We start from the raw sequence: 144179 nt of genomic DNA on the forward strand, positions 1-144179 counted from the left end.
CTTCTTGAATGTTGTGAGGGTTCCTGCCTCTACCACCCTTTCAGGCAGCGAGTTCCAGATTCCAACCACCCTCTGGGAAAAAGTTTTTCCTCAAATCCCCTCTAAACCTCCTGCCCATTACCTTGAAACTATGCCCCCTGGTTATTGACCCCTTTACTAAGGGGAAAAGTTCCTTTCTATCTACCCTATCTATGCCCCTCATAATTTTGTACACCTCAATCAGATCCCCCCTCAGCCTTCTCTGCTCTAAGGAAAACAACCTTATCTGTGATTCTTTTCAGTCCTTCTGCTGCTTTGGCAATTTGGGGTTCACTGGCTCCAATCATCTTCTCACCATGGGCGTCCAGTCTCTCTGTCCCCTCAATCCCTCACTTGGATGACCTTGGGGCCCTCTGCTGTTGGAGCAGTGCCCCAGCATATCCTCATCTATTGCCACCCTCCCGCCCATATCTGAACTTGGTTTTATCCGCGGCAATTCCTCTTTTAACTCTTGTTTACATTTTTCCAGATAAAAAGTGTCAATATGGGAATCCATTTGGATTACAGGTCTGCCTGTCTATTTTATGTTGAACATGTGGAACACTGGCCCCGAGATCCGCACCTACCCACAGTCTCTGCGTCCACAGAGAGTTGCGTTTTCATCTTGAGGAATCCTGGGCAGCGTATGATGTCATGCCGCCCAGGAGCGCAGCGCGTGCGGAGCCCAGGGCTTCATTCATAGGGGAGACCCGCCCATGAGAACTGTCAACATTTATATTAGCATGGGTAATTTTTTTTTACCTCTCCAGAGCCTTCACCATTGAAAGGAGTGGTTAATCTTAATGATAAGTTCTTTCTTTATAGTTTTTAAAAACATTTTGTAAACTTTTAGAACATTTTAAAGACATTTACATGGATTTGAAGAATTTTAAATAGTTTTAAAGACTTTCAAAGAGATTTGAAATAATTTTCAATAATTTTAATTAAACAGCAAAGTGAAATGGAAGGAGCAAGCACAGTTGTGATGATGAAGGGAGCTCAGAATTTCACTGACGATGACAGCAGCAGACTCCTCAATGAGTGCCGTGCACGAACAAATGACAGTGACATGAATCAGTCATTCATGAAAGAAAGACTTATGAAATAACATTGAGCGGCCTATGGGTGGCGCTGTCCAGGGAGAGTATAAACACTCGGGCACGGGCCCAGCTTGCGCAGGACATTCTTAACAGGAACTAGTGAAGGACACAACTAGACCTCTATGTTGTAAACCAGTTGATTAAAGCTTTGTTTAACGCTCAGACCAAGTGCCTCGTAGTTTTCTTATGTCAGACAGCTTGGACAGAAGTTGCGCAGGCTGTTAGTGCTAACTCCACCATTCCACGGACAGCGGAACAATGCCGCGAAAAATTGCATGATTTGATGTGATCTGCCAAGGTTTGTACAGTTATTAGAAATGTCAAATATAAAATTTGGTAAAATTTAACTTTACTATTTTAAAGCATGTTTTGTTGCATAGCTGTTGTGAAGTGACTTCATTATCCAGGCGTCTGAGCTAGTCGTAAAATTTAATGGCTTTGGAGCCGGTCAGGGTCACCTATTGTGCTTCTAATCATTTTGAGGGCGAAATTCAGCTCCTTTGTGCCTGCTGTTAGCGTTTCTGGGGGGCGCAAAGGGGTTATCGCCCGGGGGTGGGGGTGATAAAAGTGCCGGTAGCGCTCCGGGTCACCACGCCTCCGGGGATGATGTCATCACCGTGCGCGGCGACCCCTTAGCGCCCCGCGGCAGAAATTCGGCTGTGCCCTGTGAGGTGATGTCAGCGCCAGCCTCGTGCATCGCGAACCAAGCTGACCTCTGCTCGCGGGGCGGTAGTTAAAGGGGAGGTGCGGCCGCGACCACGCTGCCATTTTCTTTTCTTAGCTGACCCCCCAAGTCGGTCCTCCATGGTGTGCCGTGGCATGGTCCTGGCCGCCATCACGCGGCCCGGTACCGTGTCTCAGCGCCGGGCTGCTTTCATGGCACCACGCCGCCCTGGTGGTCTAGTTGGGGCCATCGGAGGCCCTGCAGAGTGTGCTTTAACTGAAAGGGAGGGGCGTTGAAATGCGGCAGCGCTCCGTGGAGCCTCCGCCAAATGCTGCCGATCGCGCCCCGACAACGCCTTGGAACCCCACTAGGAACTGGACTGCTCGACATTGCGCTCCACTTCCTGGGCGGGGCGGTAAGGCGAAGATTGCGGCCAGGACGGGACTTCCTCGCCGGGCGCAGGATGTCGCACCTCGCCAGCGTTACCGCCCCGAAACGGGGTGCTACCGAATTTCACGCCCCTTATCTGTACTCCACAGATTTGAGGTGTGAAATTTCAATTAGTGAACAATACCCAGTCTCCAAAGCAGCATCTGGTCCTGTTACTAAGCAGGTGGGCGGGTGGTCTCTGCAGGAAAAACTGAAGTTTCATTTTAATTTCTGTTTTCAATTTAGAGTAAAGCGGCACATAACGCTAGAGAGCGTGCCACGACAGGCGGTGGTGCTGCCACTCTTGAGGGCGTTATCAGAGCAAGAGGAAAGGGTCATGCACTTCCTTGGAACCATTGGTGGCAGTTCAGTGTCTGGTGCCTAATTAAACATTGGGGTAAGGTGAGGTGAGTTGGCCTGTCCCGCTGTATGTTTAAAACTGTAAGGTGTGCGTTGAATATCATCTTCTGTGATGTGGTAGATCGTGCTTCACCCTTGTAAATGTTTACTGTTTCCTTCCCACAGGTGGACAGCTTCCTTCTCACACACGGGATGAACAGTGCGTTGAGTCTGTGGCTGCAGAGGGCATGGGGGAAGGGGTTACAGATGCAGTAGGAGCAGTAAGTGAGGAGCAGGAGGAGGAATTTGTGGAGTGTCAGCTAGTGGAAGGGGAGGGTATGGACCCTGGGTGGCTGCACATCACCTCTCCATCTCCTGGCCACTCTGGCTCTGCACCAGGCACAGATGACTGTCGTTCCACAGCCAGTCACCAACCTGATACTGCAGAGCAGGTGGGAGAAGTAGCAAGACACTTAGCGCAACAAAATGGTGTAGAAACTCAGGTGCAACAGGTTGAAGGGTTGTGGCAAGATATGGTTACTCTTTATGTGAAGAAACTTGACTTGCTTGCCTCTATCAGGCAGGGGATTGCTGTTATTGGGAGCAATATATGCAAGAAGTTGGACATTGTTGGTAAAGAATTCACCAATGTTCATCTAGCGCTTAATCAGATTAACGAGTCTCTTGTTTAACTATTCAAGTTGAAGACAGCAGGTTCAGCTGCCATTAATTTGACTCCCACAGAACCCCCCTTGCCTGCTACCAGCGCAGACACAGTGCAGGCCCACGAGACAGCAGCTCCGCCAATTACGTTGGAAGCAAATGTTGCCTTTCAGCAGCAGCAGCAACAATCCTGTCACAAGCCAACTGCTGAAGGGCAAGAGATGGTACACAGGGGTCTTTCACTTGGCAGCAGAGGGCTGCGGTCACGGGGAAGGGGAAAGCGCAGGAGACAGTAGGGTGTCACCTTTTGCACAATCCACCCCCTTCGACCCTCCGGAACAGATGCGAGGGGGCATATCTGTCAATTCTTTAAATGTTGCTGTTGTGTTATTTCTTGAAATTTATATTTGTGCCTGATAGTGTATTTAACCATTTCGTTTAATTTGCCTTTAGTCACTTTAAACTTTTTTTCAACTTTTTTTATTGACAACCAATTTAACATTACAACTGTTTAAAAAGTAAAAAGTAGCTAGTTTACATCTTGAATGTCTTTATTGCTGAATTTCGCGGGAGGTGTTAGCGGTGCCGCACCCGGGCGCTAACAGGAGGCGCAAAGCAACCAAATTTTTCCCTCTAAGAACATCAGAAAAGTATATCAAAAGTCTTTGAAGCTGCAATAAATGTTCACTGGTTCACTTTAAATTTTGTGTGTTCTTTTCTGTGCCTTGCTGGGGGAGGGGAGGTACGAGGCGACACTATCATCACCTTGTAAATGTGTTGGCTACTAGCTGTTCCCAAGCAGCCTTACTTTCGGGAGCACTTGGCTCCTCCCCACCAGGCCTGGCCACAGGCACACTGGCATCGTCCATGTCCTCCATTTCAGCAGGGAGCTCGTCTGCAGGGTTAAGGGTCAGTCCTTCCCGCAGGGCAGAGTGGTGCAAAGGGCAAAAGGCCACCACAATCCCTGACACTTTCAGAGGAGAGTACTGCAAGGTTCCCCCCTGACCTGTCCAGGCACCGGAAGCGTGATTTCAGAACCCCGATTGTCCTCTCCACCACTTGCCGTGTGGACACGTGTGCACGGTTGTATCTCTCCCTCGCCTCATTATTTGTCCTGCGGTATGGTGTCATCAGCCATGGTTTTAGCGGGTAGCCCTTGTTGCCCAATATCCATGTGGAACCTGCGGAGGGTGCCAGTTAATCCGAGTGATGGAGGAGGAAGGAGTCCTGAGCACTTCCCCGATGATCTGCATTCACATTTAGGATCCTGAGTTGTGCATCACAGATTATCATTACATTTAATGAATGAAACCCCTTCCTGTTGATGTATGTCACAGGTGCATCAATTGGTGCCTTCAATGCAACATGGCTGCCGAGAGGACAAGTCGAAGTCTATGAACGCTGAAGCCCTACAGAAAATGGCATCTGTGATTGGTGAATGCAGGCCCTCGCAGCACTCTGGGTGATGTTTGAAATGTCACCAGTGCCTGACTGAAATGATCTGCATGCAAAGATGTTCAGCGCTGTGGTTACCTTCATGGACACTGACAAGTCAGTGCGGGTCTTTGAGCGTGTTTGAAGGTCCTCCTTTAACATGTCACATAGCCAGCCGATTGCCTCTTTGCTAAAGCGCAGCCTCCTCACACACAACTCCGACAGCATCTCAAAAGACAGCCTCTCCCTGTACACGCTCTGGGGTGGGTAGTAGTTCCTCCTGAATAGGCAGCGGTGATGGTTCCTCAGTCTTCTTTGTTGTTCCCTGGCGTTTTTGATTCTATGTATGTGCCAGAGTCTCTCAGAAGATCTGGGCGACATCATTAAGAGGCATGTTTCTCCCTCACAGGCTTCCTCTTTAAACAGATGCAGTACATGTAGGGAAAAAATGGAAAGCGTTGTAAAAGTCATGTTAATAACGTGAGTGGGTAGAAATTCACGTTGGGCGGTGGTGTGAAACGGGCGACATCAGATCGGGCACCCGTCATACCCGCCTGATGAATATCACCGGCCGAGACCAATTTCTAAGACTTCTAAAATTTTTACAAAGTCATGCATAACATTTTTAAACAGCGTTAATAAAGTTAACATTTAAAACATTCATATACTCTGGCATAATTATTTTAAACATTAGTTAAAGTGAAAAAAAAATCATTTTTAAAGTCATTTTCAAGTTTAAAAAAAATGAAATCTAATTGAATAGAATGCTTACCTTGTCCCGAGTGAGAGTTCCTCTTTAAATTACCTACTCTCCTCAAAACAAGATCCAAAGACAGTGAAATATTTAACAAATTAAAGTTGTTAAAAACTTAAATCAGGCTTTTTGCAGCTAAATTAGTCCCATTTCCCAGCCCCCTGACTTCCCTGTCTTCTTCCTGCTGCTTCTTTAGATAGAATGCAGGCTGTCTGCCTGCTTTTATCTATTGCGGCAGTTTCTCTGCGCCAGCAGTGCTACTTCTGCTGGGGATGATTCTTGACAGATCGCAAGTCCCGTTTTTTTGCGTATGTGCTTCGCACGCCTAAACCTGGAACTTGCGCGGCTCCCACAGGTGTGTACGCACCCGTAGGGGTCGTAAAATACGGCCCACTCTTTGCTCCAGTCCACCTGGAGCCCCACGTGTAGGCGTGCTGATGACCAACAACAACTTGCTTTTATCTAGCACCTTTAACAGATTAACGTCGCAAGGCGCGTCACAGGAGCATTATCAGACAAAATTTGACACCGAGCTGCATAAGGAGATATTAGTACAGGTGACCAAAAGCTTTGACCTCCCAATGGTTACCCCCAGGATGTTGATGATGGGGGGGCTCGATGATAGTAATGCCATGGAGAGGTAGTTATGCTCTTGTTGGAGATGGTCATTCCCTGGCACTTGTGTGGCATGAATGTTACTTGCCATTTATCACTCCAAGCCTGCATGTTGTCAAGGTCTTGCCGTGGCTAGTTTTGAAGCACAGGTCTTCAGTGCTACATCCTGGATATTGTTGGGGTCTGTAGCCTTTGCTGTGTCCCGTGCAGTCAGCCATTTCTTGATGTCCCGTGGAGTGGTGCTGCTTCATATATTCATAGGCTAGTCAGCTGTTCACTGTTTATTTTACTCTTTGCCTTAGTATTAGGAATACCTAACTCAGCATATCTGACTCTGCAGTTTCACATGTTTGCCCCTTCCGTCTTCAAATCCTAGAAGATGGAAGGGGAAAACACTTGAAACTCCAGTTAGCTAATCTCCCAGTTTCCAGTTCTGATGAAGGTCCACACCAGAAGCATGAACTTATCGTTTCTCTGTTCAGATCCAACATACTGGATATGTATTTTCAGTTTTGTTCGTTTGTAGTATAACATTTGACTGATTGGATCCAGAGGTTTAAACGTGTGTAGGTTAACATGCAATTTTGTGTGAGTGCCTGGAGTGACTCCACTTCAAAAGTACTTCATTGGCTGTAAAGCGCTTTGAGACGTCCGGTGGACGTGAAAGGCGCTATATAAATGCAAGTCTTTCTTTTTTCTTTCTTTAATTGGACCTCTGCAAAATAGATGAGAGGGGCATGTTAGATATAGCATTAAGTATTCGCACTTTGAATAGATATATGTGTAAATATATGTGCTGTGTGTATATTCATATAGTATGTTAAAAGTCATTCTTTAATGACTGGAAGCGTGTATACATCAATACATTTTATCTCCTCATAGGAAATTTAAAGGAATTATTTTAATTTGCATTGTCAATGTAACACATCACTAGAAAGGAAGTATTTTGGACCATTAATTTTTTCCTATTATTAAAAAAAGCATTTGTCGGGCTGATAATGGTGTTAAATTGTAGATCATATCTGAAAACCTCCCGAAGATGAAAAATATATTTTTAAATAAAAATGTATAATATATACATATGCATATATAACTTGCAAAACAACATTTGAGGTTTTAACCACTGCAATCTAATGTGGAAGCTGGCGGAATATTTTACGTAAGTTGGCATACGACATTATTATGAAAATATTTTGCTTTCCGTTCTTTCTAGATGAACTGGTTGTGCAGCACGTAAGAGTTCTGCTAACCTTGAGACTGAATACCCTGTGCAAGTAGAAGACAGGAGTGAGAAAATGCAAAATTTATGTAGATTGCATCCTCAGGAATAGGCCAGACTGGCAGGGCTTATACGTCAGAGGAAAAAAAAAGATCTGTTTCCCTTTCATGCAAATATTAATGGTTCCCCTGCGGTGGTGCCTTGTGAGTCAGAAGTCACACTGTTCTACTATGACTGGAATTTTCCACCATGCCATTCACAATGCATTATATAATGTAGCTGATCACCCATGGGCATTGCATGTGGCCAAAACAAATTGTGCATCTCTTTCTTGAGCACAAAATCGATGCTGACATCCTAGTGTATGCCCAAGGTATTTTTTGGACGAGCGGTTAAGCCTGCTTGTTCCAGTAGTTCAGGTGGATTTAAAAGATCACTGGGTGCTCCCTGTGTCCTGGCCAACATTTCTCTTTCAGCCAATACTATTATCCTCCCCCACCACCCCCCCGCCAACATCTGCGTATAAACCACTGCCCTGACACACTCTTACGAATAGACATAAAACCTAGATGTACACACCAAACACTACAGTTCTGCCTTTTGAGAGGTATTAATCCTGCATACTAATAGCTTCCTTTAAATATTAAATCTTTTACAGCATTGACTGAGAGAGTGTTGCAGCAGAGAATGAGTTGATTTTTGATACGCATTAAAATGACAGCCTGCTAATTGTCACAGACTGCAAACTGAGGCTGAACATGATCAGAACCCGGGAAATATCGACAGTCAGGTCCAGCTAAAAATGGCAGCTCTTGAAACCAAGTGGAACAGCAGCCCCAGGCCCCAGAGGGATGGGTAAGTCTGTTTGGAGCAAAGTTGTTACAGGAATTTCTAGGATAAGTTTACTTTTTAGTTGCTATCGTCAGTGGGACATCAGAAGTAATTTGGTAAATATTTTGAGCAATTTGATTGTTGGTTTTGAGATGGTTCTTGGTTGTTCAGTGACATTTTTCTACCTGTGAGTCAATCAGCATCATTCTGTAAACACTAATTGGTTTCATTTTTATGACTATGATAGCTTAGCCAATCAGGGTTTTCTGGACCTGGCACACTTGACTTGTGTGATGGCTGTCTTCACATGCCTTCCCTTCCCATGCTAGCCGTTTAATTATATATACAGATCTCACAATAATACAGAGCACTAAGTCATTGATACACACAAATTTATTTTCCGCCCGTGCTATATATGAAATGGCAGTCAGACAATTAAGACCCTTTTAAAATCCAAATAGTTCCAAAGAAATATGATTATCATTTTCAAATTGTTCTGATTTGATTTTTGAATATATTGCTTAAACAGGGAACCCTGTTGAGATCATTAAGTGGCTTGGGGATGTAGAAGCCTGACGACATGTGAAAACTGAGGCCGCGATTTTATCAATGGCGGGCGGGTTGGGTGCGGGTCAGGTGGTTTCCGGCTTCCAGTCCCGCCCCCAGCTGCATCCGGCCCACAGACGTGATTTTACGTTGATTGACCTTGTTAAGCCCGCCCTGCGTGCTTGCCATCCAATTAAGAGGAAACCGGTCAGATGACGTCTTTTGATGACGCATCATCTGCTGGTTTTCTTAAAGGGACCACGCACAATTTTTTTTTGACAGTTGATTTCTCACTGTTTTTGACAGCATTGAGGTGCTGCAAACACTGACAATCACTGCACAAAGGTGAGCTCTTGCACCCAGGCCCTCCAATGACTCCCTCCACAGGCTGGAATAGATGGCAGCTGCAGGTGAGGTGACAAGCGATCTGTCACTGGTGAGAGAGGTTCTCCCAATGAGGTGGCACTGGACATGGATTTCAAAACTTGTAACCTAAAGAAATGTGTAAATGTATTAAAAATGCATTCCCCAACATGTTCTTACCTCTGAGACTCACCAGTGTAACATCAGATCCTTCACACCACTTCTGCAGCTGTCATCATTCCAGAAACATTACAGCAGACTCACAAAATGTCACACTTGCCTGGCGTGGTGTCCGGATGTCAGGAAATCCAAGGCAGAAGCGGCAAAATTCAAAAATAGCCTGTCAACTACTAGCAACTACTTGTTAATAGGCAGGTAATTGCCTTTAATCCTTTTCCCACTGCTAGGTGTCGGGTCCATGCGCAAATCGGGGACCTGATACTTGGGAAGATTGTTTGGAGGCAGGTTGACGGCGGGATCGCAACCTGCCGTCAATCAAAACGATTTTACCCTTTGACCCGCCTCCAAACCCGCCCTCTGAGCGCCGGCAAAATCCAGCCCTGAGAGTTGAACGAATAAATTCAGACACAATTGAGATTAATGATTGACAATATCCATCGATGTGGATTCAATTCCTTCCCTCTCTTAGGCTAAGTAGCTCTTCCCACCTAGTTCCCCTGTTGATGTCATCAGCATTCATGATTTAAATTACAATACTTATTTGTAGAACCTCAGCAGAAAGGTAGACCTTCTCCTGCAAAAGAATTGATATTTTTTGTCAAAAATGTAATTGATTTTCAAAAGATATGACTATACCTTTTAAACTGTCCTCTCGTGTCATGATCTTTCTTCCTTCAGCTGTGGTGCTGTGAACTGTAACATTGCCCAAAACCTTTGCAATACTGCTTCCTGGATGGCCAATAAGAGGTACACTTCTGGCCAGAAATAGTGCCTGAAAATTTGCTTTCTCCACACAGTGTTACACCTGTGGCTCAGTCAAAAGTTGGGGGACAGGGGTGGGTGTGCGAGGGTGGGGGGGAGGTGCGGAAACCCAGCTAAGTGGGAACATCTCTTGATGCAGAAATCTGAACTCATGACCTGGTTGGAAGTCCAGTATCTATAAGCACCTCATGGTTAAACATTTTTGCAGTTGATCCGTTCTTTTAAAAAAAAGTAAAGGCACTTTAAAATCCATTTACTAAACACTAAATTGTTTTTAAAACCAGCGCCGTTCCCATTGCTACTCCTTAAGATGAGTGTGAAGTCACAGGATATTATAAACACACAAGGCGTTATTAACTGAGATCATTCGACTTCAGTTAAAAAGGATATTTTAGCTGAACACATTTAAGCATTTAAATAATCGATTGATTTGGTGAGTGCAGATAGAAAGGTTTTCAAGCTTATTGGAGAACAGGAACAGTAACTTTGCAAGTAATAGATTAGGCTAGAAACAAACAAGTGGACTGTTGTGTGGAGGCCCATGCTTAACAGGAAGTTTTGTCTCCATGTGTCACATTATTCATCCCTAGGTACATTACTTGGGGGCAAAAAGGCACGCTCAGAATAAACCGATCGGAAAGTTTTAGAAATATCTATCTGGAACATAGTGCAGAGAAATTGCTACCAAGTAGATTAAGATGCCAGTTCTATTTGTGAGCCCAGCTACATTTTGTTTAACGATGTTGAGTTAAGCAGCATAGAGAATGCACAGCCACTAAAATCTATCCCTGTGGTACTAAATAAGATAGTGGACATAAAAAGGGGGGACTATCATTCCTTTAGTTTCATCTTGAGTAAAAGTAACAAAACCAGGCAGTTTGGAAATTAAAGGGGATTTAAGGGGAGCTTTTCCTGGGTCTGTGCCCAGGTGCACTAGATCACCTGGATGTAGCAAATATTGGAAAATTGGGCAGGTCAGAGTGCACGCCTGTCAAGGAAACCACCTGATTTTCCGTCCATTTTAATTAATAGGAGGAAGATTGGGGGAGTTCCTTTCCAGATGCCTGCTCTGACCCGCCCGAATTCCAGGTACTTACTGTGCTCAGACCCAGGAAAATCTCCCCTTGTACAGCTTACTTGGGAAAACTCACTACTTCAGAGTAGTCTGAAGTGCACATTTTTTAATGTTAGAAAACTAACATTGCTATATTTATTATGTGTTTATTTTGCTGATGTGCTTATGTTTATTGCCTTTCAGAGTCAAACATTTCCCAGTTATTTTAATGGAAAACTTAACTTCTAGGCACATAACAATATGATACTGTTTTTTGAAATGTTTACTTTTGTAGGAGTCCTTATACAGAGTGATTATTCCCACTCTTCCTTGTTTTTGATGATTTAGATGACAGTATAAATATACCTCAGTTATAAGTATGCAAACGTAGCTTTTAATTTCATTTTGGAGTTTTCTATGTTAACAGCTCTCTCAGGTCAGTAAAACTGTGGAAATTATACGATTGGCTGAATTCTCAACAATGATCCCATGGCCCTTCATTTCCGTGGTGTTCTCCTGACATCCTGTCATAACTTTGGCAAAAAATTGGCGGCGACCGCGGAGAAACGGCCTAAGCGACCATTTTTAGCCGTTTCCCCAGGGCTCCCATGGTTCTCACACCCCTGCGGAAATTCCAGGCACATGTCTGTAGTGATTAAAGTGCAGTTACAAAGTATTTAATATAGACTTCTCTTCAAAGGCACCCAAGCTGCAGTGGTGAAGTCATTCATTTCATTAATGTACTCACTTTTTTCCCCCGCCCCCATTAGGAATTGATGCGAATGTATGTCAGCTGTTTCCTATTCCTCCGGTCAGAGCATTCTGTGATCACCTCTTCAGGCCACCTGGGTTGATGACATTCTCAGTTAAGGAATAAAATTGATGTAATGGGGCAGGTTATTGGATCGAAACAGTGAGTCTTTGATTACATCACTTACCCATAATCCCTAGCAGGAAACCACATGTCCTTTCAATTTGCTGGCTGGGATAAGTGACCGCAGAATGCTCTGACCATAGGACCAGGCTGCAGGTGACAGCTATTCGCAGCAATTAAAAGGTGAGCAAGTGAGCGAGCGTTGAAAGGAGTGACCTCAGCACCAGAGTTTAGTGCCGCGTGAAGAGAAATCTGTCGGAAAAATGTGGCGTCGGCACCATACAGTCATTATTGAAGTTAGAGCTTTGCATACCCAGTGAAATATGACGAAAAAAAATACTACAGACAGGGGCAGTTATTTTTAAGCGGTAAGTGACCATGGAGGATTTTTGTCTTATCATTTGGAAAAATGCTTTGCTTGCAAATGACTGCTCAAGAGAACAAAAGCAGGTGCCCATGCCTTCGAGGGAATTCTTAAACTTTTTGAACACATTTGCAATAAGTGTTACCAGCTCTCGTGTTTTCATTAAATGCAATTTCAATATGCACACACATGTGTTCATAGATCTGGAACTTTAGAAAGGTTTCCCCCCTGCCCCACCAGGGTCTTGCACAGTAATGTTTATTTTGTCGAAGATAAGATTTAATATACAAAAAAGAATGTACTGTAGGAAGCCTGGTATGTCCGAGGCGGTAAGTGGTATAAAGTTCTGGAGGTAATGACAGGACATCATTAATTGCATTTTGCTGGTGTTCTCCTTTGTCTGGCAAGCACTTCATCCACAGTGAAGTGAGATTTCAACTCACTGCTGAAAAGGTTAAATAGTCTTTCCTCCCAGTGTGGGTCTGTGCCATGGTTTTACTCAGTTTAAAAAAAAAAGGATCAGTGTGTGCTGGTAAACCTGCTGATTTACTGTGCAGTGCCCCCGACATGCCCAGGAGTATTAATTCCCGAGAAGGAATTCTCACAGGAACAGTGCAGCGTGCATACAGTCCATAGCTGAAGGGGGAATCTGTCAGCTGCTGCCTCAGATTATCCATTAACAGAATCTAAAACCTGCAGGTACTTTGCTTCATTACAACTAACATGGGGGATGCCAGGAAACTCTGGCAATTATTGCATTAAATCAGTCGTTACGTCCTTTTGTAAGTTTTCCACTTCTGCCTCTGTTTACAGATTCAGGAGTGAGTCAGCTTTGCTGCATCAATTGGACTCCCAGCTTGAGCCCATATGTAAAGGTGGCTAATCATGGAAAGAAGCGTGTTCAGTCTCCTCACGTACTGTAACAGAGCATTGAGATAAACAGTGTAAATCACTTAAACTTACTGAAAATTGGTATCCATACCGTTTCCTGCATCAGCTTCTTTTAGTCGAAGAGCGTTAACTGCTACAGCCAAGTATTCAGTACAACAACATACACAGCTATATAACAACTCAGTATTCAAATACTTGGAAATATCCACAGGTGAGGCTGAAGTTGAATAATACTCCACCAGCTTCTTAGTTCCAATTTCGCTAGTGGCTTATCCTCACCGATGGACTAATTTTCAGAGGGAGAAATATGATAGTCAAAGGTGATGGTGTGGCAGAACCACTGAATGACTCTGGCTAACTGTATATAATTCTCTTTAACGATGTTCTAACACCAGCCTAAACCTGTACCATTGTATATAGAGTTTGCATGTACGGGGCGTGGCCCCTTTAAGAGCGCGGGAAAACGCGGGTAAACGCGATGACGTCACGTCGCAAACCACGGGGCTGCCCAGGCAGTCCTCGTGGCATCTCCTTTGAGTAAAGACCTGTTTGATTGTTCTCTTGTGTCGATTTCCGTTAGTCGTAGGAATTCGTTAATTCCTACATTGGTGACCCCGTTTTTGTGAACGTTTTCACAAAAGAAGAGCACAGCATGGAAGCAAACGCCGTTTCGCTAAAGCTACTGCAGTTCTGGGAGCAGCAAGCGCCCTCGTGGTTTATTCAGGTCGAGGCCCAGTTCGCCCCGAGGAACATCGATGTGGATCAGACCAAGTATCTTTACGTGGTCTCCGCACTCGACAGCTCTACCGCCTCTCAGATCATCCGCCTCCTCGAAAACCCCCCAACGGAGCACAAGTATGAAACCCTCAAAGCGCGGTTACTGCAGGTTTTCAAGCTCACAAAATCGGAGCGCGCCAGTCGGTTACTCGCTATGCCCGGGCTCGGGGACTCCAAGCCTTCAGAGTTGATAAGCCAAATGCTCACACTCCTGGGCTCAGAACGGGAATGTTTCCTATTCCGCGAGATTTTCCTCAGCCAACTGCCTGAACAGGTACAAGCTGCCCTGGCCAGATCGGAAACTGAAGACTGCGCAACACTCGCTGCGGAGGCTGACAAAATTTTCGCTGTAACTCGGCAGCACTGCGCCACCACGAGGCACCCATCCCCCGCATACACCGCCCCAGCTTGTCCGCCTGCTGGGCTGTGTTTCTACCACGCGCAGTTCGGCGCGAAAGCGAAGCGTTGCCGCCCTCCCTGCGGTTTTCCCCCAAAAAACCAATGACTGACACTGCGACCACCGAGGAACGGGTCTAACGGGCACCCCGCGGCCGCGATGGCGATCGGCAACGCAGGTAAATTGCTCTTCATCACTGATACTCTCTCCGGTCGTCGTTTTCTGTGCGATACCGGAGCGCAGTGCAGCATTTTACCCGCGTCCGCCCTCGATGTGCAGACGGGGAATCACGGCCCCGTCCTTGAAGCGGCCAATGGCGGAACAATTCGGACCTTCGGCAGACGGCGAGTGGAGTTGTGCCTCGGGGGGCAACGTTTTCACTGGGAGTTTGTTGCGGCCAAAGTTTCCCAGCCCCTCCTCGGCGCGGATTTCCTGTGCACCAACAGCCTCCTGGTCGACGTTAGGAACCGGCGGCTGATCAACGCAGCAACTTTTAATTCTCTTCCGTGTTACCTGTGCGTTCCCGACTCCTGATGAGTTCGCTCGCCTGCTCAGCGAATTCCCCGACCTGACAAGACCCACGTTCTCCATCACAGCCACGAAACATGGTGTGGAACACCACATCACCACCAACGGCCCCCCGGTCTACGCGCGGGCCCGGCGCCTAGAACCTGGCAAACTGGTGGTCGCAAAGGTGGAGTTCGCAACCATGGAACGGTTAGGGATTATTCGCCGGCCGAATAGTCCCTGGTCTTCACCCCTCCATATCGTCCCGAAGCCTGGCGGCGGATGGCGGCCATGCGGCGACTATCGACGACTAAACGACGCCACCACTCCTGATCGGTACCTGATCCCCCATATCCAGGATTTCTCTGCCCATTTGGCAGGGAACACCGTGTTCTCAAAAGTCGACCTCGTCCGGGGCTACCACCAGGTCCCAGTTCATCCACAAGACGTCCAGAAGACCGCAGTCATCACCCCATTCGGCCTCTTCGAGTTTTTATGGATGCCGTTTGGTTTAAAGAACGCCGCCCAGGCTTTCCAACGCCTGATGGACTCCGTGCTGCGGGACCTCAAGTTCCTCTTCGTCTACCTGGACGATATTTTAATTGCCAGTCCTACTAAGGAAGAACATACCTGTCACCTACGCACCCTTTTTCGATGCCTCAGCCAACACGGCCTGATTATCAACCCGGCCAAGTGTCAGTTTGGCCTGCACCAAATTGACTTCCTGGGGCATCGCATCACCTCAGAGGGAGCGGTTCCTTTACCTTCGAAGGTGGAGACGGTGACATACTTACCACACCCGCAGAACATAAAGGCCCTGCAGGAATTCCTAGGCATGGTAAACTTTTACCACCGTTTCGTGCCTAACGCGGCACTACTCATGCAGCCCCTGTACGAGGCCCTCAAGGGCAAGACTGGCAAAAACCCGGTAGACTGGATGGATGACATGGCCTGAGCGTTCGCCGACACCAAAAGCGCCTTAGCCAGCGCGACTATGCTGGCGCACCCGCTGCAAGGAGCCACCATCGCCCTCACCACCGACGCGTCGGACTACGCAGTCGGTGCCGTGCAACAGCAGTGGGTGAATGGGACGTGGCAGCCGTTGGCATTCTTCAGCCGTCAACTACGGCAGAATGAGAGAGCATACAACATCTTCAACCGGGAGTTGCTTGCCCTTTTTCTGGCCATCCGCCATTTTCGGTTCCTTCTGGAAGGATGTCCTTTCACCGCTTTTGTGGACCATAAGCCGCTGACCTTTGCAATGTCCAAGGCCGCCGAACCGTGGTCAGCCCGACAGCAGCATCAACTGACCAACATATCCGAATTCACCACGGATGTACGGCACGTGGCCGGTAAGGACAACCTGGTGGCAGACTGCCTCTCCCACGCGATCGTCAATACGGTTCATTTGGGCATCGACTACGCCCTCATGGCAGTGGACCAAGCTTCAGACCCGGAAGTCCAAGCTTACCGAACGGCCATCACTGGCCTCCAGTTGGCCGACGTCAAGCTCCATTTGGCAGGTACCACGCTGTTGTGTGACGTCTCCATACAGGATCCTCGCCCTGTCGTGCCGGTCGTCTGGCGCCGCAAAGTGTTCAACGCCATACATAAGTTGTCACACCCTGGAATGAAGGCCTCTCAGAAATTGATGTCAGCGAAATTTGTATGGCATGGCATGCATAAAGATGTCCACGACTGGGCCAACACCTGCGTGGTCTGCCAAAAGGCTAAGGTAGAGTGCCACATCAAAGCTCCGTTGGCCGCCTTCACAGTTCCGGAGCGACGTTTTGACCACGTCAACATGGACCTGGTAGGACCACTCCCACCCTCCCATGGTTTTTCACACATCCTGACCATGGTTGACCGCACCACCAGATGGCCAGAGGCGGTCCCCCTGTCATCCACTACTTCGGCGGACATGGCCAGGGCGTTCATTTCCTCCTGGATCGCCCGTTTCGGAGTACCCGCCGATACTTCATCAGACAGGGGACCGCAGTTTTCCTCCGAACTCTGGAATGCAGTGGCCCAAGGACTCGGTGTCAAATTGCACCGCACCACAGCCTACCACCCACAGGCGAATGGCCTCTGCGAACGCTTCCACCAGTCAATGAAGGCCGCCCTGAGAGCCAGCCTCCAGGACGCTGGATGGGCAGACAAGCTTCCGTGGGTCCGGTTGGGCATTCGCACGGCCCCCAAAAAAGACCTTCACTCTTCATCAGCGGAGCTTGTGTATGGTCAGCCGCTACGAGTCCCGGGGGACTTCCTACCAACATCAACGGAGCCATGGTCTGTGTCTGCCCAGCTTGCCAGTCACCAAGAGGCGGCCAGATGTTTCGCACCAGTGCCCACTTCGCACCACGGGCTGCAGAGGTCACACGTTCCCACGGAGCTTCACAAGGCTGAATAAGTTTTTATTCGCCATGACGCACATAGGGATCCGCTCAAGGCCCCATATACCGGTCCCTGCCGCGTGTTGGAAGCAGGGGACAAAACCTTCACGGTAGATGTCGGTGGTAAACTGGACCACATTTCGGTCGACCGCTTAAAGCCAGCACATTTGGACCTCAACCGCCCCGTCGAGACAGCACAACCACCGAGACGGGGTCGGCCACCCATCGTCGTTACGGCAGACCAAGTGCGACCGCCCACCGACCAGCAGCCCCCGCCTTGAGAGTACAGGAGTCGTTCTGACAGGCTCGTCAGACCCCCTCACCGTTTGACTTTGTCTGTTAAAGCGAATTCTGGGGGGGCGCATGTGGCAGAACCACTGAATGACTCTGGCTAACTGCATATAATTCTCTTTAACGATGTTCTAACACCAGCCTAAACCTGTACCATTGTGTTAGGCATTACTGTGTTTTGTATATAGAGTTTGCATGTACAGGGTGTGGCCCCTTTAAGAGCGCAGGAAAACGCGGGTAAACGCGATGACGTCACGTCGCAAACCACGGGGCTGCCCAGGCAGTCCTCGTGGCATCTCCTTTGAGTAAAGACCTGTTTGATTGTTCTCGTGTGTCGATCTCCGTTATTCGTAGGAATTCGTTAATTCCTACAATGGGCAGGAATTGCACAGTTAGATGATCTGAAAATGGTTTGACTATTTAGCCTTTGCAGTGGCAATTGTTTTCCAGAATCTGAATACATTATTACTGTTTCACTGACATGTTATTTTTCCAACTTTAATGTTACTCTGAAATAGTTATGGCCTAGAAATTGGGCCTTCATTGCGTCTGTTTTTTAGGTGCTAAGCGGCCTACTAAGTCCCCAAAATGGAAGGCAGGAAGTGCATGCAGACTTCAGGCCTGACGATATTGGGTAAGGACGAACAAGAGGTGTCTTTTACCCAGGCCTGAAGCAGGTGTAATGCCCTTTGTTTATTATGCAAATATAAGGAGCCCGTTTGAAGTCTACTCTCCAGGATTGGTTTGCTCTGAGGCAGCCAGCGCCGTCACTGGGGGAAACCACCGCTAGGGATCGCCCGCAACAAAACAGGCAAGTAACTTACCTGAATGTAAGCACTCCTGCTGCTCTCACCCTCCCCGATTCTCCAGCCCCCGATCCTCCCCCTCCCAATTGCCATTGCTCCCGACCTCCTTCTCTCAAATCCCAGACCTCCGATCCCTGGACACCTGTTTACCGTGTTGCCTCCCCCCGCACACCCGATCCCCGGACCCGCAGCCCCATATTGCCTCGTCCCCTGTGTATCAAATATCAAACTAATTACAATTAACACTTTTAACATGCAACATTTGCATGTGAGGCAGTTATTAGGGGCTGAGTGGAGATTCATCTCCTACATAATGTACATTAAAAGACTGTTGCTTGGAAGCTACTGAAAAGAACTACAAACATTTTGAACCATCTGTGTTCTTGTTTCTTAAATGGTTCAAATATTGCCGCATAATTATTGTGCTGTATCTATGCCTTTTTGCTCCTTATGTTATTTCACTTGTAAGTAAATTTGACAACGTGGCTTCAGCCTGTCTGCATTGATGGGATAGGAGAGGGTGGTGGGCATCCCATGGATTCTCAATTAGCAACATGATACAATTAGGGATGGATTTTTAAACCTGCCCACATTATCCCAAACATGGCAGTGAATTAGAAGCAAGCTTTGGTTCATAACAGACTCTGTTTATGGAAGCTGCTGTCTAGCTCTTAATATGTCAGACCTGTTGAAATTAGGAGATTAACCTACACTGATGCTTCACACCAGCGCCAGAGCTCACAGCAGGAAACACACATATCTCCTCACTTCCATTTTTTTTTGTTAAAGTTTCATCAACCCTGTTGTGTCCGTGTATAATAAGACACAGACTGCAGGAGAACGGTACAACAGGTGTTTACTCAACTTGGCTCACACTGGAACTGATCTGTACAGATTACTACTCAGTGCTATATACAGGTGTGGTCACTGCCGGCACTGCAGTATACATGAGCTGTAAAACATAGTTCCCCCCATAAAGGTATATACATTACAATTCCTCCCCTTTTAGATTAACAGTACCATAACACTCATTTAACAATTAAATATCAAACTAATTACAATTAACACTTTTAACATGCAACATTAGCTGAAAATAGTCTATTTATATATTCAGTCTTTGGGGAGGCTTCCTGATCCTTTCTGGATAGCGCCTTTCCCGAGTGTCTTGCTCTTGGTGCGGAGGCGATTCTGGCCCCCTGTCGTTGGTTGGTTCATCAGCTTCCGATGCTACTGTTTCTGGGGTAGATGCAACCTGTACGTCGGGTTCATCACCAGGTACGTATGGGCGAGGCATGGGGTTGACTTGTTCCTGTGACTCTAGGATCTGGTCAGCATGGCGTCTCACGATGCTCTCCCCAACGTCCACTGTGTACATTAGTGGACCCTGCCGTGTGCATATCGTTCCTGGCTGCCATTTTTCTGTTCGGTAGTCGCGGGCCAAGACTGGTTGCCCTACATTGAAGCTCCTTGTTGGCTTCTCATGGATGTGCTGAAATTGCTTACTCTCAACATCTCTTCGTACGTTTGGTCTGAGCAAATCCAGGTGAGATCTTAACCTTCAGTTAAAGAACATCATGGATGGGGCCTGGTTGGTGACTGCATGTGTCGCATTCCGGTAGGCGAACAGGAAATTGTCCACCTTGTGCTGCAGCGGAATGTTGTCATTGTACATAGCCTTTATTGCCTTAAAGGTTTGTACGAACCTCTCAGCCAATCCATTTGTGGCTGGATGATACGGGGCGGATGTGTAATGCCTTACCCCATTCTTTTTCAAGAACCTCTGGAACTCATCGGACACAAACTGTGGTCCGCTGTCGGAGCAAATCTGTTCTGGCAAGCCATTCCTGGCAAAAATGGCCCGTAGGACTGCAATAGTTTTCTCCGTGGTGGTGGAGGACATTTTGATGACCTCAGGCCATTTCGAGTGCGCATCCACGGCTATTAAAAACATTGAGTCCATGAATGGACCAGCAAAATCAATACGCACCCGTTGCCATGGAGATGAGGGCCACTCCCATGGGTGTAGAGGGGCCTGTGGTGGTGCATTTTGGACTTTCTGGCATCCTGAGCAGCTCTTGGTCAGGTCCTCGATTTGTTTATCGATTCCCGGCCACCACACATAAGCCCTGGCTAGGCTTTTCATTTTTACCCCTCCCAGATGACCCTCATGAAGCTCATTGAGCACTCTATCCCTTAACTTGGGTGGAATTACCACTCGGGATCCACACATCAAGGTCCCCCGGCACACTGACAGCTGTTCTCTCCTTGTCGAGAATGCTGGCAACAGTGAGTCACCATGTGCCGGCCATCCCTTCACCGTCAAATCATATACCCGAGACAGTGTCGGATCATTTCGGGTTTCCTTTTCGATACAAGCGTTAGTTACCGGTAGGTATTCAACTATAGTCGAATGGAATATTTCGATAGGATCCACTGCTGGTGCGTCCTCCACAGTAGGCAGTGGCAGGCGTGATAGCCCATCAGCATTTCCATGCTGTTTCGTGCCCTTATATTCAATCTCATAGTGGTGCGCCCCTAGAAAAAGTGACCATCTTTGTAGTCGTTGCGCAGTCATCACCGGAACGCCTTTCTTCGGATTAAAAATTGAGACAAGAGGCTGGCGATCAGTCAGCAAGGTGAATTTCTGCCCGTGCAGATAGTGATTGAACTTTTTCACTCCCCACACTAGGCTGAGGGCCTCCCTGTCAATCTGGGCGTAGTTACGCTCGGCTGAGGTTAGTGATCGTGACGCAAAGGCTATTGGCCTCTCTGAGCCGTCCGAGAATTTGTGCGACAGCACCGCTCCAATGCCGTAGGGTGACGCATCACATGCCAACCGAATTGGTAATGCTGGGTTGTAATGGGCCAATACCTCTTTCGATGTGATTAGTGTTTTGCTCTTCTGGAAAGCTCGTCTACATTCATCACTCCACTGCCATGGCACCCCAGTTTGCAGTAGGGTGTTCAGTGGGTGTAGTATTGTAGACAAATTTGGCAAGAACTTATGGTAGTAGTTTACCAGCCCGAGGAACGACCTCAGTTGTGACACATTTTCCGGTGCTGGAGCCTTGACTACTGCCTCAATCTTCTCTGGGGACTTATGTAACCCCTCTTTATCAATAACGTGGCCACAATACGAGATCTGTTTTCTAAAAAACTCACATTTGGGGCGGTTAGCTCGGAGCCCATATTCCTGCAATCTAGTGAGCACCTGCTCCAGGTTGGCAAGGTGATCACTGTCATTTTCGCCCGTGACCAGGATGTCGTCCAAATAACACTGGGTCCCTGGGATCCCTTGCAGGACTTGTTCCATTGCCCTCTGCCAAATAGCCAGAGCTGATGCTACCCGGAGAACCAGCCGGTTGTATTGGTAGAGACCTTTATGGGTGTTGATTGTGAGGTATTTTTTTGATGCTTCTTCTACCTCCATTTGCAGATACGCCTGGGCCAGATCAATCTTAGTGAAGCATTTCCCTCCAGATAGCGAGGCGAAAATATCTTCAATCCGCGGAAGTGGATATTGTACGGTGTGAAGGACCGGGTTCACTGTTACCTTAAAGTCCCCACAGATGCGAACCTTCCTTGGTTCCCCAGGCGTGCTGCTCAATGACTTTTTCATCACAGGGACGATGGGTGTAGCCCACTCGCTCCAGTCTACCTTGGACAGTACACCTGAATGCTCCAGACTCTCCAGCTCTGCTTCGATGGCTGGGCGGATCGCATAAGGTACCGGTCTGGCCTTAAAAAATTTTGGGCTTGCGTTTTCTTCAATTTTAATCGTCGCTGTCATGCCTTTTAGTGTTCCGAGTCCTTGCTGGAACACTTCTTTCGCGCCAGTTAGGATCTTTGACAGTCGCCCAGGTGTGACGTCGTCATCCTTTTTGTCAGCCACAGTCAGTGCCTGTATAGAATGCCAATCCAGTTGTATTTTCCGGATCCATTCACGTCCCAGTAATGGTGGTCCTCCATCTTGCAATACATACAGGTCTAGTTTTGGTGTTTCCTTACTGTTATATATAATGGTCACCCTTATTTTTCCTTTGGGGTAGACTTTTTGCCCCGTGTACATCTTCAAAATAATTTTTGTGTCTCTCAAGGGTATGTGTGAGAATAGCCGCTCATAGTCCCATCGGTTTATGACTGTTAGAGCTGATCCTGTGTCCAATTCCATCTTTACCTGGACTCCTGCTATCTTGAGAGTGACCCAAATGGTTCGGTGATCCTCCGTTGTGATCACATTATGTAGTTTCAGACAACTCAGTTCCCTGCTTTCGGAGTCATTATCACTCTTTTGTTCGTCTGAACTATTCTCCGTTATCTTATGTACCTTCTTGTACTTCCCTTTGGCCGGTTTCTTATTGCTGGTTTTCTTTCCCGACCTGCAGACTCGTGCTATGTGTCCTACTTTTCCACACTGTCTGCACACTTTGTCCTTGAACCAGCAATCATTATGGTCGTGTGTTGTTCTGCCGCAGCGATAGCACTTCACTGTTCCGTATGACATTTCATTTGTGCCATATTCTTGCGGTCTCCGTTGTATCTCTGCAGCGCCCCGTGCTGCTGCTTCGTGTGATACTGCAATGCTGAAAGCCTTGTCCAGCGTAAGATCCTTTTCTGATAGAAGCCATTTCTGGGTTCCTTCACTTTGAAGCCCACACACAAACTTGTCCCTTAAAGTATCTGCTAGTCCCGTTCCAAACTGGCAGTGTTTCGATAGCTTGCGCAGTTCTGTTAAATACTCAGCATTACTTTCACCTTTATGCTGGTTCCTTTTGTGAAACTTAAATCTTTCTGCTATCAGCAGCGGTGTGGGGTTTAAGTGGTCCTGTAGGATTGACACTATGTTTTCAAAATCATTTTCTACTGGCTTCTCTGGGGTTACTAGGTTTCGTAGTAAGCCATACGTTTTTGCACCCATTGAATTCAACAATACCAGCGCTTTCTTGTCATCTGGCACTTCATTCGCCTTGCAGTATACTTCTATGTGTTCGACATATGTCGTCCAATCTTCGACTTCATTGTCGAACGCTGTGATACTGCCACTCTTCGGCATTTTTGGGTGTGGTTAGACTGGCTTAAAATGGTGTCTCCCGCGCTTTCCTTTCTTCCCCGCTGCGGCTTAAAATGGCATCTCCCGCGCTGCTGCCAACGCCGCTCTCGGCGGTCCTCGTGGCAAATGGCGACGCCCTGTCGGTTTCGCGCGCTGCTCTTGCGCGGCTGCCAACGCCGCTCTCTGCGGTCCTCATGGCAATGGCAGCGCCTCGCGTTTTCCTGCGCGCCTCTCTCCCCCGTTGACACTGCTCGGCCCTTGAACACCGGCTGCGCGCTGCCCTCTCTCTCTCCCCCGTCGACGCTGCTCGGCCTTTTTCTGTGCCGCTCGGTCGGGCTCTAGCCCGTCGCTATCCGGGAAGGGTCTGCGCAGTACCTGTTGCCAGCCCGTTTCGCTGGACCACCGTGACTGGAAAGCCAAGCCTGGCTCTTGACAGCCTCCCCTGCGATGCTCAAATCTCCGCTGGATGACTGGGCGGTTGCCCGTGGTCGACGCCCGTGCTTCTGGACTCGACCTTCTTCCACTGTTTTCCAGGAGCGAATCCCTGGGAGGTGATGCAGAGTTGCAGGTAGGTTTGAACTTGCTCGTCGCCACTGTTACGTCCGTGTAATAATAAGAAAAGGACTGCAGAGAACGGTACAACAGGTGTTTACTCAACGTGGTTCAAACTGCAACTGAAACAACAGATTACTACTCAGCGTTATATACAGGTGTGGTCACTGCTGGTACTACAGTATACATGAGCTATGGAAAGTAGTTCCCCCCTTAAAGGTACATTACACCCTGGACCTCAGCCCTGCGCTGCCTCGCCTCTCCAACCCGACCTGATATTGTACCCACTTACTTGGTGAGTGCAGGACATTTTTACAGTATCAGTTGGAAGATTTTTTAAATCTCCCCATAATCTTATTCTCGATAGAAACTCCCAGAAATGCTATTACCACATGTCATGTAAATTTCATTGCACCATCTTGCTCTCAGCTCTGGGAGTGTAGTAAGTTGTTTCAAGCATCTTTTACGTTGCATTGTGTTGAGATGTGGCAAGGGATGGAAAGTCCAGTGAGAGGAGCTACTCTCATTTGAAGTGTTGTTTTTTATAAAGTTGATTACTTTTTATTCAGCTTTTTTTCTACACAGTACATCGAAAAAAATGCACAGAAACAGAATCAGCTTCCACGTGCACACTGATGACAGCCACCTCTACCCCTCCAACACTTCCCTCAACTCAGGACCAGCTCTGTGTTGTCAGACACAAAGTTGTGCCTAAATCAAATATTTCCTCCAAATGAACATCAGGAAGGTGAAGCCATAATTTTTGGCCCCTAACTTAAACTTTGCTCCCTTGCCACTGACTCCTTCGGCCCCAAATAGTCACTCTGGTTAAAATATATTGTATGAAACATTGGGGTCCTGTTCAACATTGAGCTGAGATTCAAATCCCACATCCTGATGATCACCAAGGCTACTTATTTCTAACTCTGTAACGCCGTCCGCCTCCACCTCGCCCTCCGCCTCCACCTCGCCCTCCGCCTCCACCTCACCCTCCGCCTCCACCTCGCCCTCCGCCTCCACCTCGCCCTCCGCCTCCACCTCGCCCTCCGCCTCCACCTCGCCCTCCGCCTCCACCTCGCCCTCCGCCTCGCCCTCCACCTCCGCCTCGCCCTCCACCTCCACCTCGCCCTCCACCTCCACCTCCACCTCGCCCTCCACCTCCACCTCGCCCTCCACCTCGCCCTCCACCTCCACCTCGCCCTCCACCTCCACCTCGCCCTCCACCTCCACCTCGCCCTCCACCTCCACCTCGCCCTCCACCTCCACCTCGCCCTCCACCTCGCCCTCCACCTCCACCTCGCCCTCCACCTCCACCTCGCCCTCCACCTCCACCTCGCCCTCCACCTCCACCTCCACCTCGCCCTCCACCTCCACCTCGCTCTCCATCTCCACCTCGCTCTCCATCTCCACCTCGCTCTCCACCTCCACCTCGCTCTCCACCTCCACCTCCACCTCCACCTCCGCTCTCCACTTCCACCTCGCTCTCCACCTCCACCTCGCTCTCCACCTCCACCTCCACCTCGCCCTCCACCTCCACCTCGCCCTCCACCTCCACCTCCACCTCGCCCTCCACCTCCACCTCGCCCTCCACCTCCACCTCGCTCTCCACCTCCACCTCGCTCTCCATCTCCACCTCGCTCTCCACCTCCACCTCGCTCTCCACCTCCGCTCTCCACCTCCACCTCGCTCTCCACCTCCACCTCGCTCTCCACCTCCACCTCGCTCTCCACCTCCACCTCGCTCTCCACCTCCACCTCGCTCTCCACCTCCACCTCGCTCTCCACCTCCACCTCGCTCTCCACCTCCACCTCGCTCTCCACCTCCACCTCACCCGCACTGCCACTAAAACCATTATCTTCACTTTTGCCGCCTCCAGTCTCACGGCGGATGCCGGGCAGTTGGCTATTTAAAATCACCCAGGTTACTTACCTGCCGGAAACCCACCATTCCAGATTTTAACCTGCTCCACTCAGCAGAAGGCAGGACGCCCCTTCAATGACGTCATCGTGATCCGACTCCAATTTGAATTGGTGGTCTGAGCAGGAATGCCGTGGTGGCTTTCCAAGCAGGTGAATACAGCAGAAAGAGGAATCGGGCCCAGATGAGGCCCAAACTGGAAAGTGTTTCTTACTTTTCTTGTGGGGCTAGAGGTTCTCCTCTGAGCCCCACAAGGAAAGCTTAGGCCTCCCTTTCCGCTGACCTCTGCCCCCTTTCTGAATGCGAGACCATTGCACGACCGCCCCCAGAAGCCAATCTCACCACCTAACTTTTGTCGGCTTGTAGCCTCCCAGCTGCACAATTTTCCGCCTTATCCCACCCAGAATTTAAATTAAGCCTGGGTGTTAAGATAGCCTCGGCCTCATTTCTGGAGCAGTGAGTGAATTTCCAACCCACCTTGCTACCCATCTGCACAAGACTTGCTCAGAGTTAAAATTGGGAACTCAATCTTTCCAATGTTCTCATTGGCAGACTTCCATCTTTCATCTTCCAAAAACTCCAACTTGTTGAATTCTCAGTCACCTGTACACTGTCCCACATCAAGTCCCACTGGTCCATCAACCCCATCCTTGCTGATCTGCACCGTTCCCCAGCGCATTGAATTTAACATCCTGAGCCTCACCTTCAAATCGTTCTATGGCGTCACCTCGTCCCATCCTATATCTGCACCCTTCTCTCACCTTATATCCCCATCTCCACTCTTCAGATATCTGACTGACCTTTTGCGCATGTTCCTCTCTTTGCCCCACCATCCATGGTCAAGCATTGAGCTACCTTGCTCTATTCATTTTAATTCTCTCTCCATCCCCCAGCCTTTCCAGTTCTCCCTGTATCTTTAAACAATCCATCTTTCCACACATACTTGTGTTCATCACCCACTCTGGAAAATGCCTTGAGATGCTTTCGATATTAAAGGTGCTATATAAGTGCCAGTTGTTGTTGTTCTTGCAGCGTTGCAGAAGAATTCTAACGGATAAGAAAACATTGATGTGGAAATAAAAGAGCTTAAAGTGGTTTCCTCTTCTCTGTTGCAAATATCAATGTAGTAAATCATATCTGGTGATTTGCATTTTATAATTTTGGTTATCATTGTGCTGTCAACATTTCTGGCCATGATTACAGACATTTGCTAAGTTAAAGTTTTTCCCAACAAAAATCAGGTTTTGTTCCTTATGTAAAAAAGTGTTTTTATAGAAAACCGGGGTAATTTCTGTGTGTACAGAGCATCATAGTCGGTCGCTCCATGGTGTATAATAAAAAGTACAACAGTCTCTGGTTGTGCATAAAGTCTACAGTTGCACAAGAATTACTTGTGTACATGCTCCTGCAAATGATGTTGACTTCTCAAAAGTCTGGAGCCTGTGGCAAGAAGGTATGCAAGACTTCCAAAGCTATTAAGTTTTAATGCACACAGGGTTTCCCGGGGAAAACAAAATGCAAACCTTGTTAGACCCAACTGCTTGACGCAAAATATTTTCCATGGTTAAGATTCTCAATGTTATCATAAAATGGGCCTCTTTTACATGTTCATTTCTTTTGCAGTTATTTGTATGGTATGTTTTGTCAATTGGTTTCCATATTTATGGGGGCTTCATTTGCCTCATTGCGAAGTAGTCTTTTTGTGGAGGGGTGCTTGTTGGGAGGGAGGGAGATTGCGATAAAAGATGCCCATTTAAATTACACTTAATTCAGTTGTGTGCCAGCATGCATTCCTTACACAAATTTATAAATCCAGTGCATAACACTGTAAAAGGAAAAACATTCTGTCGATTATGTTTCAAAATTGTATTTTTACTCTGAGCTAAATTTACATAATAGACATGATGTCATTAAGTTTACTTGAATTTTCCAGGCTGTCTTTCCTTTATGGATTCTCAGATGATCAGGCAAGTGAGCTGGAGATTTTTTTTTCCATGACTGAACTAATCAGCGCTGTTCTGTTTGGGGCAGTCACTCTGGTGTTCTGGCGGGTCAGAAGATTTCACGAAAGCCTTGCCTGACATTCGGAACTACTTGGCTTCAATGGATGCCTGTGAAATTGGTGGCAAAAGCTGGCAGGACCACTTCTTTGGAAAGAAGAACATATGTTTCCCCTCGTGGGGAAATCTAGAACTCGGGGGCATAGTTTCAGAATAAAGGGTCGCCCTTTTAGAACTGAGATGAGGAGGAATTTCTTCTCTCAGAGGGTCGTAAATCTGTGGCATTCTCTGCCCCAGAGAGCCGTGGAGGCTGGGTCATTAAATACATTTAAGGTGGAGACAGACAGATTTTTACAAGATAAGGGAGTGAAGGGTTATGGGGAGTGGGCAGGGAAGTGGCTTTGAGCCCAAGATCAGCCATGATCTTATTGAATGGCAGAGCAGGTTCGGGGGGCCAAGTGGCCTATTCCTGCTCCTATTTCTTATGTTCTTATGCTATTAGTCAGCTGATGGTTGCCATGCAGAAATCTGCAGGCTAGATTAGACTTACCTCTCTGCTGATGTGCTGTCAGGTAGCTTTATGTATGGAGAGGGAATGGAGAAGGGCTCGAGAAGCACGTGCCCAGAATTTCAGCGGGGGCTCCTCAGCGGGAAATCACTGGAACCCCCCACTGGAGAAATGCCGTCAATGGCTAAAAATGGGGAGAGTGCTGATCTCCTGCCGAAGTTCTGGCAGGAAGTTGTGGGACCCCTGCAGAAATTCAGAACAGCACAGTAGTGCAACATGTTAGAATTTCAATATGCATTGGCACAGAATATTGGACTGACTGTTCAAAACCAGTGTTTGGAACTTTGCTGTGTCGCCAACCTTGGTCCTGATGGAGGGGAACCAAAAAGAAGCCAACACCTTCCCTCCAAAAAAAAGGACAGCAGCTAACCCTCCCAACTGCCAGCTCAAGTGTGACGCTGGTGGAGTCTTTTTGAGGGGTGGAAGGTGCCACAGACTCTGGCAGAAATACAGCCCTTCCCTTCTCTAAAGTATCTTGTTTCACTCTCATAGATCACAGCAACGAATAACACAGCCAAAGCCTGACCCACATTTAGCATACGTTAGTCGCGGACTTACACGTCAATCTGCAATTCAACTCAGACCTGCAGCCACTGAGCTGTGAGCACTGCATTACTGGACTGATTGTTATGTGACTCCAAGCTTTTTAGTCGATGAGGCCTGAAAGGACTACCTACTATGAGTAATCTCGTTTGGCCCCAAGTGTTAACTGAAATTGCTAATTTTGTAATGTTTCACTAAAATTTGGTGAATTGTTAAGCGTGTATAAATGTTAATTGTGGACAACTTTTTAAATGTAATAATTTTTATTTATTTTCTCTGTGTTCTCCTTTCTGATCCCTCTTGAGGGAACTAAGGGATATGGGGATCGGGCAGGAAAGTGGAGTTGAGTTTGATGATCAGCCAGGATCTTATTGAATGGCGGAGCAGGCTCGAGGGGCCGAATGGCCTATTCCTGCTACTATTTCTTATGTTCTTCCCCCTGCATCATGTGGGGGCAATTTTAACTTTTGTTGGAAATGAAAATCGGGAGAAGGGTATAAGAGGTGGCCAATCTGCTATTGCCCCATTTACATTATCACCAAAGTTAAAATTACCCCCAGTGAGTGCAAACGGGTGACTTGCTCATGGGCATTCGCTAATGCTAGTCTTGAGGTAGCTGCCTGAAGGGGCATGAACTGGGGTCACTTTTCTTCCCCTTCCTGTGCAAAAGTGCTTGTCTTCAGTTTGGTGACTGCCTGTGTTGGCAGTGCCAAAATTAAGAACTCAGTTCATGAGGAATCCCGGGTATGAGCCCACGTCCTTTCACTCCATGACAGCACTTTGGACAATTGGCTCGCTGTTCAGCCAAGCTTCAACAATTTGAGGCACTTCTGATTTCATGAATGGCTTTATTACTTCTTCTTCTTCTTAGGCAGTCCCTTGGAACCGAGGATGACTTGCTTCCACATTAAAAATTAGTTCTCAGGTGACAGATGAGTCCAATGCGGGACCGACAGTCTCTGTCACAGGTGGGGCAGACGGTGGTTGAAGGGGTGGGTGGGTGGAGTGCTTTATTACACTTTAGAGCTCGTAACATCTTTTAATACTTTTATAATGCCATCAATAGCCATTCAAAGCGGAAACGGTTATGACAAAATTAGCTTAGGAGCATGAAATTACAAATTTGGATACAGGAAACTTTGTGCTATCCGGCACCGACGGGACCGAGCTGTTGCCGTTCCCTCAAAACTGCCGGACACACCAGCGTTAATGTTGAAGCATACGGAGCTTTTCATCTCCGTATCTGACAACAAACACTGTTGCTTAGCAACAGCTTCTAAACAGTCGGCCCGTACCTTGGAAGCGTCTCTCTGAAGCTGTTGCTAAGCTACAGAGACTTTGCAGAGCCTGACTGTTTGAAAAAAAAGCCACGAGAAGAAAAAAAACCTAACAAAGCAGCTCCTGATTTTTGCCAGTGGCTCAAGCTTGCCGGACATTTAGCCTCCGGATAACACAAAGTTTCCTGTACTTGTTTGACAATAACGACATAAAAACAGAAAATGCTGGAAATTAACAGCAGGCCCAACAGCATTTGAAAGAGAGAGACTGGTGGAGACACTTCATGAGAACGGCGAAGGGAGGAGGTGAGTCCCTTTTTAGGACTGACCAAAACAAAATGGCCTCTTCCTGCTATCCTTCTTTCAGTTCTAACAAAGGGCCTCCACCAAAACTTTAACCTGTCTTTTCTCTTTAGACGCAGCATTTTCAGTGTTTCTGCTGTTTGACAGGAATGATCGACTTACTGTGATGTGAGATCAGCAAGCAAAGGCCCTGATTTGAAATGGCATTTGACCAGCTTGTTTCATTGTGTACTTAATACAGAAGCAAGTGGATAGCAAGCGCATAGATAGTTTGCAAAAATACAAAGAGTAAACCTCCCTTTTGCTGAATATTTACAATGAGAGTGTCAAGAACTACAAGTGATTTTGTTGAACAAAAATATTTTCTCTTCGCCCTGTAAGAAGATGCTATTGCAGCCCACCAAAAGCTATTCATAATTTAAAATGTTCTTAATATTCTTTACAGTTTTTTGAGACTTTGTAACCCAGAAGATCTAGTAAGATTGCAACATGTTATTTGAACAAATGCTTAACTGCATGAATTGAAGGGGAACAGTGTCATATGACCAAATGCATAGCCAAAAAGCACATTGCCCCCACATTTGAAATTTTAAATTCAGGACTAACTTTTAGTGTCCACTGTTAACATGCTCAGAATCATAATTCGTTTACTGCAGAAATTATATTTTTAAATGAAAGATGTGCATTCAACAATGGAGAAAACACCACTTTGCTAAAATATCAGTCAGCCTGCTTTACAGTCCTGGATGTTACTACGATGAACATTTTGTTATCAGCAGCTTTTCTGAGTGGGAAGGAAAGACTTGGCTTGTAGAATCTTGGTGTTAGGGTAAAATAAAATGTAGAGCATTAGACTACCTTTAATTAGATTAAATTTAATTGTTCAATTTTGCCACCGTAGTGCATGTTCATTTAAAGGGTGTTAATTATTCAAAGGGGTGCAATATTTGTAGTGCATTAGCTAACACATTAACAAAAATGCACATAGCCATTAACCAGTTTATTTTGAAATAGCACCGACTTGGAATCGATGCAAATGATTTAACCGGTGCACTAACAATAGCGTGGAGAGGAAATTAAACCCCCAAATGCTCTTTGACTTTGCCGTAATTAAGCGTTGCTGTTTGTGCTCAGTTGCTTCCGAGATGAGATCAGTAACTTGTGAACATTGTGCTCCCTGGGTGCCTCACCTGTGTTTGCCTTTTAGGGATCACTTAATGAAGAGTGCCCAATGAGAAAAAGATGTGAGTGCTGACCTGATAATAATTTGGTCTTTTTCTTTCCTGGCGATTACAGGTGACTGCTCCTGGGGGCTCTGACAGGCGGTTCCTATTATCCTTGGGAACTAGCCTCCAGCGATGCAGTGTATATAATTAAGGTCATGGGTAGAAATGGTTGGTTAAATTGGACGTCATTTCCTGTGTTGGAAACCCACATCTGGTTGTCCTAATGGAGGCAACGATGAAGTTACTCCAAACAATTGATTAAAAGCAAGAGTTTGCTGAGGAACTTTGTAGTTTGGCTTTGGTAAATAAAAATGGGTACTTTTATCCAGGATGATTTGATAATTTAAACAAAACAAACGTCAATATTTTGAACATAGTCACAGATCTACAACAGGATGGGATAGCCTCAATCTTGGAAGAAGGAGGGTAAAAAGATGACTTAGATTTAACTGCTATACCTAGAGGGTGGTGAATGTATGGAAGTACCTGTGAAGGGAAGATGTGGGAATTGATTGAGTCAGCAAATTATCTGATAGAGGGGTATGACAGGAATGGTAGGATATCATACGTCCCAGAGACTGGGACTGGCCAAATGGACCATAATGGTTTTTCCAGGTCCTGTACATGCCTATGGTTTAAATGAATGCATTTACAAAAAAGGAAAACAATAGCCTTTTGCAAACACAGTTGTTTCAATAAATCATTTGTGTTGTTGGTGTCTTCTTCAATGATAGACTTGCTAGTAGACTCAGTGATGACGGGCACAAATCGACAGGCAAGTGGGGGAGTGGCTCCGATCCTGATCCCCTGGTTGATGACTGATAAAATGGAAGTCAGGGTGTACGAGGTAATTATTAGGGTGGAGATCCTGTTTTTCACTCCACAGAACTACCCCTTAGGTCAACATTGCAGCATGCCTGGAAAATGAAAGCCATAGCTGACCAGTACTGTCACTGGCTGTGCCAGCCTATGATGCATACTAGGTGCAGGTGTCCTTGCAGCCATTGGAACACCTCTGCAGCGGACTCTCTGCTGCCTGGACCTGAGAAAGACAGTTCCCCATGCTCCTTGTCAGGTAGATGTGCCAGGGCTTGCAGATATGGTTGGTGGCATCTTAGGTGTGGTCATGCAGGCTATGCTGGCTGACATGCCTTCTTTGATATTGTGCTGCTTAACATGTGGAGTAGTGCGATTGGAGTCCTTCCAAAGAACCATCCAGCCTTATGGGTAGCCAGATCTTCACAAATTATTTTCATGCATCAGGTCTGCTGTAATGGACTCCCTCTGCCAAAGTAATCTACGTATACCTCTGTCTATAGATGCTGGTTTGAGTATACTGGTGGATATACACTGGTATCCTTCTTGCACAAAGCTCAGATATCAGGGGAGTCCCATAGGGAAACATAATAGTGACCAGAGTAATAAAAGACAGCAGAGCAATAGCCACAAAGTTTCTTCAAAACCTAAGTGTCTGCAGATTCCCCCCCCCCCACCCCTCCAAGATAAAAAACAGTAGAAAACTGATGCAGAAATGGGTTTAAAACTGTTGAATGAATTTTCTTACTATTCCCTTTAAATCTGTTTACACACACAGCCAATTCCCTAGCAACCATTGACAGCCATGACTCATGAGAGAAAATATTATTTAGTGTCCTGTAGGAACATATGTTGGGAAATTGAACTCAATATCCAGTATAGCTGCAACATATACTATCTATATGACACATTGCAACTCACAAAGCTTACTTCAGCACCTCCCTCCCATGCGATCTATACCTCACAAAGGACAAGAGCAGCAAGATCTTGGGAACACCATCACCTCTAAGTTCCCCTTCAAATCATACACCATCCTGACTTGGACAGATATCACCATTCCTTCATCGCTGCTGTGTCAATGCCCTGGAAATCCCTACCTAGCACCATTGTGGGAGCACCATCCCCAAGAGAACTGCGCGGTTCAAGAAGATGCACCACCACTTTCTCAGGGCAACCAGAGATGGGCAGTAAATGCTGGCCTTGCGAGCGTCACCCACCTCTTGAGGGGAATTTTTAAAAGTTGACTAAGGATTTTCCCGTCCTCATTTTAATAAACGCTTAACGCACTCACTTGACATTCCGGTGACTGCTATTTTAATGGAATAGTTAGCCTATTTAAAATAAATGGCTTTAAAATAGCAAACAGAAGAATGCCATACAAGTACATTAAGTGTTACCAAAAGTAACCTTCTGGGCTAAAGTTAGGCGCATTTGCTACAGAGAAAAATAAATTTCACATTTAAATGTGTGGGGAGCCATAAAGCAATGCTTCTTTTATGGGAATCCTGTTAACCCTCCACATTAATTAAACGTCTGAAAGACAGAACAGATTAGACGTTGGTACTGTAAGTTTCTTTGGGAAGAAATTGGCTTTTGTCTGCAGAGATAATGAAACCTGTTTCATCACTTAGTGCTCTGGGCTTTTCTTTGTCAGAAAGTGTCTGAGCCGTTCTGAACTGGTGAAGAAGTGGCCTTGGGTTTCCTGGGGAGGATTTAAGCAGCTGGGTCTGCACATCAGCTCCTTGATAAACAAAAGTCAGTTGAACTACTGTTTCTGGATTTTGCTGCCATAGCAACGAGCCTAAAAAATAAATAACTTTGTCAACTATTAATCTTGCGTTGGCCAATATCATTTTTGAGCAAGGATGTATGAAAAAGCACTGTTGAAGTCAGAGATGACCTTTTGCTGCTCATAAGTTGGAGAGTGAAATGTTTTTCTGTATTATGTTTCAAGACTGGGAGCTTTTTCGTATCAGCGATGCAGTGAAATTTATTGTTTCATTTGATGCTCATCAAACATAATTTGCTTTAATATCACACGACCTTCACAATCTGCAAAATAGCAGTTTCCACTGAAATCACTTTTTAAAAGATTTTAAAAAAAATGTGTAGTGAATCTCTGTGCTGTGCAAGGTGAGAATGGAACACTTTTCAAGTTTGGGCACTCAGCTTCCACATGAAATAATCTCAAATCAGGTGTATTATGGGACAGATGGACAGTGAAGCTCCCTTCATTCTACTTGAATAATTTGCATTAATCCCAACCCCAACAGGGCAACCTTTACACCATCAAGGTCAATTTTGCCTCTTTCCAATTCAGTCATCCTTAGAGGTTGATTTAGGTTTCCCAGTGGGAAACTAGGTGGTGGTCGGGGGGGGGGGGGGGCGGTGGGGGAGCGGTTGAAGAGAGGAGTTGGTGAGGGACCAGTCCTAATTTCTGGTCTCTCCTTAATTTGCATGATTGAGGCGAGCTGACAGCATAAGACGTGCTTTCCATAGGCAGCTTGCTGAGTGGGAGACGGGAAATCGTGAGAAGCCCATTAACAATTCAGAAACTACAGTATCAACTACTGCCGCTTTCAGATACTTTAAGGCAAAGAAAAACAAGTTATTGCTAGAAAAATGTCTCCAAAAGCTGAAGATACCTATAAATAATATTAAAATGGCTGCCTCAGGGCTGATACCACCCATGGATGGTGGACAGGAACAGGAAGAAGCGTTAGTCAGTCAGTAAGGTTGGAAAATGGTGTTGGTGTTGCAATGACATTGATTGGCTCCAGTTTGAATATATTGATGAGGCGCCTGTCTGCTTCGGTCAGGAGCTCAGACCGCCAGGAATTATGTCCCAGGAAATTCAGGCAAGTTGTTAAAGCAGCGTAACTGGGCAGGACGAACAGGCACTTTACTTTCCACCTGCTACCGCCTCGTTTCTGAATGCATACAAAGTGGAAAGGAGAAGAAAATCGCGCCCCGAATTTCTTTCAGTGACCCTCTTGATTTATGCCAATTTATAGGCACTTTTGTGCTGTGGGCTCGCACCAACTGGGTTAGCACTCCACCAACTTATTTCACACATGTTCCTTATGAGTGGCAGAGAGGAGACTTTCGTCCCATCAGTTATAAATTGTGGATTTGTACACTTTCAATCTACTTGTTCCTGACTTCTGCTTTCTTCTATTGCGACACAATCTTGGACAAGTACTGTGGTAATGTTTTGTCACTGCACATGACTCACAGCATGAAATGGTTGACTAAAATACAGGGTCAAATGATCTGTTATTCACCTGAAGCTGTGATGCAGACATATCTCCTGCACAGTTTGTTATCTGATTCTGACTAGAGCTTTGTAATAGAGAAATGGACAGTTGATTAAATAAATATCATGGCATGTTTTCTCAGTGTCAATGTTCTTTTCAGCATTGCATGGGATGAGGTGACCTTGAAGGAGAGGATTGGTCCCCAGGGACCTACCTCCAAATGTTTGGTGATTAGATGCACCAGTGCTTGACAAACTATATTGTATAAATCAGGAAGTGGAAAACTGATGTCACGCCTGAGGCTCTGTCAGGAAAAATTGTAGTACAATTGCTCCATGCTGATTGGGACCACCCTTTGGCTTTTCAGATTGCATTACAGGTTCTCTAATCCAAACAACATTTCTCTTCAGCTTTACAAGTTGTGATGCAGCTCCTCCATGTTGAGCAGGGCCTAACTTTTGGTTTTCAAATGACAGTAAAAAGAAAGTATCCCTGTTAATCTAGAAGCACCCCTTTGCTTTTCAAGTCAGTACTGTCAGAGCATTGCTGTTCAATAGCTGAAAAAACAGTGAAACTTTCAACAGTACGAGGCTGAAAAGCAGAAAGGAGCTCCTCCGCACGGCTGAATTGTAATTCAGTGTTTCCTGATGGACCCCCATGTGTGACGTCAACTTCATAAAATGTTTCCTTGGCAGCTGTGAAGTAGCCACTTATTAAGGGAATACATCTATTGGTTTGAGGGACAATTTAAAACTGAATATAGGAGACTTATCGATATGCACTTTCCCCATTAGCCTTTCTCATTCAGATCAAGTCGTCGTCGTACGTGTCTTCACACTGTTCCCTTTGGGGAACTGTATGAAGTGGTGGAAGGATTTCTGGCCACGATTAATGCTCCTTCTGTGACCATAACCATCTTCGTACCAGCCATTAGGGTGGTTAGTCCTATGGCGGGAGGGTTTTACGGGCTCCCACAACCCATACGAGGGGGGGGGGGCCACCCACACCCACGGACGCAAGTATCCTGCTGGATGTCAACCCAGAATTTAGAGCCGGAGCTCCGACTCCACTTGCCGGGACTGTCTGGAGTGGGGTTCGAAACCCTACACCTTTTGGCCCAGCGGCGGGGATACTACCGCTACGCCAAAGGCCCACTCCTTCCAGATCAAGTAGTGGTATGCTCATCAGCACTGCATGGTCGAGATAAATACAACCTTTGAAGAGCATGCAAAAATGAAATGATGGTAGAACTGTCTGTTATTTTAAGGTCATCTTTATTAAACTTAATTAAAACAAAGTATCTAGTATTCCCCCAATCAGAGAGAAATTAGTCATTGATCTTTGCCTCTTTTTTTACTACGTTAAAGGCACTATATAAATACAAATTGTTGTTGTTTAAACAGGGATGTGAACCATTACTGGGACCTCAAAGGATTTAAGTGGAGAAGGTGAATTTGCCACTCACTTGCCGTTCCAAGCACAAGTGCCGGGTAATGGCAGTGAGAGGGTGAATGGGAAATGGGCTATGGTGTTCCTCCTTTTTCTGAAAGTAAATGTAGCACATCAAGGTCTTGGCAGTAAAATATTCCTAAAACAAGCAAGGGTGAGTGAACCACCTAGAAGTAGAGAGTCAGGTGAGCACAACCCCATCTTGAACTTGGACAGAGTTGTCATGCCCTTTCCTCTAAATCAGTACTTTCCGTGCTGATTCCACTTTTAATTTGACAAAATCTGGTGTAATACTGTATCGAAAAGAGTGTTTCAGTGCTTCATTGTTGAAGGACTTAATTCCTATAAAGTGCTATACATGTTATGAATGGACAATTAAAGCTATGGGAGGTTCCCACTATTCCTGTTGAACATATCTTTTAAACTTCATATAATAATTGGCCCCCAATGTACTCCTGCTCCTCCTAGATCCACAGAAATGCAACTTGTTGAAGGTGTTCTGGCTGATTTGTGAGTGGCTTCCAACGGTTCCTTTAAGGACCGCTGGTTACAGCGCTCAAGACCCAGAACAACCGGGCAGAGTATGCGTGCTGCAAGCTCCGCCCATTTTACACATTTCAGTCGGGGTTCTGCAACTGGCGTTCGGACCCCGATTTGCATGTTAACACACATTTTCAGGCACGCACACCTAGAGGTCTGGCAGCCGGTGTACTTCTGGGGAGGCCGGCCGTGGGAGGTAACCACTGTTGCCCCTCAGCTGCGCGGCTGTGCAGCTATCGGGAGGCCCCGCCCAGGCCGCTCACCATCTGCTGCCGCTGGAAAAGGCGGCCGCACAGCAAATTTAAAGGGACAAAATTAGAGGCAACATCGGAGGTAACAGCCTTCAATTCGTCCACCTATCCCTCATTTTTACCAATTCTTTGGGTGAAACCAGTGTTGAATTTCTCCCCCATAGTCTCTTGTTTTCAAACCCTTCACGGCCTCGCCCCTCCCTATCTCTGTAATCTCCTTCAGCCCCACAACCCACCCCCAAAATATCTGCGCTCCTCTAATTCTGCCCTCTTGAGCATCCCTGATTATAATCGCGCAACCATTGGTGGCCGTGCCTTCAGCTGCCAAGGCCCTAAGCTCTGGAATTCCCTCCCTAAACCCCTCTGCCTCGCTACCTCTCTTTCCTCCTTTAAGACGCTCCTTAAAACCTACCTCTTTGACCAAGCTTTTGGTCACCTGCTCTAATTTCTCCTTATGTGGCTCGGTGTCAAATTTTTCTGTCTTCTAATCATCCTGTGAAGCGCCTTGGGATGTTTTACTGCATTAAAGGTGCTATATGAATGCAAGTTGTTGTTGTATTGCATACAGTTGAAATTTTAACCGTAAATAACATACAAGAGGATTAAAAAACAGAATTAAACTTTTGGCTTGAGGATGTCTAAAGTGGCGAAATGTTTATTTTTAAATAGATAATCTGCCAGTGGGTATATTTTGCCTAAAGAAATCGCCTTGCCAAAATAAGAGTTTGGCTCAATGGCCTCCAATATCAGCATGGCATGGTTAGCAAACATGCTGCCTACTACCAGTGGAGGAGCCAAATGTAAACAAACAAGGAAAGGGTGGGTTGACTGAACATCTGTAAAAGGTTATGTTTTGATTTAATCTCTGTCACCATGTGTCTTGAATTCCAATAAATATACAAAGTGCCATCTGTGCACAGTTTTGCTATTCTAAATATTTTACATAGGCTGGGTGTACTGACAGTCATCACTTGTAAATTGCAGCTGACCTTTTGATAGTATAACCCTTCCTGCAATGTAATACCCGACGGTAAGGAAGCACAAATGGTGAGGCTTTGGAGTCCTGAGATAGAGGTACACGAGTCCTGTTCGTGTTGTGCAGAAAATTTGCTGTCAGATTTGAACTTTTCGTTAGAAACACTTCAGTAATGAGAGCACTGCCATTTCAAGGCCAGGCTGCACTGCAGTGAAGTATAATAAAAGCTTTGCTCTGAAATCTGGGTTTCATCAAGTTGAAAAATGAACCTTTGGTCTAACAGAAAGATTACAAAATTCACATATACCCTGTTTTATCGTGGCTTTCGCATGATCGCAAACACAGGACAAATGATTTCTGTTTTCTAGGAGTCCCTTTAATACCTTGAAGCAAAGCAATGCAATTTTTTTTTCCGTGGCGGCTCGTTGCAGTTACAAGCACCAATCTTTCTGTAATTCTGCAACCTCAGCCGATTTAGAGAACAGAACAGTCATTTGGAGTGATGATGATTGCAGGTATACAGGGTGGCTCAAGCTCATTTTGTCAATTTTCTCTGACCCAGGTCTAAGTAACCCCGCACTCCCCAAATATCTAATACCAGAACTGAACCTGACAATGTGGAAATGACATCATGCAATCCACTGCACGTGATGTGTGATACCATGCCTGTTAAGACCCATTCCAGATCCTGGGCCGTTAACTAGATCCTGAAGGCTGCTGAAAAACCCGAATCTTTCTTTTCCATCCCTAGTAGTTCTGTATCGGTATCCCGTAGTTGCTGTTAATTTATTGTGTCTGACCAAAAGGCATATTTCTAGCCTATTGTATCCAAATCCAAACTGGTCAAATTCATCTGTTAAGATGTATACTGCTGCTATAGACAATATTTGTGAGAAATCAGGATCAAAGCCGCAATGACGCCATAGACCTTGTTCTCTAGTTTGTCACTGATTGTGGGCCAATTATGTCAGTGATCTATAAGTCTGCAGGAAGCTTTAGCAACCAAGGTGTCAAAATTTGTTTTATAACACTCCTGTGAAGCGCCTTGGGACGTTTTACTATGTTAAAGGTGCTATATAAATGCAAGTTGTTGTTGTTGTTATTAAGAACCATGGGCCTGATTTTGTGTTTTTGGCATACATCAGGCACCGACGATATCGGGTGGGCGTTGCAATCACTCTACCCACCACCCATCTGATGTTTGCCAAAAAACAAAATCAGGCCCGCGTTTCTTAAAGGGGAAGTCTAACACAGAGTGGCTGTCCCATTGATGGTGATAAAAATGCCGTCGGGCCCTAAAGATGTAACAGAACCCCAATTTGCCTGGAATAATGTTTCCAGCGGGAGTGTTAGCTCCCTAAATCAATGCCCGTTTGAAAATCACATTGACAGGGCACTGGACGGGAAGCTGGCAGTAAGTTTGTTTTTACTATTTTCCTCTCACCACAGCCTTGTCCCCCACTGAAAAATGGAGAGGTAGAGAGACAATAATCATCCTGTGTTATTTGGTTTTATGGTTACTTTTATCTTTTCATCTAGTTTTTAAAAAATTGACTTCTATTGAACCATGCGTTAGGTTTTCACTGAAATAATGGTGTGAGGCAATACAAATGGTTAGCTAGTTTTGATGGATAGCACAGCCCAAAAATTAAAAAAAAAAAATTCCTGATGGCCTTGTGTCTGTAAATGAGCACACAGATATATGGGACCAGACAGCTGCAGATACAGGAAGCTCATAATTGTAGCACAAAAGTGACCCTTACAATTTAGAAGATGCATTTTCAGAACAATATTGACTGTGGGCTGCATGTGTCAAGATGAGAAATTCTAAGAATCAAGTTCCTTGTAAAATTTCTTGAACAGTAAGCTTGCTTATTTATGACTTATCAGGAATCAGTAAAAGTGTCACACTGTACATTTCTTGTGATATTTTAAAAAAATGTTTTCCTAGATTTGAAGTAACCAGTGGGTTTAATTTGTTCTGTGCGGTATTTTTTTAGCACATCCAATAATGTATTTGCATCAGTTCCTGTCCGCGCGATTTTAATTCTGATGCGTACCTGTTGAAAGGGGGCTTAACAGATGCACTAAATTAGCACAGAGAAGGATTTATGAGAATGCACAAATGAGTGCTAAAGGCAGTGCACGGAGAAAATTAAACTTCCAAGTCTTAATGCCCACAGATCCTGTTTGGAAAATTATTAATGCTTTTGCGCCTGTATTGAAAGGTAAAAGCAAAATGCTTGCAGGGTCGAATACTCCCTTCTTTCCGTTTATCTTCCCGTAAGATGTAATTATAAAAGTGTTTACATCTGTGTTGCTTTTCTTAAGAGTGCCATAAACATCTGTAACTTGAACATATAATGTGTTTTTGTAAAATTTACAAAGGCTGCGTGAGAAGGAGTGGTTAGCTTGTGAAAAACGAAAACATAAAGCAACAGAATGCCCAGCCCAGTGGCGCCCCTTTGTGTGTTCTGTTTCTACAATGTTTTTCCATCTGTTCCCTTTTTCTACTCCTGAAAAAGCAGCGCCTGTTTGAGGTGGAGGTACTGCTGTGTGCAATTGGTTAATGCAATTGTGATGGTTGGTAGTGATGCTTTTTGCTGCTGCTTTATTATATATATATTTTTTTTTGTTTGCCCAATACTGTAATATTATTTGGCACCTCGATGGAATGCAATTATTACAAACCAGATGAAAGTCAATGTGTTTCAGTAACCTTTGGCAATATTTACCAGCAAGAGACAAAAGAATGCTTTAACAAAATCTACACAACAGCCAAAACCTATGCAGTTCAACAATGAAAGGGTTAACCGTGCTTGCTCATTTTGCAGAAGTATAATGGGCTGGAGAAAGGGTTAAAAATGTTATTGCCTCCTGTGATGTTATTGAAGATGCAAAGTACAAGGCGTGCTAGTGGGCAATCGAACTTCCGTTTCTTATTCTTTATGACGGCTTAACTTCAGAAATTAAAACCAGTTTTTGATAAAGTTGACGGGCGAGATGAAAGCCAGATGTTATGGGGTTTCAGGTCCTTGCAAAACCAATGAGGTGTCTGCTTCATTGCCTGGGTTATAAACTTTGATAAGAAAGAAGATCTTGGAGGCCCAGTCTTGTGCGTGTACACACTGCCAGATGCTAGCCAGACAGGGTAACCCAAGGGAAACCTGTAGCACTGATAATGTCATGCAGATGAGATCACTAATAACTGCAAGTGAGTTTAAAATCCTCTTCCTGTGCCAGCTTAACCCAAACAAATATATTGTGTGGTTCCGGTAGTGGCTACATTTCAATTAGCAACAGACAAAATCAAGCAGAAATAAGCGAGGCAGAATAAATAGATGTAAACTATTTGAATTTGTACATAAATATAGATCATGTTCAGGATAAATCCAACATCTTTGCAAATGCAATGTGTTATTCTGTAATCATATCTGGAAATAATTGCGATATATATGCTCTGCATTGTTTAAACAATTAATATGACATAGTTTTACTACGTATAAGTCTGAACTTCCAGTGTTAAGGGACAGTAAACTGCCTTTTTCCATCCTCTATTTTATCAGGGGCCAAAGTAGAGAATTCTTACTGTTGCACTGTTAGATTGGTTCGATTTTATATATTTTTTTCAAATGAAGAATGTTGGAGCTAACACAAAGTTGCTTGTTGCCAAGCAGTTTTGTAAGTTAGTGGTTGATTTCTATTCTGCTTCTCATCAGCTTCCTTTCCGTAATATTCTAACAGCCCGGATTTTGCTGTAATAATAATGGTGACGCTATCAGCGCTTGCCATTATTCCAGGGTAAATCTGGTATTTGTACATGCGCAGTTAAACACGGAAATCCTGAAGTTGCTGTCAGAGATACCCTGCTGTTGCAGTTCTTGCCGATAGAGCCGGCACTGAAATCATTGTAATGGCGTGAACTTGGGGTACTTTGGCCATTAGTTCTGCGCTAAAAACGGCTGAAAAGGTTAAGGTCGGTGCATTTAGGAGTAAGTGAGTTTTTAACACCGAAATAAGTGGTAGTTACTGTTGAACAACCTTTCTGGCCTGAAAAATTATTTTTTAAAATGTGGAGTCTCATTCTCTCAGTAGAAAATTAATGTTGCAGATTTAAAAAAAAAAGATTTAAATCATTTTTTTTTACTTTTCCTGTTTGTCTTTTTATCTCTCTCCCTTAATCCTATCTGTATTTCCCAATCTTTATTTCACTTTCTTGATATCATTTAAATCTAATTTATACTTCCTACTTTATACTTCCTGGTTTGGACTCTGCGGGGAAAAATTGGGTGAGTAGCGCCACCTGTTAGTGCCTAAAGAGGCAGTCAGTGGCTGTAGCGCCACTGGCTGCGCCTCCCGCGATATTCAGCAGGGGCACTAATGGTGGCGTTAGCCTTTTGCACTGCGCCACCACCGATGATGTCATCGGTGTGCACAGCGCCCCATTCACGCCCCGATCACGATATTTGGTAACGAACGCCACTGTAGCGCCGTTCGCTACCTGCACCTGGTTCACAGGGCCTTGCTGCGCCGGCAGAGGCACAAGTTAAGCTGGAGGTGCGGGGCGGCCGCTTTTTCGGCAGCCGCCTGCCAGCACCTCCGTCCCCGGCCTCCTGGTCCCCCCCACCCCCCGCGGTATTGCCGGCTGTTTCCCGAGAGCCCGGCACTTCTCCTTGGTGCCGGGCTCTTTTGCCGGCACTCGCGATCGGGGCTCGCGCTGTTGCAGGCCCCTCCCCCTTAACAGTGGGAGGAAGGCCTGCAGTCCCGCAGCGTGCCGTGCCGCAGCGTGTGGCGCTGCGGCACGTAGCACTGCGAAATTCACTTTCAGCGCCTCGAGCCGCACCCCGTCTCCCTCTAGAGGCACTTCAACTGAATTTGCGGCGATCGCTAATGTGGCGATCGCGGCGCAAATTCCAGCGCCCAGGCGAACTTTGCGCCGCTTGGGCGCCTCAGGCCAACTTCTAGGCCTGCGTGTCTCAGTGAGGATACACCAATCTGTTTGGTTGATGAGCCTCGCTGTTGCTTGCCCCATTCACAGACACCACAGATCCCTTGTAGAGGGTGCTGCGCCGGAAAAGACGCCGGGTTAGTGGAAATCTGCGCTGACAAGCCCGCAAAAGTCTGTGGGCAGTGGTCCGCGAGGTGAATGGCAAAAGCCGTTCCGTCGCTACTGAGCGTAAAATCTAGGCCATTGGCTATGTCTGGTATGGGGGGTAGATTCCTGACCCAGGACATTGTGAACTGTGTTGATAGTTAAAGCAACTCTTTTTTGGAAATTGTATATTTTACATATGTCTAGCTCTAGTCACACCCTGGAGTGTTCCTGAACCGTAATAGTCTTGCTTTGAAATCACATTATGAAGTGGCTTACATAATGACAACACATACCTGTCTTATCCAGGTGCTAAACGATAGTGGGACCTTGTACTGCTCTCTTTCTAATTTAACCAGCCTTGATTCACTTTTGGCAATGTCCCTTTTTATTGCTAGTTCTCCCCAGCATGTGTTTCTAAATTTATGCGTTTTGCGACTTTTATTTCACGCCCACAATGTGTCAGTATTCAGTACTGTTGTGCCTCTAACTGTGCCGTGCAATGAAACATTCCACAGAATCACAGGAGCAGTCACTGGAAAATGACAACTGAGTGGTTCCATATAAAAGTTTTTGCATTAGCACCTCCTGGGTATCGGAGAACAGCTATCTTGTATTGCCAGCAAGCATCCTTATTTCAATTTTCTGTGTCGTAGAGTCATAACGGCACATAAGGGGCCCATTCGGCCCATTCAGTCCGTGCCCGCATTGCTTTGGCTGGAATAAAAGTAATTCACTAAACTGACTGATGGTCCTTTGCAATGATCAAATTGAGATTCAAAACCACAAATATCAAACCTTGTGCCATATTAATATCTCTATAAGCATCTGGGTTACACAGCTCGTGAACCTATTCACCTAATCCTTGCATCTAAGTCAAGATGATAGAATTGATTTAAAAAAATCATGGTGGCAATTAACCCTTTGAGAACTTAAACCAGATTTTTTTGAAGCAAATGTCTATTAGGTAGTAAGCTATGGATAAACATATAGCTGATCCAGCCATAGAATAAAGTAAAGCACTTCCTGTTCACTCCTGTTATACAGAATTCCGGTTCCAAGCATAGAACCCTGCTGTACCAAACCACTTCCCATTCATTCTCATTCTACATAATTTTAGATCCAAATGTAACAGGTAAGCACAAAATCCTGATCCAAACAAATATTTTCCAGTCAGTTTTAAAATTAAGCCCATTAACAACAGTCTGTGCAAGTTTCACCTGGAGACTCATCATATTTTAGAGGTCGAACCACCTCTCTATAAAGTATGTCTTGTTAAAAGTTTACTGTTGTTTTTGTTTAGATTCAATTGCTGAATGACTGTTGCTGTGATATAAATTCTTGCAAGTTGGCTAGTCATCTGCAACATATAGAAATGATGTCCCAACCAGAGTAATGATCCAAGTATAACAGTTCTTTGCAAACCAGAGTAGCGTTCATTGGAGTTTCACTGTAGGAAGATACACATTGCTTTCCTTATTCTTTATGAAAAGTGGTATCCTTGGACTTTATTTTAGAACTTTACAGAAATGTTCCAATAACTCTACTTCTCTGATGTCAAAGTGATTGGGCAGCTACTTGTCAGATGTTGAACACTGATTCTCCTTTATTACAAATGAACTTGAACCATGCAGCCAATTCACCCTGGCATGGCCACTATTTATGAATGCAGATAGAATGGTAAAAGAGGAAAAACCCTGTTCATAGGATCTTATCTGGAGGAAAGCTCAAATGTGCTGTAGCACTTCAGCACATACTCTAAACACGATGTGATATTACGCTACAACCATACTGTTGGAGTGAACGTTTTGTAGTGGAAACCCAGAGTTAGGGACAGACCGGGTTCCAAAGTGAAACAGAGTGAGACTCTATTCTCCAGCGAGTTTCACTCCGCTTCGCTCCAGAGTCACATCAAGCCCTGAGTGCAGATTTACAGCTTTTGCGCTGATGCTACAGTTAAAGAAAAAAGAAAGGCTTGCATTTATGTAGTGCCTTTTGCTGCATTAGAACATCCTGATGCGCACCACAACCAGTTAATTAGTTTTGAAGTGTCGTCACTGCTGCAGATAAACGCATCATTAGATAACGATAAAGCAAATTCAGTACAAGTTGCAATATGATTTCTATGGGCTCAGCTCTTCATAAAAATATAGCCACATTAATTTGTTGAAGCTTATTTGAGGAACAACTTATTTTTAATATATTACCTCTTTTTGGAGGGGACAGGTGGGGCACTGGAGTAGTTTGTGGCACGAAAATGATTGAGTGGGCTTACAGAAGATGGACTTCTCGGTTAGGGTCAATGACTACTGAATGGACAGACAAAGCTCTGTGACAATGATGGTTAGGGGTAGAAAGCAAAGTAGCTCACTAAGAAGCTAATGGAACTGCAGGATTGCAGCATGGTGCATATAACTGCAAACCTTGAGGCACAATTCACTAATATGCAGCACTAGAGGGTGGCACTGTTTTATTTTATTAGAACTGTAATTAAAATGCTCTGTCGTTGTAAATTTGATCCCTGAGATAGCTTGTAGTGCTGTTGATGTTGGCGCTGATAATTTGAAAAGAGCTGTAGGGGAATCCTGCTTGGCAGTCTGTGAGTCCAGATTGCAGCAGGATAATGACTAGTTGCTTAATGAAGGAAAATTGCTTAATTGTGTTAATTTGCACAATTTTCAGGCAGTCGACTAGAAGAAGCCTTCTGAGCTTGTTACACTTTACTGATCTGTAATTACACAGAACACAGTGAAAAACCAAGTGAATAATGAACAGTTATGGTTCTCTAACTACCTTTGTTACCTGGCTCAGAATGAAAAGTGCTGACATTTTTGTCATGTGCATGTGTCTAAAACACCGATCCCATTTTCCCTGGGAAAGTGCCTTTGTTCTAGCTCAAATTCTTTGTTTTCTTAAGCATGGCAACTGCTATCAACTAATAATAAAAAAAGTAATATTGACATTGTCAACAACTTTACTGGTTGGATTTCACCATAATTTAATTTGTTACTTTTTACAGTCAGATTGTCTTGGGCAGTGCTGCAGTAACAGTTGGTAATGAGAACACTAAGAAGGTAAGAGTGTCTTTTATATTCTGGTTAGAGATAAATTTAAGAATTCTAATGTATACCAATGTAACACCTATATATTATGATGTTAGGCTTGCCAAACCTACTTGCCACTTTTGGGAGTGAGTTTTATTTATTCTTGACATAACCACATGCTAGAGCTCTTTGATAGAGTGAGATATGTCAATTCAGAGGAAGAAAAAAGTGCAACTGTGCTCCTGTCTACTTAGTCGAGCATAGTGTGGCCTTGTGGAGAAGGCCACTTCACAGCCCATCCCTCCCTTTTGATTGAAGTAAGATGTATGGCATCAATCAATTACTACCAGAGGACAAAGTGAGAGATCTCTTTTTGAAAGAAAATTACTTTTCTGTTTAATAATCTATGGATTTGGCAATGAAAGCAAAATGTGAGACGTATGTTTTGCATTCGATCTGAAAAATTTCTGTCAAAGCATAACTACGGCAATCAATATTTTTGTCTGTCCATTTTCACAGGACAGCTTTTGGAATGAAGGTTAACATAGAACATAAGAACATAAGACGTAGGAGCAGGAATAGGTCACTTGGCCCCTCGAGCCTGCTCCGCCATTCAATAAGATCATGGCTGATCTGATCTTGGCCTCAACTCCACTTCCCTGGCCACTCCCCATAACCCTTGACTCCCTTATCATTCAAAAATCTGTCCATCTCCACCTTAAATATATTCAATGACCCAGCCTCCACAGCTCTCTGGGGAAGAGAATTCCAAAGATTCACAGCCCCCTGAGAGAAGAAATTCCTCCTCATTTCCATTTTAAATGGGTGCCCCCTTATTCTGAAATTATGCTCCCCAGTTCGAGATTCCCCCACGAGGGGAAACATCCTCTCTGCATCTACCCTGTCAAACCCCTTCAGAATCTTATATGTTTCAATAAGAACCCCACTCATTCTTCTAAACGCCAATGAGTATAGGCCCAACCTGCTCAACCTTTCTTCATAAGGCAACCCCTTCATCTCCAGAATGAACCTAGTGAACCTTCCCTGAACTGCCTCCAATGCAAGTATATCATTCCTTAAATAAGGAGACCAAAACTGTACGCAATACTCCAGGTGTGGTCTCACCAACGTCCTGCACAGTTTTTGAGAAACTGAACGTTTCAGGGGTATTCATACTATAAAAAGACTGTTACAGTGTTAGGGTAATATTTTAAAATGTTGGCAATCTCATAATTTCCCTTGACTGTATTAATCTGACAATATAGAATGAAGGTTGGGTAAGGTGATAAACCTTTTTTTTAAATTTTCAAGCTTTTCTGTTGTGGTTTAAGGCATCCTGAGTAGACTGTATTGCACCTTAGTGGTTAGCATGAAGATGTACTGAACTTACGAGGAGCCGGATTCCATTAGTGTGCATGTGACCAGGCATTTATAATAGTTATAACAAACTACTCCCGATGTCACGACAGGAAGTGAGGATTATCCTGGGAAGTACTACCACTTGGATTTTGTGTGTTCGGCATTTATTGGAAGTATATAATAGGGATCTTTGCAACTCATCAGCTGTTTTTTAATGGTTATCTTGGGCTTATGCTGACCACAGTTGCAGAAACATCAGATGGTTCAGCTATTACAGCTTTTTACTGGTACTTTGGGAGATATTACCAACAATATTAGAAATTTTCATGAGTGAGGAAGGTTTCAGAGAATGTAAAGAGGGGGGAGGTTAATACGTAAAATGCAAGAACAAGGAGTAAAATCACACACAACAACAGGGGGAGGAAACCTGGCAGAGGTAGAAAAGGATTTCTCCACTCATCTTATCAGTGGGAGCTTGCAAATCCTCCATGCATCTAACATACTAAACAGTGAATTTTAACCCTTCAACCACAAATAAAATCCAGACCACAAAGTGATCCAAAGGGACCAGTCCACAATATCTTTCTGAGAACTCCAGGAAAAGGATAACACCTAAACCACATTTTTGGATCCTGGTTTATTCATTACTTCAGTCCAGACTTTTTACAATGTGCTTTCTAAATATATTTCTAATAAATTCAATAAAAAGATTTCTCTTTGGATTCAGTGTTTTAAAAGAATGAAAGTCTATTTGCTTTAAAATGTTGTTTCTGTTAAAGTAAGCTGATTGAATACAGTGTTAGATTTTTATAGGGTCTGAGCTGTTCTTGCCAGTGTTAATGAAATAATTTTGTGAAATGACATTAGTCACAAGGCTTGATTTTAATACTAGATGGCCAAAAGTTCCTATTACGTGTTTTCACCATGCTAACATTCTGGGCACTTGTAAAACCTATCTGGCCATCTGTATTCTGAGCACCATGGCAATAAGCTGTCTCTTTGGAAGGTGGAGGGGGGGGGCAGTTAATGCAGAAACATGCATTACGCTTGTTTACAGTGTTGTAAACGTGCATATTACAAGAGAATTTAATTCAAAGAGAAGGTTCAATGCAAAGTACTTTCTACGTCTAGTTAGGGGACCTGCTATGCAGGGTTTAAATCTGGCACAGTGCTGAGCTGAAGTTAGCCACAGGGCCTGTCAGCAAATGGCTCCATTGAGTCCGGTGATAATCTGCACCTTTTCCCGTTTTGGATGCTGATTTGCCATGATTGGAAAATCCAGTGCGGCTCTGCCAATACTCCAGCAGCACCATTGCTTTTATAGTTGGGTTACATTAGAGTTGCTGTGCTTGTCTGCATCATATCCAGATTCATATTGGCTGCTGTGTAAGGTCAGATGGTGGTACCCCTGTTGCTTTGAGTAACCCCACTCTATCTGCTTTATAAAGTACTTGGACATGCAAGCTGGTATTAAATGCAGGTGGGTTGTTGGGGTATCTCATACTGGGCAACTTTGAAAAATTGGCTTATCTGTGTGCTGCAACAATTTTTGTTACAAAATGTCCACGTGTGAGAAGTGTAAATAGTTTGATCTTACTCACAAATTATAACATTTACTTATGACAGTTAGAGAAAGGTAAAGTGAGAGCTCTCGCCAACTTAAAATACAACAGGTTTTTGATACAGGAAGGCTTTAACATTTGCTTATTGAATAGAAATAAAAATCTATTCACACAGTAAGGTTAATAGATTCCGCCGACTTAGGATGGTCTCTCATGAAGCTGATGTGTTGGAACATGACAACCAACCATTTTCCAGGCATTTTTTTCTCTGTCAGTTTAACAAGGATATTGTTGTTGATTAGGCAGTTGACCATATTCTTGCATGAGTGTGACTGTCAAAGTAATCTGTTTCTTGGCAGATGAATAGAGGCAAGTGAAGATCCATTATTGAGACAACCTACCCTCAGGCAGGACAAACAAAACTGCAGGTACTCATTGCTTTTGCTCTGTTACTGATGTTCCCACGTAAAGGACAGTGACTGCCTCCAGGCACTCATGCATGACAGAAGGAACTAACCTACTATGTATTACAACAAGAATAAGGCGTGAGGTTGAATCTGTTGAGTGGAAAAGTTTGTTCTAAGATTGGGCCTTGGAATGGACCTCCTGGGGTCATAGTAACGCAGCACCTGGAACAGCATAGTGAGTGTGGTGTATGTAACTTGTTCCACCTTAAGAGAACTTAAACCTGTTCCACCTTAAGAGATGTACTACTTTCTCTGGCTGCTGTATACGGTAATACCGGTGGTGACCACACCGGTATATAAGTGCTGTGTAGTAATTTGCTGGGTAGTACAGCCCTAACCTCCGAATAGTAAAGACCTATTGAAAAGTTATTCTTGTAGTCTGTGTCAGTAATTGACCTTAAATATAACTGGAACACACAGACTTAACAGTGAGTGCAACTGATATTAGCGCCAGTGGCTCTCAGTCAGGCTTATCTGTGCCACATTGGTCAAACAGTATCACAGACATCACTATTTTGACCACTTGGTGACATTGGTGCTATTATATCCTAAACCTGAATCCAGACTCTCCCAGGCAACTTTTGAAGGCTCTTTGAGATGTGCCACACACACACATTCAGATTCCAACTTTGACTTGCATAGAAAATAATATTGTGTCTGGAAGTGTGCTCTGAGGAGTTAGCATGGCTCAAGAAACCAGGAGGGAAAAGATCCAGCTGTGTGAACATCACATCATGTAAACCTTGAGAATGTCACTTATTTGAGTGCACAATCAATTTAAAATTTCATACAAAATACACAGTATTCCATTTTATTTTGTGTTAATGAGCATTCTGCTCTTGGGGTTTATATCTTTGGTTATCACTGCCAATTTTTGCTTCAACACCATGGAGCTCTGCCACTGTAAGTTTTGTCGTGGATATTTCCATAATGTGACAAGAAGGAGGATTTTACACAAGGTGAAGAACGCAATAACATCACCTAATAGGAAAAGAGAACTTTACTGAAAAGTAATAGTGTGCTTTACTGGGCTACTCGCGCACATTTTCTGAAGGTGATAATGATGCTCACCAATCATCAGGTGTTGTAAAAAAAAAATTAGAACCTGTGATACAATAAACAGTAAAAACTTACGAAGGTAATAAAGCAAATAAATCAGCTGCTTGGAACACAGTCACAATAACGTGAAAAGTATATATTTAAGAAATGCTTGGTTAAATCCTTCTACTGAGATTTTCAGCAGGCTGCAGATAAAAACAAATATAATGGATAGTGTGCAACTGTGTTTTGTATTCATGTGTTTGTATGCCCTCCATTTGCTTAATTGCCAAAAATCTGCCATGGAAACAGACATTTCGGAAGTGCAATACAATGTGTGGATGTCAGGATATAACTACAGATGGCACATTCATTGCTCAGATAATTACAATATTGTTCAATAGTATTAACCCTGCCATTTGTCCTGGAAATGCAACCTTTTTCCCCCAACTATCTATGTAAGTCATTGATATAATCTTACGCCATTCTGCGTTGATTATCACAATTGTCATTGTGTTGCGATTGTTATTTAGGGAAAAGGATAATTGCATTGTTAAAGGATTGAGGTATTCCACCATAAAGAAGAACTTCATGTGTGGAATAAAGAGAATAATCCAGGTCCGCTACATTATTTTGTCGAACAAATAAATATGACTAGTAAATATGCAGCCTGACCGTTTCTGTGGTACCAGCACCTTGAAAATTATAGTAACGGATGATTATTCTGTTTTTTTGGACTTTGCTTTATGTTGCTTCATTGTTGGAGCAGATAATAGATACAGGATGTATTGAAGATTCATCTGACACTTGGACATTTAAAGAATGCCTAGCTAAATGTTTTCCTCATTTTTCTCTTCCAAAAACATTTGCAGCTGTAAAAGCTTTCAGCCTTCCTCTCATTTCATTGCCCTCTCCACTCACATGACACATTACATCACCGGCAGTGCATCTTGACAACTGTTGTTATACAAATGAGATGGCGCATGTGACCCAATTCGTATGCAGCAAGAAGCGACATTCCCACCAGGTTCGCAGATCCCTTTATTGTCGCCTTGGCCGAAATGCAGCAGAGTGAAATAAAGAGATTCCTATTAATTGGTGATGTGCTTCTTTGGCAGATGCGATTTCTCTCGGACCAGCTGTCAGCTGTTCTTACAGTGGGAGGAAACTTGCAGTTTGGGTAGAGGGAGGAACAAGAAGCTGCACATTTGAACGTTTAATGAAAAGACAATCGTGCGGATTACAAATCATTTAAAAAAGGCTTTCATTTGTGGCATTGCATCACTGAAGGAGAATAACTGTTCGGTGTCTTCACGCCTATTTGTTTGAATACACCTTTTTTAATCTTACGGAAAAGAAAATGCAAAACTGTTTTTCTGCTGTCTTCAGGCACAAATGGGATTTGTCCACGTTTATTACACACATACTATTTATGGGCAAATTGTCTTGTGTTTCATTACTTATTCATGCCCGTCAATAATTTTCTAGAACACCCAAACCCATCAAAGACTTGAAAATAGCTTCCATGTCTAGGGAGGAGGGTTCTGTCTTGAACCTGTCTTACACCCCTGGATATAATACCAGAATGATCGCCACCAATTGCCCCTGTCGCAACCTTTCTTTTCCTGTTTTATCAATACTAGTTTGCTTTTGCTCCTATGAATTTTCCTTTCATGCTCCTGTTATTCTGTGAATAAAAAACAGAAAGAATTTGCATTTCTATAGCACCTTTCATGACCTGAGGATGTCCCAAAGTGCTTCACAGCCAATGAAGTTGAATTGCAGTCACCTTTGTAATGTAGGGAAACACAGCAGCCAATTTGCACACAGCAAGGATCGACAAACATCATTAAAATAAATGACCAAATGATCTGTTTCATTGGTATTGGTTGAGCGATAAATGTTGACCAGTGCACTAGGAGAATTCTGCTGCTCTTATTTAAATAAGGAATCAAGGAATATGGGGATCGGGCAGGAAAGTGGAGTTGAGGTCAAGGATCAGCCATGATCTTATTGAATGGAGGAGCAGGCTCAAGGGGCCGTATGGCCTACTCATTCTCCTGATTCTTATCTGCCATGGGATCCTTTACATCCACTTCAGAGGCTTTAGTTTAACCTTTTATCTGAAAGACAACATCTCCAACAGTGCAGCACTCCCTCAGTATTGCACTGAAGCGTCAGCCTAAATTATGTTTTCAAGTCTGTGGAGTGGGGCTTGACCCCACAACCTTTATACTCGGGGGGCGAGAGTGGTACCACTGACCCGTGGCTCACGCCTGACCATCTTACACATTTTTCCTACCTGAATCTTCATGGTGTTCAAATAAAGACTCTTTAACTGCGGCTATCTCCTTTTTCCACAACTGTAGAACTTCTTACCTCCAACACTTTTCCCTTCTCACAATCTACAGGCTGTTAGAACCCAAGCTTGGTCTTGCCTTCTGGCTGCTAGTTAATTTACTTCCACTATACTCTTTTCAACCTTGGTAGATCTTGTACTTTGGGCAGTGGCCCTTCTGAATTTAAAAAATATAGGCAAAACAAAATCAAATCATGTGAACCTTGAAAAACTAAATTGCTCAGTGATCTGAAATGACCTACAATGATATTGTTACCACCATTCGCAAGCTTACCTGTAAACTGGTACTGTACCAGCCTGCTTGTGTTCTACTTGCATTGGTGCACTGCCAGCTGACAGTATTTACATAAGTTAATTCCTTCTTCTTCTTCTTAGGCAGTCCCTCGGAACCGGGGATGACTTGCTTCCACATTAAAAATGAGTTCGCAGGTGACTGATGAGTCCAATGCGGGACCTACAGTCTCTGTCACAGGTGGGGCAGACAGTGGTTGAAGGGGTGGGTGGGTAGGGTGCTTGGGTTGACGTGCGCTCCTTCCGCTGCCTGCGCTTGGCTTCCGCTTGCTCCCGGCGAAGAGACTCGAGGTGTTCGGCGCCTTTCCCGGATGCTTCTCCTCCACTTTGTGCGGTCTTGGACCAGGGATTCCCAGGTGTCGGTGGGGATGTTACACTTTTTCACGGAATAGACAGCAGACAGAAAAAAATGGCAAAATGCAAGGCTGTGTATATTGGTGTGTATTTCAGCAGTGGGAGAATCCAGGACAATTCTGGTGCACCTGCAATGCTTTTGTTATGTAGCCCTCCTTCCTCATCAAGTAGTATGTAAATGACACGACCATTTATTTGGAAATCACATTACCCGCACAATCCTAATAAGTAACTCCCCATGCCACACCTCAGTGGTGAACCTTTTCCCTCCAGCCATTACGGCCTTATACCTGCTGCACAAACTAATTACAACCACGCCAGCAGTATAAACACATCTCTCATACATCTGGCCATTGTTCTTTGGTTGTTGCTTGAGTTGCAGAGCTCCTGGGAGCTAATAGAATAACCTAAACCTTTTCACACCAATTTAAAATTTTCAAGTTTGAGTTTGTGCTTTGTCAGACAGAAGTAATAAAGAACATCAGCACACAGAGTGCACAGTGTCTGTACTCTAGGAGCAGTAAAGTTTTACCTACATTCAGAACAGAGCAGCTGTAAACTAACGATATTAATGTTCCCAGTGTGCTCAATACAGCGATTGCAAGCTCTGGTTATGGCAGGCAAGAGATTTTGAATGAAAAATGACCTGCGAGTGCTGCCAATTCTATTAAATGTAATGCAGACTTTTTTTTTAACCACAAGCATACAACAAATAGGGGGAGAAAAAACACTCATTTAATTTTATTCTCAAAGCTCCCAATTTATTAACACAACATTTAAAGAGAGAAGTCAAAATAAAGCAAAACGCATTTGTTTCGGCCAGGCATTTCTGTAAGGAGTGAACTAAAATGTTCAACTAGCTAAGTCAATGTACTTCAAATTTACAGAACTTGAGGGGCACGGTCTTCATGCCAATGTATGTGGTAAACCATTTGTGTTCGCCAAAAGCATAGTATTATATCAATTTGTGCCAAAATGCCACCGAGATAGTTAAACAGCCCTTTAAAAAAAAAAAAAAGAAATTGATCAACGTTCACGCCCCTGATAGCTCAGTGAAGTTGCACCACTGTGATAAAATCTTTCTTTGCAGCATTATTGACTTGCACCTGCAGTGGGGCTGAGCTGTGTTGACCGGGAAAGTCTCACGTTTGGAGATCTCAGCTGGAATGATGGTGACAGCACTACAGCTGGCCATAATTTTATCCAGGCTGGGAAGGGGGGAAAGAATCAGCTGGGCTTCTCACTTCTGATCACTACACAAAGACAACGAAATGCCTTTAACAACAGCAATGACAACTTGCATTTACATCGTGCTTTTAATGTAGAGAAGCATCCCAAGGCACTTGAGAGCTGTAATCAGAAAAAAATGACACCCAGCCAATGAAGGTGTTAGGATGGGTGAAGTACTTTTTAAGGAGGATCTTAAAGGAAGAGAGGAAAATGGAGAGGCAGAGAGTTTTAGGGAGGGAATTCTAGAGTGTAGGGCCTAGATGGCTGAAGTCCTGGCTACCAATAGTGGGCCAAAGAGAGTGGAGGATGCACAAGAGGCCAGAGTTGGAGGAATGCAGAGTTTTCAGGGGAGAGGGTGTGTAGGGCTGGAGAAGGTTATAGAAAGAGAGGGATTTAAACACAATTTGAGACATTGGAGGATTGGGAGCCAATACACACCAGGAAGCACATGAGTGATAGGTGCGGGATCGGATATGGGCAGCAGAGCTTTAGATGGTCTGAAAATTTATGAAAGGTAGAGGATAGAAGCCTGGCCAGGAATCCATTGGAATAGTCGAATCTGGAGGTAACAAAGTAATGGATTCTGTCGTGCCAAGTGTGGGAGCCTGGGACATGACAACATGTATGGATCAAAACTGAGCCATAAGTATTGTTGGGGCAACTTAGTGAAGCATGGCATGTTTATAATGGGATGTTGGTGGCTCCACATATTTTCTATATGAATATAACAAAATGTCCCAAGTTGGTTCACAGGATTGAGCACAGAACAGGAACTGGAAGAAGAGTTAGGGGAGATGACCAAAGGCTTGAGAAGGCTTTCAAGATGAAAAGACAGATGGAAAGGCAGAGAGGTTTAGGAAGAGAATTCCTAATTGCATGGTCATGTTGGCTGAAGGTTTTGCCTTCAAGGATGAAGCAGAGGGCAGAAGACGATGAACAGTAGTCTAGACTCAGAAGAATACGAAGTGTGAGCTGGGTAGTAGGGATGGAGAAACTTGCAGAGATAAGGTGGAACAAGGCCATAGAGGGTTTTCAAAATAAGGATAACAATTTTGAAATAATGCATTGGAAGAAAGAGAGCTACTAGACAGCAGTGAAGTCCAGAGTGAGATGTGAGTGGGATTTGATACATGTATGTTGAGCATACAGTAGGACTCTTTCACTTTCCCTATTGATCTAGGCAGCCAAATCTTTGAGGATCCCAAATGGGGTGCCCAACACTAATTCTGGTTGAGGCAAGTGCCTTATTATATTTCTGTTCACTTGTTGCTCAGAGTTTTTCAATGGAATCATTGGGTAGCGCTCTCCTGGTCTAGTCTTTCTTCACCTTCGAATAATCCAGGCATGGTAGAATGGTGCAAGATGCAGGCATCATAGGTAGTTCCAGAATAATGGTCATTGATTTGCATGATGATTTTTCTATGATCTGACCCCATCTACACAATAATGGGATGGCAGCCCATTCTGTTCATAAAGCCTTTGGGATTGATGTGAGGAGCCTAGATGGCCATGTGGAGGGCATCGCTGATGCCCTGAGCTCTTGGGAACCCTGCTATCCAGTAAAGGTTCTGCTGTCTATCCAACTGATAATATCTCCTTTCCATGGGGAAAGTGAGAAGGACGGTTTTCCTTGCAAACATGGTGCTCATCACTTGCTTGATGCATCTATGGACAGCACACTAGCTAACCTGCCACAGGCCCTTATGATGGCTTGGAAGGATCCAGTTGCATAGGTTTAATGCAGTGGTGACCTTCACAGCTGTGGGATAAGTTATCCCTGTTGTTGAATTTGACTGCCGGTCAGCCTGGAGCAGATGGCATAGCTTAATGACTGCTCCTCTTGTGAGGCAGAGGTGCTGAAGACAGGTCTCCTCTGAGGTGCCCAGGAAGGTCTGTATTGGTCAGTAAATGTGTGTCCTGGGGTAAGCACAGCTGTGTTCAGAATGACTGAAGCACCTGCTTTCTTCCCCCTCTCCTGATTTCATCCTTCTTGTCCAAATCGGAAAGCTAGTCGAACTTCCAAAGGAATTTACATCCTGTGTTCTGACTATCTTTTCCTTCTGCTAACCTCACTTTTTTCCCCAAAGCTTTTAACAAGTCAATTAAAACAAGCAAAATTAACATTATCAACAAATATAAAATCAATGCACTTTGCATCCTTCTTTGATTAAGAATAATTTTCAGACCTCAAATCTGCTGTAATTGCAGAGTTTCAACATCAAGGTGAAAGTTGTACACTGTGCTGTGATCCTTTCGAAATTACCCTTCCTGATGCCTTAAAATAAAGACGTGCATTTATGTAGTGCCTTTCACGACCACCGGACGTCTCAAAGCGCTTTACAGCCAATGAAGTATTTTTGAAGTGGAGTCACTGTTGTACTGTGGGAAACGCGGCAGCCAATTTGCGCACAGCAAGCTCCCACAAACAGCAATGTGATAATGACCAGATAATCTGTTTTTGTTATGTTGGTTGAGGGAGAAATATTGGCCCCAGGACACCGGGGATAACTCCGCTGCTCTTCTTTGAAATAGTGCTGCGGGATCTTTTACGTCCACCAGAGAGGGCAGACGGGGCCTCGGTTTAACGTCTCATCCGAAAGACGGCACCTCCGACAGTGCAGCACTCCCTCCGCACTGCACTGGAGTGTCAGCCTAGATTATGTGCTCAAGTCCCTGGAGTGGGCCTTGAACCCACAACCTTCTGACTCAGTGTGCTACCCACTGAGCCACAGCTGACACTGTAAATAAAGAGGAAAATTGGAAAAAATCTCTATGGTTTATCAAGTATAAAAATGTTTTCAAAGCTGAAAATTAGAACTGTTGGATAGGCCTCTTGAATCAATGTAAACTAGGAACCATAAACTGCAGACACTGCAAGGCAAACATTTAGTAATGTATTTTTCAATGTGGTATAATATGCTAACTGCTCAAGTCATTCCGAGCATTAATATGACACTTTTATAAAATTTCCTGTTCTAAGAAACTGGTGTAATCCTGAAGGTCACTGTTCTTAATTGGGCATTTGTTCTGTTTTTTACATTGGGTTTGAGTGCAGAGATGCATCTGTCACTTTCTTGTCAAAGAGAGCAAAGAGAACTCGTAATTATCACTGACAACAGGCTGATGTGGGATGTCTGCCCCCTTGTGCTTTGATGTCTTCTCTGTTTGACTGGGCAAACAGAGCAAGTATAGTTTATGTTGGTGACGTCGCAGCAATGTGATTTATTTGTTTTGACAATGGCAACGTTACTTCAAAACAAATTCAAACTGAGAGAAGATCAATCGAGTTTTGCTCCTGAATAAATTGATGTTAAAAATGAACTGGGCTTATTATGTGGTTTGTACAAAGTGTGTGCATGCACATAGAAATACATAGGAATTACAGCACAGAAACCGATCATTTGGCCCAACCAATCCGTATCAACATTTATCGTCCATGTGAGCAAATTGGCCTAAAGGAGGTCCTTTTGACTTTGGGCGATAGTGTAAAATGGTCAATATCGGATCAGCTGTCCATTATCCATTTCTCCCGATCGGGAGAGATGTATAACGAGCGGCTTAGCCGATATCACCTGTTTTGCACTATCGCCCAAAGTCAAAATGACCCCCATGTTCCCAGATCCCTTATTCCCTTTTCCTTCCAATAATCCAATCTAATCTTGAATGTTGACGTAGTTTTGCCTGAAACACTAACCTTGGAAGTGAATTCCACAGCCTCACCACTCTCTGTGTAAAGAGGTTTCGCTTACTCTCTGTTCTAAACCTCTTGCATTTACTCTTGCATCTATGGCCTCTTGTTCTTGATGCCTCAAAATCTGGAAACAGTCTCCTTCTATCTACCTTTACCCATCCTTTCATAATTTTAAACACATCTATCATATCGTCCCATTGTTCTAATGAAATCCTCCTAATTTTTCAACCCTTCGTATTTGTATTTTCTCATACCAGGCAGCATCCCAGTAAATCTGTGTTGTGCCCTCTCTAAAGCCTCAATATCCTTCCTATAGTGTGGAGTCCAGTATTGATAATTTTATAAAGTACTTTGCCATAACTGGAGCCTGACATAGGAGTTTCAATGCATTTTAAAATGGAATGTTACGACCCACACAGCAACTTGAGTGTTTACTAGGCAGTGACACCGAGGGTTTCAGACAGTATAATAAATAAAGCATGAAACCCAAATGTCATCTGAGCCTAGAGATGTGTTACTACTTTGAAGCATACTTGTAAATTGTGTAGTGGTTAATACAAGTATACTTACCAGCTGAAGGGATTTGCTTCTGACTATCCTGATTCATTTGGGCAAAGTGTTCTATGTCTGTATTAAGGGCACAAACTAACGACTTGTATTTGACTGTTTGAGAAGCTGGGTTTCCCTTGCTCCCTCTGCACCTGGCCTGTCTATGATGACGTGTTTGAGATCATGGACTCTCCCTCTGAGCCTGGCCTGTCCATGATGATGTGTTTGTGATCGTGGATTCTCCCTCTGAGCCTGGCCTGTCCATGATGATGTGTTTGTGATCGTGGATTCTCCCTCTGAGCCTGGCCTGTCTACGATGATGTGTTTGAGACCAAGGATTCTCCCTCTGAGCCTGGCCTGTCTACGATGACGTGTTTGAGACCAGGGATTCTCCCTCTGAGCCTGGCCTGTCCATGATGATGTGTTTGAGACCAAGGATTCTCTCTCTGAGCCTGGCCTGTCTACGATGATGTGTTTGAGACCAAGGATTCTCCCTCTGAGCCTGGCCTGTCTACGATGACGTGTTTGAGACCAGGGATTCTCCCTCTGAGCCTGGCCTGTCTACGATGATGTGTTTGAGACCAAGGATTCTCTCTCTGAGCCTGGCCTGTCTACGATGATGTGTTTGAGACCAAGGATTCTCCCTCTGAGCCTGGCCTGTCTACGATGATGTGTTTGAGACCAAGGATTCTCTCTCTGAGCCTGGCCTGTCTACGATGATGTGTTTGAGACCAAGGATTCTCTCTCTGAGCCTGGCCTGTCTACGATGATGTGTTTGAGACCAAGGATTCTCCCTCTGAGCCTGGCCTGTCTACGATGATGTGTTTGAGACCATGGACTCTCCATCTGAAAGACAGCACCACCAACAGTGCAGCACTCCCTCTGTACTGCATTGGAGTGCCAGCCCGGATTACCTGCACAAGTCCTTTGGAGTGGGGCTTGAACCTACAACCTTCTGACTCCAAGGCGAGAGTGCTACCAACTGAGCCAAGGCTGACAGAACTCCTTTACCTTAACTGAGCTTCCTATCAAAGTTTTGGAGAGTTTTTATTTTAAAAAATCGCATTGGCAAAATGGCAAGTAACCTAAAATACATTGATATGTCATCATAATGAAGAAACAATATGCATGAACTGGAAGAAATGTACAACACAGGATTGATTGCTTTAGAGAGTTACCCTACTATCACCAGCAGTGTGAACAGGAGTTCTTCACTCAAGTACAAGAACATGTGAATGTTTGAGATTGGTATTGGGTGTGTGAGTAGTGTGAATGTGGCTGTACATATGCACTGCCTGTCCCATAAAAGCTAATAAAATCAGCAGGAAGTTCACAGTAGTTGTGGGAGGCTCCTGAGGGAGCAATGTAGGATCCACACTTCATCCAGAGGTGTGAAAACATTAACTTACCTGATGAATTGCACTTGCAATTTGTGACATGCAATCATTTTGTTTTACAATTATTTCATTGTTTACGCTTGACCATATAATGTTTCAAATCTGTTTAAGACTTGCACTGTGTGCAACATTTATTGCAAGAGATCCCAGCCATCTTTGTTAGTTCGGCTCATTCTGAATGTGTGTGTTCTCTGTTTCTAGATTTCCATTTACACTGCCCCAGTTTCCATCTCTCATTTCCCTGGCATTTTTGCACAGTATTCAACTACTCTGGCTTAACAATTTACCTTCTTGCAACATATTACCTGAAATGTTTGCTTAAATAAAAATAAAGCATGTTCTTTTTCTTGGAATTGTTCCTTGTCGTGTTTCTCAGCTTCTCAATGAACACTTGTGCTTCTTCCTCCAGAAAGACCCGGCTCCATCGCCCAGCCCCAGAGTTTCCAACCCACCTTTGATTTATCTGATGTCTGACCTTTAAGTATTTACATTAACCAATTTCGGTGCCAGCAGTAAAAATGCCACATTTCATGCCAATTAAATAACTGCATGATTTTTTTTCAAAAAAGAACACGGAAGTGATGCCATTTCCTTTCTAAAACACAGATGACAAGATTTTGATTCATACTAGTCTCAGCTTGCCATAATACCTAGGGGGAAAAAATTGTTTTATTCAGATGCACGACGTGACAGTTCGTAGCACCCTATAAAGGTCTAAATCTAAATAGTACTGGCGGCATTATCAATGTCATTTTTGCCCTTGAAATACCATGGAAGAGTGGCCACACGTGGCAGCAGGAATTAAAGTGTGTATTTCTCCTTACAATACCTCATTCCAATTTTTGTATCTTTTTTTAGCCAAAAATGATGAAAATGCCAATTGGACGCATATTCATGGGTCCATAATTGTAAACTATTTGTGTCTGGGTAAAATGGCATGGCTCATTGGTAGTTCAGGGCTTGGAATGCAGTTTCACATCTATACTTCAGTCTATACTGCAGCCTAAATGGTGCTTTGCCCATCACTGTAATGCAGCAAATGTACTGAAGCACAAGATTGACACAAAGTAAAAATATAGCTTGCTGATATTGCAAGATGCAGGCCTCACAATTACTTTTAATTCTGTTTACACCACTTGCTTAAGATGGATGTAAACTTTTTTTCTTCCCTTCCTCCTCCAAGGTGTTTAATTCCCATTATTGATTGACATTATAATGTTTTTGTACTAACTCACACAGTTGGTTTGTAGTTTATGCTGAAGCTATTATTGGTGTAGATTTCCATGGTTTCTTTGTGTTTTTGATTTTTTTTCCACCACTTATACCCACATTTTTTGTGAAGCTGTGACAGTGCTGTCAGCGTATCATAATTCCACAGTAACACGGTGAAAATTACAACTCCCATACACACAGAAACGAGAGAGCCTTGGTCTTTCCTAGTGGGTTGTCATATCATTTACTTTTTCATGTTGCTTCTCTCTTGTGCACACAATCTTTTTCACAGCAAGTGAACTCTCCAACTGAAGCCCCAGGATTTGGACACAAGAGCAGGCTTACCTGGGGAAAATTTGCTGCAGGTATCTCGAACATTAAATAGCCAATTTTATGGATAAGATTGGTGATTTTTTTCAGAATCTGTTGTCGTGGACAACGATTCCTCAGAAGAGCTGAATCCTTCTGAGGGTGCACCGCCACAGGACTCATGCATGAGCTCAGATACTCACACTTTGGTGGGACCTCGTAGACAGAGAGTTGGGTTTTCCCCTGGTGACTCACACTTCAGAAGTGAGCAAGAGCAGATGGTGGTGGCAGGGACAGCTGTGGAGAGTCCGTGTCAGAGGGCACAGCCCTCTCCAAGCTCTGCAGAGCTGGATATAGATGCTGTACCTCGGGGGCCATCAATAAAGGGGAGAATCACTGAGCAACAGCAGATAATGTGCGATGCACTGACAGGCCTTCCAAGCACACTGACCACGATTGTAGAGAGAATGGAGGAGTCCATCTCAAGCATGAGTGGATTGATGTCACAGGGCATTACGATGATGTGTTCTTCCATGGATAGAGTGGCCAGTGCCACCGAACATCAAAACTCCAATCAAATGAGTCCATTCTGCCTTGACTACAGCCGTGCAGACTCTGGATGCCAACATGTCTGCCACTTTAAATAGGTTGACAGATGCATTAGCCTTGGCCTTATAGCGCCCCACTGATCTGCACCAAAGTGCCCTCCGGCACAGTGGTAGCAGTGAAATGCGGCTGGGCCATGAGAGGGTTGATGGCAAAATGGGACATAGAAGTGGGGACGCCACTCAAAGCACTTCCACTTCTCACCCGTTGCCCCTCCTCCGTCTGCAGCCCACATACTGCCTCGCCTCCCGATGGCCAAGTCTGCCCCTGCACAGGTGGAGGTGGAGCAGTCTTTAGCGGGGCCCTTACGGACTCCAAAACCCAAACAACATCGGCCAAGAGCATCTCAGCAGTCAGAGCAGGGATCTGAGCAGCCTACTTCTACCTCTGCTGAAGCCACAGGGGTTGCACCACGTAGCAGTTGTGGGAAAAGGAAGACTAAATCTTTGTATTTCCCAAAGGGTATGCACATGGGCGTGTGAGAAAATGTTGTGTTAAGTTTCTGTTCTTTAATTCTTTCTTTAATAAATATTATTCTTTTGCACCACTTCCCTGTCTTGTCCATTCTTGGGTGTTGGGTGGCAAGTCACTTTTTAACTTGTTTGATGATGAATGGGATGACATGAATTGATGGGGACCAATGGGGGATGTTCAAGCAGCGGTTGGTTGTTTGCAGGACTGCTATGTGTCAGTGGCATTGGAGGGGTAGTGGGGGGGGGCGGGGGAGGGATGAGTGGGTGTTGCATGTGCTTGTGCTATGGGTCCACTGATGCTACCTAAGTGAACCTTGCCTTGCATTAATAAGGGCATCCCAGGCAGCAATGTGAGCAGCTCGGGATGCATTGCCATCATCACCTTCCTCCTCATCATCTTCCTCCTCCTCTTCTAGCCTTCTTCTAGGAGGCTGCAGATGTCTGCCACCGCCATGGCGTGAGAACCTGAGCCTCCTGAGACACTGCTGTTCAGACGTGTCAAGGAAGCTGTCAAGGAGCATGTAGACCCTGTTTCGCGGGTAGTGCCTCCTGCGAGCTGCACCCCTCTGCTGCTCCCCTCTCTGCTGCTCCCCTCTCTCCTGTGCAGCTACAGGGCTGCTGCTGCTGCTGGTCATATTGCTCCTCATCAGAGGCCCAATCTAAGGCAACCAAAGCACCACCCATCCTGATGTGATAGAACAAACCTCCAAAGTGTAGAAAGTAAAATTTCAGCAAAATACTGTCAACAAATTCTTTCTCACTAGCAGGTAAGAAAGCCGCTGTGAGTACTGAGTATGCAGGGCTATATTTCCCTGAGATTAATTGACCCCCCACAATTGCCACTGTGTTCTCACCTTGCTTTCACTGGCGAGTTTCAGGAAGCCCGGGAAACCCGTGGATCTGACGTTAAAGTCAAAAGTCTGTGTAAATATCACTCTAATTGAGCGATTAACATATGTTAATTGCCAACCCGCCTCTCCCGAGGGGGTTAGACGCTTGCAGCTGGAGTGAAATGTGGAAGTCGGCGGGTTGAAGCTGTTCACGCAGATCCCAGATCCCCTGTAGAGGGCGCTGCACTGTTTTGACTGTCTAATAGCCACAAACTGCAGTGTAAAACAAAGGTAAACGTAATGAATGGCGAGCACTGTTCATTCACAGCTGACCGCAAAATCTGGCCCATTGTCTTTTTGAAGATAAGGGGATCAAAGTTGCATTTATATATATATATCCCATATATAGCCCAACCAATGTGATATATAGACTTAATACTATCTATTTCACTTATAATCAAAACTCCTGTGAAGCATTCCGAGTCAAAGACATAGGGCTGGATTTTAGCCCAGAGGCGGGTTCCGTGCAGAGGGGATGTTTTTAACTGCAGGGCTCCTTTACACTTTTTTCTGTCGGGTTCCCGTCCACAGGCAGCCTGATTGACAGGCTGGAGGCCTTTCGGGCAGGAAGCCTACTTCACAAGGCCGAAGCCAAGGAGCTCACATAGGTCAGTTGTGAGGTCCCAATCGCGGGGGTGATGGTGTCCCAATCACGGGGGGAGGGACAGCCATCCCCATTGTGGTGGGGGGCCCGATTGTGGTCAGGGGGAGCAGATGGTGGTCGGGGTGTCCGATGGTGGTCGGGGGGCGGCGGGGGGGGAGCAGACAGATTGCCGGGGAGGGGGTTTTACTGGGTACCTTGTTGGGCCTGGAGGAAACATTCCTGCTTCTCCTGGCCCACAAGCAGTGCTGTAAAGACACTTACCTTACGGATTCAGCCCTTCTCGCCTCCTTTCAGCTGCCGGGTTTCCCGATGCCTGGGAAACCCGGCCGACACGAGTTAAAAATAGAATGACCATAAAAATGAAGACAGGCATCCTCATTATAATATTTAAATGACCAACCCGCTTCCCATGAGTGGATTGGTCATCCGCCCCTTGTCCCGCCTCCGTTAAAACCGGAAATGGACGGGTTCGAGGCGGCTTGGGTTCCTGTTTCAGATTTCTTGAATTTTAACCTCTGACTCGACATCAACCCACCCTTTAAGATTCAGCCCTTAATAACAGCAGCCTTTCATTAACTTGCCAGTTAAAGTTACACCCAAATCTTTCTCATTATTGTCTGTGAATGATCGATTGCGTATTAATTTGCATCACTTTACATTTTCTATATTAAATCCTACTTGCCATTCCTTAGCCCATCTAATTAATTTGCCCAGATCACTTAGAATGTTTCCGATCTCCCCGACACCAGTCACTTGGGCAAATAGCTTGATACCATCAGTGAATTTCATAACTAGAAGTACACTCTCTAAATTAGTTATGATTAATATAAACACAATTCAGAAAATAATTCTACTGGGCACTGCCTTCAAACAGAGACTGGACCATTGATTAACCATCAGCCTAATCTGGAGAAACCTCAGACCCTGGCAGTCTAACCTCGAGCAAACATCAGGGGCTGAAAACCTAACCTGCAGCAAGCATTAGGGCCTGACAACCTTGATTTGCTCATGTGAATTTACTAATGGTTTTGCTGGCGCTAAATCTTCTGCTCCAAATTGAACTCTTCCCTTGTCAGTCAAAAATAATTTTTTTTTATAATATAATGCTGTCAGCCAAGTTTTCTATGCTGTGGCAATCACTTCACATGAGACAATGCCCAGGAAGCACCAGCTGATAATAGCATGATGCTGTTTAAAAAAGAAAAATAAAGTTTTCTATGTATAGCAGAGGACAGGACTGCAGGCAATCAGAACATTTGGGTAGGGACAGGAAGAAGAATGTGTGGGATGCGATGGAAATGACTTGAGGCTTTGACTGGCCTTCACTCCAATGGTAGTGAGCATATAAACATTGGGAAAGTTGAGTGGTGAGTTGGTGGTGTCGCTGCTTGTGCTCCCTTCTTGATTGGCCCGCCCTGTTTCCTGAGCCCGGTGGGTGGCTCTGAAATGTTGTCACTCAGAGTCAGATGAAAAGCCTGCTGTGGGTTAGTTATATCAGGCAGAAAATTAACATCACTGCTGGTGATATCGAGGCTCCTCATTGCCATTGAAATTGCACGTCAGTCTGAGTTGCTTAAAGTAGTGCATGCGGCCTGCAAACTGTTGGCGAAGTGGCAGCAGAGCTGGATAAATGTGAGGTTATCCACTTTGGTGGCAAAAACAGGAAGGCAGATTATTATTTGAATGGCAATAGATTGGGAGAAGGGGAAGTGCAAAGAGACCTGGGGGTCCTTGTGCACCAGTCACTGAAGGTAAGCATGCAGGTGCAGCAGGCGGTTAAGAAGGCAAATGGTATGTTGGCCTTCGTAGCGAGAGGGTTCGAGTACAGGAACAAGGATGTCTTGCTACAGTTGTACAGGGCCTTGGTGAGACCGCACCTTGAGTATTGTGTGCAGTTTTGGTCACCTTACCTGAGGAAGGATGTTCTTGCCATGGAAGGAGTGCAGCGAAGATTCACCAGGCTGATACCTGGGATGGCAGGAATGACGTATGAGGAGAGATTGTGTCGATTGGGCTTATACTCACTGGAGTTTAGAAGATTGAGAGGGGATCTCATCGAAACCTATAAAATTCTGTCAGGCCTGGACAGACTAGATGCAGGAAGGATGTTTCTGATGGCCAGGGAGTCCAGAACCAGGGGTCATAGTCTAAGGATAAGGGGTAAGCCATTTAGGACTGAAATGAGGAGGAATTTCTTCACCCAGAGAGTGGTGAACCTGTGGAATTCTCTGCCACAGAGGGCGGTGGAGGCCAGCTCATTAAATATATTCAAGAAAGAGTTGGATATATTTCTTGAGGCTAAAGGGATCAAGGGATATGGGGAAAAGGCAGGGACAGCATACTGAATTGGATGATCAGCCATGATCACATTGAATGGCGGAGCAGGCTCGAAGGGCCGAATGGCCTACTCCTGCTCCTATCTTCTATGTTTCTATGTTTAGCGCTCTGGGCACTCCAGCTTCTGTGCTGCGTGTGACTCATGAGGCCTCCAAATGTTCGCTGTGATTAATTTGTGAAATTTTGTGTAATTGCGAAGTCCTGGTTGAAAAAAAAGGCGCGTGGGTGAACTCGAGGGTGTCTGAATCCAAGCCAAGCAAAGGTTGTCTTACCTCTTGGAGCTGAAGCTTGAGCTGAATTAATTTCTTTTTTTAAGTAAGAGGGGAAAAAGTCATGATTTGAGGGATCTGAAGAAATAATTTGTGACTATAATACTGTAATGCACTTGGGACATGCAGTTTGCATACTGAATTTGATTGAGATATTGAGCAAGTAGAAAATTAACCGTAAATGTTCCCTTTATACCTTGTGCCGCCAGAACAGCCTTAATCATGTCACATTTCTGACTTGATGGTATTATGCAAAGAAAAACCCTCTCATAGTTTCCCTTGCAATCAAACTATGGACCTAGTTGTTCATAAACATTGAAAGATACAAAAACGTATATGAATTTTTTTTGTTGTTTCAATCTTAAGCAAATTAAATTTGCTTCTTCTTGGAAGAGCCTTAAATATTCATGAGGTTTCTCGCTGGCTGACATGTAAAAACTGATGTGAATGACAACATATAAAGGTATAGTACAACTTTACTGGTGAAGAGCATGGTGGAGTCAGCCTCAGAGGTCTTTTTTCAGCAAATTGATCTCTGATTAATTCCATAGATTAGATCTGTAGAAAGTGCCACTTTAAAACTCGGGGTAACAGCTGCCTATCAGATCACTGCACTTTCCACAAGCAGCTCTAATGGCTCAGCTACTCAACACCTAATACCGTAAGCATTTTGAGTGTCTGCACCCTTCACGTAGGCATCCTTGCTGATAATGTATTTTCTTTTAATTTAAAAGATTTTGCGTCAGGTACTGTAGATAAATTCATTTGCAGGCCTTCCCACACGATTGCTCAGAGACTGAAATGGAGCAGGGTCATGCAACTGTTTACTGTCACAGGGGAAAAGGGCACCGAGCAGGAGCTATTAGAGAGATTCTGCTCCTAATCTGGTGGCAGAAGGGCAGGGTAGGTCACGTTCATTAAATTATAGCCGCACTCTGTGTGGTGCTCATTTTAGGTTAAATTGAAGTTAAAGCTTCCCTGTATTATCTAACCAATTGGCCCTATAAAATAATGGACCTCTCCTCTTTGTGATTAAGTATGTGCCTGCGGATTGCCATCAACAATAGTTAACAGCTACAAGTGAAATTGCAGGGCACTTCAGAGTGCTCTAAATAACTAGTCCTTTTTCCTGGATATAGTGCTATGACGCCTTTAACCCATTCAGTTGCATCAAGTTGCTTGTAAGGAGGGAGAAATGCTGCTGAAGAGGTGCGAATGCCATACCATCTCCTGGATCGATTGGCCGAATAATTCTGTGTGTTTATATTGCGTGCTTGATCCATTAAAGTTTAACGGGGTAGGTTTTGACCTTTGGGAGGCCGGCCAGTGGCGAAGAGGCTGTGGTTCGGGCCTCATTTGAATCTGACCGGTGAGCTGCAGACACACTCCTTCTCTTCCTGGCCTGACAGACATCATTTGAAACTTATCTTTCCAGGCCCTCTTCGGCCAGCGCAACTGATCGGAACACGCACGCTGCATGCCCCGAGCAGTTCTATCCTAAAATGGCAATCGAGGTCCAATGTATGTCGTAGGACACTGGTTCGCATATTGAAAGGGGCCTGCTGTCTGAAACAGGTAGGTGCTGTGTCTGTCCAGTGGTGGCCCCTGTGAAAGTCACAGCAGGCCAATCATCAGGGTTAACAGGGCGATAAGGCTACCGACCCCAATTTGAGGCCATTACCACCCTGTTAGAACATAAGAACATAAGAAATAGGAGCAGGAGTAGGCCAATCGGCCCCTCGAGCCTGCTCCACCATTCAATAAGATCATGGCTGATCTGATCCTAACCTCAAATCTTCTATCACTCTGCATCCACCCGAACCCATGTGATCTCCCGGGAGAGGCGAAAAACCAGATAAAGACCCATTGATAGCGGCAGATTAAAATCGACCCTAAAGTGTGCAAATTATTTTAGACCGAGAATACCACGTAATAGATCTTTGGCTTTGCATACCAAGAATTTGGTTTTCACACGTAGGTGTAACTTAAAATTAGAGACCCTAGTTTGCATTATGTTAGCAATGGCACCCAGCTAATTCTTCCCTCAGAGGAAGAATCCCATGCTTTTGACGCACTGTTGACATAAAAAATATTATACAATTAGACATAATTCACACACTTATGGCATCAAAGTTTCATTTTAACATGAGGTTCTCCTGTTCCTTCTGAGTTTTGTAGTCACCCTGAGCCAGAATGGGGGCCATTTTGAAATCAAAGGGATGAAAATTGGATAGATTCTGCAGGTTAGTTCCCAGGCGGTGAAGGTGAAAATGACCCTCAGTAAGTTTGGTCAGTCTCGTATATAGAATAAAAGTTATAGCAAACACTTCAGAATCATATCAAAGACTTCAATATCCTCAGTTTCTTCAACTATAGCAAGCAACAGGGCCAGAAAACCTAGATTTAGCGCACTGGATTTGGTGCTGGATTTGAATCGCTAACACTAGAAATGTATAATAATTTTCAAAATGTTAAAAAGTCGAGTCCTTTCATATTTTGAAAGTTGTAAAGGACATTAAGTGCATTAAGTACTCATTGGACTTTTCAAAAAAATCTTTATTATGATATAAGATAATATTTCCCAAACATCCTACAAGAATACTTCAGGTTCCTTTTTATGTTACATATTTACGGGAGCTTAAAGAGAGTTTCACGAGCATCTTCTTCCCACTCTGTTATTACAATGTCTGTAAGAATTCCACGTAGTTTGAGCTTTAGGAAATTAACTGGATTGTAAGGTTTCTTAAGTGTAGTTATTATGCGTACTGTTTTGATACCGATTTTGACGGCCCCTGCTCATTGGAAACCGAACTAAAATATCGAAGTTTTAAATCTGTATAAAGTAGCATTGTAGTGTCAGTAGGACTGCTGTCACCATCCAAGTGCAGTCATTTAGCAAGCTGACCTGAAGCCTATAAATCACAGGAATAGAACCAGATGGCGGAGAACGGTGCCAAAACTGTGAGGATAATAAAATGGATAAAGAGAGGAAGAAAGACTTATCAAGGAAGGAACACTGTAAATAAGCAAGCAAATAAATAGAGAGATGCCGGTAGATGGTTTGTGAGTAAATCGAGAAACAGCAGCAATGAAAATGAATGAGCGAAGCAAATTACAGGTGTAAATCATAAAGAAATCATTAAAAGAAAACACAGAAAGTTATGCAATTGCACATAAAGACAGGATAAAAAAGATCAAAAGACAGGAAAAGGAAAAAGACCAGATAAAGAGAGTGTGAAAAGAAATAGATTAACTGAATGTCCCTCGCTCTGGGTGAATGGTAATCCAGATTTAAAAACATATTTTTAGATTTCCTGCTATTATCTATTTACATCAAGTTTTTTCATCCATGTCGAATGATGCGAGTGTTTGATTTCTGTCCAGGCACCTTTCCTGCTACTTTGGAATAGACAAGTTGTCAGTGCAGCTCTGTCTATCTGGATTGGCCTTGCCAGTTATCCTGCTCCGCCTTCTCCCAGCCCTGGGAGGTGTTGGAATGCTGTGCTCTTACAGAGTGCTTCATCAAGCTGTTGAACCCTTGCTTAATAACAAAGGTGAGTTCAAATGTCAGTTCAGACTGAGATTCAAACTCGTGACCCTTCGAGTTGGCGTTAGGATTACCATACGTTTTAGCAAATCTTGTAGGTTGACCCATTTTTCAGAGTTCTGTTGACTCCTGTGTGACCTGGTAGAATTCCATGGGACAAACTGTAAATTCTTGAACCATTTTTTGATCCTCCAGCAGTGTCTGATAGGATTAAAGATTTGCCCTAAAGAATCCAATAGGATTTGCTTCAGAAAGAATTCAGCACAATTCATAAAGCAGCCATACAACTGAGGGAACCATGATAAAGCAAATATCTGAGCATAAACCAGTTGGGCTGAATGGTCTATTTCTGTGTTATAAATTCTATGTAAAAAAAATCTTAAGGTGCATTTTACATGTTTGAATTTGTTGTATTAGATCAATTATTCAATTCAGTGGCAACTGAAAATATGACATTTTCTGTAGAAAATATCCTTGTCAATATGAGGTGGAAAATATTCCTTTCTAGTGCCAAAAGGTCGAGGATATTAGTGCTCAACAAGTCGCAGTTGGTTTTGAATCAGAACATTGTGTTTGTTTATTCCGTAGAGCGTATCCAGGCCTATCCTGGCACACAGTTTTGTGGGGTATTTTTCCACTGTGCTGTACTACCTTACTAAGTCTGGTTTCATTTTCATCTGGATCTTCTCATATTTGCTTGTGAGCTGTAATTGTTCACTAGCACTGTCCAGAATGCCATTTTGGATCTACCGTTGTCTGCACATTTGAATAAACTGCTCCAGATCCAAAAATGTGTGCGTATTTATTGGCTGAAGATCAGTGAAACCCAATTCAGGAAATGAGTGGACCATTGGACCAGTGAAAATTGAATTTGTTTTTGAAGCAGCAAATCAAGACAGCCAGGACAGTGCTAAGGAGCTACAGGTAGATTGGAGATTCTTTTAATTCTATTTTTGTATGTGCTTGTAAATATGAGGGTAGATGGCACTGAGCAAAAAAATACAACTTGCAACTACGTAGTAACAATGCCGGGCACTTTCGAGGCTGTATATCTAAGATCATTAATACTGTGTCCAGCTTGAATGAAGGTTGTGACTTTATCTCGCTGAAGAACTCCAGCCCTGTTGGTCATACATCAACAGTTTTACCTTCTTTGGTCCTGGCGCTTTGTTTAAAGACGGACAATCTTTGCCTACTAGTGGTCACGAATGCAGAGTGTTTGGCAATTGAAAGCAGCATGAATATAGCAAAACTAACTCTAGTGTGCTCTAAAACTGGGCTGCGATTGCTTTTTATTGCTCTGCACAAAAGAATCATATGCCAGTGATAGACTTGTGTTCTATTAAAGATTGTTGACTGTGATCATCAATGGATTGAATGTCCTGACCCTCCTGTAATAGTGTGATGGCAGAATGGTTACATAGAATCATTAACTAGGTTTGTTATATAGATAGATTCATCTTCAATTTTGGCTGTATTTTTTTTTATTGTTTATGGGATGTGGGCGTCACTGGCAAGGCCAGCATTTATTGCCCATCCTTAATTGCCCTTGAGAAGGTGGTGGTGAGCCGCCTTCTTGAACCGCTGCAGTCCATGTGGTGAAGGTACTCCCACAGTGCTGTTAGGGAGGGAGTTCCAGGATTTTGACCCAGTGACGATGAAGGATCGACAATATATTTCTAAGTCAGGATGGTGTGTGACTTGGAGGGGAACTTGGAGGTGGTGGTGTTCCCATGTGCCTGCTGCCCTTGTCCTTCTAGGTGGAAGAGGTGGCGGGTTTGGGAGGTGCTGCCGAAGAAGCCTTGGCGAGTTGCTGCAGTGCATCTTATAGATGGTACACACTGCAGCCACGGTACGCCGGTGGTGGAGGGAGTGAATGTTTAAGGTGGTGGATGGGGTGGCAATCAAGCGGGTTGCTTTGTCCTGGATGGTGTCAAGCTTCGAATGTTGTTGGAGCTGCACTCATCCAGGCAAGTGGAGAGTGTTCCATCACACACCTTACTTGTGCCTTGTAGATGGTGGAAAGGCTTTGGGAAGTCAGGAGGTGAGACACTCGCCGCAGAATACCTAACCTCTGACCTGCTCTTGTTGCCACATTATTTATGTTGCTGGTCCAGTTAAGTTTCTGGTTAATGGTAACCCCCAGGATGTTGATGGTGGGGGATTCAGCGATAGTAATACCATTGAATGTCAAGGGGTGGTGGTTAGATTCTCTGTTGTTGGAGATAGTCATTGCCTGGCACTTCTGTGGCGTGAATGTTACCTGCCACTTATCAGCCCAAGCCTGAACGTCGTCCAAGTCTTGTTGCATGTGGGCATGGACTGCTTCATTATCTGAGGAGTTGTGAATGGTGCTGAACACTGTGCCATCAGCGAACATCCCCATTTCTGACCTTATGTTGGAGGGAAGGTCATCGATGAAGCAGCTGAAGATGGTTGGGCCTAGGACACTGCCCTGAGGATGTCCTGCAGTGATGTCCTGGGGCTGTGATGATTGACCTTCAATCACCACAACCATCTTCCTTTGTGCTAGGTATGACTCCAGCCAGTGGAGCGTTTCCCCCCCAATCCCATTGACTTCAGTTTTACTAGGGCTCCTTGATGCCACACTCAGTCAAATGCTGCCTTGAGGCTATTCAGCCCATCGAGTCTGCGCCGGCTCTTTCGAAGAGTAATCTAGTTAGTCCCACTCCCTTGCTCTTTCCTCATATCCCTGCATTTGTTTTCTTCTTGATGCCATCACTATCCTGTTCATTATCAAAGTGCCATAAAGGAGAAGGGCGATGTCCATTCCTCCTAGTTTGTGGTTGCCAATAAAGGTCATCAATTCGATTAAATGAGCACTTTAATAATGAGAAATTCAAGTTAGTCGTACGGTGTGCACTCGTTCAGATAATTTCAGTGGAGAACTGGCTGTGCTACATAAATCTAGAGATGAGGGAACCGGAGAAGATATTCAGAAATGGCAGAAACCACTACTGTCCTTGGATTTAACCTTGGCCCAAGAGTGATAGTGATAGTTTCACACCTGTGGTTGAATGACCAAAGAGAAGTGCATGCCTATTCTTACTTCGATGTCTGAGTGTTGTCCAGTATTCTCAAATTTTGAACAAGTTATTTTTGTATGTTGCATTTTTCCAGTATCTTGATACCTTTCTTATATACTGTACTTGGTCAAGGATTGAGCAAGAACAGCATGGAAACCATGAAATTCAAGGTAGTTTATTAGATAAGTAGAAATATTCAATCTATCAAGTGTGCACATATGAAATATGTAAGTTCTTCAACAGCCTTGCCTATGGGCTAAGTAACCCAGACCTGGGAGTGAGCAGGTTGGAGGCAGGCTGGGGGATGGTTGACAGGCAAGGGCCAAAGTTGACCAGGAGGTCTGAGGAGCAAGCTGCAAGTTACCAACCGAGGCAGGTTACAATTGAGGAAATGCAATGTGGTTGGGAAGACGGGTCACGGAAAGTGGCAATAGGTGAATTGTCGAGGTAAATTTGGATTTACCACTTTTTCTGTTACCTGACCTGGCTGTGGACATTGAATTGGGAAAATGTAATGGTGGTTGAAGGAAAGCTGAACATTATTTTCTCCTGCCTGATTGGCATTTTCTGATGTAGAAACACCAAACCAGTCAAAAATCTAGGACATTTGCTTACACTGAACAACAAAGTTAATAACAGATCGACAAAATGAGTCTTTATGTCATTGATTTGTTTTACTGAGATAGTAAGCGGGTGATATGTCATCAAAGTGCGTTTATGTCATTACAGATTGTATTGACCAGCCCCAATAGTTCAGTGAGTCCTTCGCAGCTCAAGTGAAATGCCAAGCACTTGGGCAGGGGGATGAACTCCAAGCAATTAGAAGAATGATGAGATAAAGCTAGATTCTTTCCAAATGAAATGACAACAAGCCGCCGCATACCCCAAAATATCCTTCGTGAAAATAATAGGAATGTCAACAAGGTCCCCAGTGTTTGGGATCTCAGTGTGCCAACCACTTCCTCCTACGGGTTTAAACCCATTCACAAGGTCAGTGGGGGGCAAAAAGGAAAGGGGAAAACCCAGAGGGTTAGAAAGTCGTCTTGGGCAGTGGCGCAAAAAGGGTGGTATCGCATCGGCTGCCTGTTATATGCACCGCCCAATATTCTGTTCCATTGCAGTCAATGGAATTAAATATCAGGTGCTACGTATAGCGGGCAGCCGATCCGATAACGCCAGATTTGCGCTACCTCCCGAGACGAATTTCTACCCCCTGGTGTTGCAATTACTTCCAAAATTCTTAGGTGGTTAATTTTTGGTGCATCTTGTTTTAAAGCACTTTTTGACCATAATCCTGAGTCAAACATCAACAACTTTGTTGAACCACATTTCACTTGCATCCCCAAGACCATTTTTAGCTTTCTGAGCAGTTGATGCCTCGACACTACAACCTAGGTACTATGTTGCAAGACCAGGCAGAAACAGAAATGAAAATAGCAAAAACCTGCACTTGGCTGACATAAGCCAAGCTTACTAATGGACACAACTAGTACAAGTCTTATGCAAGTGTTTTTTTTTAAACAAAAGTTGACACGAAGCAGATGAGTTACAGAACTTTGGTGATATATGATCAGCCATTCAATATGTATTCTCTTTTTGGTTGAACTAGGATTTGTGCCTATGTGGAATGTAGAGTTTCTAAGTAGTCATAATGGCCCAGAAATTCGGGTCGGGGGTGTTGCGTCCGCGTATAATAAGACACAGGCTGCGGAGAACGGTACAACAGGTGTTTACTCAACGTGGCTCACACTGCAACTGATCTGTACAGATTACTACTCAGGGCTATATACCAGTGTGGTCACTGCCGGTACTGCAGTATACATGAGCTGTAAAACATAGTTCCCCCCTTAAAGGTATATACATTACAATTCCTCCCCTTTTAGATTAACAGTACCATAACACTCATTTAACAATTAAATATCAAACTAATTACAATTAACACTTTTAACATGCAACATTAGCTGAAAATAGTCTATTTATATATTCAGTCTTTGGGGAGGCTTCCTGATCCTTTCTGGATAGCGCCTTTCCCGAGTGTCTTGCTCTTGGTGCGGAGGCGAATCTGGCCCCCTGTCGTTGGTTGGTTCATCAGCTTCCGATGCTACTGTTTCTGGGGTAGATGCGACCTGTACGTCGGGTTCATCACCAGGTACGTATGGGTGAGGCATGGGGTTGACTTGTTCCTGTGACTCTAGGATCTGGTCAGCATGGCGTCTCACGATGCTCTCCCCAACGTCCACTGTGTACATTAGTGGGCCCTGCCGTGTGCTTATCGTTCCTGGCTGCCATTTTTCTGTTCGGTAGTCGCGGGCCAAGACTGGTTGCCCTACATTGAAGCTCCTTGTTGGCTTCTCATGGATGTGCTGGAATTGCTTACTCTCAACATCTCTTCGTACGTTTGGTCTGAGCAAATCCAGGCGAGATCTTAAACTTCGGTTAAAGAACATCATGGCTGGCTGGGGCCTGGTTGGTGACTGCATGTGTCGCATTCTGGTAGGCGAACAGGAAATTGTCCACCTTGTGCTGCAGCGGAATGTTGTCATTGTACATAGCCTTTATTGCCTTCTTAAAGGTTTGTACGAACCTCTCAGCCAATCCATTTGTGGCTGGATGATACAGGGTGGATGTGTAATGCCTTACCCCATTCTTTTTCAAGAACCTCCGGAACTCTTCGAACACAAACTGTGGTCCGTTGTCGGAGCAAATCTGTTCTGGCAAGCCATTCCTGGCAAAAATGGTCCGTAGGACAGCAATAGTTTTCTCTGTGGTGGTGGAGGACATTTTGATGACCTCAGGCCATTTCGAGTGCGCATCCACGGCTATTAAAAACATTGAGTCCATGAATGGACCAGCAAAATCAATATGCACCCGTTGCCATGGAGATGAGGGCCACTCCCATGGGTGTAGAGGGGCCTGTGGTGGTGCATTTTGGACTTTCTGGCATCCTGAGCAGCTCTTGGTCAGGTCCTCGATTTGTTTATCGATTCCCGACCACCACACATAAGCCCTGGCTAGGCTTTTCATTTTTACCCCTCCCAGATGACCCTCATGAAGCTCATTGAGCACTCTATCCCTTAACTTGGGTGGAATTACCACTCGGGATCCACACATCAAGGTCCCCTGGCACACTGACAGCTGTTCTCTCCTTGTCAAGAATGCTGGCAACAGTGAGTCGCCATGTGCTGGCCATCCCCTCACCGTCAAATCATATACCCGAGACAGTGTCGGGTCATTTCGGGTTTCCTTTTTGATACAAGTGTTAGTTACCGGTAAGTATTCAACTATAGTCGAATGGAATATTTCGACAGGATCCACTGCTGGTGCTTCCTCCGCAGTAGGCAGTGGCAGGCGTGATAGCCCATCAGCATTTCCATGCTGTTTCGTGCCCTTATATTCAATCTCATAGTTGTGTGCCCCTAGAAAAAGTGACCATCTTTGTAGTCGTTGCGCAGTCATCACCGGAACGCCCTTCTTCAGATTAAAAATGGAGACAAGAGGCTGGTGATCAGTCAGCAAGGTGAATTTCTGCCCGTGCAGATAGTGATTGAACTTTTTCACTCCCCACACTAGGCTGAGGGCCTCCCTGTCAATCTGGGCGTAGTTACGCTCGGCTGAGGTTAGTGATCGTGACGCAAAGGCTATTGGCCTCTCTGAGCCGTCCGAGAATTTGTGCAACAGCACCGCTCCAATGCCGTAGGGTGACGCATCACATGCCAACCGAATTGGTAATGCTGGGTTGTAATGGGCCAATACCTCTTTCGATGTGATTAGTGTTTTGCTCTTCTGGAAAGCTCATCTACATTCGTCACTCCACTTCCATGGCACCCCAGTTTGCAGTAGGGTGTTCAGTGGGTGTAGTATTGTAGACAAATTTGGCAAGAACTTATGGTAGTAGTTTACCAGCCCGAGGAACGACCTCAGTTGTGACACATTTTCCGGTGCTGGAGCCTTGACTACTGCCTCAATCTTCTCTGGGGACTTATGTAACCCCTCTTTATCAATAGCGTGGCCACAATACGAGATCTGTTTTCTAAAAAACTCGCATTTGGGGCGGTTAGCTCGGAGCCCATATTCCTGCAATCTAGTGAGCGCCTGCTCCAGGTTGGCAAGGTGATCACTGTCATTTTCGCCCGTGACCAGGATGTCGTCCAAATAACATTGGGTCCCTGGGATCCCTTGCAGGACTTGTTCCATTGCCCTCTGCCAAATAGCCGGAGCTGATGCTACCCCGAATACCAGCCGGTTGTATTGATAGAGACCTTAATGGGTGTTGATTGTGAGGTATTTTTTTGATGCTTCTTCTACCTCCATTTGCAGATACGCCTGGGCCAGATCAATCTTAGTGAAGCGTTTCCCTCCAGATAGCGAGGCGAAAATATCTTCAATCTGCGGAAGTGGATATTGTACGGTGTGAAGGACCGGCTTCACTGTAACCTTAAAGTCCCCACAGATGCGAACCTTCCTTGGTTCCCCAGGCGTGCTGCTCAATGACTTTTTCATCACAGGGACGATGGGTGTAGCCCACTCGCTCCAGTCTACCTTGGACAGTACACCTGAACGTTCCAGACTCTGCAGCTCTGCTTCGACGGCTGGGCGGATCGCATAAGGTACCGGTCTGGCCTTAAAAATTTTGGGCTTGCGTTTTCTTCAATTTTAATCATCGCTGTCATGCCTTTCAATGTTCCGAGTCCTTGCTGGAACACTTCTTTCGCGTCAGTTAGGATCTTTGACAGTCGCCCAGGTGTGACGTCGTCATCCTTTTTGTCAGCCACAGCCAGTGCCTGTATGGAATGCCAATCCAGCTGTATTTTCCGGATCCATTCATGTCCCAGTAATGGTGGTCCTCCATCTTGCAATACATACAGGTCTAGTTTTGGTGTTTCCTTACCGTTATATATGACGGTCACCCTTATTTTTCCTCTGGGGGAGACTTTTTGCCCGTGTACGTCTTCAAATAATTTTTGTGTCTCTCAAGAGTATGTGTGAGAATAGCCGCTCGTAGTCCCGTCGGTTTATGACTGTTAGGGCTGATCCTGTGTCCAATTCCATCTTTACCTGGACTCCTGCTATCTTGAGAGTGACCCAAATGGTTCGGTGATCCTCCATTGTGATCACATTATGTAGTTTCAGACAACTCAGTTCCCTGCTTTCGGAGTCGTTATCACTCTTTTGTTCGTCTGAACTATTCTCCATCATCTTATGTACCTTCTTGTACTTTTCTTTGGTAGGTTTCTTATTGCTGGTTTCCTTTCCCGACCTGCAGACTCGTGCTATGTGTTCTACTTTTCCACACTGTCTGCACACTTTGTCTTTGAACCAGCAATCATTCTGGTCGTGTGTTGTTCTGCCGCAGCGATAGCACTTCTCTGTTCCATATGACATTTCGTTTGTGCCATATTCTTGCGGTCTCTGTTGTATCTCTGCAGCGCCCCGTGCTGCTGCTTCATATGATACCGCAATGCTGAAAGCCTTTTCCAGCGTAAGGTCCTTTTCAGATAAAAGCTGTTTCTGGGTTCCTTCACTTTGAAGCCCACACACAAACTTGTCCCTTAAGGTATCTGCCAGTCCCGCTCCAAACTGGCAGTGTTTCGATAGTTTGCGCAGTTCTGTTAAATAATCAGCATTGCTTTCATCCTTATGCTGGTTCCGTTTGTGAAACTTGAATCTTTCTGCTATCAGCAGCAGTGTGGGGTTTAAATGTTCCTGTAGTATCGTTACTGTCTTCAAAACTCTTTTCCATTGGCTTCGTTGGGGTTACTAGATTTTGTAATAAACCATACGTCTTTGCACCCATTAAATTTAACAATACCGACGCTTTCTTGTCATCTGACACCTCATTCGCCTTGCAGTACACCTCTATTTGTTCGACATATGTAGTCCAATCTTCGACTTCATTGTCAAATGTGGTGATACTGCCACTCTTCGGCATTTTGGGTGTGGTTTAAAATGGCGTCTCCCAATGGCTTAAAATGGCGTCTCCCACGTTTTCCTTCCTCCCCCGCTGCTGCCAACGCCGCTCCCGGCAGTTCTCGTGGCAATGGCGGCACCCTGTAGGTTTCGCGCGCTTCTCCTGTGCTGCTGCCAACGCCGCTCTTGGCAGTCCTCGTGGCAATGGCGGCGCCTCGTGGGTTTCTGCGCGTCTCTCTCTCCCTCTCTCCGACGCTGCTCGGCCCCTGAACACCGGCTGCGCCCTGTGCGCTCTGCCCTCTCTCTCTCTCCCCCGTCGACGCTGCTCGGCCCTTTGCTGTGCTGCTCGGTCGGGCTCTAGCCCGCTGCTGACCGGGAAGGGTCTGCGCACTACCTGTTGCCAGCCCGTTTCGCTGGACCACCTCGACTGGAAAGCCAAGCCTGGCTCTCGACAGCCTCCCCCGCAATTCTCGAGTCTCTGCTGGATGACTGGGCGGTTGCCCGTGGTCGACGCCCAAGTCTCTGGCCTTGACCCCCAATCCACTGATCTCCAGGAACGAATCCCCGGGAGGTGATGCAGAGTTGCATGTAGGCTCGAACCTGCCTCGTCACCAATGTTGCGTCCGTGTATAATAAGACACAGACTGCGGAGAACGGTACAACAGGTGTTTACTCAACGTGGCTCACACTGCAACTGATCTGTACAGATTACTACTCAGGGCTATATACCGGTGTGGTCACTGCCGGTACTGCAGTATATATGAGCTGTAAAACATAGTTCCCCCCTTAAAGGTATATACATTACAGGGGGCTTCCCGCGGGTGCAAGCCTCCGATCTGCACTTACCTAGCGCGCCGGCCGTTGAGCTGTGGGCCCGCATGGGATTCCGATCCTGGGCCTCTTCCAACTGCCGGCGCGCAGTGCTTGCGTATCCCAGGGGCACAGTTAGTTCAATGCGTCCCCTGGGATCACGTGGGCCATGGAGAGCCAATGGTAGCAGGGAATGCTTCATTCATAAGTTTGACAGGAAGAGCAATCAAACCTATAAATACTATCAGCCCCAAAACATCACTAAATCTTCAAATAAATTTTTTAAAAATCACATTTTTAACTAACTATAAATTACATGAAATAACTATTTTAAACAATAATTTAAATTTTTGAAAAAATTAATTACATTTTCTAACAGGGCTAAAAATAAACTTACCTTTAAAGTATTTAAAAATAATAAACCTGTGGAAAAAATGTTTTAATTTTAATTAATTTACCACTTACCTTGTAAAAAGCAGGCCTTGCACCTGCTTTTTAAAAGTATAACTCCTGGAGACTTACCCTCCTGGGAAAACCTGGAAAAAAAACATAAGTTCGATGTGCACGCGCCGCCTCTCCGGCGCACGTGTTCGAACTCTGAACCCCTTCTTTCAGGGGAACGGAAGTGCCAGTTTCCCGCAAATGCGCAGTGCATGCACGAAACCGGCACTTCCATTGGGCTTACGGGTGAGTACCCCATGCGTACTCACCCGTGGAGACCCGAATTTCTGGGCCATTGATTTTGTTTCACCTTTTTGTACAGTTTTCTCCTTGCTCACCTCTTCGGATGACATTGGGGATGAATTTCCATGGGGGGTTCTCCTGCTCAACCAACGTAAATTCAGTGGAAGAGCCGTGGAAACCCCAGGAAAATGGTGTAAGTGAGGTTTTACTGGGGTTTCTGCGGCCATTCTGTCGCAGTTACGTTGGACAGGTTGGAGAAGCCCCGTGGAAATTCATTCCCCAGTGACTCTTTGCTGTAATATAATTACATGGCCACCACTATCTCACCCAAGTACCCATTATTCATGTGAGAGCCTCAACAATGAGTGTTGACAGGCTATTGGTTTACAAGAGCTATCACGGGCAAGTCCAGTCCTGCCCTCACTTATCATGTGTGGTTTCCAACTAGATAGCAATTGGAATTGGAACCCTGAGCTGAGATTAACAAAATCAACTCAGAGTAAGGATTGAACCTGAGACTTTCCTGGTCTACGTGGCTTAGCTATTCACTGGATAAACCTGATGAACCATCGAGAAGCCTTGTTTTGTTGTTTTTGAGAAATTACTGTAGTGGCTGTCATGAAAGTGGCTATGGTTCAGTAATTAGTGTTATAGTCCAGATTTTATTCCCAATACTTTTTACTCATAGTGCAAAATGCAGCCTTCACAGCAAGCCTGCATCTCCTCTGAACTGAGGCATAACCTTATGGATGAAATATCGGGGTTGGTATTGCTACAAGGCAAACAATGAACCCCTTTACCGTTGGGTCTGAGCCGGAAATATATCTTTCTACCGACTTCATGCTCAGATATCTCCAAACCTACAGCAAACACCCTGTTGACAGACTGTAGCTCTCCCACATGCTAGGAGAGTATCCCATTACTGTCCTGGTTGCTGAGAAGGACAACATTGATGGTCACCATGGAGAAATTCATGAGCTACACTACTTCACCTTTAATTCGCTAAGGAATATGCATTGCTATAAACTACACGTGTGAGAAAGAAAATGGAGCGTAGGCGATGGCAATAGAAAGAAGAACCCTAGTTGTGTTCGGAGAAAGAACTTGCACTTAAATAGCATCTTATTACATCCTCAGAACATCTTAGTGCTTCAAGACCAATGAATTATTTTTGAAGTGCGGTGACTGTTATATGTATAAATACAATAGCCAATTGCTCACAGCAAGGCTCTACAAACAGCTAATTAGATGAACAACCATTTAACCTATATTTTTGGTGATGTTGGTTGAGGGAAGGATGCTAGCCAGGACAGCAGATGAATTCCTGGCTCTTTCTAGAGTGGCGCCGTAGGACATTTTTATGACCACCTGAGCAGGCAGCAGTACTTAGAGCTGTCTCCTTCAGATCAATTTGAGGCATTGATCAAAGTCTCGGTGCCAGTTCCATGTAACTGCAGGGATCGGAGTTGTGACAGATAACACCAGAATTGGCCTTACAAATGATTGACCTAGGACATGTTAATCCAAATTGGGGGTTAGATCAATCACCAACCCTAGGGTTTAGAATCCCTATATAAATGTGAATGTGCTAACATGTAAATGGGTTCCATTGAACTCAAGTGGAATTAGCTGGAGGAACTCCAGGTACACTGTGTAACTGAGGCCTTGAGCTTGCTTTTAAAAATAATTACTTCTGCAAGGTTAAAAATGAACTTCTTCAGAGCAGACACAAGTCAATTGCCCATTCCTTCAGATTCTGTTTTGATCTGAAATTAATATGAAGTGACATTAATATGAAGTGTAGAGTCATAATCATACACGTTCTCACTGAATCATGTAGGAAAGTGGCAGATTCAGCTGGCTGAATCTTTAACAAGATTTTGCTGTCTGCTGGAACATTATTATATACCAAGCACATGCCTAACACAACCTTCTGTAGTTTTGCTCTTAATTAAGAAGTGTTATTCGTTTCTGTATATTTTCCTAATTTTGTGCTGGTTAAAATTTTTCAGCATTAGAAATGTATGGTCAACTGGAGGATTAGGTCACCTAGAATGTTAGAACAGTGTCCTTTCCTTGCTGGGACCTGAGTTAGAATCTAGCCTAGACTGATGAGATGAATAATGGCTTGGTTAAAGGTCCGAGTTGAAGTGAGTTTGGCCGATTGCAATGCAGTCTCCAGTGACAGAAAGTCTACAGTGTAAAACTGCTCATAACTCAGCACTGATTAGAACTAATTGGGCTGGTGTGGGAAATGAAAATGTCACACTAGTGCAGCAAGGGGTGCTCTTCAGAGCTTGGGCGTTGAGGTGCCTTATTGGGGTGGTGTAGGACAGCTCTGTATTTCAACTAATACCTGCTCTCATTGACTTATAAGTGGCTGATACTGTTCGTGAGTGCACGGACTAGTTAGCACGATCTTTCTCCATTTTAGACAGAAAAACAAAAATCCCACGATTGAAAAGAAAAAAATGCATTATTGTCAACCTAGAAACGGCGTTCAGTATTCAGGTTAATGGGGGATCAACAAATCGCAGCTTAACCCTCTTGCATTCTAAACAGCTGAACGCGGCTGTTTAATAATTCCCCAAAGCAGTAGCAGATGGATTCCAGCTGTTACATACATTTTATTTTTTTGTTATAACCACTCGCGCGGCCGTTTAAACTTTAAACATTTAAAATTACAGTTTTGTTGCTGATTATTAAAAGGAGTTGTTCTCGAAGTTTTTATTTAATGCTGGCAGCGCACTGGGCCACAGTAAACACACCGTACTCTGGGAGACAGGGAAGCCATATTAGAAAATAATGAGGTGAGAAAGGAATCATTTTAAGCCCTGTTGGCAAAACACTTATTTAGTTAGTAAAACATCTGATTACGTTTGGATTTGAGTAACATTCTGTTTAAAATATTTTCTTCCCTAAGGGAACTACTACTTGAATGAACAGCCTCGACTATTACCAGTCCACAGTGAGGCCTGACTCTGCAAGATCCCATTCACATTTTTTCTGTCCAATGAAAGATCATTTTTTTGTAAAAGAAACAAAAGGGCTTGCACTTATATAGCGCCTCAGGACGTCCCAAAGTGCTTTACAGCTGGTGAAGTACTTTTTGAAGTGCAGTCGCTGTTGTAATGTCGGAAACGGAACGCTTTCACTTTCTTTCTATCTCTTTTTAATCTTGAAACTTTTTCTCTATATTTCTACTTTTACCATTTTTTAAAAAACTTTCTTTGATAGTCTTTTGTTTTCCATTTCTGCTCCCCCGCTGTCTTTCTAAAACATCTGTTTTTTGGTGACGTTTTGTGCTCAGCGTGGTGCAGGTGTTGGCGTTCGGGAGTGGCACCCTTTGGTGATATCAAGCATTCCCAGGTCAGGTATAGCATTGCCAGGTGCAAAATAATGCTTCTCCCCCCCCCCCGCCCCCCCCAACAATGTCCCTTATTCATAGCCTCAAAAGAGTTTATCCTGCTATACCAGTAATCCTTGCAAATCCGTGTAGTGAGATTGCCAACTTGGTATCAGTTTGTGCCAATTTGTGGGCAGTTTTGTGCTGTGGGATTGTAAAGGGAAGGAGTTTGATACTGGACAGATTAAATTCATACAGGTCTTTTACATTTGGCGTAGAGGATCCTTTTCTCCCATCGGTCTGGGTATATTCAATCCTGGGTTCAGAGGTCAAAGGGCAATGTTCCAAACCAATCGCACTAGCCTGTCCTCCCAAAGTTTAATTATTGGAGGGGGGAGGGTAACAACATAAATGCATTTGTCAAGATTTCCTCTGCTATTTCTAGTGAAATCGTAAATATGTTTTGAAAGAATGTGTCCCCAATCCAGCTTGAAATACCACAGAGCAAGTCCTCATGAATGCATTTATAATGTCACTGAACATAATTCTTAAATCGTGTTTTTTTTACATATATTTCTATTCTGGGACTTTTAATGATGATTTTTTTGAACTTCTGTTACACTGTCCACATAATCTCCCAGCTGTGCATCTATCACAAACCCTCCAGACTATTATCACAACCTCTCCGCTCTACTCTTCTCCATTCGATGATAAACCTGAGGCAGCTCGTCAGCACAGAAGCATACACGGTGCTACTGCTGACTCTCTCTGCAACTGCAACACTATTTACACTGACTTTTCAGTTTTGCTCTTCCTTTTATAATTGTGTTATAACTGCCAGATTGGATCTCCTGGGAAATGTTTACTTCATGCTCTGTGATATGTTTTTCAAGGTCATTCTTAGTTTTTAAACTGTGACACTTGAAGGGCAGAAGGCAGTGAAACTTATTTCAAATAACTAGCAGAAATGCTCATTGCCAAGATGATCAGTTTGAAGGCTTACGTTATAATCTTTACTTTGCTTAATTAAACAAAAAGCTAATAAATGATCTGTTAAACCCAAGATGGAAAGAAATGATTTCCTAGCTAGAAACATACAGGGTAGGATGAAGAAAAAAAAGGAGGCGTATGACAGATACCGAGGGCTAAATACTCCAGAATCTTTAGAGAAGTATAGAAAGTGCAGGGGTGCAATTAAAAATGATATTAGGAAAGCAAAGAGAGAGCATGAAAAATTCTTGGCAAGTAAAATCAAGGAAAACCCAAAGATGTTTTATAAATATATTAAGAGTAAGAGGATAACTAAAGAAAGGGTAGGGCCTATTAGAGATCATGAGGGTAATCTGTGTGTGGAGGCGGGAGATGTTAGTAGGGTTCTTAATGAATACTTTGCGTCTGTTTTCACAAAGGAGAGGGGCGAAGCAGGCATTGCTATCGGGGGGGGAGGAGTGTGAAATATTAGATGAAATAAACATAGTGAGAGAGGAAGTATTAAGGGGTTTAGCAGCTTTTAAAGTGGATAAATCTCCAGGCCCAGATGAAATGTATCCCAGGCTGTTAAGCGAAGCAAAAGAGGAAATAGCAGAGGCCCTGACCATCATTTTTCAATCCTCTCTGGCTTCAGGTGGGTGCCAGAGGACTGCTAATGTGGTACCCTTGTTTAAAAAGGGAGAAAAGGATAGACCGAGTAATTACAGGCCAGTCAGCCTAACCTCGGTGGTGGGAAAACTATTGGAAAGAATTCTGAAGGACAGGATAAATCTTCATTTAGAAAGCCACGGATTAATGAAGGATAGTCAGCACGGATTTGTTAAGGGAAGGTCGTGTCTGATAAACTTGATTGAATTTTTTGAGGAGGTTAACAAGGAGGGTAGATGAGGGTAGTGCATTTGATGTAGTGTATATGGACTTTAGCAAGGCTTTTGATAAGGTTCCACATGGCAGACTGGTCACAAAGTTAAAAGCCCATGGGATCCAGGGCAAAGTGTCAAGTTGGATTCAAAACTGGCTCGGAGACAGGAAGCAGAGGGTAATGGTTGATGGGTGTTTTTGTGACTGGAAGGCTGTTTCCAGTGGGGTTCCGCAGGGCTCAGTACTAGGTCCCTTGCTTTTTGTGGTATATATCAACGATCTTGACTTGAATATTGGGGGTATGATTAAGAAGTTTGCAGATGATACTAAAATCGGCTGTGTGGTTGATACTGAAGAAGGAAGCTGTAGACTGCAGGAAGATATCAATAAATTAGTCAGGTGGGCAGAACAGTGGCAAATGGAATTCAATCTGGAGAAGTGTGAGGTAATGCATTTGGGGAGGGCTAACAAGGATGGGAATACACATTAAATGGTAGGACACTGAGTAGTGTAGAGGAACAAAGGGACCTTGGAGTGCATGTCCACAGATCCCTGAAGGTAGCAGGCCAAGTAAATAAGGTGGTTAAGAAGGCATACGGAATGCTTGCCTTTATTAGCCGTGGCATAGAATACAAGAGCAGGGGGATTATGCTTCAACTGTATAAAACACTAGTTAGGCCTCAGCTAGAATACTGCGTGCAGTTCTGGTCACCACATTACAGGAAAGATGTGATTGCACTAGAGAGGGTACAGAAGAGATTTACAAGGATGTTGCTGGGAGTAGAGAATCTTAGCTATGAGGAAAGACTGGATAGGCTGGGTCTGTTTTCCAAGGAACAGAGGAGGCTGAGGGAAGACCTTATTGAGGTGTATAAAATTATGAGGGGCATAGATAAAGTGGATAGAAAGGACCTATTTCCCTTAGCAGAGGGGTCAAAAACCAGGGGGCACAGATTTAAAGTAATTGGGGGAAGGTTTAGAGGGGATTTGAGGGGAAATGTCTTCACCCAGAGGGTTGTGGGGGTCTGGAACTCACTGCCTGAAAGGGTGGTAGAGGCAGGAACCCTAACCACATTTAAAAAGTACTTGGATGTGCACTTGGGATGCTGTAACCTGCAGGGCTACGGACCAAGAGCTGGGAAGTGGGATTAGGCTGGATAGCTCTTTGTTGGCCGGCGCGGACACGATGGGCCGAAATGGCCTTCCTTCGTGCTGTAACTTTCTATGATTCTATCACCTTTAGGCTTTGTAAGAATTGAAATACCAATACTGTTCATGGGGACTACAAGTTCTGATTTACAAGGGTTTGTGACTGTACAAACATTCCAAGAAATTAGGATTTGAGGGCTGTCTAGATTTATTTAATTTACACTGTTTTCCTGAACTGTTACAGTACAGATAATATCCACCTTCCTTCTGTGACTTAAGCACATGATTAAATTGAATGTTTTGATTATGATGTGTTGGTCAACTATAATCTATTAAAACTGAGCAGAAGTTTAAATGCTCAATGAGCTTGTTATTAATCTAACCAGTATATGTTTGTAGTTCAGTATTTAGCTCTGCTCTGCTGGTGCACTATATAAAAGAAATTGGGCTCATCCAGATGAAGGCTTACAATAGGTTTTTCTCTTTTCATTACTCAGTGTCAGCATCAAGCACAGCCAGCTGCAGAGTAAATCTCCCTTCATTCTTTCAAACATGGGCCTTCGCTGCAACTTAAGAACAGCTCCCTCTACTGTAATGTTTTCCCTGACAATTTACACCAACCATCTTGTAGCCAAGGCCTGTGATACGCGAGGCTAAATGTTCCAGTCATTGCACTGAAGGGATGGGACTCCGGAGCAAAGCAGCTTTGTACTCGCCAGTAAGCCACCGGGTTGACCGTGTGAAATCAATTCTTCATTACCTATTTATGGCAAGTTCCCACTGGGCATGTCATTGGGAGCTCATTAAAACTGCAAAGGGGGCATCTGGGAAATTGTCACAGCTACACGCACCCCAGCTGACGACAAAATCATTTAAAATGTTTCTATTTGCTCCAATATGAGGAGCAAGCTGTGGATGACTCACAGGTCGCTAGTTGAGGAGGTTGAAGTGGTGGTCCAGAGCCAGAACCACTGAGGTGACTGTGCCTGCAGATATGGTTGGTGGTAAAATGGTGAGTTCAGGCTGTCCACTTCTCGTGCCCGCTAATCAGCCGTACATGCCTTTTTCCTTCATGTACCACTTCAATCGTTAAATACCATATTCGGAGTGCTTCAAAACTAGTGCCCATCATTAGTCCTAATGTGACCTTACTAACCGACACGGGATGCTGTAGCTTGCATTTGGATGCCTTATCGTTCCCCGAGTTACCTTGAAAGTTTGTATTGTGTAAGCTCTTTTTTTCAGGCCCCTCTTTTTTCAGCTCTTTCTGTTTTGTTGATCTAATAAAGGTTTCAGTTATCGTTGGCTTTCTGGTGAATGAGCAATCAACATTTCAGGTTCCACATACTGCCCTGACAAAAGAAAAACAACTCAACTTTTTTTCTTAGAAAAAGCTATTTTTTTCCACACAAAATCAAAGATTGAGTAACAAAAAACACTAGTAAAAACTGGAAAATAAAAATAAATGGTTGAAAAACCTCTGCCCCTTTAAAAGTTTACTGCACAATGGAGCTTGCCCTGAGGGCCACTCCAGATGGGAGAGAAGAACACCCAGCATGATTCTTTCTTAGTAGATGGAAAATAGAGCTAAGCAATATAATATTGAAATGAAGCTCCAACTAGTTTTGAGCGAGACCACTTTAGGCTGATTTGTTTTTGATGCAAAAGCAGTATAAATCTGCGCCCAGTTGTCCACTCTGAGTTGCTCATTCAGGTCTGGTGTCACTTGCCATGGCAACCAAAGATGTACCTTATGGTTTTCGTAGAAAAATGGACATAATTGCGGAATTCAGTCACCAAAACACCAAAACACTGCGCACAGTTTTGGTCTCCTTACTTAAGGAAAGATATACTTGCATTGGAGGCAGTTCAGAGAAGGTTCACGAGGTTGATTTCGGAGATGAAGGGGTTGTCTTATGAAGAAAGGTTGAGCCGGTTGGGCCTGGACAGACTAGATGCAGGAAGGATGTTTCTGATGGCCAGGGAGTCCAGAACCAGGGGTCATAGTCTAAGGATAAGGGGTAAGCCATTTAGGACTGAAATGAGGAGGAATTTCTTCACCCAGAGAGTGGTGAACCTGTGGAATTCTCTGCCACAGAGGGTGGTGGAGGCCAGTTCATTAAATATATTCAAGAAAGAGTTGGATATATTTCTTAAGGCTAAAGGGATCAAGGGATATGGGGAGAAGGCAGGGACAGGGTACTGAATTTGGATGATCAGCCATGATCTCATTGAATGGCGGAGCAGGCTCGAGGGGCCGAATGGCCTACTCCTGCTCCTATCTTCTATGTTTCTATGTATACTCATTGGAGTTTAGAAGAATGAGAGGGGATCTTTTTGAAACATATAAGATTCTGAAGGGGCTTGACAGGGTAGATGCAGAGAGGATGTTTCCCCTCGTGGGGGAATCTAGCACTAGGGCATAATTTCAGAATAAGGGGGCACCCATTTAAAATGGAAATGAGGAGGAATTTCTTCTCTCAGAGGGTCGTGAATCTTTTAAATTCTCTTCCCCAGAGAGCTGTGGAGGTTGGGTCATTGAATATATTTAAGGTGGAGAGAGACAGATTTTTGAACGATAAGGGAGTCAAGGGTTATGGGGAGTGGGCAGGGAAGTGGAGTTGAGGCCAAGATCAGATCAGCCATGATCTTATTGAATGGCGGAGCAGGCTCGAGGGGCCGAATGGCCGACTCCTGCTCCTATTTCTTATGTTCTTATGTCTTATCTAAAATCCCTGAACCCCATGTAATAAAAATGGAATTTGACTGATTCAGTCACTGTAAAGCAGTGGCTCTACATAATATGGTCTGTGTAAGAATGCTAAATTATCGGCGACTTTGGGCTGTGGGGGTGCACATATCAGGAAGTGGGATGTGGGTTGACTATTGAAAAAAATTCCTTTTGTAGTGGCCTTTACAATCCATAGGGAGAGAGGACGTCTACCCCAGCAGTTGTGATGGATTTGAACCCAGGCCTGAGACGAGTAAAGTTCTAATAGATGGTAATAACCAGTTTTCCAAGGTTGTTCCTATCTAAGCCTTCAAAGCCTACAGATAAAACTTTGAAATCGTTTCTTTTGTCCGCGGTTTGAGCTGAGAAGCTGACATATAAGCAGGAGATGAGTGATACGACTCTCAAGAGCTCATTCCATGTGACATCAGGATATTAGTGTCCAACACACATAATTACACTGAGAAACAGTGCTATTTGAAGATTGTCTAATATACCTCACTCTTGGAGTAATCAATTCCGTAAAACTTGAATACTTATCAAAAAAACATTCAACACTGACCTATTTACTTACTGATATTTTCACTTAGAAGCTGTCTATGCCAAGAAGGGTGATTCCATTAGAAATAAGAATTTTACTGATCACAGTTTATTATATTAATGTAAATTGTGTGATTAAAGGAGGGTTTGTGGCCTGCATAAACAACAGTTCTAAACTCCCAAACTCAGTAACACCTCCTGCAGCAGCAACCCTGATGGAAACATTTAGGATATTTGTAGTAGATTCCATGAAATCAGATGAGAGCAGATCTGCTGTTCTCAATTTGAAAAGATAGGAATAGATGCTGCAGCACTTGAGCTTAACGATATTGAGGCAAAATTACAGCTATTCAAAGGCAGTAACAAGTGGGAACGGAGCCAAAACTGAACGAGTGTCGACTCTTGCGTATTGAAAAACAGCAGTGGATACACTCCAGCTTTTTATGTGACCTTGCATATCTTCATGGAGCTTATTGTTTTCTTTCAAGGAAATCATAACCGCTATGTTAGGATTATGTTTCTTCCAGCTCAATAAAAGAGTATGATGAGGGTTTAATGTTTACTTTATGCAGGCTACCTGCAAGTGGTTGTTTTGTACAGTCACAGCTTGACTGCATTATGCAGCTGTTTCAAAACAAAATTGTGTCAAGACAATTTCTGCACAGCTGTTAGATGATGCTTTCATGCTACAGCAGAGGTTCTAGCAGCATGAAGCAGCAATCGGTGCTTTTCACCCTTGCACCAGAGTTGAATCCGTACTGGTAGGTTGGGTTGTGGTGGTGAGACTGGAAGAGAGTATCTGATGGAATGCAAAAGTAATGGTCCGGAATTTGCGGTCAGCGGCGAAGCGACGGCGATCGCCCCGCTGACCTCGAAGAAAGTTGCCCACAGAGCTCTCGCGATCTCTGTGACGAGAACTTTAGCTTCCTCGATGCGAAATTGATTGTAGCGCTGCCAAAAGGGGATCTCCAACATACAGCAGCAGTGATGCCATCAAGCTGTCTAAGCAGCCAATCACATTGAAGAATTCTCACAGACAGCAAACCAGGAAATGAAAAGCACTGATTATCTGCACTTTTTAAAAAGATGTTACAGAGAACAAAATAAAGATTGGGATATATACATGGGGTTAAGGCAGAAGCTAGTAATTTTTATCATAATGGAGAAATTTGACATTCCACAAATATAAAATTAGCTTTTCAGGGCCAGAATGGTTGTTTAGCAGCCAATACACTGTTACAACCCAGCTACATCTATTCCAACAAGACTTAACATTTAATGGGGTACTTAACAGCGATATTAGCGTGGAATAGCTTAATATTCCGTTAGTTCCACTGATTGTCGGCTATTTGGCGGGGGGGGCGGGAGGGGTGTGTGGGCAGGGCAGGGGTCCACAGCGCATCCTGTGGCAGGGCAGGGAATGACTAACCACAACTTCAGGATTTCCACGTTCAGCTGTGCGTGCGCTAAATCCTGGCGTTACGGTCAGCTTCAGAGAGGTAATGACGGTGAACGCTGACAGTTCGCCGCCATTACCCACCGCAAAATCCGGGCCAATAATCTGGTGCAATTTCTGTTATTGCATTTGTTGTCGTAGAAATGATATTGGCCCAGAAATTCGGGTCGGAGGCTTCCCGCGGGTGCAAGCCTCCGACCTGCACTTACCTAGCGCGCCGGCCGTTGTGCTGTGGTGCCGCCTGGGATTCCGATCCTGGGCCTCTTCCAACTGCCGGCGCGCAGTGCTTGCATATCCCAGGGGTGCAGTTAGTTCAAAGCGTCCCCTGGGATCACGTGGGCCATGGAGAGTCAATGGTAGCAGGGAATCTCTATTCATAGATTTGACCGGAAGATCTATCAATTCAGCCCCAAAACATCACTAAAACTTCAAATAAATTCAAATACATTTTTAAAATAACTATAAATTACTTAAAATAACTATTTTAAACAATAATTTAAATTTTTCAAAAAATTAATTACAGTTTCTAACGGGGCTAAAAATAAACTTACCTTGCTTTTAAGTATTTAAAAATAATGGCCCAGTAATTCGGGTCCCAACGCATGAGTAAGCACCGTGTACTCACGCGTGGGCCCGATGGAATTGCCGGTTTTCAGCATGCACTACGCATGCGCGGGAAACCGGCATTTCCAATCCTCTGAACCAAAGGGTTCAGAGGTTGAACGCGTGCGCGCAGGAGTCTGCGCGTGCGCGCTGAAATTCCTTTTTTTTTTACAGGGTTGCCAGTGCGATAAGGCCTCCAGTTTTTACGCGAGAAAAAAGCAGACATAAGTACTTAGTTTTAAAAGGTAAGTGGTCTATCAATTAAAGTTAGAAATTTTTTTCCACAGGTTTATTATTTTTAAAGACTTTACAGTAAAGTAAGTTTATTTTTAGACCCGATTTGTTAAAAAATTATTTTTTTCAAAAATTTGAATAATTGTTTAAATTAGTTTTTTACAGTTATTAATAGTTCATTTAATTAGTGGGATGTTTTTTTAACTTTTATTTGAAGTTTAAGTACTGTTTTGGGCACCCGGAGTTTTCATGAGTTTGACAGTTCTTACTATCAAACTCATGAATGAACTTTTGCAACCTCCAATTGGTTGCCCAGTGCTCACGTGATCCCAGCCAGCTCATCGAACTAACTACGCCGCTGGATCACGCAAGCACAGCGCGCCGGGAGCTGAACCGGGCCACTGACAGGAAATCCACGCAGGCCCAGGCTTCAACTGTCGGCGCGCTATGTAAGTGTAGGTCGGGGGCTTGCACCCGCGGGAAGCCCCCGACCCCAATTTCTGGGCCAATAAACCTGTGGAAAAAATGTTATAATTTTACTTAATTCACCACTTACCTTGTTAAAAGCAGGCCTTGTGACTGCTTTTTATAAGCGTAGTTGCTGGAGACTTACCCTCCCGGAAAAACCTGGAAAAAAACGGAAGTTCCAGGCGTGCGCGCTGCCTCTCCGGCACACGCGTTCGACCTGTGAACCCCTTCCTTTAAGGGAACGGAAGTTCCGGTTTCCCATGCATGCGCAGTGCATGCACGAAACCGGCACTTTTGTTGGGCCTACGCATGAGTACCCAGCGCGTACTCACCCGTGGGGACCCAAATTGTGTTTTGGGGCTGAAGGAGCCCACTGTGGTTTTCTTTGTACAGTCAATCAGGACTGGATGCCATTTCTACAGCAGCAATTTCTGAGGCTACATATCCAGCAGCTCGTATCATGCCAGTTGGAGGTTTGCCTTTATTGGCGGCACTGTTCTTTTATAAACAACGTTATTTTGCAAAGCTATTTTAAAAATTGATAGTTTGTAAACAATATATAATAATACAGTGGATCTCTGTTTCAAGTGCAGGATTAATCCAGTGATACTTAGTAAGAGTCCAATTCAGTTTACTCCCACATCTAGGTGACAGTTCACATAGTGATGTCAAGTTTGCTCAAGTGGCTCCTATTTTGTATTCACCTCCAGAAATGGAAGGCTTTGCTGGAAACCTCTTTCTCTCTCTTTTAACAATGCTACCACAGATTTTATTGTGTTGAGTGAAATTGGAAACGCAAATTTATACCTGGTTGTAAAGACTTTACAAACTCTGCGAAAGTTCATATTACAAATTATTATTGAACACACAATGAGTGTTTGATGGAAAAACTAGTAAAATTTTTGCTTGAGAAAAGTGTGTGCCTCTCTGTTGCCTCAGAGGGGAACACTGGATATTGCCCTCGCTCTTCCTGTGTTGCACGCAGTAACTTTTTTTTTTGTTGCATGGTTTTTTGAAAATAAATTGTAGCCCATTTGGATTTCAAGCTCATGTAAATCTGTCACATGCTGGTAATTGACAGCAAGAAGCTATTTGGTCTGTCATTCTTCACCGAGCTCCACCAAATCTAAAGATTGCTTTCCAGTTTGCTAGAACAATTTGGTGGAGAAACAAACTTTTCCTGTAAAAATATTTTATCAGTGCAAAAAAGCAATGAGTTTTGCCATGCTTCCTGCCAATATCCACATGACTTGGTCCAAAAAAACTGTTCATTTACACGTCCATTTATTTTATTTGCACAGTTGTCTGAATGTTGCCCTTTTTTTGAAAACACTTTTTTTTGCGCTGCAGATTGTGATCAGTTTTATTTCTGTCCTGCTAGTGGAAAAAACCTGTAAATTAAACCTATCTGGTAACATTGTGTGGCGAATGTATGCTTGGAAAAGAAACATGCTTGTGGCTGCTGTATAACTTATTGGCATGGGATAGGAAACTGGGCAGTCACTGCTGAAACTTTTATGCTTCTAAAGAGAATAGGGCTAAATCTCCACAGACATAATCGTGAAAAAATTTATAATGTGGGGCAAACCAGGCATGCAAAAATGACTCTTGCATGTTGTGACTAATTTGCCTGTTACGGTGATCATTTCAAAGTTCTTCAAGAACCAAACCTATGTTTTTTTTTAGATATTCAGGAAGCTGAAAGTCCACTTGCAGATTTTAATCATAAATGCACGACGACTTCGTATTATTGTGTAATTGGTACCAACAAGGTTATTGAATCGAGGAGTGCTTTTTTTTTATTCGTTCATGGGATGTGGGCGTCGCTGGTAAGGCCAGCATTTATTGCCCATCCCTAGTTGCCCTTGAGAAGGTGGTGGGGAGCCGCCTTCTTGAACCGCTGCAGTCCGTGCGGTGAAGCTACTCCCACAGTGCTGTTAGGGAGGGAGTTCCAGGATTTTGACCCAGCGACGATGAAGGATCGGCAATATACTTCCAAGTCAGGATGGTGTGTGATTTGGTGGGGAACTTGGAGGTGGTGGTGTTCCCATGCGCCTGCTGCCCTTGTCCTTCTAGGTGGAGGAGGTCACGAGTTTGGGAGGTGCTGCTGAAGGAGCCATGGCGAGTTGCTGCAGTGCATCTTGTAGATGGTACACACTGCAGCCATGGTGCGCTGGTGATGGAGGGAGTGAATGTTTAAGGTGGTGAATGGGGTGCCAATCAAGTGGGCTGCTTTGTCCTGGATGGTGTCGAGCTTCTTGAGTGTTGTTGGAGCTGCACTCATCCAGGCAAGTGGAGAGTGTTCCATCACACTCCTTACTTGTGCCTTGTAGATGATGGAAAGGCTTTGGGGAGTCAGGAGGTGAGACACTCACCGCAGAATATCTAACCTCTGACCTGCTCTTGTTGTATTTATCTGGCTGGTCCAGTTAAGTTTCTGGTCAATGGTGACCCCCCAGGATGCTGATGGTGGGGGATTCGGCGATGGTAATGCCATTGAATGTCAAGGGGTGGTGGTTAGACTTGAGCTATTAACAACATGTTTGTCCTGATTATGTTGTAAACCTGGCCAGAAACCATTGTCTTCTAAAATACCAGCAAGCACAACCTAGATTGAGCTTTCTATCAGTAATAGTAGTTTAGAAATTTGCTTTTACTTTTGTGTAAATCTGATTTGCTACCATTTTGAAGGAAAACGCGTGTTTAAAACAAAGGAATACACATTGTTTATGCCTGTGGTTCCATATTTGCTTGAAGCTGAAACTGGACTAACATAAGCCAGAGTAACTCCAGTATCATCTGTTGAATTGTGCCACTTCAATTTGGGCAAAAGTGCGGAGAAGGGATTCCACTGCTGTGCTGGTAACATGTTTTGGCTGTGGTGGTAAGATGTTATGCCTGTGGTGATAACATGTTATGGCGGTGGTGGTAACATGTTATGGCTGTGGTGGTAACATGTTACGGCTGTGGTGGTAACATGTTACGGCTGTGGTGGTAACATGTTATGGCTGTGGTGGTAACATGTTATGGCAATGGTGGTAACATGTTACGGCAGTGGTGATAACATGTTGTGGTGGTGGTAACATGTTACGGTGGTGGTGGTAACATGTTACAGCTGTGGTGGTAACGTTATGGCGGTGGTGGTAACATGTTACGGCTGAGGTGGTAACAGGTTATGGCTGTGGTGGTAACATGTTACGGCTGTGGTGGTAACATGTTACGGCTGTGGTGGTAACATGTTATGGCTGTGGTGGTAACATGTTATGGCAATGGTGGTAACATGTTACGGCAGTGGTGATAACATATGGTGGTGGTAACATGTTACGGTGGTGGTGGTAACATGTTACAGCTGTGGTGGTAACATGTTATGGCGGTGGTGGTAACATGTTACGGCTGAGGTGGTAACAGGTTATGGCTGTGGTGGTAACATGGCTCAGTGTTTCAAGCCCGAGTGATGCTGCTGTGTAAATGCTACAGACTTCAAACTTAAAGAATAACAGAGGGTCGACTAGATTAGTTGTGCAGAATAATTGCATATCACTAGTGCTATGGTGTCTCAAGCAGCTAGGAATTTCCAGCAGGTACCTTTTTAATTGTTTGAGCTTTCAGAAAGAAAGAATTTATATAGTGCCTTTCACAACCTCAGGATGTCCCAAAGCACTTTACAGCCAATGTAGTACTTTTTGAAGTGTAGTCACTGTTGTAATGTAGGAAACGCGGCATCCAATTTGCGCAGATTGCAATGACTTCCAAGCTTTTCCTTGAAGTAGTGCCATGGGATCTTTTACGTGGACCTGAGAGGGCAGATGGGGCTTCAATTTAACATTTAATCTGAAAGACGGCACCTCCGACAGTGAAGCACTCCCTCAGTACTGCACTGGAGTGTCAGTCTAGATTTTGTGTTCAAGTCTCTGGAGTGGGGCTTGCACCCACAACCTTCTGACTCCGAGCCGAGAAGGCTACCACTGAGCCACATAATCCATAACAAGAACTGAAGTAATGCTACAGAATCTTTAATGTTGTTTATATTTTTAAAATACCATTTCTAAAACTGCTACATTGTTTTACTCTTGATACTCCCCACTCCCAAAGAGATGGGAACAAATCTCCAGTTTTGGAATTCCCATTTACCTTATTTTACAAGTTGTCTACCCTTGCACGTCACAAACTGTCAATTAGTTGAGAAGCTGGGTTGAAAATTTACTCTCAGATGGAGCCCACCTATTTTTCCATCCATTAATTGAAATGGCTCCTCTAGGGGTGTGCTTTCCTCCCCGCCTGATTTTCCTGTATTTGCTTCACCCAAGTGATCAGTTGGCCCCAGGCACAGGGACAAGCATATACGTGCCACTGTCTCATTGGAGAATCTGTACATGCATAGTGACGTAAGAAAACTACTAGGCACTTGGCCTAAGCGTTAAACAAAGCTTTAATCAACTGTTTTACAACATGGAGGTCTAGTTGTGTCCTTCACTAGTTCCTGTTAAGAATGTCCTGCGCAAGCTGGGCCCGTGCCCGAGTATTTATACTCTCCCTGGACAGCGCCACCCGTAGGCCGCTCAGTATTATTTCATAAGTCTTTCTTTCATGAATGACTGATTCATGTCACATGGTACAGATGGAGCTGAATAGTGTGGGTTGTAAGGTTTAGTTCATATCCTGGAATTTTAATTGATTACCTTAGGAATTGGGGGCACGTTTCACAGAGCTTTATCATCTTTGAGACCTTGCCTCACTCCTCAGTTGATGATTGAGTGGGTTCGCAGTAGTGCAAGTTGTACACGGTCTATGGAGAGAATTGGCTTGATTGACCAAATGGCCTGTTTTGTCCTGTGATTCCTTCATTTCCCCAGTAAATTAAACAATCAGCATACTTTATCATTCATTAAACGTTGTTTCTGAGGAATCCCGTTTTAACAGAGTGTTACATATCTGGCAATGCTTATTCACATGTACAGATTTTTTGTAAAGTAATCCAGAATACCTATTTGGATGGGGTAAAACAAACAAAGAGTGCAGCAATTGACTTTGCTACCTCTGGAACAGCAATACAAGGGGTAGAAATTGGTAAGCATTGCGCCCGTATTTTGAAAAATAAAATGGGTGCAAAACATACCAATTTAGCCGTGGGATAACCTGAAATCAAACCGCATAGGAGTTGGTCCCACTGCTAAATTTGTGGGGCCTTTTTTTTTAGGCGTCCCCAAATAAGGATTAGGCCCCATGGGCAGGATTTTCATTCAGGAAAAACAACAGAAAATGCTGGAAAAACTCAGCAGGCCGTGGAGAGAAAATAGAGTCAACGTTTCGGGTGAAAACACCTTTGTCAAGACTAAAGAAGCACAGGAAATGAAATGGATTAAGAGGCCAGGCTGGGAGAGAACAAAAGAGAAGAGACATTAAGAGGTATTCAAAACGAGACGAGATGGTGATAGGATTAGTGGAGACAAAAGACAGCCCTGGCATGCGCTGGCAGAGTGGGAGACAGCTGCCATGTGGGAGAGAGAAAAAAAAAGAAAGGTGGGGGGAGGGGGAAAGGCCAAAACAAAGGTGTGGATAAAAAATATAAGTAAAAATGTAATAGGGGCTGAGGTTATGATCTGAAATTGTTGAACTTGATATTGATGCCTAATCGGACGATGAGGTGCTGTTCCTCGAGTTTACGGTGAGCTTCCGTGGAACAATGCAAGAGGCCGAGGACAGTGAGATCCGAGTGGGAATGGGGCTGTGAATTAAAATGACAGGCGACCGGAAGCTCGGGGTCACCCTTATGGACTGAATGGAGGTGTTCCGCAAAGCGGTCACCCAATCTGCGTTTGGTCTCCCCAATGTAGAGGAGACCACATCGTGAGCAGCGAATACAGTATACTAGATTGCAAGAAGTACAAGTAAATCGCTGCTTCACCTGGAAGGGGTGTTTGGGGCCCTGGACAGTGGGAAGGGGGGAGGTATAAGGGCAGGTGTTACATCTCCTGCGCTTGCATGGGAAGGTGCCAGGCGAAGGGGAAGGGGTGCTGGGGGTGATAGAGGAGTGGACTAGGGTGTCTCGGAGGTAGCGGTCCCTACGGAATGCTGAAAGGGGAGGGGAGGGGAAGATGCGTTTGGTGGTGGGATCACTTTGGAGGTGGCGGAAATGGCGGAGGATGATCCGTTGAATGTGGAGGCTGGTGGGGTGAAAGGTGAGGCCAAGGGGAACCCTATTGTGGTGCTGGGAGGGAGGTGCAGGGGTGAGGGCAGAAGTGCGGGAGATAGAACGGACACGGTCGAGGGCCGTGTCAACCACGGTAGAGGGGAATCCTCGGTTGAGGAAAAAGGAAGACATGTCGGAAGCACTGGTGTGGAAGGTGGCATCATCGGAGCAGATGCAGCGGAGATGGAGAAACTGGGAGAATGGAATAGAGTCCTTACAGGAGTTGGGTTGGAGGTGGGACTACAACTTTCGGGGTTGTAGTCCCGCCTCCATCGAGATGTGGCCAATCCACGTGATTTTAACTTGATTGATCTTGTTGAGCCCACCCAGTAGGCTCAGCAGGCCAATTAAGGGCCACCCGGCAACAGGTGACGTCACAGACTGAAATTTCATCTGTCAAGAGGTTTTGACAGATGAAATATCAGCGTTTCACAACTGTTTGAAGCTGTCCAACACTGACAGTCTTACTTCTAACCTGAGTCCTTCTACGCAGACTCAGTTAGAAATCTCTCCTGCACAGTAAGTTGAAGGCTGTCACTTTTGACAGTTCGCAGCCATTCTGCTTTCTGTGCTGGTGAGATGAGGGACTCCCGGGACCTAAAGGAAGGAAGGCTGAAAAGGTAAGGAAAGGTCATTTAAACTTCTTTAATCACTTTAGACACACCAAACACACTTACCTTTGCACTCATGCACACATCACTCACCTGAACACTGCCATCTCGACCCATCCAAGTCCTTCAACCCGACAGCCCGCCTCCTCTAAAATGGCGTGGTTTGGCGCCATCAGGAATCTCACACTTCAACCTTAAAAATAGGGATTAGGCTAAAAACTGCCTGTTAACTACCTGTTAACAGGCAGTTGATTGGCACTAATCCCTTCCCGCCTCGGGTAGGCGGGTCCCAGGTCGGAGCGGGTACCCGCCTCCTTTGAAACTGGCATGGAGGCGGGTTTGGGTGCGGGATGGGGTCGGGACCCCTGATTTCGGGATTTTAACCCCCCCCCGCACACCTCCACTCCTGACTCCACGGCCTAATGAAAATCCTGCCCCATGAGTCTGCAAATAAAGTGCCTAGCCTCTGTTGAGGAACCCTGGTAGAAATTTATCTCCGATGAACTCAGGAATCTTCAGAGGCCCTGGCAGTTGCCAACCAAAGGTAGGTTTTGAAAAAAAATCTATTTTTAAAGAAACGTTTCTGTGGAGCTAGAAGGAGCAAGGATGCGATTGCTCCTCCCACTCCGTAGACTGCTCCAACCACCACCCCCCCCATCCCCTTCCTGTGACTCACCTGAGGGTCAATGCTGTTGAGGCCCGAAATTTAGGCCTGCTTGGGTGGACTGCCTGTGGAGGCATGACCAATGACAACAGCTCGCTCCGAGTCAGCTAATGAGTTCCAAGGATCAATTTCTATCGAAACCTCAGCCCCCCTTGCTTTGGGCGCACAGACTAATTTCTTGCCCAAGGTCTCCAGTTGAGTCTGAGACGCTAAAGGTTTGGGAGATTGAACTTGTCAAAAAATGTATTGTAACTGTGTCTCTATGGAGCTGTACATTGAGCTATATAATTGTGTATTGAAATCTTAAACACTGTGTTAAAGTGGATAGAGTCTCATCTGTCAGCTCCTTTGGGCAGTCTCATATTAACTATTACTGCTATAGCTTCTATGGGCCTAAAAGGGTGGGCCAAGAATCTGTCTGCAAACGACCAAGTCTGTGATCTGCTCAATGTAAGTTCTAGCTGATCTGCCACTAAGCTGTTATAGGACATTCTCAGTTGTTGTATTCTTGGGAGTAACACAATAAAAGGTCTTACTGTACTGTTTTTCAAGGTCCCTATATTTCAAGTCAAAGATTTGTTGGAAGCAATAATATATTTCCCTTTTAGGAGGAAACTTTATAGCAACTTAGGAAGGCTTTTGCAACCTCCTGTCAGGTTCCAATAGAGACCTCTCGAATGCCAAATATGGCCTTATATACTGCTAGTTCAGAGAGGAGAAGGTCTGTAAGATCTCTCAGTTTTAATAATATTTTCAACCAGACTGGAATATAATCACAAATACCCCTTTTGCCATTGCCAAGCCAAATGAATTGAATACAAGGTACTTATACAGAGTAGTGAAATTCAAAGGAACAATTACCCTGTGCACATCCAAAAGGTTCCATTGTGACTGTCTTGCACCACTCCAAGGAGGACCTATTAAACAATGATAACCTTTCTCCGCAGCTATCGGTATGACAGAGCTGAAACTGGGCAAGTCCACAGCTACCTCCATGACCGGTAAGGCTGTATTTACAGTGGAGATAGGTACATGATTCCCATCTCTATGTATCCTGGTTGGCCTTTGTATCTAGGTGAAAATATCAAAGGCCATCACTTTGTAGCTATCGGTCATCATCACTACTTTTTGAATTATAGAAATCTAGTTATGCTTATTAATGCCATATCATTGTCATTTATAATATTTTTAGATTTTTATTACTTTTTTTATTTATAATAACCACAGTGCAGATCTTTCTTCCCCATTTTAAGTCTTACTTTAGTCTTAAATTAGACACAATTGGATTGGGCTCAAATTTTCCCAGGTTGAAATCTGCAGTTAAATGAACGATCTCCACCCTCATGTGACAGCTGCAGCCACCTTATGAACAAACAAATTCATGGAAGGGAATTATAGAGGGAAAATGAAAAAGGAATACTATTTCTTTCAAATGCTTAAATTTAAAAAAAGTTATGTCAAATCAGGCTGGCGCAGTCTGATTCATCTAGTACAATATCATTGAGTTCTCTGGGGAAAGTGCTGAATGGAGAAAGGGAAGGTTGCAGGGCTAGTAGTGGCTGGCTTTTAAACAATGTTGGTGGAAGCTTGGGTACAAGCTGTCCCTGGCTGCTTTCTTGATGATATTGAGCGCACAAGGGAAAAAATTATCAAAAATATGAAAGCGGGGAGGGGAGTGAAATTCAGCTGACTTTATTTGCCATATACTGAACAAAGTAAATCATAGAATGATACAGCACAGAAGGAAGCCATTTGGCCCATCGTGCCTGTGACAGCTCTTTGAAAGAGCTCTCCAATTAGTCCCACTCACCTGCTCTTTCCCCATGGGCCTGTAATTTTTTCCCTTTAAGTATTTATCCAATTCTCTTTTGAAAGTTACAATTGAATCTGTTTCCACCACCCTTTCAGGCACCTGACATCTGAATATTCAGGTAGCACATCAATGGAAGGATATTTGGAAAATTTGGGGGATGGGCAAGTATCTGATGACTCTACAGTAACCCTCCTAAGTTGGTAGCTGATGCTGTCTGTTTCTAAATGTGTTTTTTTTAATAACCAGTGTTGCATTGTTGGCAAATATGAGGTAAAATGCCTGATATTTATAAGCACATAAGAAATAGGAGCAGGAGCAGGCCCTTCGAGCCTGGTCCACCATTCAGTAAGATCATGGCTGATCTTCTACCTCAACTCCACCTTCCTGCACTATCCTCACATCCCTCGGTTCCCTTAGTATCCAAAAATCTATCGATCTCTATCTGGAATATACTCAACGACTGAGCCTCTACAGCCCTCTGGGGTAGAGAATTCTGAAGATTCACAACCCTTTGAGTGAAGAAATTTCACCTCATCTCGGTCCTAAATGGCCGACCCCTTATTCTGAAATTGTGACCCCTGGTTCTAGACTCCCAGCCAGGGGAAACATTCTCCCTGCATCTACCCTGTCAAGCCCCTTAAGAATTTTAGATGTTTCAATGAGATCACCTCTCATTCTTCTAAACTCTAGAGAATATAGGCCCAGTCTACTCAATCTCTCCTCATAGGACAATCCCCCCATCCCAGGAATCAGTCCAGTGAACCTTTGTTGCACCGCCTCTAAGGCACATATATCCTTTCTTAGGTAAGGAGACCAAAACTGTACACAGTACTCCAGGTGTGGTCTCATCAAGGCCCTATATAATTGCAGTAAGGCTTCTTTACTCTTATACGCCAATCCTTTTGTAATAAACCATTTGCTTTCCTAATTGCTTGCTGTACCTACATGTTAACTTTCTGTGATTCGTGTACAAGGACACCCAGGTCCCTCTGAACACCAACATTTCCCAATCTCTCACCATTTAAAAAATATTCTGCTTTTCTATTTTTCCTACCAAAGTGAATAGCTTTACATTTTACTACATTATATTCCACCTGCCATGTTCTTACCCACTCTCTTAACCTGTCGATATCCCTTTGCAGCCTCTTTGCATCCTCCTCACAAAATAATGATCAAATCCAACTTACCAGACTCAATACCATTTCTCAGAGCTGGATGATGAGCAGTAAAATTAATTCCAGCCTTTATTCTAATTTCTAAGTTACAAATGGGAAGTGATCTTTCCTTACCATTTTGTCCTTTATTTATCGCATTCAATACACCTTATTATATATTAGATGATCTCCTGTAGTGTTGCACATGGGGTATTAAGACCAAATACAGTATTCAGGTCAAGCAGGGTTGTGGATGGGTGGATAATTGGATAGGGGGTGGGGGGGTAGGCGGAGAGGGAGAGGGGTAAAAGGAGGAGAAGGGATGGGAGATGGGGAGAGTAGGAGGGGAATCATGGAGGACAGAAATGGGGGAATAGGGTGCAGAGAGGGGAAGGGAAAGAGGAGAAGCCAGGGACAATGGAGGGCAGAGGGCTGGGTATGGGAGAGATGTGCTGCTGACCGGCCCTAGCCCCCACCAGGCCATGAGATAGCTCTTTATTGGGAAGCAGCTCTCCTACCCTCCGCCAAGCTAATGAGGGGGAGGGGGTTCAGCACAATAAGGGAGGATGGAATATGTCTCTGAAAATAAAGCATTGGAATTTTTATTAATTGGGAGCTGGGATATTGGGCTCAGTGGGGAGGTAGAATAATTCTTCAAGTGGTGTAGTTACTGGGGCTGGCGGGGGGGGCGGGTGGTTATAATTTTACTAAGTACCTGGCTTTAAAGGTCAAGAGGTTGGCAATAGAGTTTCCACTGAATCACCGCCGGGAAATGTGAGAGTTATCTTTAACTTCCCAGAACAGGAACAGTAAGTGCAGTTTTTAAAAATAGCAGGATTGTAGTAATAAATATTTTGGCCTCGCAAGAGGGAATATAATATGAACTCTTTTTAATGCAAACACTCTGACTAATCGCCTGTTTGGCTTCCACCACCAACCCCCGGCCCCCCCCCACCACCGTCTCCTTCTCACCTACTCCGTGGTGCCTCCTTGGAAATGTGCCCTGGCTGACTCATTTCTATATTGCTTGACCACTTTTCCTCATTTTAACCTTCCTCGCTGCGTATACAGCTGTCTGGTAGTCTGCAGTATTCACACACTCTTTCAGTTTCCCTCCTCCTGTTACAATTGCCACTGTTGAAGCCAGTCGCCAAACCCATTTGTTTTCCAGCACCATAAAGAACAGGACTGCAATGTTTGCAAGATTGTCAGTAAAATGCTGTGCACTCTACGCTAATCTTTCCATTCTTTGTGCCCTCTCCGTGAAGAAGAAGGAAAGATTTGCATTTCTATAGCGCGTTTCATGACTTCAGGATGTCCCAAAGTGCTTTACAGCCAATGAAGTACTTTTTCAAGTGTAGTCACTGTTGTAATGTAGGAAACGCGGCAGCCAATTGGCGCACAGCAAGCTCCCACAAACAGCAATGTGCTAACGACCAGATAATCTGTTTTAGTGGTGTTGGTTGAGGGATAAATGCTGGCCAGGACACCAGGGAGAACTCCCCTGCACTGTGTAGTGCCAAGGTCTATCAGTCATCATTGACTTTAACTTTTGCTCCTCGGATACCTTGCTTAAAGCTCTGTCCTGATATACAGACATACTCACCCTCAAGGAGGAAGGAATAGGACTGACAAAAGGAGCTTGATTTCAATTGATTGATGGTCACGTAATGTTAGGTGGCATAACAGCATGCTCACAACACCACCTACAGGTATAATGTCATTAAAATGTTGAGATCATTCATTGTTTTACGTTTAGTGACTGTTTAGTTTAGGTCAGGTTTAGTGACTGTATCAATATTGGAGAAGAAAAAACATTCTACTTTGCATCCAATAACTTTGCTGGGCACTGGTCAAAGAACATAGAGTTCTCCCAATATCCTGACCAATACCACCAAAAATAAATAAATAACTATTTGTCTCGTTGCTGTTTGTGGGATTTGAGACATTTGAGTGATGTGAAATGCAAGTCTCTATTTTTATGCTGCAGACAACAATATATCTGAATATACGTACAACAAAAGTCTATAATGGGTCAACTGCCTTTTGAAAAAATATTTCCAGTGGCTCAGTAAGTGGCAAGGGCCCAGATTTTGCTGGAGTGGGGGATCTCGCAGTGTGCCCTGTTAGTTAGACTTGTTCGTGCACATTTTAGGTTATAGACACAAAAGGCATCAAGGGGTATGGGGAGAGAGCGGGAATATGGTATTGAGATAGAGGATCAGCCATGATCGTATAGAATGGCGGAGCAGGCTTGAAGGGCCGAATGGCCTACTCCTGCTCCTCTTTTTCTATGTTTCTATGTTTTAAATGTTTATCCCAGAAAGTTGCTGGATGTGCGAGCAGATAACAAGGGTAACAGGGCATCTGGGATCTTGGGAACAATGGGACAAACAGTGTATCTACTTTACCAATGAGATTAAAGGATTGAGAAACAAACAGAGGAGGGACTGAGAAGGAGGGTGAATTAGAGTTGGGTGCATTCAATGTCAAACCAGGTACAGAAAGAGAAATAAAGAGAGGGAAAGAAAGATTGGATTAAGAGAGGGAGAAAAAAAGAGACAGAAAGGAAAATGTAAATTTTGACATTTTAAAAATCTCCAACAATTCTCAACCTGAAGGAATGAGACTCCACACTATTAATTGAGGAGGGAGGTTGATTGTCAGTCATTAACAATTATTACATCGTTGAAAGGGTACGTGCGTTGTTAATTACTAGACTTAACTTTCTGTGGTGAGTTTAATGGGCAATTAATGTGCAAATGCAACAACTCCATGAAACTCACGGGGAAGTTAAGGGCGAGATGCCATTTGTGCGAAGCTAACAGCGGACTGGTAAGAAGGTACAAATCGGCCAACAACTGTGGCAATTCGCAATTCACAGGGTATCTCCCTCATCGCAAGTTGCTGGCCAATTTACGGATTAATAAAGGCGCTCGGACACCTTTATTTTTTCAGCAAATTCTGGATTATTGTGTCCTCCTATACAGCTTTTGGTATTGGCATAACATAGCATTTCAGGCAGACTGACAGGGCTGGATTTTATGAATGGAGATGTGTTGGAGGCAGGACTGCTGCTTGCTCGGTTTCAGTCCCACCTCCATGAGCTTCTGGCCAACCAGTGGGATTTTCCCCTGATTGACCTTGTTAAGCCCACCCGGCGGGCTCAGCAGGCCAAGTAGGGGGAAGTCAGTGACAGAGCATGTCAACGTATGACGTGTCATGTGTCAAGAATTTTTGAAAGAAGAAATGTCATCGTTTGACAGCTCTGTGAAGTTGTCAAACACTGACATTCTGTGTAGTTTGATGAGTCCTTGTGTTCAGGACTCATCAAACCTTTCTACTTTGCAGAAATCAGCCAGTCTGTGATCTCTACAATGGAGATGTCGGGGATTCCGGCTCCACAGTGGCTGAAGGCTGTAGGTAGAAACAAAGGTAAGTTAACATTTTCTAATGCTTTACACTCACCTCACATACTTACCACCCCACACTTGCACCCATCACTCACCTCTACATCGCACTTTCAGACCCCCCTGACCCCGCAGACCTCCTACACCCCGGCAGGGTTCCCCCAGGTCAGGAAGCCCGCACTTCAGGATGAAAAATGGGCAGACAGTTAATAGGCTTTAATCCCTTCCCGCCTCCAAGGAGACGGGACCTGGGTCGGGACGGTTCCCGCCTCCTGGCAAGAGGGCATGGAGGCGGGTTGGGGCGGGTTTGCCACCTCCCCCCAAATTCTGCCACTTTCCCGACAGTCCCGCCTCCATACCTGCCTCTTCGGGGTTGGTAAAATCCAGCCCACAGTCTTTTGTCTGATTATGTAACAAAATTCCTTTGAAGTAACAATTTACAGGCGGGTATTTCCACTCGCATACCTCTTTGTCAATTGGTGTGCCTGGGGAGTTCCTGGGCTACCCCAGGATTCTGTCTAGTACACCCTTAGCAGGCCTCAGCAGAACGTTTGCCAGCTAAGAACTGGCTTGTCCCACTGAGTTCTTGGAAAAAGCCCCAGCACCCTTGAAGCCTTAGGTAATGGATTTCGGAGGGGATTGATGACCTTAACTTTAATGGCCCAGTGCTCCCTTTGGAGAAACCCTTAAATTTTTTACCTCCTTACTTTTGTCCCTTCTTGGGTCACTTATCAGACGTTGGATCAGCATGGCACTGCTCCAAGGTTCCAGGCTACTTTTGAGGTGGGCGCTGCTGATGCGCCCTCACATGCATTGCCACCCACCCTGAGCATGCAGATGACCCCCTTCCCTGCAGTTTAGCATGGCCCATGTTTCTGTGCATCGGCATACTTAAGGCCGCTCTGCAGCCCAACTCGAGCCGAATTTCTGGCCCATAAGATTGGGAGTGAAATAAAGCTAATGGTCCAACAAGCTTGTTCTATTCAGATTTCACGTGTGTTTATTCTATCATGAACACCCCACACATACCACTCGCCCTGCCCCTCCTGCCAGTACTATCACCTCTTAATCCTTACTTTAAGGATACCTCTTCAGAAAAAACACATCAATCTGTGCTTGTAAATTTCGTACATGCGTCATCTAGTGAAAGCTTGGTTCAGTTGGTAATGCTCTCATCACTTGTGTTAGAAGATTGTGGGGTTCAAGCCCCACTCCAGGACTTGAGCACATAATCTAGGCTGACGCTTCAGTGCAGTAGTGAGGGAGTGCTGCACTGTCAGAGGTGAGATGCTAAACCAAGTTCAGGTGTATATAGAAAAAAAACATGGCCCAATGTGAAGTCCAGGGAGTTCTCATTGTAACTTGGCAAACATTCCTCCCTTAACCAGTATCACCAAAACAGACTAACTGGTCCATCCCATTTTATTTTCTATTTGTGGGACCTTGCTGTATGTAAATTGGCTGCATTGCCTGCTAATACAGTAAACACACTTAGTAACTAATTGGCCGTGAAGCAGTTTGAAACATCTTGACAATGTGAAAGTTACTATATAAATGCAAGTTCTTTCTAATCCTGTGCTCATTGTTCATGTTAAATAGCTTGCTTGCTTCAACCTAATCTATACAATATACCCCTGATAATTCAATGTCATTTTCTGCACTAAAAAACAGTAGAGGTATCCAGCAATTTGAATTTAGCAACATAGGTAAGTGTGAATTTTGTGCTAAAAAAAAATCAAATTATTGTTTAATTCAAATTAATTAAGAGACGTATGCTGTACTTTTCATTATTTTAAAGACATGTATCCAGTTTGTCCTCTGTCATTTTTTTCTCCAGCCAGAATAACAAGGAAAAATATGGATACTGAGCCAAAGAAGGAGATACTAAGTGTGCTGATGCAAAGTTTGGTCAAAGACATTTAATTTCTTAAGCCTTTCTTCATAACTTTAGTCGCCCATGGTCTAGAATCAACCTGCCCACTCTCTCCAATCCTTTTGAAGATATCTATATCTATTCTATATAGACTGGGCCCAGGCATTCCCACTGCTAAATTGGTATACTTTGGGCCCATTTTACACCTACAAAATGGACAAAATGCATACCAATTCCTACTCCTGTTCCATCTCATTTATAAATATTATGAGTGCAAGGTCCCAGAACAGATACCTGTGAAACACCAGTCGATATTCCCCCCCCCCCCAAGTAAACGAAAAAGAAAGTCTTGCATTTATATAGCGCCTTTTATGACCACCAGATGTCCCAACGCGCTTAAAGTCAATGAATTACTTTTGAAGTGTAGTCACTGTAATAGAGCATTTTCCTTTCCCCACCACTCTGTTTTCTGTTGGAAAGCCAATTCTTAAGCCACCTGGACAACTGGTATTTCATAACTTTATAGAATGGCTTTTGAGCTATACTGGATTCTCAGTAAATACAGCAGGAGAGTACAGTTCTGTCTGTGGAAATCCAAACTTTAACAAGATCCTCTCGATCAATTTGATCTTTGGTCAAAAAACATGATGTGCTTTTTAATTTAAAATGCAGCAGACAAAACCAAACATTTGTGATAGATGCAGTAATAAGGCCACTGAAAAGGCTACAATGTTGTTAATCAGCTCCTGGTTAGCCTTGTCATCTTTTCTGTATCACGATACAAGAGAAGTTGTTTTGTGAAAAACATGAGGGGAGATTTTCCCACTGGAGGAGAGATGGAGGCGGGTTTCAGTTTGGGTAGGTTCGAAATCCGCCTCCACTGATCGTTTTCAAAAAATTGCGATTTTCCCCTGATTGGCCACTTGATTTCGGAGGTGTGGGATGCCCTTGGTCAATTAGTGTTTTGGGACTGAAACTCGCCTCTGTTGACATCACTTTTCCAGTCTGATTTTATGGCTTCTTGCTGCCTTGGTTCATTCCACAGCAATTCTGCCTATGCTGCACTACCTGCAACATATTCTGAGAAACCACTATGTCCAATTCCAAGGCAAGGGCCTCTTCTGAGGCTCTCGGATGAGGCGCTGCAAATGTTGGTTGAGGGGGTTGACAGCTAGCAGGGAGGTGCTCTTCTACTCATCTGGGAGGAAGAGGCCTCCCAAAGAAACCAAGGCTGTGTGGGTACAGCTGGCAAGGGATATAGCCTCCAGATCTGTGTGCAGATTGGGTGAATGTTTGTGTGTTGATGAAATGCCATCCCTGTTGGAAGGCATTGTAAGGTTTCGCAAAATTTCGGAAATTTCTGCAGCCCCTGAAGATTATTTGATTAAAAAGAAACCTGGTTGGAATGTACCTTAAAAACCCAGGGCATCAAAAATGGCTGTCAGGCCTCATGGCAGAAGACAAAGGCAGCCTGTCTGAACATCTCCCATCACTGACTGAAGTACTTGAGGTACTTAAAACTGTCAATCAACTGCGGTTTAGGAAGTTCAACATCGAACAAAGGATTGTTTGTTTACAAAGCTCTCAACAGTGTTGACTCAAGAACTTAAGCACTTGAAGCTGTCAATCAGTTGCGATTGGGCGGTGACCACAAGACAATGGATTGTTTACAAAGCACTTGAGTGCTGTTGACTGAACACTTAAGGATTTGTTTGTCCAGCACTTGAGACATTTTAAACTGAGCACAAACCAGTTAAATGAATGGGAAACACATTCAAACCCATTACAGTCAATGGGGACAGATCGGTCCCTTTTGTATAGCCCAGATACATCCAGATTTGGGCGCAAAGATAACGGCTCCCAATGGGGTATAAAGATAGCCCCTCAGGAAGCCATTCTCTCTCTCTCTGCCGCCTTGCTTCCGATGTCCTGCCTACAAGAGGAACAGCTCAACAGCCCACCCAAAGAAGTGGAATACCAGCAGTTACTTCTGAATTACTGGGGTATCTCTACTTCGGGGCGGTGAATAATCTAAGACAGACCGCAGGGGCACGGAGCAGGCGTTCACTGGTGAGCATAAGCTTTCTGGCCCATTACAAGTCAACCTAGATAGGTATTAGGGGTGGGAATTAAAGGGAAATTTTGTTAAATTGTAATTTTAGTCAATTTTCCCTCGATGTGTCCGTTTCTCCTCCCCGTTAAGTAAAAGTGTGCTGTATTAAGCAAAGGTGTGCTGTATTAAGTAAAAGTGTGCTGTATTCATCATTATTTTCAATTTATTCTTTATTTCAATAAATACTGGTCTTCTTTGCACCCAACCACGAGTCTCGTTTTGTCTAAATCGCTACTGAAATAAGTCCGGCGGTCAGATCCAGAAAGGGGAGTGATTCGAAACTGCACGGGGCCTGGGGCAGCTCAGATACTTCTGAAGGCCAGAGACAAACCCCAGAGGCAACCAAAATCACACCCCACCTAGCCCCCCCCTTTTCTACAGCATTAAAATGATTTGATGCCAAAATGTTGGCATTATGGCATCTGTTCTTTCGCCTTAAGCAGCTCCATATTGTGGGCTCCGCCACACTTGCGTTGTCAGGTTGGTGGCCTGAGTGAAAGGAGGCCAGAGAGTCATGTCCATTGCCAATGATTTCTTAGGATGGAGCCAAGGACATGTGCCAACTTGGGCAACCTATGCAAATCTGGCCAGGATAAGTTCACCCCTTGCATCCCAGGCAGCCATGTGCTCGCGTGCTGTCGCTGCTTCTGGTCGATACACCGGCGCTCTGACCTCCTCCTGCTCCTCCTCCTCCTCCAGTTCCTCCTCCCCAGCCTGCTCCTCATCCTCACCTGAGCAGGGCTGGAACTGAGCCACTTGCTCATCAGGAAGCTGCAAGCCATGATGCTGTGCGATGTTGTGCAGTGTACAGCAGACCACGACCATTCTGGAGACCCTGTATGGTGTATACTGCAGGGCTTCACCTGATCGGTCAAGGCATCAGAAGCACATCTTCGTCAATCCAACGGTTTGCTCGATGATGGACCTGGTTGAAGTGTGGCTGGCGTTGTAGCGCTCTTCAGCCTCGTTAGCTGGCCTCCTGATCGGCTAGCTTTTGTCACCAAGGAGCCATCCGTTAAGTTGATTTGGTGGATTGAAAAGCGGAGGAACACAAGAGTGACGCAGGATGAAAGAGTCATGGCAACTACCACAGAACTTGGCGCAAACATGCAAGAACTCCTTCTTGTGGTTACACACCAGCTGTACGTTGAGGGAGTGGAAGCCCTTGCAGTTGACAAAGATAGCTGGGTTATGATGGGGTGCCATAAGGGCCACATGTGTGCAGTCTATGAGGCCCTGCACCATTGGCATGCCTGCCATATTTGCAAAGCCAACAGAATGGGTGGTTATACTTGATTGATCCCTTAAGAACTGGATGTAATTGTGGGCCTTAGCAAAAAGGTCATTGGTAACCTCCATGATGCAACTGTGGGCAGCTGACTGTGAGATGCTGCTGATGTCTGCTGATGATCCCTGGAAGGAGCCTGAGGCAAAGAAGTTGAGTGCGGTGGTGACTTTGACAGCCACTGGTAAGGGGTGTCCACCTGTTCCTCTGGGCACCAGGTCTTGCTGCAGCAGTCAACCTCCTTCGACACTGCTGCTCACTCATGTTGAGGTAGCTCATCCTCTGTCTGTAAACCCTCTGTCGGGGGTATCTCCTGCGGCGAGGTGCCTCGATGCGCTGGCGCCTTCTGCCCTGTGCAGCATCAGGTGGCTGAGCAGGAGGTTGGGGCTCCTGCTGATGTTGCTCCTGAGCTGCCTGGTTCTGTTGCTGCCATGGATGCTCCTCATCCGAATCTGAGGTCCATGGTGAAAGAAAATGAATGGTTCCCATGCTGCTTGCGGATGCCTCCGTTGGGGAAGTGCTCATTTCAAGTGGGGAGAGGGTCTTCCAAGGAGGTCCTGCAGTTGATAGATTCAAGCTGCAGCACCTCCGGCTTCGGAAGGCCTTCTAAAAGTGCTCAAAGACCTTTTAAAGCAAAGTTCTGCCACCTGTAACTAATCCCTGATGAAATAAATGATTTAATGTTGGACCTGCAGCTGTGAGGAGACCACGCACTAGTCAACCCGCCAGGTTTAGCTGACGTGGTTTAGGAGGGTCGTGGAACACGCCGAAATGGTCGAAAAATAATGAGGGCCTCTCAAAATAGGCTTAGAGAGGTCCTTAACGAGCATTTAATCCTCTTAACAAGCGCTCTGGCCAGCTGGAGATGGGGCCATTTCTCGCCCTGCAAAACCAGCACTGGCAAAATCCCACGGAGGCGGGTTGGAGCTGGGTTCCGAACCCGCCCCCATTTCTTCCAATTTTCCTGCCTTTCCCGCCTCCAAACACGCCTCCTCAGACATCAGAAAATCGCCTCCATGGGGGGAGAAATTCAGTAGCACCCAGGAAGGGAAGCTAACTTTTGAGAAGTTGGAAGTTTAACGCCAGGCGCTAATCAATCTCGCTGCCCGTTAGATTCAGTCTCAGCGCTCAAAGAATGCAGGGCAGCGCTAAATCAGGCACTAATGGCATAGGTGAGTGGCGTTAGGCTCCAAGCGACAACAACTATGAGGTGTTGTGTAATTGGGAGTGAGCATTGGCACAGGCGCCTTCCAGCCATTAAACGGGAGGGTCACTGGAGTCTGCACACCAGCTCCCAGTGATTCAGGGAGTGCAGAACGGCGATATGCTGCGGGCTGAAATGCAAAGTGCTTTGACGATCCGCAACACTCCGGGGACTAAGCAGCCTTTATTCGGCTGCAGATACATCCTGCGCTCTCTGCCACTCATAACTGACCTTTGGAAGGGAAGTTCCTTGACAGCTTGGGCGCATCCCTTTAAGTCGCGCCCCGCCAGCCGGCTAGTTCATGCCTCTGCTCCCTGGCGGTGTCGGCGCGAAGCGGTAAGGCAGGGGGCGCTACTGAAGTTTGCAGATTGGGCGCTCAGTGAGCGTTGCACACTCGCTGACATCACGATCTGCATGGCGAAAGGGACCGAGGTGCTAACTGTAATCACCGGTGCTATGGGGTCGGCAAATTTGCCATGCAGCACTGGATTCCCCCTGCCGCGGCGCTAATGACTGAGCGCCTCATTAGCGGCCCCCACCAGGCGCTAACTGGGGGCGCTAACCTACTGAATTTCTAGTCCATGGCCTTTTTAGTGAAATAATGCGCAGGTGATTATTTTTTTTCCCTTCACCACAACTATTTTTATTTCTTGTGTTAAAAAGTGGAATTGGTGATTTGCACAATACACCTTCTGAAGTGAACAATATGTAGGAATTGTTTGGAAATCCAATACAGCACTTGGTCGAGCCTTTTCAGCTACAGCATTAACATGGAAAATTTACATTTGTCATAAAAGGATAGTTTTTCTCCTTTTTCAAACTGTAACACTAAATACAATTTAGACAATATGCAAGGCACCTGTTTTCAGTTTGGCCTTTGTTATTTTAATCTATTAGACCACTGGTAGCTGATTATTATCTGTGTTTTGCGCAGTGTTGAATGTTGTAAAAACAACTAGGTTTCCTTTCTTTTCTTATGCTGGTTAATGTTGGCCACTAACTCTGTTTAATTGCAGTCTCGGTTAGGATTTGAGAAGTGGCAATGCTGGTATTGACTTTCATGCAGCCCCTTTGCCACGCCATCTACTACATTGCATACAACGTGTGGTTATGGATCAGATGATAGGGGCTAAGCCCAATGCAATTTAGTTGTATTTTGCATCAGCTATGTGTACGTAAGGTTCAGATAAGCTGTTAAAATTGCTAGATGTATGAAGAACATAATCATGGATGTGGGGTTAGGAGGCTTGGTGTTACCCATATCAGTGAAACAATTAACCATTGCTGGAACGTTCAACTTGGAATGGAAAGGAAGGTCAAGCGGGGTGTATAGCGGGCAGCCGATCCGATCACGCCTGTTTTATGCAGCGAGCTTCGCTCAATGAGAGTGTGAACCAGACAAACGAGCCTGGAGATCAGTGAACTCGATACATGGTGCTCCTGGTTTAGCAGTGATTGAAATGAATCAGAAAAATGTGAGTCAAACACACTTCCCTCCATGACAGTTCTCCAATCCACACTCCTACCTGGTGGGGCTCCATGCTGACAGCAAAGCCTCACAGAATCTACCCTTTGGCTTCTCACAGATCCCCTATGTAGAATACTAGCTCAAGGAAATAGCAATGAAAGTAACAAAAAGGTTTTTGACACTGACCAAGAGACAGTTACAGCTTCAAGTGATTTTCTTCCACTACAAAGAACTCCATTTCATTATTTCAAGTTAAAAATCTACTGAAAATGTTAAAAATAGAAAATGATATGGGAAGCAAGGTAATGTCATAAATATATTCATGCAGAAGAGGACCAACTCAGTGTCGTAAGTTATCTGTAGTCAGCTTCACTGAGGAAGTATTTATCTGGCCATGATCTATCCTCAATGACCTCCATATTGAAGAGAATGATAGTTTACCAGTTTTCATCCATGTGAACGAGACAGTTTTGTGTACACGTTTCTGGGCAGAGGCACTGTTGTAAACAATGGAATGAAAATTGGCAAGAAAATTGTTGTATAAAGGGCAGGTGCTCTGTTCCACCAGGCTGTGAGGACAAAAATCTACCCCAGTATAATTATTGCTGATTTTATGTATATCACCTAACAATTGATTTGATATTAAGACTAAGGTAACAGATTTCAGGCAGGATAAGACTATCCAGTTATTTATTTCCTTTCCTGAAGGATATCTCTATCATCTATAAAATGTAATAACCATTAGTTCTTTTAGATTCCAGGAACATAGCTATTTGTTTTTTGAAACCCTTTAGAGTTTCCTGTTCCATCATCTTCACTGCCAATTTGCTCCATAGGCTGCCCATTGTTTTTCTGTAGGCCTATTTATTTTAGTTTTCTTCATCCCCTTCTTTCCAGAACTCTTGTATAGCAGAAAAAGTTAGCTGTTTCTAGCTTATCAAACTCCTTCATAATCTGAAGGACTTTCTAAAGAGCCTATTCTATTCGAGAGAGCAAAGTCCCAAGGTGCACCATCAGTCCTTCATTGCTCAGTCCTGTAAGATCTGGTTTAAATCTTGTAGCCCTCCATCGAACCCTCTCCAATAACATGATATCCTTTGTGGAGTAGGGGGGTCTAAAACTGGGCACAATACTCAAAGGCTAAATACATTGTTAAAATCATTTTTCACTTTATAGGTTGTACATGTCTTATCTGTTATAGTCTTTTACAGTAATTATATAGCCTTTTTGGTATGTTCCGTATATATTAAAGACACATCACCCACACAAAGAATAAGGAGGTTTTAAAAAATACTAAAAGGAGAGGAGAAATTCCTGCAGGGCTAGATGTCATAAGGCATTTTGTTGGTGTGATGCCATATTTTCTCAAATGGTACGACTTCACTGCAAAAAAAGTATCCTTAACGGTTCATTAAAAAAAAACCATTGGTGTTACTTTCCGATTTATACAAATCCTAGCACTTTCACACCTAACATGTGTGTTATAAAACTGGATTGGTTTGCATGAATTTGGCAACAGTGCACGTTAGTCCTGTCAGTCAGCAGATGTTTATTGACCTAAGATCAACTGATACTGGGACACTGATGTGTAAAACATGTACTTTGGGAAACTCTCCCTTTCTTTACAGCTCACAATATTTTGTTTTTGGCGGCAATGGGATATACATTCCCCCAAATGAATAATGTTGTCAAAATAAACAGTTTGGGTTTTTTTCAGCATTTTGAAGGCACCATTAAGTACTGGTGAATTTGTTAACAACTCCTGCATTAGGTTACTGCCATTCCCTGAACTGAATTTGTCCTGCTCTGTGTTTGCGTTAACTTCCACCTCCCTTTTTTTTAAAAAGCGATCGTCTCAATTTTATTTGGTTTGTGGCTGGTTTCAGGAGATTGAGCAACAACAACAACTTGCATTTATAGAGCGCCTTTATCATAGTAAAAACATCCCAAGGCGCTACACAGGAGCATTATCAGACAAAATTTGACAGCGAGCCACATAGAGATATTGGGACAGGGGACCAAAAGCTTGGTCAAAGAGGTAGGTTTTAAGGAGCGACTTAAAGGAGGAGAGAGAGGTAGAGAGGAGGGGAGGGAATTCCAGAGCTTCGGGCCTAGGCAGCCGAAGGCATGGCCGCCAGTGGTGGAGCGCTGAAAATCAGGGATGTGCAAGAGATGTGAAGGAATTCACTCATCCCGTGCTGACCACTGGGATAGTACAGCATGATTCTTTTAATTTTGTTTCTAGTGTGCAATTGAAAATGTCAGATTTGTTGTTTAAAAATAGCTCCGTATATCAGCCCATGTTGGCATTCTCCCTCTGCGAGTCCACCTAGAAACAGATCATCATCTCTCCCAGCTTGGAATTCTCTCTTTCCACTGTTAACTTACCTCAATTGTGCCTGCAGCACTTCTGCACACCACCAAAGTCACTGCTCGGTAGGTTAGTTTTATGTAACCCCCGTGTCCTGACAACTGTCTTCCACTTGACTTTACTGTTCCAAGTTTTAAAGGCCCTCCTAACTCATTTTAATTGTATCTTTCACAGATCTTATATCCACAGATTTGAAAAGAATAAAAAAAAGATTTTTCAATTAGCTGAAGAAATGGTCTGTTAGAATTCCTTGCTTCCATAAGCCATTAAATTATTGATTTTCTCCCCTCCCTCCCTCCAGCTGATATAGACTGATATTGCCTTGGGAACGGCAAGAGGTGGTCTAGATTCACAGGATGAGCTGCTGGCCTACATGTTTCCAGTTCATTCAAGCTTCATCAATGCTGACCTTGTGTGCTGACGCTCTGCACGCCTTCGCAAGGGAGCTGGACCGGCTCTCGGCTGGGGCAGAAATCACATCTTATAAAAGGTAGGTGAGTTAACAGTTAACATACGCATGATCAGTGCGGTCTCCTGAACTGGATTTGATCAGTTGAGGGGATTGGAGAGGAATTTTCCAGGTCATTTTCATTTCACTTTTTGGTCCTGAGTTACTTTATTTTTTTGCCACTCGCAGGAGATTACATGGCTGCTGGGGGTGGGGGCGGGGGCAGGTGGGGGATGTGGAGTGTCTAGTCATGGTGCTCCAGGTATTGTGAGTGTGGGGCAGGTTTGATGGACCAGCTGGTCTTTTCCGTATTACCATTCTTCTAGGTTGGTTGATGATTTTGAGTGCATCAGACGAAGGAGATGGAGTGATGCCAGGGCTTTCAGCTGCTGCCTAATTGGATGATGTAACTGTAATCTAACTCTCCTGTCCTCGGGCCTACTGAACATCTCCTTAGCCGTGAAAAAAAGAGTACCTATGGATTGGAGAAGGACCGAATCACTTCGAGAAACACAATCAATTATCCTTCCAGGTAACTGAAATTTCTGAGAACAATCTTTAAAACAAAAAGTTTTGCTGGTTTTACTCCACAACCAGCTGAATAGAAGCCTTTCACTGAATAATGGATGATCCTGCTTCCCTGCTGCTGTTTTAATGATCCACATTTCAAGTTAAAGTGAATGCTGTAAAGGAACGAAAACAATAAAGAATGTGAACAGACTAAAAAACACAAAGAATGTGAAAAAGGAGTGTGTTATTTGTAAACATTGATTGAATGAAGAAATGTGTTTTTTCCCCCAATATGTTAAGAGGAACAAACTTCTTCAAACTCCCACATCCTTATGGCGAGTGTTAAAAAAAATCATTAACATCATTAAACCTTTTAGAGGTTTAGACGGGGTTTAGAGGCTCTGTCTGCTCTCTCAGGTGGATGTAAAAGATCTCACGGCACTATTTCGAAGAAGAGCAGGGGAGTTATCCCCGGTGTCCTGGCCAATATTTATCCCTCAACCAACATCACTAAAGCAGATAATCTGGCCATTGTCACATTGCTGCTTGTGGGAGTTTGCTGTGCGCAAATTGGCTGCCGCCAACAGTGACTACACTTCAAAAAGTACTTCATTGGCTGTAAAGCGCTTTGGGACATCCTAAGGTAGTGAAAGGCGCTATAGAAATGCAAGTCTTTCTTTTTTTTCTTTAAGCAGACTTTCCAGGGGCTTGGAAGCAGGCAATATAACAGACACAAGTATAACATTGGCAAGCCTCAAGCAAGAGATTAGCAGAGCTTTTTTCGCCGTAGAGTGCTAGTCATGTGGAATAGGCTTTGCTCAAAAATAACAAATGCTTTGTCAATTAACTTCTTTGGAAAGGAGCTGGGTGAGCATCTGGTTGAGAAAAGGTTTGAAGGTTTTTGAGATAAGTCTTGGTACCGATGACCAAATACTATGGCTCCAATCCTACTGGCACCTTGAGAATGCCACCTGAGCTGACTATCTGGTCAGGATTGAATAACGTTGCATTAATAACCTGGAGCTTTCCATTTGAAATTGCACAGAATTGTCTTTGTTTTCATGCTCTAGGAGACTGACCAAATTAGGCAGAGCTCACAAGGGTAGAATAGACTGTACAGTGGTCCATTGGAGTGGGGTGGGATTGGTGACCTGTTCTTGTTTGATCGTTTTTAACTTCTTGCCTTGGTCTTCCACCTAAATTCAAATGAGGCTATTTCTGCCATATTAATGAACAAGATAAACGGAATTCTCCATGTAGCCGAGCTACCAAGGCTTCTTTAATATAGGAAAACTGTTTCATTTCACCAATTTTTTCTCCCCTTATCCTGAAGTTGGTGGCTCATGTTGGAGTATGGCATGAACACTGGCAGCACTCTCGTACACTGTCCAAGTGGCCATTCCTCATGTAGTAAGTCCAGATAATGAGTAGACAATTTGACTTTTGGTGTCATCATACACAAGCCCAATCCTGCCCTTACCTTATATACGTGCTTTACAGAAAGAATCACTGCAAAAGTGATTGGATGCAGAAAAATTGTGTCTAAGAGTAAAACTCCCCACAGCTGTTCCATCTGAGATCAGTTAGCTCAGCGCAGGCCAGAGAATGAACTTTGAATATTATTGCTCTATATGGCTCAGTATCACACCGCATTATATATTTACCCACTTTGTGGAGTCCCACAATAAGATTCTTATTGAGGAGATTAGTACAAACTGTAAACTGTATATTTAATAGCCCTGTTGATTTCAGTAGATCAACAGAATTCTGATGCAGTTTCCTTTTCTGTCAGAAAAAAAGAACTGGCATTTGTACAGTACCTTATCAAAATGGTCTTTGTCGTGCTGTCCCTGTAGTTATGCAGGCAAATGTGACAACCAAAGTGTTCGTTGAGAAGAAATGTTGACCAGAACAGTAAGAGAACTCCTTATTCTTCTTTAAGTAGTGCCGTGGAACTTTTATATCTCCCTGAACAGGCAGACAGAGTCATCTGGAATGCACTGTGCAAGGAATACGTTGGGATGGCGGTCTGACCAACACGGAAGCAATGACAACCCTGTGTGCAGTATCAGAGTGTATTACAATGTGCTGCGTGGCTGAAGATAGATTCTACAGTAACAGGGCGCAGCAGGGAAAGGACCACATGGAAGGCTTAGATAGTGCGACTGTGTACAGGGAAGACCCGGGTGAAACAGAGAGCTGTGGGAGCTGGCATCTGAATCACAGCATCTCCAACAATGCACAGCTCCCTCAGTGTTCTCTTGAGCATCAGCCTAAATTATATATAAATCCTGGAGTGGGGGCGAGAACTGGCAACAGTCTGAGTCAGATGTAAGAGTGCTACCAACTGAGCCAAACTGATGTGTACGTAAGAACATAAGAAATAGGAGCCGGAATAGGCCACTTGGCCCTTCGAGCCTGCTCCGCCATTCAATAAGATCACAGCTGATCTTGGGCTCAAAGCCACTTCCCAGCCCACTCCCCATAACCATTCACTCCCTTATCTTGTAAAAATCTGTCTATCTCCACCTTAAATGTATTTAATGACCCAGCCTCCACAGCTCTCTGGGGCAGAGAATTCCACAGACTTATGACCCTCTGAGAGAAGAAATTCCTCCTCATCTCAGTTCTAAAAGGGCGACCCTTTATTCTGAGACTGTGCCCCCGAGTTCTAGATTTCCCCATGAGGGTAGGGGGAGATTTTCCACTGCTGCCCAGTAGACCAAATTCATTTTGAGGACTGGGCTTCATTAGCTGGCGGACCGTAGCTGGATAATGAGCGCACTGGGGCTTCCCGCGGCTCTGAACGATAAGGGAGTCGAGGGTTATGGGGAGTGGGCAGAGAAGTGGAGTTGAGGTAGAAGATCAGCCATGATCTTATTGAATGGCGGAGTAGGCTCGAGGGGCCAAATGGCCGACTGCTGCTCCTGTTTCTTATGTTCTTATGTTCTTATGTACCATGCCTTTGCCCATTATCCTTTTATTTTGAATAAGCCATGGACTGAAAACTTGGAAATGTTTAGCAGACCAAACCAGAGGAATTATTGCAAACAATCATCCACTTCTGGGGTTACTAAGCTGTGTATCTATCGTTTAATTTGTGGGGAATAGTGCCTTTTGTATTCATTTGGGCCATAAAGAGCTCATTTTCTCCCCTTCCCTTTAGTGGTCTATCTGCGCAATACAACATTTTTGACCAAGAGAGGGGTGGAGTGTAGACACACTGTAACTAGTTGTTCGGCGAGACATGAGTGCAATGGCCAGCCTTAGTTTGTTCCTCTCATCCTGTGGAAATGTGCTCAGCAATGGCATGGCTGAGATCAGCGACCTACTGTGTGCTGAATCACAGAGGCAAACCTATATTCTAACACTCCATTACACCCTAGTGTGACACCACCTTTACTTTAGCACATGCATCGCATTGCGAATATTGTGCTATATAATCATGATCAATCTTTTCTTGCAATTTAGCGAGCTTGTTCACTGTGACAGCATAACTCAAAACCAGAGCTAACTGAACAGAAATAACAGGGACTTTGATAAATGAGTGCGGCCTGTTCTGAATGCGAGGTATTGTATGCAGAGTGCTACTGACGAGCGGAAGTGCCAGTGTGCCCTGCGGAAGCTGCTGAGTTAAAACGAGCTTCAGTGCCTGTTCCAGAAGGACAGCTGAGCAGGAATGGGAAAGGCTGGAGCTCAACGTGGCTGGTGCCACGATGTGAATCAAGCTATCTGTTCGTCAGTACAGTCTATCAGTCGGCTTCTCGTGCGCTGCCGGAATACGTCTTGACATGCTGCCAAGTTCCCATTATTCTGTTCGAGATCACAGCAGCCTTGGCCCAAGACGAGAGGTAGTTGCTCCAGTGAATTTAAGCATCTGGGTATAATCTACTGCTGGTGCGATAGAAATGAGGCAGCTTTGTTTTGGTGACAAGAGTGATCAATAAAGTAAAATAGGGCGATTAGTGTAGAACTGCAACCTTAAGTGATAAAATGCAATAACCCAGCAGAAATCTATTATCTGTATTGGCAATTTGTCATCACAGATGATGAATATAAATGCTTCTTACAGATAAATACTGAAATACTTGGAGCTGGAATAAAGCCAGTTTATGAATCTGTAAAACAATTTTTTTCACTCTTCCAAAGTGATTCCATTTTTAAACGTCTGTTTTCTTCATCATTTTCGAACTAAAACTGCCCCTGGACTAATCGTTTTCTGCAGAACGAGATTCTGCCTCACTGGACAGCCAGTTGTGTTTTGAACAGCAAAAAGGAGATTCGCAAGCATCAGTTTGTTCACTCTGCACCACCTCACTGGTGCGTTGTGTATCGAACCCTGATTTGAAACCTTGGACCGATCTGTTAAGCTGCTTTGCTGCCATTGGGTGGCTTGGGCTGAATCTCACCGTTGCAGTCCTCTCAGCCACCACCCTGTCTTGCTGCTGGGAATCCCACAGGCTTACCTTACACTAATATTCAAGGCACATCCAGCCAATGTATTTGAAGCGGTTATGAGAACATAAAAAAGCTCACCTCCAGCACATTAACTTTTTCACCATGACATCCATTTGAATATTGATGCAATGGGAATGATATATTAAGTGAATGTGGTTATATTTGTCTCTTCATTTTTCCAGTAAAGTCAATTCCAGTAAATATTCGGAAAATAATCTAACATTTTCTGATCTTTTTGGGCCAAAAGTTTATTGGAAAAAATTCATCATGACGTATGAGGAGAGATTGGGTCGATTGAGCTTATATTCGCTGGAGTTTAGGAGAATGAGAGGGGATCTCATTGAAACTTATAAAATTCTAACAGGACTAGACAGACTAGATGCAAGAAGGGTGTTCCTGATGGCGGGGGAGTCCAGAACCAGGGGTCACAGTCTAAAGATAAGGGGTAATTTTACGCCATTTAGGACAGAGATGAGGAGGAATTTCTTCACCCAGAGAGTGGTGAACCTGTGGAATTCTCTACCACAGAAGGCAGTTGAGGCCAATTCATTAAGTATGTTCAAGAAGGAGTTAGATATATTTCTTAAGGCTAAAGAGATCAAGGGATATGGGGAGAAAGCAGGGACAGGGTACTGAGTTTGGATGATCAGCCATGATCTCATTAAATGGCGGAGCAGGCTCGAGGGGCCGAATGGCCTACTCCTGCTCCTATCTTCTATGTTTCTATGTTTCTATCATGTGACTAGTTACACTCCTGTGTGTACGTTTAGCCAGACGAGTTATCAAACTTTGTACAAATTTCAGCTAGGTTCTGTGGAATCTCTCTCACCTCGGAGTCAAACGGGTTAAGCTTCACTCCAGGATTTGAATACGTATTCTAGCTTAATCCTTCAGTGTAGTACTGATGCAGTGCTGCATTGTCAGAGGTGTCGTCTTTCATACGAGACATTAAAGTGAGGCCCTGTCTACCTTTTGAGGTGGACATAATAAATCCTATGGCACTATCCAACGAATAGTAGGGAGTTATCTTAGTACCCGGGCTAACATTTATCCCTCATTCACCGTCGATAAAACCAATTAACAGGTCACTTATCTCGCATATAGTTTGTAAGAACTTGATGTGCAGAAAATGGCTGCATTTCAGAAGTAATTCTTTGACTTTGAAATGCAGTGGGATATCCTGAAGACGTGGGGGGAATTTTTCGGGGGGCCAGCAGGCACATTCGGTGGCGAGTTGGGTGGGGACAAAAAATGTTGACAGCGGGTTGGGACCCTGCTGTCAACCCACTGCCGCACGACTTTCCCAGATGTCGGGTCTGTCAGGGCTGAACAGACCCAACACGCAGCGGCGGGGAAGGCAATTCAGGTCATTAGGACCTTGTTAACAGACCATTAAGAAGTATTTTGAGCTCACCTTTACATTTTATGAGATCGCCCACGGGGTCCATGCTACTCGGGGATCACATCAGGTAAGCAGGTCGGGAGTTGTATGACCATGGGATCATCTCATTACTTGACAGTTGCAAATGTGCAATAAAAGCTCCCATCTCACAGCTGTTCACTTTCCAAGCTCAGAAGCTGTTGCTTTACTGCATTTGGAAGACAGATTGAGCTTTATGCAGGTTGCAAGTGTTTGGAGCAAACTCTCTATTCAGTGTCACCTCATTGGAACAACCTCTCTCACCATTGACAGGTCGCTTCTATCATCTCAAGTTCACCTGCCATCTATTACATCAGCATCGGTGCCCTTGAAACTATCTCACCTTGGTCCTCAGAATCCCAACACGATCAGCCCCAACACCAGCAGCACCAGGCACACCAGCAGCACCAACAACAACACCAACCTTCTCTGCAATCAACTGATGCTGCACAGGACACAGGGCATCAGCACCTGACCACATTGCTGCCTGGGACGCCAGGGATGGCCTCACAATGGCCAGATTTACTTCACTTGAAGCTGTACACCCTGGCTGTCACCAGGTTGGCACTACCCCACACCAACACCATAAAGCATCCCTACAATGCCCAAGCCATTCCTTTCACATTCATGACCATTGCGGTGGGTACCATTATGTCTCACCAATCACTGCAACTCATTAAGCCACTGTCAAAGGTGCACACAAATCTGTCCAAGAACGCAAAGTGTTGAAAATAAAGGTTTCAATGTTTGACAGCACATTAAGAGAAACTTTACATGAGCGTTGGCTAAAGCACCCAAGTGCCTACCCTTGTGTGTTGTTAGTTGGTATGATTGGACTAGGATGAGGGCGAGTGTGAGGAGTGGCTAGCGAGATGGGTATGTGATAATGTAGATAGAGAGGGATGGGTGGAGGTGCAAGGTAAGTTGGTGTGAGTAACGATGTGCAGGAGTCGGGTAGGGAAGGCAGAGTGATGGGGATGTGATGAGTGGCACAGCAGGATGAGGTTGAGTGTGGCTTTGCAGTAATGTTTCATGATCTACTGAGATCATTGAAAGGTTTGCGCCACTGCAGCCTGGTCATCCTGACGACATCCCTGCTTGTGTCCTCCTGTGCAATGTGTAACCAGGCTGCATTGGTCTCCTCAGGAGGTGTCTTCCACCTATTGCAAGGGAAGAGAACCTCCCTGCATGCTGTGACTCCCTCCATAAGCATATGGATGGAGTCATGGGAGAGCCACCTTTGTGCAGTGCTTGTCAGTGTTTGCAGCACCTCAATGCTATAGAACACTGACAGCACAACTGTCAAAATCAAATTGCTTATGGTCCCTTTAAGAAACCGGCAGATGACGCATCATCAAATGACGTCATCAGACCCGCTTCCTTCAATTGGCTGACAAACATGCTGGGCGGGCTTAACAAGCCCAATCAACGTAAAATCATTCTACACAACGGGCTGGACCAATATAACTGCAAGTTCTTTATTTCTTTCACATTGTTTCCAATCTAATGTCATATTATTATTTTTCAAATAAAAGGAGAAAATAAAGGAAAACAATGGCGTTTGCTGTTGATTCAAAAATGGTTAGACACATGTAAAAATGACAATAAAAAAATCACACAGCAAAATCTACATTATTGATTTAGAAAGAACTGAATAAATCATTCATTGGCCATAGATTTCTGCTCTTGGGATTCACAGTGTGAATTTCAGACATTTTAAACTGCCTTACAACTGTGTTTAATGAGACACAGAGTAATCTTATTCACCAGAACCTCCCTCCCCATCACATATACCATCACTGCTAACAATTGTTTTGAAGGAAGAGGTTGGAAACTGGGCCAGGTTCCAGACCACTTGCAATTCTTTGTCTATTAGACACTGACTCGTTTCCAGCTGCACTGCCGATGCATTTTATACCGAGGAAATAAAAGACAAATTGCAGTGACACCTGTGCATAATCTGTTTATTAAGTTATGGTGCCCACAAGTGGGTAAATGTGACACAGTTAACTGTTTATCTATCTCCTTGTGCATGTTATTACTTAGCACCCGCTATGCGAACAAACAGAGTTGTACTAAGCACCGTATAATTACTGTACATTGCCTAGATTAACATTTTGGTACATTTATCACCGAGCCTATGAAAAGCAGTGATAATAATATGGGCGCACTCGTTAGCAAGAGTTCCCAAGGTCCAGTCAATACAGGCTGAGGATTTTAGAAGGAAAAAATGCGTTTGAGTGCAGCCAGTTCCAGTAAATGTAAAGCAAATGTTCTTAATACATTTATTGCTTCCAGATCATCTGCATCCTATTGTCTTCCTCAAAAGAAGTGCCTTTTTGACCTTAGTCATTTTGAGAGGACATTATTCCTGTACTTTTTTCCATTAATTTCTAGAGGCCTCTCTAATGGAAGGCGTAGTTGAAGAGTGCACACACAGAGCGATGTACTGAGTTTCCTTCTGGTTTACTGCTGATCAACCAATGTTGCTCATGCCTCCCTGCAATTTTTGCAGCATTTTTTGTCGAAAATCAGTCAGACAAGAGTGCTTCATTATTCATGAAGCACAGATAACTAAATCTCTTTGTTAGGCTGACGTAAAATGGATATCTTTTGGTTGTAAAGCCAACAGACACATCACATATAGACATAGACATAGAGACATAGAAACTAGGAGCAGGAGTAGGCCATTTGGCCCTTCGAGCCTGCTCCGCCATTCAACGAGATCATGGCTGATCATCCAAACCCTAGCACCTGGTCCCTACACCGACAGCCATCCCACCCAAGCCCTATCCCCATAACCCCACATATTTAATCCCCCCTAACACTAAGGGCCAATTTTTATCATGGCCAATCAACCTAACCCGCACATCTTTGGACTGTGGGAGGAAACCGGAGCACCCGGAGGAAACCCACGCAAACACGGGGAGAATGTGCAAACTCCACACAGACAGTCACCCGAGGCCGGATTTGAACCCGGGTCCCTGGCGCTGTGAGGCAACAGTGCTAACCACTATGCCACCGTGCTGCCATAATTTTGATTATAGTTTGATTGAAGGCCATTAAACAAGAGGATGACGAGGATCCGGTTAAGGAGACCAATTGTAAATGAAAGATTGGATTCAGCCATTAAGAAAATTCACCTCTGAGGGCCTGAGACTTAGATGGTAATTTTAACCCCCAAAAATGGATGGGTTTCGGTTGGTTGGGATGTAAAATTTTTTAAATCTCGAACCCGAACCCAACCCACCTCAAACCCGCCTGTGGTGTATGTAACCTGTTCCACCTTAAGAGAACTTAAGCCTGTTCCACCTTAAGAGATGTACTACTTTCTCTGGCTGCTGTATACGTAATACCGGTGGTGACCACACCGGTATATAAGCACTGTGTAGTAATATTGTATTCAGTATAGTCCCTACCTCCAACCAGTAAAGACCTGTTGAATTTACTCTTGTAGTCTGTGTAGTAATTATCACTATAACACACAGACTTAACAGTGGCGACGAGTCCGATTCTTACCCTGCGGCAGTTATTTCCACGGCGGCTTCGTCCACAGACAGGACGTCGAAGAGAGGTTTCCACCCTCATCACCCTACTGGAAGACACGTCGAGCGGCAGACATCGAGAAACCGGAGTGCAGAAGACATCCTGACCTCGAAGCCTCCATCAGCGACTGTCAGCTTCTTCTTTCTACCTCGGTGGTGGGTAAGCCGGGCAGCGATGCGACAGAAAGTCAACCGCGTTGGCTGTACAGACGGGGCTGGGAAGACGGAGGAATAAGGGCGGTGAGATCGATCGCGACCGGAGATAAGGGCCGGGCCGCTTTCGAGCGAGAGGCGCAGCACGAGGACATCGATCGCGACCGGAGATAAGGGCCGCATTCGGGCTAAAAGGCGCAGCGTTTGGGGAAACTGAAGGCGCGAGAGCCGCGGTGAAGCGGAGACAGCGTCGGGGGACGGTTGAAGACCGCCAAGCGCGGGAAAACCGCCATTTTGTGGGCGGAGGACAACGACAAGAGCGGGAAGCCGCCATCTTGGATAACATAAAAATACAATAAATTGCAACGATGCCTAAACATGGGAACATTAATACCTTTGATAGTGACATCGAAGATTGGGCCATGTATGTAGAACGCATACAAAATTATTGTAAGGCAAATAAAATTCCTGATGCAGATAAAGCACTAACATTATTAAATTTAATGGGTGCGAAGACATACGGGCAATTGAAACACCTTGTATCGCCAGATGAACCGGCGGATAAGACGTTCGAGGAGATTGTTACTGTCCTGAAAAATCATCTAAACCCCACGCCGCTGATGCTAGCGGAACGATTTAAATTTTACGACAGAAGGCAGCTGCAGAATGAAAGCAATGCTGAATATTTGATGGAATTACGTAAGCTAGCAAAATATTGTCAGTTTGGAACGGGACTGACAGAGGCACTACGAGATAAATTTGTGTGTGGTTTATTTAAACAGGATACACAAAAGCGACTGCTCGAGGAGAATGAGCTGACGCTTGAGAAGGCGGTCACTATGGCAGCAGCACACAAAGCCGCAGCGAGAGGCACGGCAGTAATGCAGCTACAGTCACCGGAACTCGGTACAAACAAATTGGGTTTGAGTTCTGTCAAATGTTATCGTTGTGGAAAGACAACGCACGATCAGAACCAGTGTTGGTTTAAAAACCAAGAATGCAGAACGTGTGGCAGGCTTGGCCACATAGCTAAAGTATGCCGGTCAGGAAAGAAGACCAGCAACTAAAAGTCACCGCAAGGAAAATACGCAAAGGTACACAAGGTGACAAAGAACAGTTTGACCGAACAGAAGTCAGATTCAGACGCTAGCAGTAATGAACTGGATAGCTTAAGAGTACACAACGTTGGTAAGGATGCAGATCTCCAGACAATTTGGGTCACTCTTCAGATAGCAGGAGTCCAAGTAAAAATGGAATTGGACACTGGATCAGCATTGACGGTCATGAATAAGAAAGATTACAGAAGGTTATTCCAACATATTCCCCTACAGGATACGGAGATTATATTGAAAACATACACGGGGCAAAGAGTGTACCTCATCGGAAAAATAGAGGTAGAAGTGGTCCACAAGGGCGAAGAAAGCCAAGTAATGGACTTATATGTGCTACCTGAAGGAGGTCCACCACTACTAGGACGGGAGTGGATTAGGAAAATGAATATGGACTGGCACTCCTTGAAGGCACTAACGGTAGATTCCGGGGAAACAGATGTCAAACCTAAACGATTGTCCAGAATATTGGATGATGCTAAAGAGGTGTTCCAGCAGGGACTGGGAACACTGAGAGGAATTACGGCAAACATCAAGATTGATGAACATGCACAACCAAATTTTTTTAAAGCCAGACCGGTACCCTATGCAATACGACCTACTGTTGAAGCGGAACTGGAAGCACTAGAACGTTCAGGTGTACTGTCTAAGGTAGATTGGAGTGAGTGGGCTACGCCCATTGTTCCCGTTATGAAACGTCCTGCGAGCAACAAGCCAGGAGATCCAGGGAAGGTTCGCATCTGTGGAGATTTCAAAATCACCGTTAATCCGGTGCTTCACACGGTGCAGTATCCGCTTCCACGGATTGAGGATATTTTCGCTTCATTGTCTGGTGGGAAACACTTCACCAAGATAGACCTGGCACAGGCGTACTTGCAGATGGAGGTTGAGGAAGAGTCACGCCAATACCTCACGATCAACACGCATCGAGGGTTGTACCGGTACAATAGGCTGGTTTTTGGAGTGGCATCGGCTCCAGCAATTTGGCAGAGGGCCATGGAGCAGGTATTACAGGGAATTCCAGGCACACAATGTTACCTGGACGATATTCTGATCACAGGTGATGGTGATGAACAACATCTCGCAAACTTGGAACTGGTGCTCAACAGACTAAAAGAGTATGGACTTAGAGTAAATCGGCAGAAATGTGAGTTCTTCCAGAAGCGGATCTCGTACTGTGGCCATGTCATTGACCGGGAGGGGCTTCATAAGTCTCCTGACAAGATTGAGGCAGTTGTAAAGGCTCCTGCTCCGGATAATGTCTCTCAGTTGAGGTTGTTTCTAGGATTAATTAACTATTACCATAAATTTCTGCCAAATCTATCCACGGTACTGCACCCGTTAAACGCTCTTTTACAGAAAGGGGTACCATGGGAATGGGGCGAAAACTGTAAGAAGGCATTTCGCAAAAGCAAAGAATTGATCACCTCAGAGGAAGTGTTGGCTCACTTCAACCCGACACTGCCTATTCGGTTGGCTTGTGATGCTTCTCCATATGGTATTGGGGCAGTACTCTCACACAAGTTGCCAAATGGCACGGAAAGGCCAGTCGCGTTTGCATCCAGATCATTGACCTCCGCTGAGCGCAACTATGCGCAGATCGATAGGGAGGCTCTTAGCCTTGTATGGGGAGTGAAGAAGTTTAATCATTACCTGCAGGGCCAAAAATTCACACTTCTGACAGACCATCAACCGTTGGTATCCATTTTTAACCCTAAGAAGGGTGTTTCGGTGATGACAGCGCAGCGTCTCCAGAGATGGTCTCTTTTCCTAGGGGCACATCAATATCAAATAGAATTCAAAGGTACGAAACAGCATGGCAATACTGATGGGCTGTCGCGCCTGCCACTACCTGAAGAAGAAGACACGACGAAAGTTGACCCTGTTGAGTTATTTCATTCGACCATCATCGAGTGTTTACCAGTCACCAATGCAAGCATTGAAAGAGAAACCAGGAACGACCCGACACTGTCCAGAGTCTACGAGGTGACAGTGAAAGGATGGCCAACACGGGGTGATCCTCTGTTACTGGCATTTTCGGCAAGGCGAGACCAGCTGTCCGTCTGCCATGGTACCTTGATGTACGGGACAAGAGTGATTATTCCTCCCAAGTTAAGGGACAGAGTTTTAAATGAACTGCATGAAGGTCATCTGGGGGGAGTTAAAATGAAAAGTCTTGCTAGGGCTTATGTATGGTGGCCGGGTATTGACCAACAGATTGAGGAGTTAACGAAAAGCTGCGCTGGGTGCCAAAAAGTGCAAAATGCACCTCCGATAGCACCGCTACACCCATGGGAATGGCCTTCAGCCCCATGGCAACGCGTACACATTGACTTTGCTGGTCCATTCATGGACTCCATGTTCCTAATCGCGGTAGACGCACATTCCAAATGGGCAGAAGTCATCAAGATGAATACCACTACTTCAGAAAAGACAATTGCGGTGTTAAGAACAATATTTGCAAGGAACGGATTGCCAGAACAGATCTGTTCGGACAACGGACCACAGTTTGTATCGGAAGAATTCCGACAATTCTTAAAGAAGAATGGAGTAAAACATTATACCTCTGCCCCATATCATCCGGCGACAAACGGGTTGGCTGAAAGATTTGTCCAGACATTCAAAAAGGCAATTAAGGCCATGAACGATGATCAGATTCCGCTGCAACACAAGGTCGACAAGTTCCTGATGTCATATCGAAACGCCGATCATGCAGTGACTAACCAAAGTCCTGCCATGATGTTTTATAACAGGAGGTTGCGGTCCAAGTTGGACTTGTTAAAACCAAATGTGCGGAGGGAAGTGGAAAACAAACAGTTTCGGCATATTAACAACAAGACCACTCGAACTTTCGACGTAGGACAACCAGTGTTGGCAAGGGGCTATGGAAATGAAAAATGGCAGTCTGGAACAATTCGGGCCAGACAAGGACCTCTGATGTACACAGTAGATATTGATCATAATGTGATAAGGCGTCATGCGGATCAACTGGTAGAGCCGAGAGCAAGGGTCGAACCCATGGTTGTGACAGAGACAACTGTGGAAGACGTTAATGAACCTGAAGCATCTACCTCGGCAGGGAATGTACTTGATGATGATGACACCCAATACATTGGAAACCAAATAGAGGAGGCACCTCAACAACAAGAATCAGAGACTACTGAGAGGCGTTATCCAAGCCGCATCAGAAAGCCTCCTGAGAGACTGAACCTTTGAACTGTTATACCTGAAGTTATATATGTATATATGTTATTATGTTATGTTAAATGGGGATATGACTGTTAAGCTAAAAAGGGAGGATTGTGGTGTATGTAACCTGTTCCACCTTAAGAGAACTTAAGCCTGTTCCACCTTAAGAGATGTACTACTTTCTCTGGCTGCTGTATACGTAATACCGGTGGTGACCACACCGGTATATAAGCACTGTGTAGTAATATTGTATTCAGTATAGTCCCTACCTCCAACCAGTAAAGACCTGTTGAATTTACTCTTGTAGTCTGTGTAGTAATTATCACTATAACACACAGACTTAACACCGCCCACTTCTGGTTTTAACAGAGGCGGGACGGGGGGGTGGTGGTGGTGGCGGGCAACAAACCCGCTCCCAGGAGGTGGGTTGCTCATTTAAATATTTTAATGCAGCTATGTGCCTCAGATTTTATCTCCCTTTTAAATTTAAGCCTGGCCGGTCGGGTTTCCCGGACCTCAGGAAACCCGACAGTTAAAGGGAGGCGAGGACTGCTAGCGTGGAAGAGGTAATTGTCATTCCAGCACAGCTTGTGAGCCAGGAGGAGCAGGAGTGTTTCTCCCCATCCCCCCAAGCTAACCCCCCCTCTTGATCAGACCACCACCCCACACCCACGATCGGACGCTCACCACCCCCCACAATCGAACCCCGCCCATGATCACCGATCCCCCCCCCCCACGCCATTCTGTACCCACCCCACCCGTTTATGATCTCTAAGCAGCACAACCTTACCTGCCTCTGCTGCACCCAACAGGGAGCCAAGTCTGTCAATCAGGCTGGCTTCCGGGCTGGGATCCTGTTTAAAAAAAACTCCACAGCGTTCGGGGAAACCTGGACTTTCCTGACCAGAACTCCTTCCCCTTGCTTGGAAATCCCGCCTCAGTAAATATCGGGGCCTTACTTTGAAATAACAGATAAAATTCAAATGGATGCTGCAACCGCATTCTCAGACAAGCAACACGTGTCTTCTGGGCAAATTCAAGTTACAAGCTGTGTGGTATTGTAAGTTTGGAAAAGCGTAATTTGTTTCCCAGGTCATTGTTACCTCTGCAAAAATGTACTATTAAAAGTTCAGGCACTCTGGTTCTGAAAAACAGTATTTGTAAAACTTGAATGTTCAGCATGCTCAGATGATTTGGCTTAGAATGGTCAGACCTTTAAGGCAAATGTTCGACTTTACTTTTTTTTATCCATCTTGTGCTTCTATAGGGGGTAACTTTGACTTTGAGCGATACTGTAACATGGCCGATAACGAATCGGCAGCCCTTTTGGGCCTCTCCCGATTTCCAATGGAAATGAAGATGAGGAGGGATGTAAAACGGGCATGCCAGTTCACTCTTGCCCATGTTATGCTATCGACCAAAGTCAAAATGAGCCCCATAGTTCCAAAATGTTTGGTTGTATCGTGTCCATGCACAGCTTGATATTAACAGCTATGGCATCACTGGCCAGTATATCTACATCACTTACTGTAGGCCTCCCAGCACACCAGCCAGCAGTGATGGGTAAATAATTACATTTTCTAGTGTTATTTTTCTGTCTGGTCTGTCTAGCAGTCTACTGGAATGTATGTGTTTAATATCCTGGCAGTATAGTAGGATGTGTGTGTGTCCAATCTCCCTAGTGACTTGGTGGAATATGTGCATCTCATCTCCTTGGTGGTGTAACAGGATGTGCACTTCTGATCCCTGTGGCAGCCCAGTGGGTACACATCTGTTTTCCTGGCTGTGTTGCATTTCCTTGTACCACACCCAGTTTCTCCTCAGGGTAGAAGTGGGTGAAAGTGGTGGTTTCATTCTGGAGCTCACTTGTCATAGAACTTACATTGATTGAGTTCCAACCTTGATATTTCCCATTTGTTTTAATGGAATCTTTTTGAAGGCCACTAATATTTTTTTGTTGCCATTTGGATTCAAAAATCTGGATTCTGGAATCCAAAGCTAAAAGTTTGAAAATGCACTTGTCCTCTATCCCCATGACTTTGATTTCAGATCCCTTATCCTGATTTCCAAATCCCTCCTTAACTTTCCATCTTACCCCTGCTACCTACAACAATCTATGCTTCCACGGTCCATTCTTTTGAGTCTACTCCAATGCTGTCAAAATCCGCAGCCACTATTTCTCTGGACACTGGAATTCTCTTCCTAACCCCCTCTACCCCTCAAGACTTGCATTTACATGGAACATCTTTCCTTATCAAAAGCCTTTTCAAATCACACGTTTTCGACCATGCATAGGAACATAGGAATAGGAGTAGGCCATTCAACACCTCGAGCCTTGGCTCCGTATCCCTCAATACCCTTGGCTACACTTAGCAAATATCTATCAATCTCAGATTTAAAATGATTAATTGAGCTCGCATCTAATGCTTTTTGTGGGAGAGAGTTCCACACTTCTACCACCCTATGTGTGAAGAAGTGATTCCTAACTTCTCTCCTGAATGGTCTGGCTCTGATTTTAAGGTTATGTCCCCTTGACTTAGACTCCCCCACCAGCAGAAAAAGTTTCTCTCTATTTACCCTATCAATTCCTTTCAAAATCCTAAAAACCTCAATCAAATCACCCCTTAACCTTCTATATTCCAGGGAATACAAGCCTAGTTTATGTAATCTGTCCTCATAATTTAACTCTTTGAGCCTTGGTAACATTCTGGTGAATCCGCGCTGCCCTCCTTCCAAGGCCAATATATCCTTTCTAAGGTGCGGTTCCCAGAACTGTACACAGTGCTCAGTAACCAGGGCTTTGTATAGCTGTAGCAAAACTTCCTCCCCTTTATATTCTAAACCTTTAGATATAAATGTTAACATTCCATTAGCCTTTTTGATTATTTTTTGCACATGACCACTAGATTTTAATGATTTGAGTAGATGGATCCCTAGATCTCTATGGACCTCCACTGTTCCTAGCTTTTCACCATTAAAAATACTCATATCTATCTTTTTTTGGTCGAAAATGGATGACCTCACACTTACCTGTGTGAAATCCATCTGCCACAGTTTTGCCACTCATTTAATCTATCAAGGTCTCTTTGTAATTTTATGCTCCCGTCTACACTACTTACTATGCTACCAATCTTTGTGCCATCGGCCAACTTGGATATGTGGCTCTCTATTGTGTTATCTCAGTCATTAATAAATATCATCAATAATTGAGGCCCCAGCACAGATCCTGTGGGGCACCACTAGTCACTTCCTTCCAATTCGAGTAAATACCCATTATCCCTATTCTCTGTCTTCCACCACCTAACTAATCTCCTAGCTAGGTCAATAATTTGCCTTCAATTCCATGAGCTTTAATTTTAGCTAACAGTCTCTTATGTGGAACCTTATCAAATGCCTTCTAGAAGTCCATATAAACTACATCCATAGACATTCCCTTGTCTACTACTTTAGTTACTGCCTCAAAAAATTCAATTAGATCATTAGACACGGCCTACCCTTTACAAATCCATGTTGGCTCTCTCGAATCAGCTCAAATTTCTCTAAGTGCTCAGTCACTCGGTCCTTAATTATAGATTCCAATAACTTCCCCACAACAGATGTTAGACTAACAGCTCTATAATTTCCTGGTTTCTCTCTCTTACCTTTCTCAAATAATGGAGTTACATATGCAATTTTCCAATCTAAAAGGACAATTCCTGAATCGAGAGAGCTTTGGAAGATTATGACTAAAGCATCTGCAATTTCCTCACCTACTTCCTTTAAAACTCTGGGGTAGAAACCATCAGGCTCTGGGGATTTGTCAGTCTTTAATGCCATTATTTTTTCTAACACTGTTTCTTGCTTATGTTAACTTTAGTGAGTTCCAGTCCTTGATTCATTATTAGTTTCCCTGGAATGGTCGGGTATATTATCCTCTTCCTCTATTGTGAAGACTGACACATTGGGGGTGATTTTGCCAATGGGGACGTGAAGGAGGTGGGACTCCCACTTGTCAGATTTTAGTCCCGCCTCCATCGACGTCCAACCAACCCACGCTATTTTCCCTTGATTGACCTTGTTAAGCCCACCTGGCGGGCTTAGCAGGCCAATTAAGGGAAAGCCGGTGACAGAACGTCAGCGTATGACGTTTTTGACAGCTGAATTGTCATCGCTTGACAGCTTTGAGAAGCTGTCAAACACGGACATTCTCTGTTGTTTGGTGAGTTCTTGTACTCAAGACTCACCAAACCTATTTTCTGAGCAGAAAGCAGATGGCTGTTGCATCGGAGAATGCAGCAACCATTCTGTCATCTCTGCCGTGGAGATGCCAGAGCCTCCGGATCCCCAATGATTGAAGCCTGCAGGAAGAAACAAAGGTAAGGAAACTTTTTCTAAGACTTTTCACTTACCTCTCCACACTTGCACCCATCACTTACCTCCACAGCGCACTTTTCGAACCCTCTGACCCCCGCAGACCCACTGCTCGCCTCGCTGACCCTGGCGGGGTTTCCCGACATCGGGAAGCCCACATCTGTGTTGGAAAAATGGGGATATTCCTCTTAACTGCCTGTTAACTATCTGTTAACAGGCAGTTAAGTGGCTGTAATCCCCTTCCCGCCTCGAGGAGACGGGATCTGGCGCGGGTCGGGGTCCCGCCTCCTGGGAAGATGGCACGGAGGCGGGTTTGGGGCGGGTTTGGTACCCGCTCCCAGTTTCTGCCATTTTCCTGGCAGTCCCCCCTCCCCAGGGCTGACAAAATCGCCCCCAAAGTAATTATTCAACAATATTTTCATTTGCAATATTACCTGCATTTGTTTTCGAAGGGCCCACACTACTTTTGACTACCCTTTTTCTTCTAATATAAGTATAAAAACCTTTTGTGTTAATCTTGGTAAACTCTACTAACACTTCTTCCAATTTCCGTTCCCTGCATACCCACTCCCACCCACCCCCATCCCAGCCTGTGAAGAACCTTGGAACATTTTACGATGCTAATAGCACTACAAAAGTACAAGTTGTTGTTCAAATAGCTTAAGTGTGGTGAAAATTAAGGTAAGAAGTTCTGGCTAAAGGTATCCTTTACTTCACTGGGTTTCACTGTGCCAAGCTAAGTATGTCACTTAGTAAACCAAGTAAAGAGAACACATTAGAAAGAGGAAAAATTCGGTGGTGCCCCATTTGGGGCGTTAACTTCGCTGGGCCCGAAAAAGTTACCGCCCCAGCACCGTAAATCAGTAGTAGCGTCCCAAGCAGAAGCCGGGGGCGCTAACGGGAGGCGCAAAGCAGACCAATTTTTCCCCCTTAGTGTTTCAACGTCTTTATTAAAAGTAACTAAACATTTTCAGTTTACATTGCTGGTATTTTGAGGGTTGGCGTGGTTCGGGGGTGGGAGGTGGGGGAGGGGGGGTGGTGGGGGGGAGAGATTAACCTTGCCCTGAGTGCAGTTCAGTTAAGAATCACCCAAACATTTTTCAGGAGTGTGTTTCCTTCCCTCTCTCCTTAGAATGTAATATTTGTTACTGCTGTTAAGGATGTTCAAGGCTCAGCCAGTAAGAAGGTCAGTTTAAATGAGACGAGTATGAGAAGGTGACAAAACCTGTAGAGAATAACTGTTCTTTTTCTTCAACCGACTGAGCCTCTCTGGGGCATCTTGGGGGGTGAAATTGGGTCTCCAGCAGCAGTGGACAACAGGCTTAGAGCGAACCAGCAGCCCGTTTTACGCTGCGCCTCATTTTCTTTTCCATTGAAGTCGAGCGCAGGATGAAAAGGGCGGCCGGTTCACTATGAGCCCCTTTTGCACTGCTGGCGTAGACCCAACTTCAGTCACCCGCTTACCCAGGAGTTCAGTGGAAAGGTCACGTAAAGTTGCCTGTGACATATCTGATAGAAAGTTCCATCGTTCAAATGACCCTTTCTTCACCTTTCTTCTTATAGTCTCTGCTGAGATGCACGGAATAAAATATTAAGATAAAAAGCCTCATGGTGTGCCAAGCATGACTTCTGAACAATACACTAATTGCTCAAAAAAATGATCAGGGCATTCATTATTGCAAAGCAAGATTAAACATATAGAAACATGAACAAACAAATTCTCGCCTCGGAGGCTTCAGTTTGATACAGTACTGTGAAATCCGTTTTGTTATTTTTCCTAGAAATATTATCTACCTTTATCCAAGTAAAAATGATTGGCTGCCTGACCAGTTTTCTGCTACTTTGCAGTGAGTGTTGTCATTTACAATTATCCTTCGAGAGAAATAACAAATGGTGTGATTGTTCTGGATTTTGCATGTCGTGATGTACCAATTTGTGCACATGCACTCGGTGAGCCCCAGCAGGGGTGTATTTCTAGTGGTTTGTTTTTCAGAGGAATAAGTGCTGGAATGATTCATTATTTCCACTAAAAGCTGTAGAATAAAGTGGATAAACAGCCTGCAAGCAATGGTTCAATGATAACACAGTTCATCCAATGACAGTACTGCAGAACTCACCAACCAGAGGGCCTAGCATCTTCTCCACCTTGCTTATCCGCCTTGTGATGGAACATCTTGACACCCGTACTGTGAACAGCCATTTAGCCCAAAATATGTCACAAGGTTCTGCCTTAGGTTAGTTTCACCTCATTTTCTATTTGTTCTACTGTGGCCCTGGATATTTTCTAAGTGTATCTTTTATTTGGGTAAAACAAATAATTGGGCGGGGAGGGGGCGAGGTGTTTAATTTTATCCTTAGCCGCCACCGTGTGACCAATCTGATTGCGTCAGTTTCCCACCGAGCGAGTTAGGCAAAAATTACCCGCAGAATGTGCATTTTGTTACTCAATTCGTTTTTGAAATGAACTAAGATTTGTAATATAAATCGAGTAATTTTACAAGGCCACACCTTTGAGAGAGTGGGCTGAAAGGAACAAATTGCATTGGTTTAAATTCGCACCCTTTGATCGTCGCTGTTGTGTCCTGCAAAACGTTCACATAGCGCTCATTTGGACAACAAAAGAAGGCAGATACAGAATAAGCAAAAATAAGGCCGATGTGAAATGTGCTGGTTACTGTATATTGAGTTATTTTCCATAACATAAAATGATCATGGAGTTTAATTTTTGTTAGCTTAAGAGAAAGGTTTCCACTGTTTTGTGCACAAAGGCTATCGTATATACTAGTAAGTACAATAATCAATACTTTTGACTAATTAGAGGGCAAGTGCGAGATTGTTTTATTTGGCGGAGATTGTTATTAACCTACTGAGCACTGAATTTCCGTTCCTGCTGCTCACCAATGTGCTTTCCATCAACTGACACTTACAAGACGTATAATGTGGAATATTAAAAGCAGCATGAAAATAACTAAACAGCACAAAGATCCCTTTAACAAAACTATTCTATTTAAAAAGGTCTCGCCCTTGTTAATTTTTTTTTTAAATGGTGCAACAATGTTAATATAGTTCTCAGAAGGTTGAACTTAAGTTTGTTGAAGATGTGTTGCTTACAGCAAGTTTAAACAACGCCACTGAAGTTTGTCATCGAATGGGGATGTTTTAAAAGGATTTGGCTTCACAGTGAAAATGTGGCCACCGGAGGACCCGTTCTAAGGAGCCATTTTGAGTGAAGATACATTTCGTCATTTTTCTGAACCTTGGTGCAAATGTCAGTGAATCGGCAAAACGTGAAAAAAAAATCAGATTTTGAAAAATATTCTTTGACACAACAACAACAACTTGTATTTTTATAGCACCTTTAACATAGTAAAACATACCGAGGCGCTTCACAGGAGTGTTACAAAAAACAAACATTGACGCCCAGCCACATAAGGAGAAATTAGGGCAGATGCCAAAAGCTTGTTCAATGGAGTATCTTTTAAGGAGCGTCTTAAAAGAGGAAAGCGCGGTAGAGAGGCGGAGAGGTTTAGGGAGGGAATTCCAGAGCTGAGGGCCTTGGCAGCTGAAGACACGGCCACCAATGGTGGAGCGATGAAAGTCAGAGATGCGCAAGACTCCAGAATTAGAGGAGTGCAAATATTTCGGCGGGGTTGTGGGGCTGGAGGAGATTACAGAGATAGAGAGGGGAAACTGACATGAAAACTGACATAAACTAGACAAAACTAAAACATCACTGCAAAACGATATCTATCAATATTGAACGATGTATGCACAAAACTGATTACATTAATTCGTGGGGGTGGGGCTGGGCTATAATATGTTGCTCTCCTTTTTACAGGAACTCTGTTGTAAATATAGAATCATAGAAATTTATAGCACAGAAGGAAGCCATCCAGCCCACCTTGTCCGCGCCGGCCGACAAAGAGCTATCCAGCCTAATCCCACTTTCCAGCACTTGGTCCGTAGCCTTGTAGGTTACGGCAATTCAAGCGCATATCCAAGTACTTTTTAAATGTGATGAGCGTATCTGCCTCTCCCACCCTTTCAGGCAGTGAGTTCCAGACCCCCACCACCCTCTGGGTGAAAACATTTCTCCTCAACTCCCCTGTAAACCTCTGACCAATTACTCTAAATCTATGCCCCCTGGTTATTGACCCTCTGCTAAGGGAAATAGGTCCTTCCTATCCACTCTATCTAGGCCCCTCATAATTTTATACACCTCAATTAAGTCTCCCCTCAGCCTCCTCTGTTCCAAAGAAAACAACCCCAGCCTGTCCAATCTTTCCTCATAGCTAAAATTCCCCAGCCCAGGCAACATCCTCGTAAATCTCCTCTGCACCCACTCTAGTGCAATCACGTCCTTCCTATAATGTGGTGACCAGAACTGCACGCAGTATTCTAGCTGCGGCCTAACTAGTGTTTTATACAGTTCAAGCGTAACCTCCTTACTTTTTAAAATTTTCGATAAAGTTGACTTTATTGGAGTCAAACTGCTCATTTCACATCAGATTAAGAATTAGTCAAATATACATTGAGACTGCACGGCCTCCTTATTTATCCAGCGTCAGAGATTTGCTATTTAAGCTCAGAAAAAGATCTAACTGTGCTGCTTCAAACCACTGCAAATCCAATAATAAGAATAGAATCTGTGCACTGACTTCTTTTAAATTCAAAAAAATGTTTGCATAATTATAGGGAGTAATGAAACTGTATGAATCTATTGTATGAATCTAGTGTGAGCTGTTAGACAGTGGATTAGACCAACAGTTGATACATGAGGTGGAAGCCAGTACACCTGTCGGAGTTTGTCATTGTGCGCTACGCTTTGTCTTTTCCAGCTGTGTGTGGACAACATTAATACAAAGCAGATGTTCACAAAGGCATTTTTGGTACAAAAAATGAAACCGCATCAGGCTGAAGGATTTGAAAGGATTTCAATGAAAGAAAGGTGAACCACGTTAGCTGCGATCGCAGAATAGAGCCTGCTTCAGTCGGGCACATATAGCAAAACCATATGGTACATAGACACTGAAATAAAATTGGACGGATAATATGAGACAATTTCCTAATCATACTCAGTCCAGTGTTGGACATCCTTGTATCAGTGATAATGGTTTCCATAAACCACTTCCACTTCTCCTGTTCGAAAAAGACCTACTGAGTTAATTGCTCGAGTTAGAAAGATGGATTCCCCTGATACTTCTTACAATTACACGTTTTTCCTAAAAGTGTAATCAACCTCCAACTCAAGCAAACAAAGGGAAGGATGTTTTAATCCTTGTCTGATAAATATTCAAATACCAGTTATGCCATTATTTTTTAGCTTTCCAATTACTTAAAACTAAATTGATAATTAAATTGTGAGTATTACTTTGTCGTTATTTATTACACATGTATCCATCTCCATTGCCTTATAAACAGTGCTTCCAAGTTACAAGTGTGCAACCAATTTATTGGTATGGATTTGGAATATAACTCAATTCTGGGTCCGTTTTCTCAACTCAGTGTAATCCGGTTTTGATTGTTAGAAATGTTGGTTCAACAGAGGGCCATACCTAGTGATTGTTAAATAAGTCATTTAACTGTTGTGACAGGATAACATCCACATTTAAATCACTGTGGCATTATTTGTAAAATGTTTCCAGTTCCAAGGGCTAATATCAAAAATTAAAGTCGTATAAGTGTCATCTTCCTTGCCAACAAAATTATTTCAGTATGGCTTGCATTTTAAATTTGATTCATTTGACACTCATAAAATATTGGTTAGAGGGGAGTTAAGGCCCCTTCCCAGTTAGAAACATTTCTGTGAAAACATTCGGCTTTCCTATTTTACTCCATCACATTTCTTTAGAAATACGTCTAACTGCGGTACATTAAATTTCATGTAATTCAGTCATCCTTGTATAAGATGCTTCAAGGCCATCTTAATTAGGCCCAGCTTTCCCCATCAGTCTTTATCGCAAAGCACAGGATTGCGAATGGTTCTGTAAGATGTAGCCAGTGCAAGACGATGGAAAGGGCGGCTTGATGTTTCATGCAGTTACGCTTTTGATTCCCACTTTAGAAAGTCGCAGGTTCAAATCCCAGGACTGCCCGCCTCTGTCGGGTGAGTTACATTAATTGTCGGCTGGCTGGCCCAGTAAAAAGAAAGAAAGACTTGCATTTATATAGCGCCTTTCACGACCACCGGACGTCTCAAAGCGCTTTACAGCCAATGAAGTACTATTTAAAGGGTAATCACTGTTGTAATGTAGGAAACACGGCAGCCAATTTGCGCACAGCAAGCTCCCATAAACAGCAATGTGATAATGACCAGATAATCTGTTTTTGTTATGTTGG

General features: G+C 44.4%; 1 long non-coding RNA gene across 1 annotated transcript; it reads left to right on the forward strand.

Annotated features, from left to right (window-relative positions):
* The first annotated feature begins 7896 nt into the window (after window positions 1-7896).
* LOC147102863 (uncharacterized) lies at window positions 7897-119857 on the forward strand. The gene is made up of 5 exons (XR_015073180.1): window positions 7897-8090; window positions 47108-47162; window positions 50413-50481; window positions 118960-119148; window positions 119433-119857. It is a non-coding gene; the product is annotated as an uncharacterized LOC147102863 (long non-coding RNA).
* The last annotated feature ends 24322 nt before the right edge of the window (window positions 119858-144179 follow it).

Source organism: Somniosus microcephalus, chromosome 21 (assembly GCF_052327205.1).
Source record: "Somniosus microcephalus isolate GS21.2 chromosome 21, FLI_Smic_1.0, whole genome shotgun sequence".
NCBI classification, from domain to species: Eukaryota; Metazoa; Chordata; class Chondrichthyes; order Squaliformes; family Somniosidae; genus Somniosus; species Somniosus microcephalus.